Genomic DNA, 144,179 nt, shown 5'->3' on the forward strand with positions numbered 1-144,179 from the left:
TGTGTGTGTATTAGATAACATATATAATAGATGAGTGTGTATATTTGATTGCTCTCTTATGGAGTCTCTCCCTCGCCACTTCTTACTTTGGTCTCTCCTGAATTTCATGGAAATTAGTGAGAAGAGACTAGTATTAAAGACTGAAGGCTGATGACCACATTGAATCATGTCTGTGTCCAAAACAAGCCTCCCATCCTCACCCCACCCCACCCCCACACTAAGGGAAGTTCCTTTACCTCCACTTTCTTTGCTAATTTCCTCTCTTTGTTTGCACATTTTTTTTTTCCTCACTGGGAAGAAATTCTCCTTTCCACACTAGTGATGTAGAAAGAACAGATCCTCTCACAACCAATGGTGAGAGTCTCTTGAACAGACACCCTTCCCTCCCCTTTAGAAAGGACTGGTTAGTAAGATTGTACCTGAGTTCAAGGGAGCTTCAATGGCCTCCACTTTAGAAAGATGGAGTTTGTAATAGGAAGGGAACTTGTCTTCCAAATGGAAATAATGTGCAGGACTGTGAGGAAAGCAAGAGGGGCTTAGAGATGAAGAGAACCCAAATGCCTACGGAGAACCTCAACTCAAACTGTGCTTGATGCAAACAAATCGTTTTGCTCCTGTGTGAGAAGTAAAAAAGCCATTGGCTTGAGCAACTGGCTACATTTTGTTTGTTTGTTTTAACCTTTCTGCCTAGAGTACCTTATCAAATGTAATTAATTTAGAAATTACTCAGTAAGTACTTTAAGGAAAGCCATGTGGGATAAGTAACAATATTTTGGGAACAGCCAGAGGGGAGACATCATCTACTAAAAGAAAAAGATGTTCCCCTAAACAATATTCACCCAATTCAATTGTTTTGAGTAACCAGCAAACAAAGATTTAGCAACAGAGCAGCCTACAAAGATGAGCTGGAAGGGGGATGTGTGGTGCAGACGCTGAGGAGTCAGGTCAGACTATTTAAGACAGGCATGCTGCTAGATGTTCCTGGTTTAATCGATTATGTTGCTTTCTTGCTTAGATTATGGAAAAATAGAACCTGTAAGATTGATTTTCACTCAAAGAACACCAGCACTCTTCAGTCTGTCAAGTTAACCTCTTTGATCAATTTTAATCCGTGTAAAACAGTTCCCCTAAATTTAGGAGCTTGCTGCCACCTACTGCTAAGGGCGCACCATTACCATTTGTATCAAGATATCCCGACCTCCAACAGGGAGCTATGGCTGTCTGATGAAGGCCCGTGTTTGTTAAATTACAGTGGAGGCGAACTCAATCCAAAGACGATTTTTATCAACATTAAAAATTAGATAAGTAAAGTTTCGAATTTCAAGAGTTGTGGAATTCCCTCAGAGTTTCTAGGTCACTTGCTAAGTATACTTGGAAACAGCTAGTACCATGAAACTGAGACCATGTGCCTAGATAAGAACAGAACTCACACTTAGGGATACATAAAGATAAAACAAAAAATTGGGAGGCTGGAGAAATGGTTGAGCCATTAAGAGCACATACTGCTCTTTGCAGAGGACCAGGATTCAGTTGCCAGGACCCATGTTGGGTAGCTCAGAACTGCCCTTTATCCCAGCTCTGGAGGTGTCAGATATCGCTGGGCTCTGTGGGCTTCTGCACTCACACACACATACCCATTCTCACATTCAAATACATAATGAGAAATAATAAAAAAAAATACATTTTTTTTTAGAAAGATGAAGTGTGAGTTGAAGCTGGGAAGTACACAACCCAAATAATGGGAACCCTGGTATATGCTAGGTGGGATACAATAAAGCAAAGGTCTGGATCTGTTAGATTCAGAGGTTTGTAGTTGGTTTTTTTCTTTTTCTTTTTTTAAAAACTCTTTGGGGGCTTGCCACTCAGTTCTCAAATAAATACAAGGAGATTTATTCTTGCTTATGAATATCTAGCCTTAGCTTGACTTGTTTCTAGCCAGCTTTTCTAACTTAAATTATCCTGTTTCTCTGTAACTACATTTTGCCTCTGGACTTTTTACTTTTTTTATTCTATATATTTTTCTTTCCTTCTTACTCTACAATTAGTTGTGTGGCTTGTGGCTGGTCCCTGGCATCCTCCTCTCCTCATTTTTTCACTCCTTGCTCTCCCTGCCCCCAGCATAGATTCTTCCTCCTATTTATTCTCTCTTCCTGGAAGCTCCACCCATCCCTCTCCTACCTAGCTATTGGATGTTCAGCTCTTGATTAGACCAATCAGGTGTTTTAGGCAGGCAAAGTAACACAGCTTTACAGAAATAAACAAATGCAACATAAAAGAATGCAACACTTCTTTGTATCATTAAACAAATGTTCCACAGCATAAATGAATGTATCACATCTTAAACTAATGTTCCACAGCACAGAGGATGATAATATGAATTCAAATCTCAGCAAAGATCATGAGTAAAGATAACACATTTCTCATTTAGTAAGGAAAATAATGGATAAATCAAGAGAGAATAGTTTTTGCAATAATAAAATATTGTCAAGCATAATGGCATACACTTATAATCCTAGCATTCAGGAGGCAGAGACAGGATGATCTCTAAAGGAAAATTAGTTATCTAGTTAAATATTAGCAGCCTTGGCATTCATTGAGGGTGGCCTCTTTCTTTATAATCAGCAGTTTCTAAAACCAAGAACTGAGACTACAGGACTCTGGTCACCACTGGGCTTTGAAGATACTGCTTTCCACTGTTTTTATTAAAATTGGAACATATCATGAGACAGACTGGAGGAACTTCTCATCACCTGACACCTGTATTAGTCAGGGTTTTCTAGAGTAGGGCTTAAATAATAAAACATATATAAGAGGGATTTTTAGAATGGCTTATAGGTTGCAGTCCAGCTAATCCAACAATGGCTGGCTGTAAACAGAAAGTCCAAGAATCAAGTAATTGCTCAGTCCCTGAAGCTGGATGTCTCAGCTAGTCTTCAGTGTATACTGGGATCCTGATGAAGTAGGTTCTAATGTCAGTGAAAAAATGGACTTTCTAGGAAGGCCACAGTAAGTAGACAAAAAGCAAAAGCTTCCTTCTTTCATGTCCTTATATAAGCTTCTAGCAGAAGATGTGACACAGATTAAAGGTGTGTCTTCCTGCCTCAAGATCTAGAATAAAGGCATGTCTTCCTGCCTCAAGATCTTGGGCAAAGCCTTGTGTCAAGCAGACAATGAAGTACAGCAATCATAACACCATAACTCTTCTTGTCACTTCTCATCCTTTCTCTCCATAGACCCATGGCCAATTTATAACAAAAAAAAAAAAATGTCATTAGGACTAACTTCAAAAGTTGTCATAGTCTTTAACATTCCCAGCAATGTTCCAAAGTATAAGTGCAAAAATCTCTTCTGAGACTCAGCTCATTTCTTGACCATAGAGCCCTGTGGAAACAGAAACAAGTTGCAGCACCCATTTCACTGAGTACACATTGGTGTTCCAAAATTAAGGAATAGAGACAGAACAAGGAAATGTTGGACTAAAGCAAGATCAGAACTTGGCAGAGGAAATATCAAATCTTGCAGATCCTTGTCTGGGATCTTGAACTCGTGATAGCATTGTCTGGTATCCACAGACATGGGTAGAAACTCTCTCCATCTCTGTTCTCTGAAGTGGACGTAGTCTCTCTTGAACCTGCACTACTCCGTACATCCAGCTTTTTCCTATACCTTTGGCCCTCCATTATTATAGCTTGAATTCTAACAGCTCCCTTGGTGGGGGGAGGTGAGAAGGTGCGGTGTCAATGACACAGACCCTGGAAGTCCATTAAAGGCAAATAACGAACCCATTTATTCAATAACAGGGAAGGCCTTATATACCCTCCTTCCAGTGCCCAGTCTCTGTGGTCTTCTGTCATTGGCTGGTTATGAAAAGGAACTCTGACAGTGACTAGAAACTGACAACTCCTATTGCTAGGCCATCAGGCAGAATCCAGGTTGGCTCTTAAGGAGTATGTTATATACATGCCTTGGCGAATGGTCTGAGCCAATTTCCTCAACCCCATGGGCCTGTCCTACTACACATTATAATTTAGTCTCTTCATGCAGTGGCCTCTCAGGGTGACCTTGAAATAACCCTGGCCCTGTCACATCCATTTTCTGGCCTCACAACTGCTTTTGCACAATATTCTATGATTCCTTCAATCTTGCATTCTTTTATGTCTACCCAAACAGTGCTACAAAGACAATGCTGCCAAGGTCTGCTACCAACAAAGGGTGGAGGCTGGCACCCTTTTTTTTTGAAATTTTATTTTTTATACGGATATTTGTGTTTCAGTTTTACATATCAGCCATGGGTTCCCCTTTCCTCCCCCCTCCCACCCCCACCCCCACCCCTACCTTTCTCCCAGCCCCTCTCCCTCATTCCCATCTCCTCTAGGGCAAAGACTCCCCAGGGGATTCATTTAAACCTGGTGGATTCAGTCCAGGCAGGTCCAGTCTCCTCCTTCCAGGCTGAAAAAAGTGTTCCTGTGTAAGCCCAAGGTTCCAAACAGCCAGATCATGCACTAAGGACAGTTCCTGGACCCACAGCCTGGATGCCTCCCAAACAGTTCAAGCTATTCAATTGTCTCACTTATCCAGAGGGCCTGATCCAGCTAGGGGCTCCACAGCCGTTGGTTCATAATTCATGTGCTTCCATTCATTTGGCTATTTGTCCCTGTGCTTTTGTAATCTTGGTCTCAACAATTCATGCTCTTAAAGTCCCTCCTCTTTCTTTACAATTGGATACCTGGAGCTCCAACTGGGGCCTGGCGGAGGATCTCTGCATCCACTTCCATCAGTTATTGGATGAGCGTTCCAGCACGACTGTTAGCATGTTTGGCCATCTGATCACCAGACTAGGTCAGATCAGGCTTTCTCTCCACCATTGCCAGCAGTCTACAGAGGATGTTTTATTGTGGATTTCTGGGGGCCTCTCTAACATTTTGCTTCTTCCTGTTCTCATGTGGTCTTCATTTATCATGGTCTGTTATTTCTTATTCTCCCTTTCTGTTCTTGATCCAGCTGGGATCTCCTGCTCCCCCAAGCTCTCTTTCCCTCAAACATTGCCCTTCATTAGCCCCACTCACATACAGGTTGTTCATGTAGATCTCATCCATTTCTCTGTCATTGGGCAATCCCTGTGTCTTTCATAGGGTCCCATTTTCTAGGTAGCCTCCCTGGAGTTGTGAGTAGCAGTCTAGTCATCTTTGTTTTATACCTAGTATCCTCCTCTGAGTGAGTACATACCATGTTTGTCCTTTTGAGTCTGGGTTACCTCACTCAGGATGATTTTTTCTAGATCCATCCATTTGCCTACAAACCTCATGATGTCATTGTTTTTCTCTGCTGAGTAGTACTCCATTGTGTATATGTACCACATTTTCTTTATCCATTCTTCAGTTGAAAGGCATCTAGGTTGTTTCCAGGTTCTGGCTATTACAAACAATGCTGATATGAACATAGCTGAGCAAATGCCCATTTGGTATGATTGAGCATCCCTTGGGTATATGCCCAAGAGTGGTATAGCTGGGTCATGGGGGAGATGGATTCCCACTTTTCCAAGGAAGCACCATAATGATTTCCAAAGTGGCTGTACAAGCTTGCATTCCCACCAGCAGTGGAGGAGAGTTCCCCTTGCTCCACATCCTCTCCAGCATAAGCTGTATTCAGTGTTTTTGATCTTAGCCATTCTGATGGGTGTAAGGTGGTATCTCAGAGTCATTTTGATTTGCATTTCCCTGATGATTAAGGATGTTGAGCAATTCCTTAAATGTCTTTCAGCCATTTGAACTTCCTCTGTTGAGAATTCTCTGTTTATTTCTATAGCCCATTTCTTAATTGGACTGTTGGGCATTTTGATGTCTAATTTCTTGAGTTCGTTATTTATTTTGGATATCAGCCCTCTGTCAGATGTGGTGTTGGTGAAGACCTTTTCGCATTCTGCAGGCTGTCGCTTTATCTTGCTGACTGTGTCCTTTGCTCTACAAAGGTTCTCAGTTTTAAGAGGTCCCATTGATTGATTGTTTCTCTCAGTGTCTGTGCTACTGGTGTTATATTTAGGAAGTGATCTCCCATGCCAATGCATTCAAGACTACTTCCTACTTTCTCTTCTATCAGGTTCAGAGTAACTGGATTTATGTTGAGGTCTTTGATCCACTTGGACTTAAGTTTCATGCACGGTGACAGATATAGATCTATTTGCAGCCTTTTACACATTGACATCCAGTTATGTCAGCACCATTTGTTGAAGATGCTTTCTTTTTTCCATTGTAGGGTTTTGCCTTCTTTGTCAAAAATTATATGTTCATAGGTGTGTGTGTTAATGTCAGGGTCTTCTATTTGATTCCATTAGTCCACATGTCGGTGTTTATGCCAGTACCAAGCTGTGTTTATTACTGTAGCTCTATAGTAGAGCTTGAAGTTGGGGATCGTGATGCCTCCAGAGGTTGTTTTATTGTACAGGATTCTTTTGGTTATCCTGGGTTTTTTGTTTTTCCTTATGAAGTTGAGTATTATTCTTTCCAGGTCTGTGAAGAATTGTGTTTGTATTTTGATGGGGATTGCACTGAATCTGTAGATTGCTTTTGGCAAGATCACCATTTTTACTATGTTAGTCCTGCCTATCCATGAGCATGGGAGATCTTTCCATTTTCTGACATCTTCTTCAATTTCTTTTTTCAGGAACTTAAAGTTCTTGTCATGTAGGTCCTTGACATGCTTAGTTAGAGGAGGCTGGGCCCTTTGTATCACTGTTGCATCAGTTTCATGCTGACCCTGTAGAAACACTTCCCTGGACAGTGTCTTTTGAGCAGGTAACCACTTCAGGGACATTGTTAGCACAGGGTGTCATGTTTCAAATTTATTTGCAAGATGCACACTTAAATGGGTGATATTTTGTTGTCAGCTGCTCTAGTTGACCCAATATAGAATGACAGGGTTCTCTTTAAAGGCACCACTCTCTAGCAATTTTAATCTGACCACTTTTTGAATTTTACTGCTCCACTCTCCTGTTTCACTGTGGCTTGAATGAGAGAAGTAAGCTGTCCTCTGCTTGCTCTCCTATCCTCAAGTTTATTCCTCTCCACAAACTTGACCTTTACTCCTGCATTCAGCTTCACTCACCATCTCAGGACAGAGGTAGAATAAAGTTCAATTTTTTTTTTTTTTTTTTTTTTTTTTTTTTTTTTTTTTTTTTTTTTTTTTGGTTAGAATATCACATTAAATGGCCTCAAGCTAAGTTCAAGTTAGGGTCTTTGTTCCCTTCTAAAACTTCATAACTAGGGCCTCCACTGTCTGAATTTCTCTTCACTCTGGGCTTCCAAACTCCCAGAAAAATGGCCCACTACACTCTGCTTGCAGCTCTTTAGGGTTGTTTTCGTCCAAAGTTCTAATACTCCCACATTGCTTCTGCAAACCAGTTCTGAAGGCTGAAGAACCTCATGGTAGGTTCAGTTCACCAGTATCTCTGTAGATTTGATGATATGTTAGTTCCTTACCATCTAGTCCTGAAGCAGAGGAAGGGAGATTGAGTTGACTATTGAAATGTTCATTTCTACTTCCTCTTATGGTCTGTTCTCAATGAGGTATGATATGACACAACTGTCCTTGGAAGCACACTTACCCTCAGGAGCATATTGGTATGACAGGTTAAGAATTTGTTTGTAGGCATAATCAAGGGACCTTGCCTTCTTACAGGACAGAGGGAGGTTTGAAGCTTGCCTTACTTCACTGGAGGAGAAGGAGGGGAATGAGGAGGAGGATGGGGAGGAAGAGGAGAAGGAGGCAGAGTCTGTGACTGTGGGGGGGTTGGTGGGGCATACTACAGCTATGACACACTGTGCCTGGGCAATGATGATGGTCTTGGCTCACAGGGAAGGAAGTGAAGTACAGAGACTGGAAACAGTCCGAAGCATTGCTCAGATGTTGATGCTCTAGATAACAGGAAATATACCTGTTTATCCTGAAGGCAGCACCTGGTATCAAGGCTGGATCTCTATGAGTCTTGAAGGGCTCCTTGATATCATGGTCACTTTACAAGCTGTGTTCTTTAGTTTTTCTCTACACTGATGAATTCTTTACCCCTTCTCTGATGATCTAAAAGTCAGCCTGTATTGTTGTTTACTGGACAATTGATTAAATTTTTTGCTTGTATTTAAGTTTTATAAAATTCATTCTTCTTTCATATATTACATCCCAGTGAAGTTTCCCTTCCCTTATCTTCTTCCACCTCTCTTCTCCCCCAAATCCACTCCTTTCCCATTTCCTTTCAGAAAGGACAGGGCTCTCAGGGATATCAACCAAACATGGCATATCTCAGTGCAATAAAACTAGGCACATCCCCACATGAGGAGACCCAGTAAGAGAAAAAGGGTCTCAAAAGAAGGTGTAAGAATCAGAGACAGCCCCTGTTCTCTCTGTTAGATGTCCCATAGAAACACTAAGCTACACGAGTATCACATATATACAGAAGACCTTGGTCAGCCCCACACAGGCTCCTTGCTTGTTGGTTCAGTCTCTGTGAGCCCCTATGAGCCCTGGTTAGTTGATTATATGGTATCCTTGAGTCCTCTGGCTTCTACAAGCCTTCCTCCCCCTCTTCCACAGGATCCCTGGAGCTCCACCTAATATTTAGCTGTGGGTCTCTGCATCTGTGTCCATAAGTTGTTAGATGAAGCTTCTCTGATGATGATAGTGCTAGGCTCTAGTCTACAAGTATAGCAGAGTATTGTTAGGAATTATTTCATTGACTTATTTATTCATTTGTTATTTTTCCAGTTTTATTTGGTTCTATCCTAGGTCTCTGGGATATCCAGCCTCTGGTTCCTGCCAGGGGTGGGCTCACTCTCCTAAGCTTGCTTGTTTTTCTGCTGGTATTCAGCTACATAAGATCCTTTTAATTTCCTTATAAGAAACACAGGTTACATCCCACTGCCAAGCAGACTTCAGATAAGTGGCCTTAATTACTGAGATTATTAGTTTCATTCCCAAGTCAGTATTTTACCCAGGTAAATTGTTCACTAGGCAATATTTTATCTTCATTGCCCCTCAAATGTCTATCTATGAAAATTTTCATACATTGATTAGAATCATTTTTTTTTTTGCTATTGTAAAATAAACCACTATCAATGAACAGGTCAACCATCTTGCTTCTTTAGTTGAAAAGATAATAGCTTGAAAATACTATGTTAAAATGAAGTGCACCTAGCGTTCATCATGTGAAATTCCTAAATAATCAATAAAAATATTATGAAAAAAGTAAAGACTCCTGAGTAGAGTATTAGTCATGAGCATGTACTATTTCGTAGCTATGAAATAAAAGCTAAGATATGGAAGAATGAACAGTGTCTTTGAGAAAAAACACTACATATGAATATAACACAGCCTCATTTTTTTTTTATAAATTCCTAACATCACAAAGCCACACAAATCTGTGTTAATGGGAGTATGTCTCCATAAGTGTGCCTTTTCTGCAAATATGTTTGATGAATGGCAGAGACGATCATGGCATGCACAAGACCTGCACAATTTCAAACCACACAAAAATGTGAGCGTGGAGAAGAGGAAGTGGGTAGAAAGGAGTCTATTTGCAATTGATACCTCATGGGAGGGGGACAATCAGGTTTCTCCAAAGGAGTTAAACTGGGTATATCAACAACACTCTAGGGCATGCTTCATGCATAGGAGTACTTGACTAACACAAAATGAACCTCATGTTTTTTGTGTGCTTTCTTTTGCTATGCTTTGGAGATTTTGTTGTTGTTTCTTTCTTTCTTTTTTTTTTCTTTTTGAGAGAGGGAAAATGTGAAGTTGAGTGTGTAGAGAGGTGGGGACAACTTGGAGGAACTTGTGGCAGGAGAAAGAATATGATAAAAACATATTCACAGAAATTTTAAAAATATAATTAAAGAGAGGGGGAGAGCGGGAGATGCCCTGCATGTTTATGTAATGCTGCCCTCTGAAAGCCAAGGGTTACCAAACAAAAACCCCAATTCCAGGTATCAGTATAACTGTTTTTGGCTGTTGGTCAGCATGGCCCTAGGGACTTTCCAAATAATACAGACTCTTGCTCCTCTCCTTGACTCTTTACCAGAAGAAGCTGATAAGACTCCATTGCTGAAGACATAATATAACTTGGAGACAAGTTGTATGTATATGCATGTATCAGTTGGATACAACTTAAGTTGGAACTGAACTGGAAGCTTCTTCCCTGCTGACTAGCTTCCATAGTGCTGGAAGGTGCTACTCAGGTCTCTGGAAGAAAAAAGACATCAGTGGTTTTACTGTGAACCCTGTAATCGACAATATCAATTTGCTATGCAAGATTTTCCTCTTACTAAAAAAGTGACATGATTGTTATGTTGGTAACCAACTGCTCTCTACTTGGGTTTGAGGATGGCTCCTCCCCAAAAAATTATATCTGGCATTGTAAATCCAATCAAAAACCCATGGCCATAGAGGTCTTAGGCTTAGAATTCTACTTACTATAACTGTTTATATAAATTTTCATGGTGCCAAGCTGCTTTCTAAGTATTTATATTAATACTGATAGACAAATGTTACCTGAATTTTAATAAGAGAAGCCTCTTTTTGTAATGAATAGCATTGAATACAAGATGCGTGACGGCTCAAGGTGCTGTGAATAATTGACTACTGAGTACTCAGATCTAAACAGGACATTTATACCACTCCCTCTAAGGATCAGAAAACATTGCAAAAGTAGGGGTAGAATGAATTTAAGAGCTGAAGATGGGGGAAGGGCTATGAAATAGTATCTTCTGGACAGGAAATCGCCAATGAAGTCATCTTCTGACTGCAGAGGGTCTGTTCTGCCAAGGAACCTGCCCTCAGAAGGTTGGGTACTGAAGAGGAGGCATGAAGTCATTGAACTACTGGACAGATGCACAGATACACAAAGGAACTTTATCTGAGGGCCAAAGCTTAATTCTTCATTTTATTTTTCTTTCTGTTGTTTATTCCTACTCTGCTCTTTCTCTGTTCTGTTCTTCTACCCTGTTCTTTTCCTTCTTCTTCCCTGATACTTTCCTTCTCCATCTTTCCTGATGTTTCCTTCGAAACCTTTCTTGATGTTTCCCTTTTACATCTTTCCTTCTGCTTCTCTTATTTTTCTCTTATTCTTTTTATACCTCCTAAGACAAAAACTTGTACACAAGAAAAGATTACCTCATAACCACAAGTTACATATTTTCAAAAAAACAATTTAAAGTCTTTATATAGGAAGAAATCATATTATAATCATAAGTTACATGTTTTTCTTAGAAGCCCACAAATAGTTAATATTTTTTGTATTAATTTTCCCACCATAATATCTTCACCCCAAAGCAATGATTCTTTAATAACTGATTAACCAAGTTTTAAGCAAGCTAAATATATTTCAGCCAGTTCCCTTTGTACTGACAGGTAGTTGTTTGTGGTTATAAAGAAAGGATTAATCATTTTATTGCTTACCTAAAAAAGTAATCTTATAAAAAAATCTTAGAATAATCACAAATCTAAACTTTTTATGTATATAAAACAGTCATTTATACTTTAAGTCCTCAGAGTGCATACCCACTCATGAACAAAATTTTATTAAATCATACCAGAAAACTGAGTACAAAAATTGGTACAAGAAATAAATCATAAACTTTGGTCACCAACCCATCTTTAGCAAGAAAAGCATGTCAGATAGTAGTGACTAGGCTACCTTTGTTCTTGTTCCTTGACCCCAATGAGTCCCCACTCAACAATTAAAAATTTGCCTTTCTAAACTTTAAATTGTATCCCAAGATTTTCTATATCAAAGTGATTAAGAAAAACATCTTAACCTAACTTTACTAACAATATATATATCTCTAAATTCTTTCTAACGGTGGTGGTTGATTCATTAGTCTGTTTCAGCAGCAATGCTTAGAAAAAGCCAACCAATATTATTGTAAGTGCCAGTGGCAATGCCTACTGAGGGGCTAGAAACCCTCTTAGAGTTTTCATACAATTTATAAAAAACATGTGACTTTGAGGACAATAAGCAGAGCTATGATCAATAACATCATGAGGTTCTCAGTACATGTATTTCTCCAGTCTCTGTCTCTCCAAGGTTCATCCAACATGATTACAATAACTACTTTGCAATTTCCATAAGTTCTAAAGAAGCTTGCTGTTCCTATCCCGTGGTCCCCAACACTGTTCAAGATCAGGCCTATCAACAGTCAATCATGAATAGAAAAAGAACATATAGGAATAACTCTTGGCTTCTGATGGATTCTTCAAGATTGACAGTCATTGTCTGATATTACACACACACACACACACACACACACACACACACACACACCATTGGAGCCGAAGAAGCCCCAGTGGATAGTTCTAAATCCATGGTAACACAGATGAACCCAGTTAAACTCAGTGGGTCTTAAAAAACTAAACCAAAACAATATCACCAAAATCCTGAATTTGGGAAGAGGGAATAGAGGTGTTATAGGAAAGCATGAAGGAGAAAGACAGTAATGGAGGTGGGATGGAGATTGGGATTGACTGGTAATAATCAGAGCATGTTATAAAGGTGTGAATTGTCAGAAATAAACTCAAGAACTGTTTTTAAAAGCATGAATCAAGGAAACACCAAAGATAATTGAAGATATATTACTGCATTGTATTTTTATATGATTTAAAATACATAAAATACTAATTAACATTCACAGTATATAAAGATACAATTTCCAACTAGATAAAGAGCAAGGAATGGGTTATATACAGGCAGAGTTTTAAGCACTATGGAAACTAGCTGGCATTAATTGCAACAATGTTCTTAAGACATTAATTCTAACCTCTAGAGCATTCATTCAGAAAATAATAAACTATACAGGAAGTAGAAGAAAGACTCAAAACACACTACAAAAATCAGTTCAACACAAAAGTAAGCAGTAATGGAGGAATCAGTGGGATAGAGAAAATGAATTTTAAAAAGTCTCTTACCAACAACTACTTTTAATATAAAATAATGAACTATTCTAATGAAAAGCAAGTATTGACAGGATGGACTTGAAAACTTACATAATTGTCTGAATTCTAAACAGATTTTTGTTTATAACCAATGCCACAGAAGTGTCAAAACTACAATTTTGCAAGAAGACTTCCATGCATATAGTGAACAAAAGAGATCAGAAGTGAGTATAAAGACATCAAATAAAACTTTTTGAAAGAGAAATAAAAATGGTATCAGAGCAAAGAAGGCCATTATGAAGTAATTAAAATATCAGACCATTGGGAAAAAGTGTGATATTGTGTTATGCTGAAATGAAGGGTGATGATGGACACTGAAGTAGGTGGAGGGAAAGATGATGAATTTAGAAAAGTGAGAAAGGAAAAATCTCTAGTCTAATCCAGAGAGGTTTCAGGACCATGGACGGAGACAGACATTGCACCTGTGTTCAGATCTTCACCATGTCTCTGTTAGGTAAGGTGAAGGTCATCAGTGAAAATGAATAATGAGGCGTGTTTAGGCTGTGGACTCAGCCAACTTGTGAGTTCACGATATTGTAGTAATGATTGGAAGAAAAATTCCTACATTATCTTTTCAAACTTAGTCTACTTGATTTTTTCAACTACATAGAATAGACGTAAAGCACTATTCTTATACAGTATGACCCAAAGAAGAAAAGGAGGGGAGAAAGACTGGGGGGATTCAACAGAGCTGAAAATTAAATGTGACCAATTATAATGCTCTGTTTCAGAGAGCACAGTTGCTGGGAAGGATGACTGGTAAGAAAGGGGAAGGCAGCTAAAACAAGGGTGTGGACCGCTGAGTGATTGTATAGTTAATAATGGTCTAACAGAATTAATTGACTTCTTAACTTTGTCTTGTTTGTTGACATCAGATTCATCTCCATCTCCTTGAGCATATACCCTCACTTAATACAATAAATAGAGAAAAAAATCAAACAATGCTTCCACAGCCCACTCTAAGTAGCTTGCTAGTTAGGAATTGGATTCCCACTAGGAGACATTCCTTGAGGGTTTGAAAGACAAGAGTCATGTAAATCCAAGTTTGTGCCAGATGTATGTCCTTTCTAGGAGAAAAGTGTGAAGAATATTCTAGCAGCAGCGTGTCATGCCAATGTCCTATCCTTGGTTATTTTTTGTGTCCAGGAGTATTTTAATCAGGGTATGGCTACATTTGGTTCCATTTTCCATTCAGCATAGGCATAGATAGCTTCCTCATCTCCCTCCATTTTCTGCTCAGACTTTTGTATTCTGAAATGTCTGGATCCAAATCTTACAATAAAATCATGTATGTTCAATTCCTCTACTAAATCTCTTTCTACATACTGACTCCTACACAGTTTCTTTCTTATTGTCACATATATGTTGTCTCTGTCTCAGCTATATGCCCAATAAAGCATGCCTGCCCTAAGCAAATGTTTATTTTTAATTTCATGGGCTTTTACTATTATTATTATTAATGCTAATGTTATGATAGTAAAGAACAGCTGTTTTCTAGTTTGGTTCTTAGTACATTGTTCTTTAGGGATTATCATGGGAATTATGTCATATTAACTTCTTTAAGGAGTTTGATCTTTCTTTTGAAACTGGGATGTCAGGAGAACCCTTTGAAAAGAGATGCTTCTGCCGAATCCTTTGAGATCATGCCATATGAAGCTTGGATGGAGTGAATGATATACCTGTTCTAAAGAAATGAAACCTGAACATAGTAGTTTATATTTTCCTGCAGTCTTTATTGAGTTCCTATGATATCCTCTATCATTTCTACTAAATCCTTTTATTATAGCTGTTTAGATGTGTTTGTCTTTTTCATAACTGCCTAGAGTAGAAACTGTCACTCAATAGACATAATTTGTGAGTCCATGAAGTAAGAGCCAGGAAGACAGGATTCCTGAGAACTAGAGGTGTTGCCTTTTGGTTTTACTGTTATAGAAGAGACAACATCTTTTCAAAGCTTTCATCTGCCTGCAGTCTATGATTAGGGCCACGTTAAACATGGCTATTACAAAGGCTGTGTGTATCCTCAACATAGCAATTTTGGCAGCCTTTTGAAGTAAAGTATATCCTTCTCTTTGATTACTTCACAGCATTGTCTCTTCCCTTTTCCAATTAAGTATCACAATGGTAAAAAGCAAAACAGATTAAGTGTCTTTCAGATTAGCTGCTCTCTGTGAGGCATGATTGACATTTAAGGGTAGTTTTGAACCAAATTCAATTTGAAAATCAGATATGGAAATTCATTACACAGAAGACAGGTAGATGATGATATAGAGGATTAAAAAGAAATCTTAAACCGACTCACTTCACGGCAGTTCTGAAAATAGACTGATTCGTTTTAACATTGCTATTATGTATTTACGTGAGTGCCTCTGTGTGTGCAAGTGTCTGTGTGCATGTTAATATCATGGCATGTAGATGAGAATCGGAGCACAGCTTTCTGAAACTGGTTCTCTCCTTTCACCATGTAGGTCCTTGGAATTCAACTCCAGTTTGGAAGCAGACACCTTAACCAGCAGAGGTATCACACTACTCCCTGACTGACATGTTTTAACAATGGGCTTTACCCCTTCTTATCTAGGTAACTCTGGTTAACTGACCTGAAATTGCTTTTATTTTTAAGATAAAGTTAATACTAGCATTTGCCTATCAAAATTGCTTAGGGGATTAGACTGAACAATACATGAGAGGTCTTACAAAACGTGGCATGTGGAACTCACTTTTGTTATTGCTAGTGTTATTATTTTTCACTGTCTTACAAATGTGTCTCTGTCAATTTAATATATATTTGTTGTATGAGAGATTTTTTCCTAGGAAGATGCAGTACACACACACACACACACACACACACACACACACACACACATACACACACATACACACACGCTACCCATAACAGACAAAAGTCACAATTACACCAAAGTCCAATTTGGTGAACTAGTGAGTCTCTATTGGGGTGACTACCAGAAATATTTCTAGGATCACTACCAGAAATAAGAGGTTACTTAACAGATATCACTCAAAAAAAAAAAAAAAAAAAAAATCAGCTCTGTCACCAGAAGGTGTCACCACCCGACATGGGGGATAGCTCAGGGAAGGTGCAACCCTGGAGCTCTTTGCACCATTAGTGGGCAGCTCAGTGGTTGGAGAAGCTCTGACTCCTCTTCAGTATGGCTGCTCAGTCTTCCCTCCCCCTGCTGCTTCTGTTTAGCTAGGGAGAGAACATAGAGAATCTTGGAAGTTTCAATTTTTCTGCAGGAGTGACATTTTTGTTTACCTCTGGGGTTTCATGAGCCTCACTCTTCCTCCTGGAGAGGAAGTTTTAATTAGGAGGAAAGTGCCATTCAACAAGACTGAGGAAAACTAAATCTCAACAAATTGTCAGGACATTTAGGGACTTCCCTCCCCTCCACATCTGTCTTTTTCTGCTAATGAAGCACCTCCAGCAAGTATCCCTGAACTTTGAAGTCTTGGTAAGGGATCCCTTCTTAGAATATGCTTCCAGGAGTTCTCACTGGCTTGTTATATCATGCCATGTTTAAGGTTGACACTGGGCATGCTACTTAAACTATCTAGAAAATGAAAATAATATATTAGTGCCTATCAATTGGATAGCATAAAATTAAAAAAAATATGAACATATATACACTTCTGTATAACATTTAATATTACTAGTGGCCAGAACTGCTTTCCCCAATGTGTTTGTCAGCTATACCTCACTATGAAAACTATCTGAAACAAGTTATTTAAAAGGTTGAATTTGCATTCTGACTTTAGGGGTTTCAATCCATGGCCATTCACTCTTGCAAGGTTGGGCTGATGGTAACACGATCAGGATGATGCAAGCAAGTGGCAGAGGGTCCTGTTCCCTTCATAGCAACCCAGAAGTGAAGAGTATGATAATTTGCTTCAGTGCAGTGGTTCTCAACCTGTGGGTAGTGACCCTTCTGGGGGTTGAAATGCCCTGTCCAGTGGGTTGCATGTCGGATATTTACATTATGATTCATAACAGTAGCAAAATTGCAGTTATGAAGTAGCAACAAAGAGAGTTTTATGTTTGGGGTGACCACAACATGAGGAACTGTGTTAAAGGATCATAGCGCTAGGAAGGTTGAGAACCCCTGTTTCAGGGTCATGAAAATGCCTTCATATTAGATGTTGGTGATTGGATAGACAGAGTAAAGGAGCAATGTCCCAACGTCTCTGAAAGGGCACTCCTCTGTAATTTAACCTCTTCTCAATGGTTCCCACCTACTAAATAAGTTTCATTATCTCCCAGTAGTGCTGTGGGCTTGGGGTTGCACTTAACACAGGTACCTTTGGAGGACATTATATGCAAGAAATCACAGCTAACCCCAAAGAACATGCTGAGATCTCCTCATGTGCAGCATCTCAAATGATTATTACAGCTAGACAGACAGATTAGATGCTCAGGCCTGGAGGTTGAAGTGGAGACTAGTTATGAACTGGCATCATATTTCTCTTCAGTGCAGAGATTCTCAGCCTATGGGTCATGACCCCTCTGGCGGGGTCAAATGACTCTTTCACAGGGGTCACATATCAGATATCTTGCATATCAGCTATTTACATTCTGATTCATAACAGTAGCAAAATTACAGTTATGAATTAGCAACAAAAATAATTTTATGGTTCTGGGGTCACCACAATATGAAGAGAACCACTGTTTGAGTCATGAAAATGTCTTCAAATTAGATGTCAGTGATTGGCTAGAACTGTAAACATGCTGATGGGCATCAAGCTATATGCTAAAAGTAGGTGAACCTACATATATACTATGTATATATAAACATTGGTATGAAATTCTAAAAAATGTTAAAAATAAAAATAGTTGAACTTTGTTATCTAAACTATGCTTCCATTAAGATATCTTCAAATGACTTCATATCTCCTGAATCTGGTATATTTCAAACTGAAGTACTGTGAGTCCAGAATAGCTGGACAAAATCCAATTTACAAACATCTTTTAGACTGTTTTGCAAACCTACCCACTTCCTGGCACAAACCATGCATTATGTTACAAGTTATAATCTGGAAGCTCAAATGCTCTGTGATTTAGAAAGAATTGAATACAGAAATCATTTCAACAAAACCAGAAGTGTCGCATAGCATCGCCACCTGCTACAACATTTCATTTACAGCTTCTGAAAGATTCTAAATACATTAAAACATAGCCATCGCCATTTCTGGCTGACACTTGGATTTCAAAGGAACTGTCTAACGTGTACTTGAGATGTCCCTGTGTTACTTCTTGGTATGGCTACTTGTTGAAAGAGTAAATTGCTCATCCTTTTCAGTTTCATTCGAAAGAACAGCCGCACTACAATCACATTTTAAAATCATATTGTTGAAGCAAATTTAATTTCTGCATTCAATATTTTTAAAGTTGCCTTTAATGTATTAACATGCTAAAATTGAACTTTTAGAAAGTAAATTCCTGGTCTTCTAGAATTTATTTGGTAATATTTATTTTTCCATATTCAAATGCTTAGATTTGATAGAAAAAGAATTCGCAGAAATTATATAGTACAATTCTCTGATCTAGTTGGTGACAAAACAATGCCCTAAAAACTATTATCAATATTTTTACCAATGTAGAAATTATGCTTCTACTTTGGGACTAGCTATTAGTCACACATTAGTGTGTTTGAGAAAGATAGCTGAAGTTATAAAATCTCAGCTGTAGTAACAACTGTCCCCCCACCACAACCCATGTGTCAGGATCCTAATCCACAATTTGTATGTTATTTCACATGCAAGTTATTTGACATGGTAAAGGGACTTTGTGGAAGACTATCTTGGCTGACTCTGATTATCCCGTTGTAACCCCAACTCTTCTTTAAAAAGGAGCTGGATAAACAGAGATTTAAGGAGCAAAGCTGAGGTGAGATGGGTAAGAAGCTGCCGCCCTTTGGCTCTCGGGGTGACTATAGGACATGGAAGTCAAGGATGTAGGGGTCTCTGCAAGCTGGAAAAGGCTACAAATCAGTTTCTCCCTCCTGAGTTTAAATTCCTGAGAAGGAATTTAGGTCTACTAGAAACAAATTCATTTTAAAATGAATTTTTTCTTTTCTGTTCCTCTTTTTCTCATTTGTTTTCCTAGCAACAGGATTTCACTCCATAGCCTAGTCTGGTCTTGAAGTCATGATGTTTTTCCTCAGAATTCTGAGTGGTGGGGCTGTCACTGGACTTTTAACACAAGGATCTGAGTTCTGTGAGTCTAGGTATGCTAGTCAAAGAGACGAGTTGTAGTGAGGGCCTAGAAAAGGGCCTTAATCAGTGAAATAAATAAATGTCTACTGTCCTAGATCTGTTCTAAAAGGACAGGCAGGAACTTTTAGATTTCATAGGAAAAGGAAACAAAGGAGATGGTTATGGTATGCACAGCTGAGGGTTGATAGTCTTGGTTAGACTAGTGTAGTGGTCTGAATAATCATAATTTCAGCTTTGTCTCTACAGGTGTGACTAATGTCACTCTTGTCGAGGAACAATGTAGTTCCCAGGGGGTGATCGCTCTAGCTCCTTGAGGCCATTGCTTCCACCATGGGGTAAGTTGTTCCGTGAGGTATACCATTGCTTTTGTGTTGTTCCAAACACTTGTCATAATGATGTTAATTGATTAGTCCTGCTGTTCGTAGAATCCAAGGTAATCACAGAAGAGACTAAACATCTTGAAAAATTAGTTCTTCTAGTTTGATCATATTCAATAAATATGTGTGTCTTAAAATAAGACGTGAAACTTATGTGTATGAAAGCATATAGAAAAATCCCAGCATCATGCAAATATAAACCAAAATAAGATAGCTAGCATCTCACACCTATTCGAATAGCTGTTATCAAAAAGACAAAGACTGATACATTTGGCATGGATGTGATGAAAATGAAACTCCTACAGTGTTGATACAGTTGTTGTGGAAAATATTATAGAGGTTTCTCCAAAAATTAAAATGAAACCATATGACTCATCAATCCACTACTGGGTATATCAAAATGAAATGAAACAAAAATTTAAGGAGAGGTCTGTAGTCCCATGGTCATTGTCATAGTATTCACAATAGCTGAGGCATGGAATTTATCCAAGTGTCTGCTGAGAGATGAATGAATAAAAGAAAACATTATGTATATGCATTATTGAACATAAACAGAAGGAAACACTGCCATTTATGTCAATGTGATTAAATCTAGATGACATGATTTAAAGTAAGATAAACCAAATACAGAAAGGGCATCATTTCATGATCTCACTTTCATGTAAATATCTAAAAAGCCGGTCTAATTGATAGAATCAGGAAGCAGAATAATGGTTACCAACCATGGTCTGAGTAACCCAAGAGCTGTTGGTCAAAGGATGTAAAGTCTCGCCTAGGTGGGCTGGGAAAGCTTAGAAAGGCTGTCAGTGTGCCCATGAACATCAATCATACTGTACAACTTGCTTGAAACTTGCTATGAGTACATCTTAAACATCCTCCCTTAAGAAAAAGGATACCCATGGAAAACAATAGCTATGTTAGGCATGCTAATAATGTAGTCACTTCATAAGGTTTATGTTTAGCAAAGCAAATATTATGTTGGGCCTGGGAGATAGAAGCAGGCAGCTTTGCCTGACCACCTGAATTAGAGACTCCTGGAAAAAGAGAATTAATTACCTTTTACAAGTTGTCCTCTGGCAGTCAAACCTGTGCTATACCATGTGCTTGCCTATCCCAAATGAATAAATGCAATAAAATTCACATTATTATATTTATTAACTCTATTTTGATTTGTGAATTGTACATCATTAAAGTTGGGAGGAGGGACAAGAAGTAGTCTGCAAAGAATGAAAGTCAACAATGTCAAACACAGAGCAACCAATTTTATACTTCTGTTTTTAAATAATTATAGTAAAACTTTGCCCTATTTTAAGTCACTAAATTTGTAACTTGTTAAACAAGCGAAACCCAACAATATTTGAAACCCTAAGAATTATTGTTCTTACTTTGAAAAATAAAATGGTACTGCTCATTTGGAGGTATTTGGATGAGTTGATATTTAAAGAAACAAAAGTACACTCAGAGCATCGATCCACTCCAGGTGAACATCATATATGTGCTTTTCTTAAAAGATCTTTGTATTAGGGGCCGTGAAAATTGTCCAGCAGTTGAGAGAGCTTGCTGCATAATCATGAAGACTCAGAATTCACTTAATTAGCCAGGCTCACCACTAATGCCAATAACGTTAGCTCTGACAGGCCTGGGCACACATGGGTGTGCTTCTTGGAAAACAAATACATATAAACTCTCTCTGTCTCTGTCTCCCTCTCTCACATACATGCATGTGCATCTATAAATATGTGTGTGTGTGTGTGTGTGTGTGTGTGTGTGTGTGTGTGTCTGTAAAATAATTTTTCTAAAGAATTCCTGATGCTAGATGGATTTTCACTACAAATGTATAAAAACTCAGTTTGCTTTAAATTCTAAAACTGACATAATTGGCCCAAGCCTAGATAATGCCCGTGGATGGTGTTTTCTGCAGTGGTTCACAGGGCTTGTAGGGGTATCCTGGACCAGTGGAGCAACAAAGGAATAGTTATTTTTAAGTTTCTTGCCAAGCCTTGTCAAGGGCTAAACATAGTGTGGAGGAGTCACGCTATGTGTGAGAAGGAACAGCAAGTACTGCCATTTTCCTCAGCAGGGAAGAACAAAAGAGGATCCAAACATAAAATTTCAGGCAAGTAAGTGAATGGCTTTAGCTTTTTCCTTTTAGAAATAAGCATTACATTGTTTCAATCTACTTGAAGCAGGAATATTATGACTGAAACATTTTATAATGCGGGTTTGAGGGCATTCTCCCAACTGCTTTTCTTCATTAATATATTTTAATAGGATAACGCTGGTCTTCTTTTTATTCATCCACATTTTTCTCATTAACTTTTAAGGAATTAACAAATAGGAACTGTTTTAAATGTGGGACAAAGACTAAGAGGACACTTAGTCTGTGAGGGAGAATTTGTTGGCCATCTCTCCTATGGTATTTCAGTTACGTTCTCTATAACTGACTTAATACCATTAGCAGTAACATAATTGCTATAATACCATTACAGTAATTTATGATCATCACAGTTTACTCTGCAAAAACCCAAACTTCGTGTCTCTGCAATTATTTTTTTGGATATTTTTTATGTGGCCTAATAACTAGTCTAGCTGACTCTCAACAGTTGACTATTCAAATATAAAACATGACAGTATTTTCCCATTCTTTCACTAGCAATATGCATGAGCAACAAAATACAAATGATACAAACTAATAATTATGTCACTTATATTTTCTTCTGACTTCAGAGAACATTTTTAGGGTAAAGCATGGCAGCAGAAGCAAAATATCTGTCTTGGGGTTTCTGTTGCTCTGAGGAGACACTTTGACCAAGGCAACTCTTATAAAGAAAAAACATTTAATTGGAGTGGTTTTCATTTTTACAGGCTAAGCCTTGACCCACAGGCAACAGAAAATGGTCTGTGTCACTGAGTTTAGGAGACCTTAAAGCCCACTGCCACAGTGACACACTTCCTCCAACAAGCCCACATCTAGTCCAACAAAGCCACACTTCCTAATAGTGCCACTCCCTATGAGCTTATGGGGACCAATTACATTCAAACCATCACAAATTCCAAACTCGCAACCAAGTCCATGGACAACATATGGGGAAATCACAGAATGAGAGAGAGGGACACTACAAGGAATTATGAAGGTGCTCTCTGTCTCTGTGTTGCTCTGATTGTTTATGTCTTCCTCTTTCTCTGACTGTGTGCCCTTCTGATCTTTGTGCGGGAGTGTGATTTACTGGTTACCACCCTTTCATGCTCTCTCTCATCTTTTGTTCTCTTTGAGCACTCACTGTGCTCCTTCTTCTCTTCACAGCCTTCACTATTTGACCACTCCCAGAGTAAACATGACGTGACATCTGATTTTGAGTACCTGTATGTTCAGCTACAATGAACCACACAAGCAGCTCTATCATTTTTTTCATTTTTGGGAAAGAGAATCTTTCATCTTTGTCCTGTCAGTATGGTGGTTAGCATGACTTTGGGAAAAAACAAGAGTGCTCTTCTTTAGTAAAACATATGGAATTCATATTATATAAATGTGATTTTTTTTACTGTGCCCTGAAGGATACAGTATACTATAATAGAGTAATAAAGAGAAACTGCATGTCTTTATATAATAAGAGATACGAGAAGGCGTAATTACCTAGGTTTTATCCATTGTTTTAATAACAGTAAATTATCGTGTTTATTCATAATAGCTACTCTGAACCAGGTGCTAGTCAAAGTGCCCCTTCCTCCTACCCCTTCACCCACACACAAGCACACATACTCTTTTAATTCTTAAACTCCATGTGGTATTATTTTCATTTTTGTTGTACAGGAAAAAAATGAAGTTAAGTGGGCATGCACATGATGTTTAATCTACAAAGACAAGAAGTGTAGTGTGTTTCAGACCTGGAATCAGAGCCCAGGTGTCCTGTATTCCCACACTCATTGTACCAATCTGCCTCTTACGTTTTCTCTCTCAGGGATAGTTAATAATTTTTACAAGTTGCGTGAGTATTGATGAGGGCATCACACTTACATTATTTTTTGTCTTTTCAACAATAAAACTATAAGAAATCAAGTTTTATACTAAGCTTTATTAATACCATGACACATGACAAAACATTTTATTGTTCCTTGGTTTCTTTCAATATACCCTTCTTTGCATGCTTGAAGTTCTAAGATTAATTTTCACTGAGGGGTGAGAAACATTTCTGAGTAATGTTTAATGCTTTGCATGTTAGCTAATTTTACTAAAGGGTAATTGGTTTTTAGTACAAGGCTATTGTAAACCCATAGACTAACAGCTGTAAATCTTTCCCTGAGCGGAAATAAAGATCTACTGTACTGTACACTGTATGTTTGCTGGAAATGGTACAAGTGGTATTTTTCTTTGAGAAAATATAAGAAATTTTTTTTACAGATATGTCTAATTTAATTCACAGAGCACTGGCTATAATTTGATCCTAGTTTTATTTATTATATTATCTCTGAAGATTAACAGAAAGATGATTGATGATTTGTTTTTCTTTCTCAATTTTATTTGTAAACTGAAACAACAAAAAAAATCACAAGTTCAGAAATCTCTGAGTTTTTTTCTGCCTATATTAAAACTTACCATGCAAATCATAAGAGACTAACTAATAGGTTAGGTTTTGTTTTATTTTGTATGATTAGGTTCCTATTTGCCATAGAAAAAGAACCAATAAGCAAGTTTTGTGTGCAAGAGAGAACTTATTTCCAAAATGGGTTAATGCTTTCAATTATGAGGAATGGTTTAAACTTTTAGAGACAGTTTTTCTTTCAAATTGATTTTTTTTTAAAAAAAAAAAAAGGTGTATAGCATTTAAAACAGAGCTTCTTAATGTTTGTGACATCTTTTGTCTTCATCATCTAATACCACCTTGACTATACAGTTCTTTAGGGAGAATACGATCTGAACCCGGTGTCCAGCAGATCCCTCCAGGACACCCTTTGTTAACCAATGTTTCTTTTTTCCTTGGGTAAAGGCCTGTTAGGGTAAAATCTTAGGTGATGGGGCAGAAGACTCTGGGTCTCAGCCTTCCGGACAAGATCTCTAAAGAGTAAGGATTTATTTAAAACACACACTGAAGGATCTGCTTTCTTTACAGAGTCAACTACACTTCTGAAAACTCAAAGGGTGGGAAACCATTCTCAAGGCAATGAGGAAGGTTATGTGGTTATTTGCTGAAAAATCCTGGACCAGCACTGTACAACTGAGTCACCTCTAGGATTCATCAGTCCCTCAACTCACAAATTGCTGGCACTGAACTCTCACCAAATTGCTTTCTCTCCTCCTGCCTCCACTACTCATCAGTGAGTCCTAAGACGACAAGGAAAAGGGCATCTTCTGGGAAAGAAGTTCTCCCGAGACTGCGAGAAGATTCAGAATGCATGTACAAGGTAGGAGGAGATAGTTCTGGTAGTAAAATGCTTCCCCTGCACTAAGAACTTTATTTCAATATCCAGAACTCACTCAAGAAAGCCTTCTTGTAATCATAGCACTGGTCAGGATGCCTGGACCTCGATGGCCACGCTAGCCTGTTTGGTGTGCTCTAGGCTAACGAGAGACTATCTTAAAATCAGGTGGACAGCTCCTGAGGAACACCACCTTAGGTTGATATCTGGTCGCCACACAAAAAGTTTATAACCAGATGGTGATGTCTCTTTCCTGTAATCTCAGACCTCAAGAGGCCAAAGTAGGAGAATTGTTAGTTCAAAGGCAACCTAAGCTAAGCCGTGGCACCCTGCGGCCAAAGAACAACAACAACAACAACAAAAACAACAACAACAACAAAATTCATTCCAGACCCAGCAGAACAGTATACATTTCTTGGAGAGTGCACATTGGAGGAGTTTCTCAGCATATATTAGGACTGCAAAACCCTACGTGTCAGAGCTACATCCCAGAGATCCTAGCTGGCTGTGGTAATGCAGGTGACATCCTAGATGAGGGACATCAATAGCCTGCTAGATGCTCCAGGTCCCCAGGCACATTTTGGGCGTGGTTTTCTGAGAGGAGGGTAGCCAGAGTTGGGAGGAGGAGTCTGAGGCTGGCGCAAGGGACCAGAAGTCTCCCATAGAGGGACACTGCACTGCAGACAGAGGACTGCAGCAGCAGCAGCAGCAACAACAGCGGGAACAGACTTTGAGAAAGTCCTGAGAGTGGAGGGCTGAGGCCAGGTTCTTTCCATCTGTGAGCCGCTCTGGGACGCACGTGATGCCGGGCGGAGCTTGGGCAAGGCTGCTGACAGCGCTGTTGCTCCTGGTCCTGGGAGAAGGCCAGCAAGGTAGGTAGCTGGAGAGGGCAGCACAGAGGCTGCCTGGACCTGGGCATGAGGACCGACTTTTCTACTGACTCAGCGGCGTGCCGCTGACCTGGCACCATCTCGGTGCCTTTCTCAGATAACTGCTCCTTGCATTTACTTTTACCCTCAGGCTACCGGAGCCTCCTCTTCCTGAAACCGCTTGGTCCTGCCCCTCCCTCCCCCGTACCTCAGCTAATCTTCTGATATTTAAATTGCGTATAATTTGCTGCAAGAACCTATGCCGAATCTGCCGGCTACTGTACAGGAAAGTGATCCGAATTAGTTAGAAACTAATGATCTCCACTCCCAGGCCACCTCTGGAAACAATTGGTAAAAGTTGCCTCTCCACATACACCACTGGGCTAGTTTTGTGTATGCTAGCTTTCCCATCATCTGGAAGTTAGTTTTCTGCTGTGCAAGTGAACTTGATGGAGTACCCTCTTCCACTTCATCAAACCATGACAGAAAAGTGTACAGTAGATTGACATTAATGACACAAAATAGAGCCACATCTCTTAGTCTTTCTGAGCTTCTATGTGCTCCTATTGGTAAGAGTATTAAGCAAAAGGTCACTTGGTCTTGTATGTTACTTATTCTGTTAGAGAAGTAAATGACGCATACAGCTATCCGCAGCTTGAAGGAAAGCCACGTGCGACATCTCTAAAGGTTGAAGAAAAAAAAAATGTGCTTGCATCATTATGTCAATCTTGAGCAGTTTTATTAATATAAATTTGGTCTGAAAGAACAGGGGTGAGAGAGAAGCAGGCATCTCCCCATGTGAATTTCTTTTTAAAAAGATCATCAACACTCACATATTTCTTGAAATGCGTTTCTTAACCATGTGTCATTCATCTGTGACTTCTTAAGTTTGCTTGAATTTAGCAGGTGCTCCGAAAAGACTTTTCTTAAATTAACATGATAGTTGTACATATTCATAGGCACAGAGCCCTGTGATTGGATGCAGGTATCCAGTCATTACCATCTCTGTCTTCTTACAGCTGTTTAATCATTGTTCCTGAGAATCTTTGAATTCTTCTCTTTCTAGTTCTTTATAAAGCATATGACACATTTGCATGAATTATAGTCATCTTATTGTGCTGTAGATCATTATAGCCTACGCCTTGTAGGTATTTGCAGGCTCATTATTCGGTCGACTTTTCTTTCTCCTCTTACCCTTCCTAACCCATAGAACAAATGCTATAAAGAACTTTAAAAACTCATGTATAAGAAGTACTAAATATGCAGCCATTATGCTTCCAGAAAAGGCCTGTGAACATATTTAGTAACATATTCAAATATTTAGAATGATGCCTCTAAGTTTACTGTAAATCACGTTTAATAGCTCTGTTAGGATGTTTCATAGACCATGCATATCACTCACCTCAAATACACTATGGTATTACATACACATATCCTCAGATATGTGCAGTCAAGTTTAGAATCAAAACCAAAATTGTGCCCTTTGAAATCAAAGCTATTATCTCCATTTGCCTTTCTGTCTCCCCAGTCATGGGTAGTCACGATTCTGCTTTCTGTTTTAGGTATTTGTCTAATCTGTGTATTTTACATAAACAGGATCATATTAAACCTATCATTTTCACATAATATAGTGTTTTAAAGATCTACCATGATACAGTATGGCTCAGAACTTCATTTGTTGTAAGTTTGGAGAACATTCCACTGTGAGGAGACAGTCCATTTTGTGTGATCATTTTTCTGTTGATGGATTAGTGTTGATTCTGTCTTTCTGCTCTGATAGATAAGGCTGCTATGAGCATCTCTGTGCAAGTGTTTTATGAACACATGTTTTTATTTTTACCAAAAGGAGATTTGCAGGGTCAGGAGTTAGCTATGATTAACCAGGTCTAGAATAGCCAGTGTCTCCCCAAAGTGGTTGCACTGCTTTATATTCCTAAAGCATATGAAGGTTTCAGTTTATTCACATACCTGCTAACACTTGGCATTACCTGACAGTTTGATTTTAGTCAACCTAGTAGATGTCAGTTGGTCTATTTTTATCGTGGCTTGATGTGCATTTTCCTGATGATTAATGGTTTCAAGTCCTATTCATTTGTATATTGACATTTTCCATATGTTTTTTGGGAAGAGCCCTACTTAGATCTTTTCCCCTAAATAAATAAAATAAAATGAGGTCTTGGCCTTTTTGTTGACTTGTATGAGTTCTTTGTGTATTTTGCACTCAAATCTCTTACCACTTATATAATACGCAATAATTTTTTCCCATTAGGTACAGTGGATTGTCTTTTGTTTTCTGTATGCTTATCAGTACACAAGCAATTTTTGCTTTTCTGGAGGGGGAGAGACAAAGTCTTACTGTATAGCACATGCTTGCCTAAAACTTTTCCTCCTTTCCTCCTCATCTTAAGCATGTTGGGGTTACAGCTGCACACCATCATATGGCATGTACCACCACGTGGAGTTCAAATCTTGAATTTTTAATGGTTTGATTTCAATTTAGTGTCTTAATATCTTTCTCCACTAACTCTCTGCTTTAGATAACCATGATATTTTCTATTTTATAAGCCAGAAAACAATCTACAGTAAGTAACAAATATATGGAAAGCCCATTTGCATATTCTGCCACTTTGTACCTATCATTTATTACCTGGCACATTCTGTCAAAGTATTTGAAATCCAAGTATTGAAGATCTTATTATAAGCTGCTTAGTTGACATAAATCACATCAGAAAGCAGATGAACAAACAGGTGTGTAAATTTATAGGAGCTTCTGTTTTCAGGGAAATACTCTGATGCTTTTCTAGAGGGTGTGTCAAGTCAGGACACTCATGATCATGAAAGATTTGTAAAGCTATTTGTTCAGTACTTGACCAAGATAAGTTTGTCCTTATGTGAGAGCCTAGACATCATCACAATGCTTGCTTAACTGTGAGATATATTCTAGAGTCAAGGGTACACTAAGACTTTAAGAGGGGGAACTTTTACCTTACTAATATTTTTTAAATGTTCTATTCAACATTCTGTAGGAAACAAGTACATTTTTAGGAAAGAAATTATAAAATGACTTAAAAAATTCTATTTGCTAAGAATTTTGTCAATAAAATAAAATATAGTGAAATAAAATTCTCACTTAAGTATTATATATACCCTTCCAAAATTGGTAATGTCACACAGTAATGTCCCCTATAATTATTCCTTATGCTGCTTTGGATTAGGGAATATTATTTAAAAAAGTACAAGAAGAAATGTAAGGACTATAAAGATACTGAAGTAGAAATAATACATAGAGTCAAAATAGATTTATGTGTTGGGGAAATTGTTAAGTGGTTAGAACACTTGCTTTGTCAGAGTGAAGATCTGAGTTCAGATGCCCAGGACCCATGTAAATACCATAAAGCATGCCTGCACACACATGCAAACATACATCAATGTATCACATACCCATGCACATGAGAAAGAAATTAACTTACTGAGTTTTCCCTAAAGAAAATTATTTCGAAACAAAAATATTTCAGTGATTCATGTAAATCCCATCACTATTACCCTTTGATATCAGGTCTTTAAATTTTATTCATGTGCAGTGTTCTTACATTGAAAGATATTAGAATTCTTTTAAAATTAAATGAAATAATGATATATACACATAATAAAATATTTATCATTAATATTTATGATAATTATCAACATAATTGGAAATACAGAAGTAAAATTCTTTCTAGAAAATGCACATCTATGGAGGAGTGAGACCCTTGCAGTGATTCTAAAATCTTGTAGTAAATATAGGAAACTTAGATAGCAGACACTTCACAATTACAAAGATAAGAATGTCATTAAAAAATTAGTTGAGCATATTGCATTCTGCATCCAGCAGAGGTAGGATTTTAGTACCTGATTTGGGGAAAATTTGTTCAAAGAGGGCTAGTAATGACATTGAAATCTAGAGGACTTGACCCAAGAGGAATCCTTTCAGTATTGGTGACTTGTAGTCACAATGAACACATTTTAACTCAAGAGCACCCTGTTGCTCTCTCTGCTCAAGTTAAATGAAAATAAAAATCCCGATGCTTTAGTGTCTCAAGCTCACTCTATGGCAGGTCTTCAGTTGTTCCTTGCATCTCTAGAAAGTGCAAGCTAAATCATCGTTGACTTGCTAGGAGTCCTTGGTATTTTGATGGCCTGTGTGTGTGTGTGTGTGTGTGTGTGTGTGTGTGTGTGTGTGTGTGTAATAGTGACTTTATTTACTTTCTTTAGGAAAGAGAATCAACTTTTAATTGAAGACAGCTATGCTGATGAATAAAACATATGGCATGAAAATTCTCATCTTTCTGTCTAGCTCCTGAGTGCTCTCCTGGGGGCCACCAGCTTCTTCAGAGTCCTTACAGAAGTGTCCACTTTGACTCAGTGTACCTCCAGCAGTCAGCTGCTCAAGAACTGATCTGTGACCATTCTCTCATCCCTGGATGGTACCGATTTCTCATCTTTGATAGACCTGCTGAGATGCCAACCGAATGTATTGAGGTACGTTTTTCCATTACTGAAGTGTTATCTTCATTTTTAGTACATTGACTTAATTTGAAATATTCCTATAATATCTAGTTCATGGTAATGGCTATGATAGTAATGTTATGCTCCATTTAGTCCACAAGTGTTTTGAAGCATAATGTCTTATAATTTCCATAGCTGTGGAACACAATGTAATAGAAATCATTATCTACTAAATTATGTGCAACACATATATTCCTATGCATAAGTCTTCTGGTTACCCCATTAGCAGGCCAAAGAGTCAAATTTGAACATACATCCAGGTATATAACTTCAAGAAAGCTGCTTTAAGGAATGCTGTTGAATTGTTGCTTCAAAGCTTTTCAGTTTCTACCTGTCATTTCCTTTCTTAACTATGGACTGACAGCTCAAAACCTACAAATCTATCACCGTCTATTCCATAACTGAAAAACCCACACTGTCAGTGAAAGTTCAGTGTTTTTCAATGCAGCACATGTGACTTGGACACGCACACACCACATGCGAGCAAGCTAGTGTGCGTGTGTGTGTGTGTGTGTGTGTGTACAGAAGCCAGAAGTTGATATTAGATGCCTTCTTCAATTGTTGTTTTCCACTTAGCTTTTGAAACAGGATTTCTCACTGAATCATGACCTCCCCAATGAGGATAGACTGACTGGTCAGAAAGCCCCAAAGATCATTCTGTCTCTGCCTCCTCAGTACTGTGATCTACAAGCATGTTATTTGTGACCAGTTAGTGTTTCAGTCAGCCCCAGTTATTGCTATCATAATCTTGTCCCCATAATCTACAGAATAAGACTAAGTCTAAATATTGTAAAAAAAAAAAATAAAAATCCACGACTTTGGAATCTCTGTTTGTGAGAAATGGTGAGAAAATATTTTTTCTCCTTTTTTAATTTATTATATTTGTGTTTTAATTTTACACATAAGCCATAGGTTCCCCTGTCCTCCCCCCTCCCGCTCCCGCTCCCACCTTCCCCCCAGCCCCTCCCCTCCATTCCCATCTCCTCCAGGGCCAAGACTCCCCTGGGGATTCAGTTCAACCTGGTGGATTCAGTACATGCAGGTCCACAACAGGCAGAGTCTCTGTGTGTTCAAGAACACAGCCAAGCAAGGTGACCTCAACTTTTAGTCCCAGTACCAACCATAGAGACCTAGAGACCTGGAGGTCTGTATAGACAGGCAGGAAGTCATGTGGTTAGGTTTAGAGCCAATGAGAAGGCAAAACAAAATACAATAAAAAGACAGGTCACACAGGAAAAGGTCTGTCTGTCAGGGGAAGTGAGTGGTAAGCTAAAGGGAGTCATGGCTCTTGCTCTGATCTCTTAGGCTTTAATTGTATTTGGCTCTGTGTTTCTCGTTTACTAAGATCGTTTAGAATTTCATCTACAGATGTGTCCACTGTTTTAGTAAATTATTTGAAGTTGAATTTCTCATTTATAATACAAATGTACAATTAAAGTATTTACATTGAACAGGTTATATTAACATTAATTAATATTATATTAATTTAGTGTTCTCTAAATTTAACTTCTCCTGCAATAGATATATAAGCTGTTCATTTTTTAAAAGATTTACTGATGTGTATAAGTTTTTTGCCTGTATGTATGTGCTTATACAACATGCATGTCTGGTTCCCAGAGAAGTCAGAAAAAGGTGTTGGTTCTCTTGGACCTGGAGTTAAGAATGGTTATGAGTCATGATGTGGATGCTGGGATCCAAATCTAGGTCTTCTGGGAGAACAGCAAGTGCTCTTAACTGCAAAGCCTCATCTCTAGTCCAATTTATTTAATTTTTAAACAAATTGATTTTTTACTATTTTGAAGATTATATTAGATTTAAAGATTACTAAAAATGTAAAGTTTTTTTATTTGTAAGAAATTAATTGAATATTCAACCTTTATTTTCTCTCATATCAAAGATGAACCGCTGTGGAACACAGGCCCCCATCTGGCTGTCTCTGGGTGATTCAGAAACACTGCCCCTTCCTGGAGAGATCAAGCAACTGACAGCATGTGCCACATGGCAGTTTCTGTTCAGCACCGAAAAAGACTGCTGCCTCTTTCAAATCCCTGTGTCCATTCGGAACTGCGGAGATTTTTTTGTGTACTTGCTACAGCCCACTCAGGGATGCATGGGCTACTGTGCTGAAGGTAAGACAACATCACTAATACTTTGAACTGCTAGTTGTGGAGATGGATGTATGTGAGGGCATTTGCACTCTGGACGGGTTGTACTGAGCTAATGTCAGCAGCTGACTTGGTCTATCATTATTGCTAAACTGAAGCTAGCTTTCTGACTTCGATTGGCCAGGTTAGTCTTCAGATGTTTATCAGTCTCTCAGAATGCTCAAAAGTTTATGTTGTGGTGAAACTATGAAAACACTTACTGCACATATACCTGAGTGGCTTAAGAAATGCGATTTCTTCTTGCCTTTCCCCTCTCTAAAATTAAGAACAGACAGTAAGCAAAGTTGTGAAATTTTGGACTTCTGTATTATTTTATTTTTAATAGCTAAACTTATTGAGTGTTTATAGAGAGCCAGTAATTACCTTAAGCCCTGGTGTTAGTTACTGCAAAGATCAAGATTAAGTGTGCTCTCTAGTGGAATAGCTCAAACAACTCATAAAAATAAGCTAGATGTAACACTCAAAGAAGACAATAAACATCTATGCATTCCACATGCACAGTTCCCCTAAAAAAGAGTTTGCAGTTATGTTTGTAATGTACTTGCATGTTGGAGTGCTTGCTTAGACTCTACATAGTTTTAATCCTCAGTATTACAAAAAATTGTAAGAACAAACAAAACAACATCAAATAATATTTGCAGGTTCTGTGTCATCTAGATCATTCCCTTTATTTTGATTATGGTCTGGACTTCAGAAGTTACTTGCAAGTAATAATGTATGGAAGAGAAAAACAACAGTGGTTTCACAGCAAAGAGGACTGACAGATGCTATATTTGATCAATGCTAGTAGTATTCCTGGTGAGAGAACAGGAGGATATCATGCATCATCTGTGAGCTTGCAGTAGATGCGTTAATCTTCCCCAGAGGCTAGTTGCTTATCCTACTCATGAGAAAACTTGAATGAGCCCAGATTAAGAAACATTCTAGAGAACACATGAGTAATGTGCTTCAGAAGGAACAAGAACAGGAGCAACATAGAAAAGAATAAGAAACTGTCACAGACTGGAGAAAACAATTCTGAGTGATGCACTGTGATTTCCCAGAATATTGGAACAGAAGATGACATCAGTGGGGGAAATTGTCAATTTTTTTTTAACTGAAGAAGTTCTAAAATCATCTTCTTAACAAATACATCCTGGTCTTAGAAAGTACTAAGATTTGCAGAACATGGATAGGAAGTGTATATGAGAATGCTTTTTGTTAAAATTTTTTGTGTGAATATAAAACTATTTTAAACTAAATATTTATAACAATGCAAAAATAATTTTTTATTCTTCTCTCATATACTACATTCCCACTATAGTTTCCTCTTCCTCCTCTCCTCCTAGCCCCTCCTTCCCCCCCATCCACTCCTCCTCTATGTCTCTTCAGAAAGGGGCAGGCCTCCCAGAGTTATCAACCATGGAAGGCATGGGTCTCAACTGGAGCAGTCATCTGTTTGGACACTCCCACAAATTCTGTGCCACATTTACCCCAGGCCATCTTGCAGGCAGGACAAAACATAGGTCAAAGGTTTTGCGGATGGGTTGGCATCCCAATTCCTCCACTGGAAGCCTCGTCTGGTTAAAAAAGATGGCCAGTTGAGGTTCCATATACCCGTTACAGGGAGTCATTGCTAGGGTTACCCTTGAGGATTCCAGGGAGTTTCCATTGCAATAGGTTTCTACCTCACTCCTGAAATGCTTCCCAATTCCAGTTGTTCCTTCCAGTTAGCTTCTTTCACCCCCCCATCTCATCCCTCCTGTTGCCATCCCCACCCACCCTCAGGCCACCTGAAGTGACTATTCCATTTTTTCTTCCCAGAGAGAACCATGTGTCTCCTCTTGAGCCCTCCTTGTTACTTAGCCTCTCTGGATCTGTGGATATAGTATGATAATCCTTTTCTTTACTGTTAGTTACTCATAAGTGAGTCACTTATATCTTTATGGGTCTGGGTTACCTCATTCAGGATGATTTTTTTACCAATTCCATCTGTTTGCCTGCACATTTCATGATGTCGTTGTTTTTAACAGCCGAGTAACACCCCACTGTGTAAATGTGTCATGTTTTCTTTATCCATTCTTTGGCTGAGGGACATCTAGGTTCTTTCCAGGTTCTGACTATTACAAATAAAGCTACTATGAACATAGTTGCACAAGTGTCCTTGTGGTGTGATGGAACATACTTTGGGTATATGTCCAAGAGTGATATAGCTGGATCCTGACATAGATTGATTCCCAATTTTCTGAGAAGCCACCATATTGATTTCCAAAGTGACTGTATAATTTTTCACTCCCAACAGCAATGGAAGAGTCCCCCTTCTTCCACATCTTCACCAGCATAAGCTGTTGCTTGTGTTTTTGATCTTAGTCATTCTGACTAGTATAAAATGGAATCTCAGAGTCCTTTTGATTTGCATTTCCTTGATGGATAAGGATGTTGAATATTTTTCAAGTGCTTCTCAGGCATTTGAGATTCTTCTGTTGAGAATTCTCTGTTTAGATCTGTACCCCATTTTTAGTTGGATTATTTGGTTTGTTGATGTCTAGTTTTTTGAGTACCTTATATATTTTGGAAATTAGCCGTCTGTCAGATGCAGAGTTGGTGAAGACCTTTTCCCATTCTATGGGTTGCTGTTTTGTTCTATTGATGGTGTTCTTTGCCTTACAGAAGCTTTTTAGATTCATGAAGTCCCATTTATTAGTCATTGATCATAGTGCTTTGGTATTAGTGTTCTGTTCAGAAAGTCATCTCCTGTGCAAATGCATTCAAGGCTGTTCCCCACTTTATCTTCTGTCATGTTCAGTGCATCTTGTTTTATGTTCAGGTCTTTGACCCACTTGGACTTGAGTTTTGTGTAGGGTGGTAGACATGAATCCATTTGCTTCTTCTACATGCTGACATCTACAAGCATTTATTGAAGATGCTTTCTTTTTTCCATTGTATATTTCTGGCTTCTTTATAAAAAAAAAAAAAAAAAAAAAGGTGTCCAGAGATTTATATCTGAGTCTTCAATTCAATTCCATTGATCAACATGTCTGTTTTTAGGCCAAGACCATGCAGTTTTTATTACTATAGCTCTGTAGTAGAGTTTGAAATCAGGGATGATTATACCTCCAGAAGTTCTTTTATTGTACACATTGTTTTAGCTATCCTGGGTTTTTTGTTTTTTGATATGAAATTGAGTATTTTTTCAAAGCAATTGTGTTGAAATTTTGATAGGGATTGAATTAAATTTATGGATTGCTTTTGGCAAAATGGCCATTTTACTATGCTAATCCTCCTTGATCCATGAGTATGAAAGATCTTTCTGCTTTCTGATATCTTCTTCAATTTCTTTCTTCAAAGACTTGAAGTTTTCATCACACAGGTCTTTCACTTGCTTGATAAACATTACCCATAGTTATTTTATATTAATTGTGGCTACTGTGAAGGGTGTTGTTTCCTTGATTTCTTTCTTAGCCTAGTTGTCCTTTGTATATAGGAGGGCTACTTACTTTTTGGAGTTAATCTTGTATCCAGGCCCTTCCCTGAAGGTATTTGTCAGCTGTAGGAGGCTTCCAGAGTAGGGCAGCAGGGCTTCTTCAGAGAGCTCTGTACTCCGTTCTATCACATGGGCTTGAAAGAGAGCTGCCACTATTGGTAAAAAACAAAAACAAGAACACAAAATTGGAAGAATCCACATTATGTATAAAGGAAGCAAGCTCAAGGGCACAAGGATAGTAATTATAACTGTGTAACACCAATCAAGAGACATTGAGAATGGTAATGGTATCGTTGGAGAAAGTAGGAGTAAAGACAGTTACAGGGAAACAAGGTTTTTTGCCTTATGATAAAATACCAGCTCCATAACAGGGCGTAACATTTCTACATGACTGTGCCAGAATCAGACCCTCCCTATGTGATGCAAAACTGGTGGGTTTTACTTCCATGGAGAAATAGACAAGCCACCAGGTAGCAATACATATCACCAACCACTCTGAGTAAAGAATCAAATCTGCAGAAGCAAAGGGAACTAGAGCAACAGTCAACCAATGTGATCTAGATGACATTCCAGGCAAATCCACCCAAGAGAAGCAGAATAAACATTCTTTGTAAGTGGATGTGCAGTATTTACCATGATATACCTCATCATAAACCCTAAGTCAAAGAAATTATATGTTATAAAAATGAAACTAATTAAAATTAGTATTCATTGAGCACTTACTTTATAAAGTAAAAATATAAATTAAATACCTCTATACATTTAGAGACTAAAATAAATATAAATAAGATTCAGAACAATAAGATGAAAAAATGGACAGAATAAAATCAATAAATACAATTCACATAAACAACAGGAAATTTAATGAATCAAAATCTAATTCTTTTAGTAATTCAATGAAAGTCATAACTCTCTATCCATAATTTTGGGTTAGAAAAGAGCACACTGGGACCAGCCATGCAGAGAAGCCATGTAGAACAAGTATATGCTTGGCATGATGAAAAGCATAGATTCAGTCTCTAGGAACATACATGTGAGGGGTTCAGGGAGAGAATATTAGGGATACACTAAAACAAGGTACTCTGAAGCAACTAAGCAAGGTGAGAATGAGCTCACAGAGATTGTAGCAGCAAGCACAGGGCCCACACAGGCCTGTATCACGTCCTCTGTGTGTATATTATAGTTATTAGCTTAATATTTTTATGGAACTCCTGATTATGAGACCCCCTGAATGGGTCTTTGACTTTTGCATCTGCTATTTGGACTCCTTGCTTCCTGTGCCCAACTTTGATGTGATAGTTTTTGCTTCATTATTATATTTTATTTTGTCAGGTTTGGTTGTTGTCTCTTAAAAGCCAGTTCCTTTCTAATGAGGGACAGAAAGGGAATGGATCCAGGGAAGAGGGAAGGTGGGGCAGAACAGGGAGGGGTTGATGGAGGGGAAACTATAATCAGGATATAAGGTATTAGAAAAGAATATATTTTAAAAAGGAAAATAAAAATAAAGGGAAAGAATCCTCCGGGGGGGGGGGGGGGAGATTCCACAGATAATATGTGAACCAACAAAAGTAGAATTATGAACAATTCTTTTAATACTTTGATATCTTTAGATGAACTTGGCTAGTTAGTTAACATATGCACACAGCCACAACACTTAAAGACAATAGTTATAGCCCTATTCAAGAAGTTATATTTCTAGTTCAATACAATTTCAAAAGGATCACCCAGGAACTAGATCATTTTGAGTGGAAATTTTCCAAACATACTAAGTGGAAATAATGACAAGCTTATGCAAAACTTTTCCGGATAAATGACGAAGGAAGAGTTACATAGTTCTGAGAGAGAGCTAAACTCCTGTGGAGCCAGTGTTACTCAGAACAACCAAACACAGTCATACAAGGAAAGGGCACTATAGCAGCTCTAGCATGAAAATACTCAGCAATCTTCCCAATACTTGAGAGGCTCAGATCACATGAGGTTTATGAATTTGGGGTCAGTCTGGGTTCCATAGCAAGTTCCCTATTAGCCTGCACTAATAAGTGAAACTCTATCTCGAGAAAGGAAAAATTATGACCAGGTCACAGAAATCTTCTAAGTCAATAAACCAAAATTATTGTCTACACAAAATTCCTATAAATTGGACAATTAGGATTAAACACTTATAAATATTTGTGTTCATTTTTCTTGAGGAAGTTTGTCTGAAAGTCTTTTGGGTGAACATCATATAAAAATGTCTGCATTATGGTAAGAGTATATTTAGTGTCATATGAAAATGCCAAATTGTCCTTCAAAGTGACTTGCCACTTTATGTTTCTATAAAAAGCAAAGATTTCTGCAGCCCAAGAATTTGAAATTATCACTGTGCTCTGATATTTAATAATGCAGACCCCAAAAGAGGTATAAAAGCTACAACTACTTCAAAATACAACCACTGATCATCGATCATCTCTTTTTGATCTTATCCTTAAAGGAGAAAAATCCTTATGAAAAATCTTAGAGAGAACAACTAAGAAATTCTACAACCATGTTAAAATATACTTTCCCAAGGAAATGTTCATAGATCTATGTGGATTTGCACATTTACGGTCATTTAATTAAATATACAAACTTTAACCTTTTACAGCTATTTCTGATGTGAAGTTACACACATGTGGCCCTGGAGAAATAGAAATTGGAGGTGACTGTATTGGTGTGTATGGCATTGGTTTTTATATAATGTAGTTATAAGATAGTGACTTCTATGAATATGTTTGTCCTGTGGTTTTAAATGTTGAATTATTCAAGCATACCAGCCTGGTAGAAGTCATCAATAACAACAACAACTTATTTATTGTATGTGTAGAACTTATACTTGAGGCCTGCAGAACTATAGAGTTAAAAACAAATGTAATTATTGGCAGAATCATTCACAAGAAAATTTGAACTTAATTTTCATAACAATTTAAATGTATATGTAGATACTGTTTTACTTTCAAAAATATACCTTCTAGAACTGTTCAAGGAAGTATGAAGCACAATAGTTATAAAAATAATTCCTTTTTTTTCCGTTCCCTTTTTCTTTTTTTATGTGTGTGTGTTTTGAGACAATTTGCCTACCTCTGTAAGTGCTGGGATTAAGGGCATGTGCCAGCTCCACCTGTCTCATATTTTTTTATAATATGGAAAAATATCTTAAAAATACAAATAATCCAGGCACAGTGGTACACATCTTCAATCATAGCTGAAGCAGGAGGATTGTTGTCCATTTCTGGCCAGCTTTGGCTTCATGGAAAGACCTCCTCTCAAAACAAACAAGCAAAACAAAAATTACTCATTTCATTGTGTCCACTGACAAATATGATTCTTTAAAATTAGGAAGCAGAATTTTCATCTAGTTACTCCATTTAACAGCTCTTAGTGGCTTCTCTGCATTCCTCCAGTTGAAGAGTGATTTTTGCAGGCACCTTTCCCAGTAAGTAATTCTGCTACTAAACCATAATGCTGTCTCAAAGTTTCAGCTTCATTAGAGCCTGTGATTTAAATGTTTATTATTTCTTTTACTTTTTTAGGTTGTAATATAAAAGAATAAAACAATATTCCTTAGTCATTGTAACAATAAGTACATAATATGATTAATGATATATTACAGATATTAGGCATGGATTTTCCTAACTAGGGATCTGTATTAAAGAAAAAAATCATTTTCCTTCTTGAATAAATACATTTCAGACCTAGAAGCTTAGTTTTGCAATTGTCACAAAATAATAATGTATGTCGTAGAAAGATGCATATTTCAGAATATTGTAAAGCATCTTGTTAGATTTTATCACTAGGATTTTTTCTATTTCTAAAACAAAATAAAATAATTTTTACAGATCCTTATATTTAACTTTGCAAATGCCTAGGATTAAAAAGCAAGCTGTGAACTCTTCATAAAGATCCTAGAAGAAACTTCAGATGTATCTTTAGCCTCAGAAAAATGAAAAGAGGGAGAGATCTGTCCAGCACTTCATACAGGTCACTGCCTGCATAACCACCATTCAATGAACAACTCTTTCAACCCAAAGTTGTGATGAACTGAGTTCAAAGCAAATTATAAAATACATATTTGGTTTGATGCTATGGTGAATCTTTATAACAAGAGATTATAATGTGTAGTGACTAAATTTTGTTTGTTCTGTAGCTTAGAAAAGATGATTGCCTGAAGAACATGAACCACTTTTCTTCTCACAGTCCAGGCTTTGTAAAGGGTCTGCATGATTAACCTACACATGAACTAGGTTACTCTGCTGTCAATCAATATTCACAATAGTTTAAACATGAGTGTTTCCCTTTGATGCCTGCTAGAAAATAATCATTTTTCCAAACTCGCTTTCCTGTCTTCTTAAAGTAAGTCTCAATGCTAACACCATTTTATTTATAGTCTTTGAATTCCTTTTTGGCACTGTTGTTTTCTTTCTTTGGGATGCCTGACTTCCTCACTGTGTTTCTCCCACCAGGCCAGCTCTCCACCTTATCACCCCCTCCACCTCCAGGCAGGCCAAAGGTTACAGTGGAGTTGGTTGACTCCCAGGTGTTTTGTAGGTGTGCTTTTGATGTTTCCCCTGCAAACAACTCCGTAGGATTTCTCATAGCCTGGTCTAGGCTTTCTTCCCAAGAAATCAAAGAAGAGCTGAAACAAGAGAGCACTGTTCAGCCATTTTCTCTTCTAGAACTTGATGGCATAAATCTCAGACTTGGAGATAAGGTATGTAAAACAAAACCAAAAAAAAAAACAAAAAAAACAAAAACAAAACCAACAACAACAACAAAAAACAAAACACCAAAAAAAAAAAACAACTTTGTATTTTCTTTTCATGAATATATTGATTTTCAAAACTGGATTTTAAATCAAACACTGAAAGCTTCTTTGGTCCTCAGAATATAAAGCTTGGCAACTGTGCTAATTCTGGTAACAGAAGTATCAATAATGTACTTTTGGTGACTGTGTTTGAAATATCTCCTTTTAATAATCTGCTGATTATCAATGAATCTTTAAAACTCTATGTCTCTTTCAGATTTTAAAATTATATCCTTCATATATTGGAAAGCAATGTTTTAATTTTTCAATGCTCATACCATTTTATTTACTTTCTAATAGATATATTTGAAATTAAAAGTACACTGTACTTTATATTGAGGTTCAAATAACTAATATTTTATGATAGGATTTTTCTCAAACTTTAGGCAAGTATGTGAAATGTTTTGGTTCTTTATTTTTTGTTTAATTTTATTTATTTTATCTTATATATGAGTGTTTTGTCTGCGTGTGTGCCTGTGCACGTGTGTGTGTGTGTGTGTGTGTGTGTGTGTGTGTATCATGGGGTGCATTTGATGCCCATGGAGGTCAGAAAGTGTATTGGATCCCCTGAATCTGGAATTTTGGATAGCTATGAACCACTGAGTGGGTGCTGAAAGTAGAACCTGAGTCTCCTGCAAGAAGAGCAAGTGCTCTTAACTGCTGGCCATCTCTCTAGCCTCCTTTTCTTAATTTTATCATTTACTAACAACTGAACCAAGTATTTAAGGACAATAATTCACATTTCTTTACAATACAACTACTAAATGATTATTTCTTAACTGTGTTCATAGGTATTCTGCAGTGCTTCCATCTTTTTCTTGGAGAAACCAGACATCCAAAGCATAGCTGTGGAAAGCCAGGGATATTTTGTGGGAATTAAGGTGTGTAGCAGTGAGTATGATCTAGAAAGGTTATTGACTGTAAGTTGCCCATGATGGTTCTTGGGCCTCATCATTGACTGAATCAGAAAGTCTAGACAGAATAATCAGCGATTTTGAAGATTAACTGAGTAATTGTCATGTACAACAAAGCTGAAGACACACATGAATGTACTGAATTTGGGGTGTTTTTTGGCTTATGATATCATTGTATCCCAGTAAACTCATCATAAATCAAAAACAGTACACGTCAAAAATGCATTTAGTGCAACCAAGTTTCTGGCATTATCTTTGCAATAAGCACACTGTGGAGTATAGGATACTTACCCTTTGTGACCTATGGCTGCTTGGGAGCTGTAGGTGGCTGCTACTGTTTAGTATCATGAGAAAGTATATCACAGAATATTGCTAGAAAGACAAAAATTCAAGGTACAATTTCTACTGAATAGTAAAATTGTACACAAGTCAATTTTGAATTACTTGTGAATGTAAAACTTCACAAGTCAAGCCATCATAATGCATGGACTTGAGAGACGGAGGGGCTAAAGCAATAACTCAAATCTGAATAGGTTAAAGGCTCTCTTTTCATGAGTCACTCTACAGATACTCTATTACTCTATTATATAAGCATGCCACAATTTGGTTATTGCACATGTTTGAAGACAAGTACCAGATGAAGAGCTAGCACCTGGGACTTAAGCAGAAATGACTCACAGTTCTGGGTTTTATGGACTGCCAAAATTGTGCTAACTAAGCAACATTGTTCTTTTGGTTACTGATGGTCTCGTTGGATCCAGAGAGTGATGAGTAATTCCAACAGGTAAGCAGAACTGAGAGGAAATCACGATCAGTGGAAGGTATTGGGCAGTGATAAGAGGTAGAAGCTGGATAGGAACACTGTGGGGACCTCACTCATGGAGCTGAGATTGCATTGTCTTCATTTCTTGTTCAAGGACAATATAGGAAATTGGTCAATTGTAAGGACAGGCCTTGGGATAAGGTAAAATCTTTGTCAAGCTTAAAGTTCATGTGAACATGGAAAGAGTCCAGGAAGACTGGATGACATTGTCAGAAGAGCTAGTGATGGGAAAGTAAGCAGAACTCTGACCCTGAGAGTGCAGGAACATTTTGCTCTGCATTGGTATACATAGTTAAACAATGTCAGTGGTCAGCCACTGTTTCTAGTAAGATGAACAGAGAAATAGCACTAAGAAGCAATTCTTTTGAGAAACAGCCAAGACTCGATGCTGTGGAGACAACAAAAGATCCCTGCTTCCACACATGACTGCCCTGTGGACTGGAATGACTCAGGCTGTAGCAGTACATCTCAGGAAGTCTAATTTAGAATTCAGACACTCAGAAACAAGCTGAGGAGCTGGATACTGCAGGGGACAACACCATTTGGATTTGTGGATTAAGTAGTACATAAATCTCAATGATGACATTAAATACTTGAAAATAACCAGGTTCTTCTCTGGTTATGTCAATAAGCATCAGAAATTAAATGGATGAGGGTGGGAAACACAATCTCTCTTCCTCAGTTCTTCAGAATCAATGAAGCTAGCTTTGCCACCAAGCTGTCCAACCTATGTTGAGGAAGCAATTGTGCCTAAACTCAGAATGGTGCTGGAACTCTCTGGATGCTACTGCATGTGGCTTATATATTTTTATTGGTTTGGTGTTAACTGGCCTTGTTTAGTTAAATAAAACTCAATGATCATGTTATTAACAGCTCACTAAGCAGAAGAGGATTTGTCAAGGAAAAAACGTGTTTTCAAATTTGATCTTTAGAAATACATTCTGTTTGAACATAATTGACATAATCTTTTCTCTTACTAGTTAAAACCTGAACTGAGTACTATATCAGAAGATGGGAAGGAATACCAGCTGAGGGTAGAGAGCACTGTTCCTATTGCTTGCTCTGAATTTAGAGAGCTTGATGAAGGGTGCAAAATCTCATTAAAACTGAGAACCGTCGAACAAGGTACCACACAAAATTCCTTTTGGCTCATTACATTTCAGATAATAATTGATCCTCATCCTCCTTTATAGAAAATCCATGCACTGTACTCAGATAATAAAATGTTTCATGCTTATATCAAGCAATAGCTCAATTGTATTAAAGATCTGATGTAAGATTGAGTTGACTGGCAAAGCAGTTCATGGTTTTTCTTCCTGTGCTCAAACATACTATCGAACCACCTTCTCTTTGTGTTTTCATCTGCCATCTTTCCTATCCCTCCATTTCTTCCTCCTTCTCATCTCCCTTCTCCTCTGCCTCCCACTTATTTTTCCCTTTACCTTGTTTTCAGAGACGGGGACTACTAGCTCTTTACAGTTTTCCAAGAGTTCAAGCTTATGAAACACAGGCCTCATGATGAATTCTTCACATGTCTCTCCCCAGTGTAAGCTTCATGAGGAATCTTTTGTCTTAATATTCTTCCACTTAAATGGCTAATCGCATGGGCATCATGATGCATGATCCTCACACTGTAAACTTGGGAAATGAAGTCAGAGAGTGTACCTAAGCCAGACATATTCCACCTTCCACTTAGAGAGCTGGCTAAGGTGTTTGGATGTTTCCATTATTTTTAAATGTATGGGAAAATATGTTCATAGGAAAATAAAAAGGGAAACATTTTCCCCAGGATATTGAACTGTGCACAGTTAACCTTGATGTGACCACTGTAATTTCATACCTGTAAAATCCATGTGGGTGAAAAGAAGACAATGACAGAAATTCGCTTCTTTCTTTTTGTCTCAGGATGGCTGTTTTGTCCTGAATTGGATTTGAAAGCATACTTCTTTATATCCACTTTGGTAGTGTGTTCTTTTTGTTTATGGGAAGAACAGAAATTATGTAAATCAGCTATGACTTTTTGTTTGTTTGCTTTGTTTTTCATGATGTGGTTTCTCTGCATAAGAGCTCTGGCTGTCCTGGAACTCACTTTGTAGACCATGCTAGGCTTGAACTCACAGAGATCCTCCTGCCTCTGCCTCCTGAGTGCTGGGGTTAAGGGTGTGTACCACCACTGCCCAACCGCCACACTTCTTTTTAAAGTTCTGCTTTCATTTCTATTACTGTTTCCTGTCAAAATTCTTTCTCTTTTCCTTTGTTACTTAAACAGAGGATCATTTTCAGTTTCTGAATCTATCCAGACACTTATGAGGAGAAATAAGATTACTTATGACCAAGAGATGCACGTCATCTTCTTACTAAATGTTCTTATACATCAGAACATATATACAGTTTATGTTGATGAAATCATGGTACTAACATGTTCATTACATTATCATACCTGTATTATTAGTTGCCTTTGAATTTTATTTGGATGCACATCTGTTTGTAGCTTATTGAAAATAGAAATGTGTATGTATATATGTATACATACATAAAATTAATATTTTTCTATAAAGATAAAGTAGAACCAGTAGCTTTATTTTAATTTAAACAAACATTACACATATTTTTGCAATTATTTAAGAATAATATTTTAGTCATACTATTTCATATTAACCAACTAACTGTACTTAATTTGTATATACATTTGCAAAAAACCTTTAAAAATTTTCCCCCTAAATAGGTAAAGAACACTTGGGTTTAAATTTGGCATTATCTTCCTGTCATGTGGACCTTCACCAGAACTCTTCTTGTGACAATGGAATATGTAGCCATGCTGTGGTGCACTACACTGCTGTGACAGACTTTTCCCAGGATGGAGACAGAGCTACAGACATCATTGTGGAACCTATAGTCAGTGATGATTTCCTGTGGGACAGATACACTCCAGACAGCATCCAGGTTGACTAATTAGAAAAATAACCTTTGTAATTTAAGATTTTAAAAGTTATGTTTGTGCTGCAATTTTTTTATTTAAAAGTTATTTGATGGGGCCAAAGAGATGGCTCAAGGGCCTCTTTTCTAGAGGCCTCAAATTTGGTTCCTAGCACCATGTCTCCTTCTGGTCTCTGTCATCACCTGCTTACACTTGGCATATATACATGTATACAAATCAGACTCATTACATAAATAAATAAATCTTTAAAAATTACTTGATATTTTTTATTTTTAAAATAATTCTATTTTCAGTAATTATAAAAATAATTTCTTGAATATTAATTGCAATTGCAAAATAATGTACTGCATATCACTATCTACCTATCAATATTAATCTTTAAACATATCTTTCTTCCAAAGATAAAAGTCAAGGATGTCCCATCTGCTTACTGCTATTCATTTACTGACCCACACATAATAACATTGGATGGCAGGTAAGGTCTGAACCTTTCTTTCAGTGGTCTTTATTTCCTTTAGTTTTGTTGTTGTTGTTTTGTTTTAAATGCCACACCCTTTTGTCACTTTTTGTCTTTGTCAGTGATTTGGACTTTCACTGGCTTGTTTCTAGACATTAGTGTATTTGTGTTGAATATTTTATCTTAACTCCAGTCTGAGTAAACAATGTAGACAACTAGTGAGCCTGAATTTTTGGATTATTACAGGTGAAGATGTAATGAAGATTATTGCAAATGCACACAATCATTTTTGCTTGGCCATTTACTTATTTTTGATAATGAGTCAGTTATTTTCACTAAGCATGTTTACTATGTTCTATGTTTATATATTAGTAGAATAATCTTTGAGATTTCTGTGAAATGGTTAATCTATTAAATTTATCTTAATACTGATTACTTTTAATTGATGACAAAAATATTCATTTAATTTGTTTTTTTTTTTTTTAACTATGAAAGCCTTGGTGGTTATTTCTGGTAAAATGGTCAAAGTAATGAAAAAGGAATCAAAATGATACTGCTTTTAATGTCTGGACAGAAAGATTTAATTTTGGTGATGCTGTTCTAGGGGACTTGTGAGTCTAAGATCTTCTTAAGAAAGACAACTCCTTGTCTAGTGAAAAATTGTCTTCATGATACCTGACGGGTGTTCTAGACATACTGTGATAGTTGTCAGCAAAATGATTCATGAGTGAACAGTTGTAGAACCCTCTGTTATAAAAAGCACTATACAGACTTCAGAGAGTACTGAAAAGTTGTCAGCACTGATCACTTATGAAGAAATCTTTTATGGCCGTATTTGGAGATTTAGCAGCCTTGGTGAGGAATCCTCAAGAAAGCATAATGTGGTGTACTTAATCTGTGTTCATTCAGTGAGATTAGTTGTGAAATATCCAGCTGACAAGCCATATTCTGAGTGCTGGGGGTAAGGCAATGAATGAAGTCAGTCAATCTCTGCCCTGGTGCTGAACTTTGGATAGGAGAAGAGGTACAGGAGCACAATTAACAACAGCAACAGTAATAAAACTGTGTTGGAAACAAATACAAGCCAGGAATTAAAACAGGTAGAGAAGAAGGGATGGAAGTAGAGTTCGTGATTTATTAAAAGAGTCTGGTTATCAAAAGCCATTAAGCAATGGTCTTTTTGGCCAAACGCCTCCTAAGAAAGCCAAGTGCATGCACACTCAGCAAGCATGCTCTCCTTTAAGAAGGGAGTCTGTTGGGTGGGCAGAGAAAAAGAGAGTTGTGGGGAAGAGTTAAGGTATTTAGGGTTCCTTTGAGTCATTCATGAACACAAATCAGTCTTCAGAGCCATAAAAGTATTAAGAAGACAAATTTCTTAGTCTCAGGCCAACATACATTGATTACTTATACATACATTTAAGAACTTTTCTATTACATTTATAATGTTATAATAGTTTATCCTGATTCTTAATGTACTTGACTTTTGTTCATACTAGGATATATGATAACTTCAAGACTGGAACATTTGTGCTTTATAAGAGTATTTCACGTGATTTTGAAATACATGTACGCCAGTGGGATTGCGGGAGACTTCATTATCCTGTTTCATGTAACTGTGGTTTTGTTGCAAAAGAAGAAGCTGATGTGGTTACTTTTGATATGTGCACTGGTCAGTTACATGAATCTCCACCACATTTATTTGTGAAGAGACAAGATACGTCATCAAGCAATATCAAAATAACTGAATCTTATTTAGGAAGAAAGATCACGGTATGTGAACAGAGGTCAAAGTTTAATATTAAAAATAGTTTTCCTTTTCTCATTTGGGATGAACTTCCATTCATCTTTAAAAATTAGGCACTATTATGTTTTGATATTAGTTGTTGAAGAAAATGGCATATAAAATATGGATGATATGATTAAAATATATACATGTGTGAGAATATCTTGCTCACTGGTATGAAAAGGGAAAGAAAATAGCTTTAGATTGACACATATATTGAAAGAAAGCTTCTTTTATAACCTACTACTTAAAATGAAACACATTTAAAAAATATTTTTATCATTTACCTTTTTAAAGATACTGTTTCATACCAGTGAGCAAGATAGTTATAACTTAAGGTCATGTTCACTTTTTAATCTTTCAAAAAGTACATTCTTGGTAGTTATATTTGAATTTAATTAAAATTTAAATGTGTTATGGTTTTATAACACTTACTGAATAATAATTTACAAACAAAGCATTATTTATCTGAATTCTGTCATCCAAAACCAAAATGTGAATCAGGAATTAGAAAAACATTTGCTATGTGTATAACACAGTAAGTATACAAAACATTTGTATATCCAATACATATATAAATATATATACATATATGTATATATATAATCAATAGACAATAAACCTGAATAACATCAAAAAGCACCATGTGTTGTGGCACCTACCTCATATCCCAACACTTTGGAAGCCAAGGGAAGAAGAGAATGATAAGCTCAAAATGAGCCTGGGTTCCATAGCAAGACTCTGCCTCAAGTAAACAAATAAATAAAAACAAAAAGATAATTCACAAAGGAATAACACTGAAATATGTTTAAGTGCACAAATAATCAACAAAACCTTGAAATACCTCATCAGTAATTAAAGAAAGAGCACTACCTTTCATACACTGCTAAGAGTAAATATAATGGAAAAAATTACAGCCTTTCTGAGGGACTCGATGTATATGTCACCTGATCAAAATTTTCAACTTTGGGAATTAGTTGTAGTGAAATAATAAAGGACGTGGTTAACACCAGTGATGTTCATAGCCTCTCTCCCTGTTGTGGGGAGAGTTACAAGCCCCCATAGGAGAGTTTCATGAAAGCTAAATATAATGAGACACATAGTAGAAAACATTAGGGTCAAGAAAATGAACGGGTGGGCATTTGTTGATTGCTAGGCAAAAGTACAAAATGCAAGCTTTCTAATAATTTTAACTATCTTAGTGAGTAGGAATGTAAAGTTTCTTTACACTTGAAAAGAAATTCCTGTAATGAGTGCACACCATCTTATATATATATAAAGAGACAAGGAGTGTGTTAAAACTGAAAAAGAAACACAAGTGATGTGTCTTCAGTGCTCTTAGGAAAAGTCATTTTGCCAGTTATACTTCCAGATGGCTGGCCTCCGGGTGTTGTTGGGACCAAGAGCGGGCTCACCATCAGATGGCACAGGCTTTGGGGGTCATTTGATCTCTGCTTGCTCTGTTGCCGCTTTCCCAGACAACTATATGACTTGGCTGTTGATTCTGTTTGCCGCCTGGCAGCCAAAGGAGACTGATTCCCTACGAGGACTTGCGTTCCTCTCAAATTACGTTCATCAGTGTAAATTAATGACTTAGCAATGCAGTTCTATTTTGCATTACTACTATCTGAAATGTGACTTTGTTAACGTTGCCCTTACTCATTTTTACTGTTTCATTCACATAAAATATCACATTTGAATTATTAAAGAAGTCTCAAACCATTTGTTTCAATGATGTGGCCTTGAGAGATGGCTCCATAGTTAAGAGTGCTGGCTGCTTTTCCAGAGGACCCAGGTTCAATTTCCCACACAGTCACAACTGTCCTCAACTCCAGTTTCAGAGGATCTGACACCCTATTTTGCCTGTGAGGGTACTAGGCACACTCATGGTGCACAGACATTCATGCTGGCAAAACATCCATTCACATAAAATTTAAAATTAAAAAAAAAAATGAAATGGTGACCAAATTTCAAATCAGCATAATGTAAAAATGTGTTGCTTTGAAATGTAGTATTAAATAAAAGTTTTAATGTAAAAAAAAATCAGTGTTTCATTCTTTGTATGTACGGACAAATAACTTTCTTGTATCTTAAGTGGCACTCCTCTTAACCTACTGAATTCATCATCTTCCATCCTATCATCGTTGGTTTCTCTGCTTTCAGATTTGGTTTTCCTCTGGAGCATTCATCCGTGCTGACCTCAGTGAGTGGGGTATGAGTATAACGCTCAGGGCCCCTAGTTTAGACTACAGAAACACACTGGGGCTTTGTGGCACCTTTGATGAAAACCCAGAAAACGATTTCCATGACAAAAACGGGATCACAATTGACCATGACGTCAACAATTATATTGCTTTCATCAATGAATGGAGGTGAGAGTTAAAATATTATTAATTTGTTATTGTGTTACTATGAAGTTTTAGCAATGTGGTCACTCAACGTTCTGCCTTTTCCACAATATATTAATGGATGAAAACATTCTTATTCAAATAACCATCCTGTTTTTCATCTGGAAGGCTTTTACCAGGAAGAAGCATGTTCGACAAAATACCAGCGTCCCGTCAGTTTCCAGCGAAACCCCCCTACTGCAGCTGCCTGCTGGGTACCGCCTCGCAGCATCTGCTTTCTCACCATCTGGGCAGTGGATCTCACTTAGAAATGGCGTCCAGCTGCAAAGATCGCAAGTACATCCAGTTCTCTTCCTTGATACCAGACCTAGATATCACCTCTGAGTATATCAATTCAGAAGCTCTTGTTAGAAAAATAAGCACTCATGCACCCAAGGAAGCAGATAATTTGAATTTCTTCCTACGAGAAGCCCATACAAACCTAACCAAACTGGAGTTAAGTTTGCAGTATCCTGGGAATGAGACACAAAACCCACTGAAGTATTTCAGTTATGAGAGGCACACACAGGACCGGGAGATGAAGAGGAATCCACAAAACAGGTGGAAACGACAGAGCTCGAGGGACTTTCTTCCCATATTTGCTTTCCAGAATCTCGGACAAGCCAACCTGGAAGAGTTTTCTTATTTTTTCCCCGAGGACCACACTGAGGACAGCCCTCAGGAGTTTGTCCCCTCATGGCCCACAGCTTCCGGCCTCACTGAACTGAGCATCAAGGCTCTCTGTCAGCGGACGTTAGCCAACTCCAGCATCGGAAGGCTCTGCCTTCCCTTTCTTGGCAGGGCGCTAACCCACGTTATGAACATGTGTGTGAAGGATGTTCTGTTGAAGGATGATGTGAGCTGGGCAGAAGCAGGAGTGGCCTTGTTAGAGAATGAGTGTGAGAGAGGGCTTTTAGAGGAAGGAAAACACAACATAGAAGAATACAGAAAGTCAATAGGAAGCATTCTCGAAGTGTTAAAATGCCCCCATCTGTGCAGCGGCAATGGGCAGTGTATGGACTGGGGCTGTGCCTGTTTCCCAGGCTACAGTTCCTATGACTGCAGTGACTCACATGGTATGCAAATGCTCAGAACTTTAATATTGAGGATTTCATCTGATTATGAAAATGTCTTTGTCTATAGTGTTTATTAAGTCTATAGTGAAAGTGTATTAGTTAATATCTTAATGCTTTCCCCCAAATGTTTCATCTTATTCAAAGTCAAGACAGATGTCCCTGTACCTTCCTGACTGGCACCCTGACGTTTGGTGGCCCTTTTCTGACAGCTGTTGATTCTTTCCAGCTGCTTTCATCTCAGTTGCTGTCCCTTGGAAATGCCGGGCCCACCCAGGAGCAGGGCCTTTGTACACAGTGGGTGCTCCTGTCTGCAGAGAATAACCTTTTGCCTAGACTGCATATTCAGTATATCTTAAGCACGATTTTATATTGTTTTACTAAGTATACTAATTTGCTTAACAAATTTTAAGTCTATTTGGGGAGCTCTTTTATCTCAGTATTAACTTTAAAAATTCCTAGTAGTTTTTCTCACACAACCCCATATTTTTATCTCCTACAATATATAAATTTTTTTCTCATAATATATAAAATTAATATAAAATTTCTGCAAAACACACATTCCTACATTTTATGTTTTCTCACTTTTTAAACCATCTTTGTCCTTCCATAACAAAAGCTGAAATTATATGGGGGCTTCATTTGGTTTATTACTGTGCCTCATATAACGAATACATCGGTCCACAGACATTTGTTACAGTCATGACAGGATAAACCAATGCAGTTTTTTTTTTTTCATGAGGATTTTGAGACTTCTGAGTTCATATGCTTACAATTTGTCCCCTGAGGCTAGCTGCTAGATTCGCTGAGGTCTTTCCAGGATTCAGGCAGGCAACTGAGCTGTTTCACATGCACACACTCATTTTAACAAGCAGCTCTCTCTGAGGCAGGTGAAATGTGTTTCCTAAGACCACAGCTGGAAAAAGGGCCATGTGAAAGCCAATTAACTCTGTGCTAAGAAAAGCCTTCCCTGCCAGTGATTAATATTATGCTCACTGGACAATAAGAAATGTGGACAATACTGGAATAGGAGTGTATGTCCACTTCGATAATTTTTTCTAATACTGAAATAATTTTTGAAATGTAAATATTGCACTATTGACTAAACTATTTTATTTCAGAAGCATATTTTACCTGCAATCCACCTGTTTGGTACAAGCCAGTGTGGCAAAGCAAAGAGATCTATTTTATGATAGTAATAATTTATTGATATCCACTCTTCATTGAAAATAATTATTACTGAAATATTAGTGAAATGTGTCTTTAAGTGTTATCTGTTATAACAATGCTTTTATTTTGATAGTTAACAACACCTCTTTAAAAACAAGATTATTAAAGTTTAATTGATTAATTACTATAAATAATATATTTACAGTATATTTTGTAATGTTATTTGACTTATGCTTTTAATTTAGACCTTCAAAATAATGATGCCGTGTTTTTACTATAATTCACAAAGCAAGTGCTGTTTATTATGATTTTCTTTTCTAAAGACATAGCTCCTGAAGTTACAGAACTTGAGAATGCTGGATTCTGTGATATTCAGAAGCAGAAATGTGCTACAGTGAGAGTTTTTGGTCAAGGCTTCAGAGAATCACCTTCCATCAAGTGTGAAGTTACTAAACTGGAGGTATGTATGATAAGCACAGGCTGCAGGTGCAGTGTTTAAAATGGTTTAGTTTGTGATTTCTGTAGGTTAATTTTGTCTATTAGCTACCAACATGATCTCAGGGTGTTCGACCCACTAAGAGTTACAGAAAAATGAACGAGCTGCTTCTCCAGAAAAGCTACCCTGTGAACTTTACTAAGTATTTCATAACATTTTTGAGATATTGGGTCTTGATTTTCAGTCCTGATTAATAAAAACTAAAAGAACATTAAGCTTGTTGTGTGGAGGCATCTTCCTTTCGTGAGCTGTAAACACAATGAGTGGCAATGGTTTTCAGCCGAGGTATCTGTCAAGGAAAGCAGGAGATGGCAATCTCTGAATACGCCTTAACAAAGCAGAACCGGGGGTAATTGTGCTCCTTGCTCACAAGTCCTGCACTAGCACTATGGACTTCAGACTTTAAAATAATCCCAGTCCACCCCCTGCCAGTTGTTTTCCAGGTTACAAAAGCAAAACTTTATTCAATTTAAATGTGTCACATCCAATTATACATATTTTTGTGAATTATATGATCCCCCTTTTCTTTATTCAAGTAAAACATTTACTGTAAGGACTTTTTTTTTTTATTAATTTGGACAAGTTGAAAGCTTAAGGCAGTCAATCATATTTTGCATTCTTACCTTGTCTCTAAGTTGGTGAAGTGAATTGTGAATCTGATACTGAGAATTTGCTGAAGGAAACTATTGTTGCATATATTTTACTAATCGAGTTGTGCCTAAGTATGCTCATTACATTATGTTGTGCATAGAACCTCTAGAATTTCAATATCAGTGAAGTAGATATGTGGCCTGAGCAGATTTGATAATATAATATTAGTCAATGATTAAACAGAAGAGAATTTTACAAATGTATATTCTCTCAGAAAGTACATATTGTGCTTATTTTTAGATGTGTTTTATGTGTTGTGATTTTTACTTCTCTCCCTTCCAAACATCTGACATGGAATTTTGGAATTCTCTAAACATTATAATGACTTATAGTAGAAAAGAAAGAAAGAAATTTAGTTGCTAAACCCAAGATTGGCCTACATAGCAAATATTTATGCTATATTAAGTTGAATCAATCTCTCCTATGCCTAATTTTAAAAAAAATTTAAGTATACTTACATTGCTTCCTTCTCCTCCTATATCCAACCTCTCCTATGTGCCCCTCTCTGGTCCTTCTCAAATTTCTGGTCTCTTATTTTTTAATTACTATTATTACATATCAATCAAATAAGAGTTCATTTAATGTTACTTGTATGTATACATTTATAAGACTGTCCACTTGGTACTGGAATAACCAATTAGCTAGGCCTAATCTTAACATCTAAACATAAAACCTATCCAATGTGGGTTTTAAGGACTTTCTTGATTCACTCTTTATCAAGCATAATTTGGCACAATTTTAAAATTCTGCAACTATAGTCTTTTGGGATTTGTTGAAAGCCCCAGGCTTCATTTTGTTAGATGATACCATCTTTAAACTAAGCTAATGTCTTCTTCTAGTTTCATTATTTATTACAGGCTAGTTATTGCTTATAAGTGCTCTCAAGGGGTAGTGCATGCACACGCCTCTCTATCATCTATCTATCATCTTCCTATCATCTATCCACCTATCTGTCTATCATCTATGTATCTATCATCTACCTTCATCATCTTTATCTATCTACTTAGCATCTATCTAATCTACTATCTTCATGAGCTGACAGCAATGTCTCTAATTCTAATGGAATGGCACAGGGTTCACTCAGGTCTCCTTTCCTTATCTGTGTCTCTTTTCTTCACAGGTAAAAAACAGTTCTCATCATTCCCAATATGTAAACCTATTTGTCATTATATATATATTTCAGATATTTTACCCTCTACCTTTGAACAGTAAGTGTATAAAATGATATACCAGTTAGTGATGTTCCCAAAATAATGTACACTATTTTCTTTGCCTTCCTGTTCAATAGCAGTTATGTATTTCAGTGTAATACAATTAGTTTGAATATTTGTATTTGTATTTCTTTTTGAGTTTTCTACACATTCTAGTTGATTTACATTAAAATTATTTAGAGAATATCTGGAATGGTATCATAATTCTAATAGTTGGATCTATATAAAATTATGTACAGAGAACAGTTCATTTCTTCTCTTCCGTATCACCCATTTTCTTCCACTGTTTTGAGTAATGGGTTCCCACTATCTCTTATTTTTATACTATTCTCTCCATATCCTGACATATGTGTCCACTGCCATTTTCTGAGTAACCCTCACTATATTTCTTTTGTACAAGGGCATACATACACATTTCCTATTTTATGTAGAGAATAGAATATCACCACTTACAGCTCTTTTCTACTATTATAGTAATAATTTTAAACAAGCCTTGGTTTAGAAATTCAGCCACCTGAGCCATCATGTCCTTCATTCTTTCCTCAAAAAGCCAAACCCAGCTTTTAAGCTGCTGATGTACAGGATTAAGTCCAACCAGCAACCCTGTGAACAGATGGCTTTCTGACCTCGCTCTTTTCTCCTTTTGTGCGCAGCTTAAACATCCCCATCATCCTCTTCATGCTCTACTACAGACCATGAAGTTTTATGCCTTTTTGCTTTTCAAATGCTGATCTCTCCAGCCATGATGGATTTCTCCTTATCCTTCAGGAAGAGAAGTATAATCCCCATCCTCTGACATCTTCCTTGACTAGATTAGACTTGGGTATTAAACCTCAATTTCAGTTATCACAACAAAATGATATATTCTATGTCTTTTCTGTTGTGTTTTCCCTCATCAGAATACCAATAGCTAGTGTATATGTGTGTTTAGGACTGCCCACATAGGATTGGATGGATATGGTTTAAGTACAGATGAAATTCTCAAAAATTAAAATAGTTAAATTAAAAAGATTATCATCAGCACATAATAAACATTCATAAAACATTGAATATAAAGGATGTAGAACCATATTTATTTATAACTTTGGGTCTACCTTTTCATAGAGAAACAGAATTCATATCTTAAGGACCAGTCATTGGCTGCAGCCTCATTTCACACAGGAAATCAAGAGATTCTACATCCCTTAAACATAGCTATAATGACAGCCTTGAGACATTCCTTTCTTTCCTCCTCTGCTAGAGGAACCCACTGACAGACCTGCTATAACAGACTGTTCCTCCATGACTATAGATATCTGCACAACTTCAGGCTGTCAATCACCAAGTCTTCAAAGCTTGGTAGACTCTATTCTACACAAACTAGAATGATGTCTCTGTCTTTGGCCTTTCTTGCTGACCTACAGTGCTGAGGTACCATCAAGTTGTATGACCAATGCTACATGTTTGAAAATCTTTGTGCAGTCAAAATATATTTTTATAACTGTAAATTCAGATGTTATAAACAAAATTCATCCTTTTAGTTTTAAATATAGTTATCATTGCTCAGAAAATTATTCTGCCTCTTCCTTTTCACACTCCAAGACACTTTACAGTACATTAAATAATACCCAAAGTGTAACTTAAGCATGACATCACACTGGTATTAAGTAGGATAAAATAGCTAGAATTCTACTCAAATGACAAAAACTAGATTAAGCAAAATGAGACATTTTACTGAGGGTAGTGTATTTCTTAGAGAATTAAAGAAAATAATGTAGTTGAATCCTCAGGAGAAAAAAATCTTTAACTTGGAATGTGGATGCCATGAAAAATTAGTGTGTACACAATTATACATGTGCACATCTGATTTTAGTCCTATTATTCTTTGTAGGCTTTATTTTAACTTTACCAACGCTAAAATTTTTCAAATATTTGAAGCACTGACCCAGCTTAGCTGTTGCTCTGGACCAGTCAATGATCATGTAACAGCATGAAAGCCCAGTGGGTACCAACTGGAGATATTCCAGGGGGATGAATGTGGGATCTTTTGCAAAAGAAACTCTGACATGGAAAATCTGTCTACCATGTGTCAACTATACATTCCATTACTTTTCCTCTTGCTCTGAAATCCATTATTCATGACCAACCTTGGCAACTTTTTTGGATTGAATCTATCAGTAACATATGCTTTGAGAGAGGCTTTTTATTACCAACTTGTGTATATTTTTTTTTACCACTTTAATGTGATTTTTTTCTAATTATTTATCTCATCATATGGGATAGATATTTTAAAATGTCTAAGTTGGTTTTATATAATTTAGTAACAAAAGGGCACCCACAATTTAGAAGTAGTTAATTGACTTTTCATTGTACCTTCAGTATAATGACAGCAAATGGGTGCTCGGAGCAAGTGTCTACACACAGACAGTCTTTCAAGACAGCAGAATGGTTGATTGTCACCTGCCCACAGATGGCCAGCATTCTAATACCATGGATCTGATGGGGGAGAAATTCTTTGCAAAGTTTCAATTAAAGGTAACAAATAAAAGATATAATTCATGCATAAACAAAATTTCATGGTGAATTGATTAGGCGATGTTTAGGAGAAATGATCTTATTGTAAAACTATATTTCACAGGTATCTAATGATGGTTATGCATTCAGTAATCCAAAGATAATGATCATATATGATGGTGCTTGTCAAGTTTGTGATCCCTATGAAAATGACCCATGCATTATGAAGGTATGTTTTTTTATTTTCATAGCATATAACACATATATTCACATGTTGTTGGCATATTGCTCTACTTTTCCAACTTTATGCTAGAATGACATGGACAAATTCTTACCTCACATTTGTGTTAGTCTAATTAAAATTAATCATCTTCCTATAACTCTTGTTGATGTAGCAAGAAAGATGGTTCTTCTTTTAACATTTTAAAGTGGCAGAATATTTTCTCCCTGAAGCATTGATGGAGAAACTACGTAAAAGTAGCAGGTAGTTTTAATTCTATCACTTGGGAGATGGAGGCAGGAAGATCAGAAATTTAAGGTTGTCCCATCATGGAGGAAAGCTTGCTATATGAGACCCAGTCACTCTTCTCTGTACCCCTCCCAAAGAATCAGAGAACAGAGTTCATATTGGATCATTCACTCACATGCTCCTACGTACATTGTTTGCTCTGTAGTGTTAGTATTTTTTTCAGTAAGATATGTCCTTGTGATTAACTAGGTCCTTCCTGTAGGAAATGGTTTGTATTTGAAAAGGGTTTATAAAATGTATCTAATGCTTTTTAGAAAAAGCCATTTTGTTTTTGTTTGTTTGAGCTGATTTTTTTTTTCTTCTTTGGTTAACTAGAAGGCTTCCTCACATGAAAATTGATGACTTGATGAAAACAATGGATCTAATATCACTTGACTCTTCAAAATCAAAGAACATAAAACTAGTATCCATGCATATACATACAAAAATAAAAAAATTTGTACACTTTATTATTTCATGATGTAAGCATTCAGATTATGTCACCAAGAGATTGTGTTGTAGAAGAGTGATCTGTTTTTATTTTCTCTGGAATATTTTGTTTCTGCTAATTTAAAAGAACTTTCAATGACAAGTTTCAAGATTGTCATGGCCTCTCAGCTATTTCTTCTATTTTGTACAGCATTGTAAGTGGTATCAAAAGAGTTGTTACAAAATGAGCAAAAATGATAAGTAAATGTGAATCTTCTGAGTGAGTTGAGGAACTGGTACACTCCGCTGTTTTATCCCTGGTGGCATCTCTTTCAGGGATGTCTTGTAACTGTATCTATTATGAAGTGCAGGTAATTATGTCATGAATCTGGGTTAGTAGTGGAATTCAAAAGATAGAGTAGGCAACAAAGGGAAACAGAAGATAACTATAAAAAATGTCATTCTTTCAGATGTATAGGAAAAGGCCACTTTTATTAATAAAACACTGCCAGGAGGGCTGAGAGATAAAAAATGATGGCCATACTCCCTGTTTGTTACTCAGAAGCCATACAATAGCATCTCATGGCTTACCTGCATTTTCTTATTCCTCCAAATTAATCAGTTACATTGCTTTTTATATACAATGAATAATTTGTTTTCAAAGTTGTATTCATGTTGAGTTTATGAAAACTCTTTCCAAATCCGAATATACACACTGCTGTCTTTTTGTTTCTGGTTTCTGTGAATTAGATATAAGGATGTCTTATTGATGTTTTCTTTTTTCAAATTCCACTAGGATAATGTTTGTGTTATTGATGGTCTCTGCTACACTGAAGGCGACAAAAACCCTACCAGCTCTTGTTTGACTTGTAGACCCCAAATATCAAATTCTACTTGGTCATTTTTAGACAGTAAGTTCTTCTTTACTACTTCAACTGTTTCTTGTACAAAAGTTTTAAGGTGATTCTACGCCGTAACTGATACTGATATATTTCAGATATATGAACAACTTATTTAATTTAGCTCTAATTACTCTATAAATTTCTTTGCTTTAAGAAAAAAAAAGACAGGAATATGTTTTAATACATGGCCCCAAACACCAAATAATAATATTTTGGTTAACAAAAGGCTTCACATGTATTCATATCACCAAGTGATTTCATAGATGTCTTAATTTGTGACTATCTACTATATGATGATACCATGATAAAACTGGCTAACAATGTATTTCTTAGAACTTATTCTAATGTTAAATGATACATAACTACATATAATTTATATTATAATACTGAAATAGATTATAAGATATATATTCTAAAATTTAATAGTGAAACAATATTTGAATTGTTCATGGAAAAAAGAAATGGGAATTCTTAATTCAGGTACATATCATTTTCTAAATCTAGCTTTACTCTGTTTAGTATTATGACAAAGAATTCAGTTATTTCATCTCCAACAGACATGAATTTATCGTCTTTTAATTACAGTATTTAGACTCAGTACTCAATAAAGTACCTTTTAGTACCCTTTTTCTGTGATTCTATGAATGTAATCCTGTGTATAGATAAATTTTCATTCAAATGGTACCACAAATTATGGTCACATGACATAACTTCTTCACTTTCCCGTCTACTACAATGATTTCATATGAATGTCTGAATTCCTTTTCCATGTGCTGATCAGGTGTTATTAGTTACATGGATTAGTAAGTAAGATGCAGCAAGACATGATTCTCAGAGACTATATAACTTTTTCTATATAAGACTTTATATTTACACAGTAGTTTGTGATATTATATATGCCATTTTATACGTAAACTCCATTACTTTGTTAGATAACTGTTCCTATTCACTGTTTAGGAACAAGATTTACAGAATACTAGCCAAAGTGAATGAAAATTTAAGGAAAAATGATGAAAGAGATATAGAAAATGGAGACTATCTTCTGAGTTGGAGTCTGTTTTTGAATGACCCTAGTGTGATAGATTTGTGGTTAAGCCATAGTGTTCAATGATATGAGGAGTCTTAAGCCTTGTGTGGAAGAGGAGGGAAATAAGATCACTAGTAAGGCTGCTTTTAAAGATATACAGGTGTAGATTGGGAGCTGGAACTGGGGTGTCCTGGCATCGGTGCATCCTGTGTACACATAATGCACTTGCAACCCAGATGCCATAGTGAAGTTGGTTTTCTTACTTGTGTTTAACTATCAGGTGAGGGAAGTAAGCATGTTAAAATACAAGACAGTATAAATTGTATTTTGAAATATTTTCTGTGTATAAAGGAAATATCCTCTATTCCTGACACAGCTTTGCTAGAGTGTGAGCTTGGCCAGAGTTTGGTCTGACTGTTCCCTACCAATTGTTACAATTGGGGAAGTATGTAGAACAAAGAAACCTTAAGGATGTGGATAGAGGGGTATAATCACAGAAAGTAATGGGAGGTGCCAGGGAAGAAAGTGAGGCTGAAAGAGTGAGTGTACACAGATAGAGTGAGAGAGTTTGAAAGTACCCAGGATCCCCAAGAAGTGGAATGGTCAACACAGTTATTTAAGATAAAAGAGGAGTGTCTCCAACACAGAATGCAAAGCTGCCTGTATGTTTTATGTAGTGTCCAAAATATTTACAGTTTTGCTTGACAAAACTGACCCTGAACCTGTCAGTTACTTTTACATTTACACTGAATGGAATAACATTTAAATAACAACAACAATAAAGCAGCTAATAGAACTTTAAGCAGAATTAAGTCCTTATTAGACACTTGTCCCCATGGGGACTATCAGAATCATGTTTCTTTCCCTTCCTACTTTCTCTGGTACAGACAACCAGCCTCCTGTGATTCAAGCACTGCAAGACATGTTACAGACATTTTATGGAGAAGACTTTGAGTACCAGTTCATGGCCTGGGATCCAGAAGGCTCTGAGATACATTTTACACTGGATTCTGGTCCTGATGGGGCAGGTGTTTCCTCCAAAGGACTTCTTACATGGAAAACAGAGTCACTGACTCCTCAGAGATTCACTCTCCATGTTAAGGATGACTGTGAGGCTGAAACTACAGTCACAATTGAGGTCATAGCTTATAATTATCTAAATGTCACTGGATCTTTTATAAATGTAACCACTTCGTTTTAAATCCAAGCACAAGTCATATTCTTAATGTCAAAGAGCAGTGAAGTCACTAAATGTTACATATTTGATTGTTGCTTTTAGTCCCTTAGAGACAGTCATAATCATGGATCTAAACTGATAGCTGACGTTGTACTTTGTATTTGATAGATGAGGATGAGAATCTCACTCCTTTCCACTCCCTTGGAAATCCTGACTAAAATAAGATTAACAATTACACCTTTTTTCTTCAAATGAAAGAGTCTTGGATGCTGAATTAGTTAGAAACTAAAAGTATAAAAAGAAGATATAAGTAACTAATTGACAATTTTCCTTTATTGATATATGTAGTGTGTCAGTCATAAGCCTTGAATTCTTATAAATTCTTTGTGGTGTGCATGTATGTTTGAAGTTTGGCATGTATGCTTTCACACAGACACATGTGATAAAAGATAATTGTATTTGGCCCTACTTGCCTGGAAACTGAAGTTACAGCCTGTCCTTAAATTGGAGATACATGAATGCTGACTGTCTTCAGCATTTCTGATTTTGTTTCTTACTATTCAGTTTGCATTATAGAAGTTGATCCTTCTATCCATGGGGTATGGTGTTACATACCTAAAAAAATCTGTACTTGGAAGGCTGAGGAAGCACTATAAGTCACACACCACTTGGAACCAAATAGAATCTATTTTAAAAATTAGAAAACAAAAATGTTATTCTACTTGAAATATTTTTAAAAGTATTCCCCCTAGTACATATATTTGAATTGTGCTCTTGAGAGTGGATATAATCTTTTAAACAAGCATTTTGGAGAGATACATAATTTGATTATACAAGTACATAAGCCCTCATGCCTATAATGATTTCATTCGGTATTAACTAAACATAATTTTATTCAAAATATGGCATTTATTATTTGTCTTTTGCAGGTGACTGTGAAGTCTTGTGACTGCTTGAATGGTGGCTCATGTGTGGCTGATAGGAAATTTCCTCCAGGAAGTGGAGAATACCTGTGTGTCTGTTTGCCTGGTTTCAATGGTGGTCTTTGTGAAGTTGATGCCAGTGGGTGCCAGTCAAACCTTTGTGGTCTTGGCAAATGTATTACTAACTTAAACAGTTACTCTTGTGACTGTCCTTCTGGGCTAACAGGTTAGTATGAGTTCATTATGAACCAAATGAGAACATGAATGAATTAGAAGGAAAAACTCCTTGGAATACTATTTGTGGAACCATGCAAATCTACATTCTTAATATTTTGATGCATATTTTTAAAAGTCTGGCAAAAAGTATCACAGATGAATACATTGTTTATATCTTTATTATTTATAATTGTTTTATTATAATTTGTTTAATTATTTTCAATTACTTTTACATACTTTTGCTTTTATATATTCTTGCAATTTTGTCCAATTCTTAAATCTAACAGCAATCAAGGAAACTCTATTGCATGTCTATAATCATTGTTACATCTATTTTGCAATAAAAATACATTTAAATGTATTGATATTGAAATATGACATAGATCAGGGAACCTTGTGGACAAGGGGCAGGAATGTGGAAGCCAGAGGGGATGGAGGACACCAGGAGGGTGAGGTCCTCTAAATCAACTGAGCAACATTCATATGAACTTACAGAGACTAAAGCAGAAAGAATGGAATCTACACTGGTCTGCATTAAGTCCTCTGAATATATATAATAGCTTTCAGTTTAGTATTTTTATGGGACATCTGATTGTATGAATGATTGGATCTCTGATTCCAGTGCCTTCTTTTAGGGGCTCATTTCCTTCTATTGGCTTGTCTTGTCCAACTTCAATGTGATGATTTTTGTTTTTTATTTTGTTAAAAAGAGAAATATTTACATATATATCATAGAATAACAAAAAATATTTCAGGGAGAAAACAAATATTATCACATAAGGAATTCTTTATTAATAATTTACTAACTTAGAAATACCATGGGCTAAATCAGAGTTGGAAAGAAATGAAATGCTAGCTTACTCACTAATTTATGACTTGTCCTAAAATGTCTGGTTCTAAAAGTAAACATATAAAAAATAAGCCTTTATTCTGTGGGATAATGCTTTTGTACACTGGTTTAATAAAATGCTGATTGGCCAGTAGCCAGGCAGAAAGTGTAGGCGGGGCAAGCAGACAAGGAGAATTCTGGGAAGAGAATGGGCTGAGCCAGGAGTCTCCAGCCAGACACAGAGGAAGCAAGATGACAAGGCAGAACTGAGAAAAGGTACCAAGACTTGTGGCTAAATATAGCTAAGAATTATGGGTTAATTTAAGTATAAGAGCTAATCAGTAATAAGCCTGAGCTAATAGCCAAGCAGTTATGAATAATATTAAGCCTCTGAGTGATTATTTCATAAAAGGTTGCAGGACTGTGAGTGAGAGATTTGTACTGACTGTGGGTCAGGTGGGACACAGGAAAAGTTCCACCTGTACCTTTTTTAAAATAAAAAATTCAAAAGTCTTATATAAAGAGATCTTCAATTATATAGATGTAATTGTGATATTAATATACACTCATTGAGCTGACTTTTCTGACATGTATGTTTTAAAATATATGAAAAAAGCTGAATATTTTCTTGTCTTTTAATCCTTTTATTATTTAAAAATTACCACTTAGACATATGAATGTAGATATCTCTTTTGTGTTGTGTTATAGACTATATTTGAAAATAGACTATATTTAACTATTAATTGCCTTAAACATATATATATATATATATATATATATATATATAAAACAAGGGTTAATATCTATTTGTGATATGAATTTATTCATTCAAATAAGGTGTTAAGCTTATCAAAGGTACTATATAATTTCAAAATACCTTATTGAGAAAACTTTGACTTTTTTAACATGTAAAATAAAAATTTTCAGAGTGCAATAATTTGACTGAACAACTTATCCTTAGGCTAAGCAAGCAATGTTCTAAACAACTTTTCCAAAAGTTACAGAATTTTTAAAGAAAAGTGCAAATTCTCTCATTATATTCTATATAATTATGCTATTTATTGTAATTCTTAACTCAATTATTAATAGTCTGTTTCTTGAGACAGATCTGGTTATGTTACTTATGCTAACCAACTTAAGGTCCTCATCCTGACCCTCCCTAGTGATGAGATTACTCACCTTCTTTGTAGAAAAACAAATTCTTGTGTGTGAAGACTTGAGTTTACTATTAAAAGAAGTATAAATGATTTTATCCTTGATTTTATAGTGGTTTTAAAATAAAGAGTAAATGACTTCCTTAGCAGAGGTTTGGATTGGCTAAATAGTGGGGAAACCTGCCAAGTGTGGTGGCATGTGCTTGCAATCCCAGAACCCAAGAAGCAGGAGTTTCACACATCTTAGGTTAACCTGAGGTACATAGCTAGTACCAGGCCAACCTAGTCTACATACCAAGCTCCTTCTAAGAATTCAATAGAATAAAACAGGAGCAGAAGTAACCAAACAACAGGATGATATACATATAATGTATTTCAAATTAAATAATTTGAACTATTGATTTGTATTTCCTGTAGGCAAGCACTGTGAGAAAGATGTTGATGAGTGTGACTCCTGGCCTTGTTCCCCAGGTGTGAAGTGCCTCAATATCTTTGGCTCCTATCGTTGTGGCTCATGTCCTAAAGGATTTCATGGTGATGGGAACACATGCCACGGTAAAAAGCCCCTGCTTGATACTATACTTTGTGCTGCATTTATCTAATTCAGGTCATTCAGCTGCCTTTTTTTTTTTCTACTCACATGTTCCTTCGGAATATATGCATCATGTTGCATGTAAAACTAGATACATAGGATGAAAAAGTATATCACATATGTACTCCCACTTAATAGATCACCATGTGTTATTAAGAAATGTGATTAGGAGGTTCATGGTGCCAAAAAGGATGTTTCGTGTATTTTGATAGGTATGCCTGTCAGGAAGGACAATCAAAGACCCTAAAAGAGGCATGGGTTGAGTCTGGATAGAGAGAGACAATGTAATATTCATGTGGAGGTCAAGGAGAGAGGACTGTGTGACATATATAACTCTTATGATTATTATCCAAGGAGACAGAGGTTTTAGAGAGGATGGGACAAAAGAAATTAAGCAACATCAATATTTCAGAAGTGAGCTCTAGGAGACAGCATTAAAGAGCTATATTTGTGGTGCAATTAAATGGATAAAGATCTGCCTTTGATGGAAATTAATCACCCATTCTTTATATCATGGTGGGCCTATCTGTCGAGGCAACAAGTGAGGAAGTCAGTATCAACCTTTCATTTGTTTTCCATAAAAAAAAATTACCCCTGAGGTATTTTTATTTTGTAAAAAGGTAAGGATTGTACAACACAGCATATAATATATTCTTTTATTTGATAATTCTAATTCTGACACCTGGAAGTTCAAGAGCAAGGATCTAGTCTGGTTGGCTTCAGAGAAACTGTCTTCCCGGCTGGCAGACAGCCATGTCGTCACTAGGTCTTTCTTCTTTGCCTGCCTGAGCTTTTCTGGCACCTCCTCCTCTTCTTAGGAGGACAATCTTAGATCAGAGATCTACTCTTCTCACCTTGTGCAACCAGAATTCCTCTTATAGAGACCCTCTCTCCAAACACAGCCATGTTTAGGATTTACACTTTGACATGTGAGTTTTCAGGCACAGAATTCATTCTACATATAAGGATTTGATGAAAAGGAATAATATCTTAACTGTGTCTTTGATCTAATTTGGAAAGAATTAAATTCAAATGACTCATGAATCCTAGATTATGATTCACTGGGTTTGGTTTACAAAAGTTTAACTTCGATGTGCTTCATATACTGATTTACAGTTGAAATGGCTTTTAAATGACTTTCCTACAAAAACTATGGTTCTCCTGAGTACTGATAAAAGTATAATTGAAGAAAAGGATGGTAAAACTGCCAGAAGCATAAAATCACATTAGGTCAATAGATGGAAATATCCCCAGTAAGTCATGGTCTTGGTTCAAGCCTAATGCAGAGTACTCCCCAATTGTTTTTTCTAAGACTAACAAGTTATAACTCAGTACCTTCTCTGCCCTTCTTTCCAGAGTCCTCTCTGTTCCTAGAAGTCCTGCCTAACCTTTTTCTAGCTACTGGCCATTTAGCTTTTTATTAAACCAATCACAGAGACACATCTTACAGTGTAATCATATGTCTCACAATTTTTAGGAAGATAACTTAAGTGTTATATAATGCAACTTGAAATATATTTTTATCCTTGCTAATATTCTGAAGCCTTGGGTATATATCATAGAAAAATTTCAGGGGTGCTTATTAGTATTTACTTTCAAACTAGCTTAGTTCCTGTGTTATCTTGTGTATCCAACTAGGTTATACCATCCTTGAAGGCTGGAACACTATGGTGACTTTTTATTACTTTATGATTCCTAGTCTTACATGTTTTAACATGAATAATTTGGCACAAAATTGTGGAAATTAATAAACATTCTGATGAACATTTCTATTCACTTTTGCTATTCTTTAGATTCAAGCTTTCAAACACCATCAGAGGAGCATTTACTATCAAGTGCAAGCTTTACTCAGAGTCCTGCTACAACTACCAACGAGTCCTTAAACTCAATAGACACCTCTCACTTTTCAATAAAATCAGTTACAACTCAAATGGATAATACAGAGAAGGCTATTTCTCATCAGATGCCTGCTTATGAGCGTGTGCATCACATTCTCAGAACAAACCTTACTCTCAACAAGCTGGAAATTCCTGCACATAATGGTACTTCTTTAAGCATAAATCCTAACAATTCTTTTGGGCAAATAAGAGATGCTATCCAGAGCACTGTTCAAACAGAGACAGGAGGGCATAATGCTCCAATCGGCAACCCTTTCCAAAGTTTCACTCAGCATGAGTTTACATCATTGACTACTGAAGAAATCACTATTTTGCCAAAGAAGTTTGGATCAGTCAAAACATCAAATTGTACAGAATCATCTTGTTTCCTGGGTGTTCCGTGTGTGCCAACTATAGATGGTCATTTCAAGTGTGGACGCTGCCCCTCTGGGTATTATGGAGATGGAATCAATTGCAGAGGTACTGTGAAAATTTTTCAGAACACAGAACAAAAACGTGGAACTGAAGTGATTAGCAGTTATCCTTCCAAATTTGCTGATTTCTATTCATTCTGTTTAGTTTAATACATTTTTGGAAGATGTGAGTTTTCTGAAATGCTCTTTTTAAAATACCTTTACTATTACAAAATATCATTACTATATAGGTATTATTAATACAGTGATACCTGCTCTATTCAAAGTTCTATAGCAGCATTCTGTTTTTAACCCTCATATAATCTATAGCAACCTCATATACTGAGTGTTGTTTTCCATGTGTACAGATGAGAGAGTAGAGCTTTGTTAGTCTGGTTGTCTGCTACCAATCAGCTAAAGAGATGAGTCACAGTTGTGACTACAAACCTGATCCGATTGTATGGTCTAGTTTGTTTTCAGTCCATCATTGCCAGTTAACACCTCAGATTACTGATTCTGACATCCCTGCTTATTTTCACAAGCTGCGATTTTCTGTAGTTTCTCAAATGCTTTTGAAATTTAAACAATTGTTCTTTCATTTCAATTTCATAAGCACTGTTTACATCTTTGCCTTGTATAGTCATTGTTTTTGTTTAATGCAAATGAAAATTTAGATGTTTTGTCATTGTTCCTGTCCATTTCTTTGTTAGTTTTATTGTTATTGTTCATTTTGGTTTGAGACTAAAATTAAAGAAAAGAAACATTTCAATACTTCTATGTTCTTGATACTACAAAAGCAAAACAAAAAAAATGAAAAATGATTCCTTTCTTTTTTTCTGCAAAAATATGAAGTCTCAAGACCTGTATGTTTATAACATAAAGTTGCTTATTGCTAACAAATAAAACACAGCCATCTCATGTGTTATGTTACATGAGAAGTGCTAGATGGCCACTGGAACATATCAAGTGGCTGAAGATGCCCAAGGAATCCAGCCCCATTAACTTTTGACTTCATGGAACCTTGCTCATTGGGATTCTGACCATCACTGACCTATCATCAACATTACAGCATCCGAAACCCCATCACACTCTGCAACATGAGTGCATGGCTGGCTACTTCCAACCCTGTGAGCTACTGCTATTGGAATAAATGCCACACAGTGCACTTTTTTCTCTAGTAATCATGTTTCTCAATCATTCTAATCATGAAGCCAGTATAAGGAAAATAATTATAATTAAATACAGTAGCTGTGGTTTAATAATTCACTAAAATGTTCATGTTAGAAAACTTTAGAAAAACTTCTTTTAATATAACTGAATCTGAAGGCTTATATATAACACATCTACAATTAAGACATTCTTCCTTGATTTTTGCAGCATTTTGTAGACATTCATGTGGAAGAAACAGGGAATGTGTTGCCCCAAACATATGCAAATGTAAACCTGGTTACACTGGTTCCAACTGCCAAACTGGTAGGTACATGATTCATTAGTTTGTATAATAAGTTTTATTTGATAATATTTCTAAGCCATGGGCTTTATTTTTTATGTAGCCATCTGTCACCCTGTTTGCAAAGAACGTGGGAAATGCATCAAGCCTAACATCTGTGAATGTCCTTCAGGGCTTGGTGGAGCAACCTGCGGTGAAGGTGATAATTACAAATAAAATCTCAAATATGGAACTAAATATGTTGTTATTGCCTTGAAAATATTTTAAAAGATAATTTTCTTACTGTGTTTTTGCTAATGAGTACTCACCAGTGCTTGCATAAAAGCTCACAGTTTTAAAAAATATTTATTACAATAATTCATTTTAGAGATTTAACTGTATGGGTGTTTTGCCTTGTTGTACATCTAGGCACCATGTACAAGCAATGCCTGTAGAGGCCAGAAGATGGTGTCATATTCCTTGTGACTAGATTTACAGAAGGTTATAAGGTGTGTGCTGGAATTTGGGGAACCTGGGTTATCTAGAAAGCAGTCAACAGCTCTTAATCATTGAGTCATCTTTCTAGCCCCTAATTTTGGATCACTCAAACTTCAGAAATCAGAGATCCAAAGAACAAATGTTTGTCTTTTAAAACCTTTGTTTTTTGAGAGGTAAGCATAATGTAACACATCCCTACAAACATTTTGGCAAGAGGTAATTATTAAATGACTTTTGTGTAGAAAGGAGAAACCTAAAAGGTGGCCTTAAAAACAAAAAATCTGCAGCCATATACAGGTTGCAAGGTTTAGACTGAAATATTAAATGAAGAATCTATAGAATAGAGTTGGGAAAAGTAAGTGATAATTTTTAAAATGAATTTGCTGTTTCAAAAAGGTGTTGAGACTAAATTCTAGTAGATGATACATATAATTGTGAATGATCTTAGTTTTGTTAATTACCTTGATGACAAAGAAAGACACAGAGTAACAAAATAAATCTGGAACTAACAGACATCTTCAACACTAATAACAAATGAAAAAAAAACTATGGAAATATAAATCTAGGTCAGTTATTCATAAGTCTACACTCACATTTTAGAAGCTGAAAGTCAAGTATCATTATCCAATTAGCCAAAGTTTTTATAAACCTTTCACACACCTACGTTGTGTTTTATAGATTTCATTTATAAACCAAAACATGGTGCTGATTGATGATTGCTTTGGAATTGTGAATTCAAGTAGTGGATCCCAACAGAAAAGTAACTACACAGTAAAAGGGAATCAAGTTTACCCTACATTTTTATTTTATAATGGGGCTTTATTGTAGCCATTTGTATATATGCATGTATACTGATTAGTAAAACCTGACTTCATATCTGTGTCTGCAGAACATTGTATCCCTCCTTGCCAACATGGGGGTACATGCTTGCCTGGCAATCTCTGCACTTGTGCTTACGGATTTGTAGGACCAAGGTGTGAAACATGTAAGTAAAGCTCTCTTGCAGTCTGGTATAATAAACTTCTCCTTTGATGAGTTGATGGTTTTAAAGCTAAATACAACAAATCCATCCTTAAATAGAATTGATGCACTAAAGGAACCAGGAATGTCCAGAAATGGGGTAAAGAAGTTTGGATGGGCATGGTTGTAATCCTATTATTTGGGAAGCTGAGAGAGGAGAATCGTAAGTTGAGAAGCAGTCTGAGTTACATATAGTGAAATCCTGTCTCAAGTAAATGGATAAAGAAGTTTGTTCTGAATAGTAACTTATCTTATTCTTTGAAATAAGTGAAAATCAGACTTCTTACCTCTCAGGTAACTTTATTTAATTTATCTTTAATTATGCTCACCAGTTACTAATAATTTCCCTAAATAACTAATTCTCATTCAGCGCTAATAATTTTCTACATTCTCCATCTCCATCAGTAAGAAAATAACTGAACATGAGAACTGGAATGCATCCAAGCCAGAGTAGAATCATTCTGGTCTTTCTTGGTGGTCTGATTCATTACTAGAAGTATTTGGCAGTTGTGAGCTAAATTTGACTTTCTTTTGTTTTTGTTCTGTGATTTTAGTGGTCTGTAGTAGGCACTGTGAAAATGGAGGTGAATGTGTTGCACCAGATAATTGCCAGTGCAAGTCTGGCTGGTATGGACCCAGCTGTAGTACAGGTAAAAAATCAGAACTGTGTACAATAAATATGTCAACAAAAAGAAACTTCTAATTCAGGTGTGAGAGTCACACCAAAACTGAGCTGACAAGAAAGACATGAGGTGGTTATGTATGGTGCATTTTAAAAATTCTTCCTTCTCATCTTCATGTTCTTCTGTTATCCAGAACCTTATGCTGTCTTACATATTATGTTCCTGATCAGTGCTGTCTTGTCTTCGTATTTCCGTCATTCACTTACCTGATATGGACACAGAACACCTGTCTTTGTGGCAATTTCTCCATTTCAATTTCTTTCTCTTTTTCTAACCAGGACATAGATATTCTACTTTATTAAACATCTACCCAGTTCTGGTTGTTAAGCACAGCCATCACGTCAATCCATTCATTTATCAGTATCACATGTGCTTCCTTAACAGAGAGGTTCGTAGTTTGTCTGTCTATTCTAATTTACTGTGATCTAATGTCTTTTCTCGATGAAAATTTAACCCACCATTTATAATGTGCTGGTTATACATAAGCCTGTTACAAAGGAAAACAATGATTATTTCATATTTCACATCATTAGTGAAAAAGATATGAGATGTAATTTTTTTTTAAAATAAGACTGTGAAGCAAGTTGGTTTATGATAGGACATGTAAATAGACCACATATTACAAGAAGTGAAGACATCAAGGAATCCCAGCAAGTTGAATTTGGAAGGGAACTGTACACTTAATATACCTTGCAGACTGGGTAAAACAGGCTGAAAATAGAAGCAGAAGTGCTATCAACGCAAGACAAAGTATGAAGCATCAGCCATTTTGAGCATGGGGGGGGCGGGGCTTGAGTAAAGTGCCCCTGTTTTATTTGCAAAGGAATAAAGTGTATGCATAGCCAAGTGTATGCATAGCCACATACATTTGTCCATGCTGTTGAGTTGAGTTACCCTTTCTTAGCCTAAAATCATTACCAAAAGCATTCTGAATTTTAATCACACTCACTCCACATTCTTAGCTTTCTTATTAATGTTATTAATGCAACACATGAACATACTTTCAAAGTAATTACAAAGTTATTTTGTTTCTTGTTTGTTGAAGTCTAAAATATAGGCTATTTTTATTTGTAGTTAAAGTATGTCACTGTGATTCCTTCCATACACCTTTGCCACACTCAGTTTTTAAATAACAGCACTTTGTTACCTCTTTTCTACCTGTTGTTCATTAGCTCTGTGTGATCCTGTTTGCCTCAATGGTGGTTCCTGTTATAAACCAAACACTTGCCTCTGTCCTGATGGATTCTTTGGTGCACAGTGCCAGAATGGTAAGTATTCCTTCTGCATAAATAAAAAAAAAAAAGGACATTGGAAAACTAGGAATACAAAATAAGAAAATGAGCTTTGCAGAAATACATATCAAGTTTCAGATGGAAAAAAGACTGTTTCCTCTCTATTCCTTATGACTATGTAAATAAGGCCACAAAAACCAACTCATGCAAATGTACCAGAGTTGCCAAATATTCAAGATATGTTAGGTTAACAGAATGGGCACTGTCTGTGAAGTTTTGTCAAGGTAAGATGTGAATGTACAACATGCTAGTGTAGTTTATAATGAATAGTGGTGTTTCCATTGCTTTCAATTCAATCATTTTTGGCACATTTTATCTGTCTAATGTTTTCCCATGTTAAATTTTATCTTGTCTAATGTTTTCTTGACTTTAGTTTCATTGAACACTTGTGAATGCATCTGTGTATAACTCTATGCAAGGTGATGTGGATCATCATTTTCCTTTTCTGCACCTTGTTTTTAACATCTTTCCCCACTAGAGGTGGTTCTCAACCTTCCTAATGCTAGACCTTTTAATGTAGTTCCTCATGTTGTGGTAACCCCCACTCAAAATTATTTTCGTTGCTACTTCGTAACTAATTTTGCTACTGTTTTGAATTGACATAAAGGATATCTGATATGTGACCCCTGTAAAAGGGTCATTAGACACCAAAGGGGTGGTGACTCACAGGTTGAGAATCGTGATAGAGACTTCTCTTTCTCTCTCTTTCCAAATTAATAGAAATGTTTCAGGCATGAGAACATAGTTATGAATTAAGATCTAATGCCAGTGAATTAAATGCTTCAAATTTTTCCTTTAGCTTTAGTCTTAGAGTTATACCAAATGTATTGTAGAACATATGTAAAAATCTTGGGCCGGGCGGCGGCGGCGCACGCCTTTAATCCCACCACTCGGGAGGCAGAGCCAGGCGGATCTCTGTGAGTTCAAGGCCAGCCTGGGCTACCAAGTGAGTTCCAGGAAAAAGGCACAAAGCTACATAGAGAAACCCTGTCTCGAAAAACCAAAAAAAAAAAAAAAAAAACCTTGATAATTAAAGTTATAAAATTAACACTATTATGTGATACAATTTGATTTATTTTTGTAGAAAATAACTTTTTTTCATATAATATATTCTGATTACAGTTTCCTTTCCCCTAAATCCTTTCTAGTCTTCCCCACTTCCCCTCTCACCCAAATTCACACTGTTTCTTTCTCTTATTAGAAAACAAACAAGTATCTAGAAAATAATAATAAAATAAAAATAAACTGGAATAGGACAAAACAAACAAGGAAATAGAAGGAAAAGAACTTTAAAAATAAAAGCACAAGAAACACATAGAGATGTGTGGATGTGCGCATGCGCGCACACACACACACACACACACACACACACACACACACACACACACCACACAGAAAAAGAAAAGAAAATGCCTTGACAAAACACTGGGTGACAAAGAACCTCCAAAGATGCCGTTGAGTTAATTTCATGTTGGCCATCTACACTGCTGGGCAAGGGGCCTGCCTTTAAGAGTGGCTTGTATATCCAGTGAGACTTCACTAAAAAAATAACCACAAACAAACAAAATAAAAACAAAAACAAAAACACTAATTTTCCTTTGTGGTTAGTTATCATTTTGGTTAGGAATGAGAGGTGCTAGGACTCCATCTGTCTTACACCTTTGCAGGCCCTGAGCATGCTTTTATAGCTTCTTTGAGTTTATATGTGCATTGGTCACACTGTGTTTAGAAGGCCTTATTCCTTAGTGTTCTCCACCACCTCTGGCTCTTACACTCTTTCTGCCTCCTTTTCCACAGTGTTCCCTGAGCCCTGAGTAGGGAGATTTGTGGAGATAGAAAATTTAAGGTAGAATATTCTAATATTTCTTGGCACATTGTCAAGCTTGTGGGTCTCTGTTTGTTCCCACCTACTGAAAGAGGAAGAGTCTCTGATAATGGTTGAGCAAAACACTGATCCATGAATATAGCAGAACCCTGAGACTACTTGGGTGGCCAAGAACCAGAGGCGAGATAGGCCAGAGAGCTAGGAGAAAAGCAAATACTATTGTTCTGCTAAAGGACACTGTAATAAAATGACTCCTAATGACATTCTGCTTTATGATGTGATTTATAATCATATCTTTTGTTGGGCAGTTGATTCAGGTTCACAGGAAAAAACTGGAACAAAGAAGAAAATATCACTTAAACACTAGAGAGATGGGAATAGGGATAGTATTCCTTTAATTCAGATTTCCTCTGAAGAACCAGCTTGTGCAATAGAAAGAGTTAAGGAAAATCTTGAAAACTAAGGGATTATGACTAAATATATGCTAAAGAGTTATAAATATAGTTTTGAGCAGAGGAAGTAAAGGGGAAATGACAAGCTCACAGTACCAAGCTACTTGCAGTAGGGGTAGGGTTGTAAGAAAAATACTCCTCCAAAAAAAAGGGTGCCAACACTGAATAATAAAGGAAAGTATCTCTAATCTATTAAGTTGAACAAAAGAAACATGTGCCTTGTTTTAAAGGACTGAGAAACAACTTGCTGTGAAATGAAAGCAGGTTTTGGAAACTATCTAGTTTCGACAGAGCGGGCTGGGACCTTGGAAATCTACTATAAGTATATTGTAAGGGCTCCAATTTTCTGGCTGTCATGCCTGATGTGATGAGATTGTATCCCTTCATGAGATTGGTCATATGGGGGAAGAGAAGGTGGATGACACACTGAGGGCAACTGAATCAAATTACACAGGATATGGTTGAAAATAAATATGATTGGCATAGGCACTGTAGAATTTCAAAGAGAAGAGTGAAATTAAGCTGCAAATATCACATAAAAATTACTTTCTTAATAAGCATGGCTTCAAATGTATGGCTTGAGAAACGTAGTCACTGATCTATTGCTGGGAAGAGACACCATGACCAAGGCAACTTTTTAAAAGAAAGCATTTAACTGGAGCTTACTTACAGTTTCATAGGTTAGTCTATTATTACCATTGCAGGGAGCATGGTGACACACAGGCAAACATGGTGTTGGAGAAAGAGTTATGACCTGCATCCTGATCCACAAGCAGAGAGAGAGAAAAGGAGAGAGAGAGAGAGAGAGAGAGAGAGAGAGAGAGAGAGAGAGAGAGAGACTGTCATGAGCTTTTGAAACCTCAAAGCCCACCCTTAGTGAAACAGTTCCTACAACAAGGCCATATTTCCTAATCCTTCTAATCTTAATCAAAGAGTTTCACTCCCTAGTAACAAAGCATTCAAATATATGAGCCTATGAGGGCCATCTTATTCAAAACACCACAGATGTATAAAAGCATATTATATTTTTCTTTTCTATGACTAACAAATTATGTTAGATACATATTTAGAAAAAAATCTACCACTAGCACTGAGGAGATGGATCTTGCAGTACAGGTGCTTGTTCTCTAGCCTCACAACAGAGTTCAATCTGCGGAATCTACACAGAGGAAGGAGAGAACTGCCTCCTGAAACTTTTATTTGATCTGCATGCCCTTTGGTACATATACATTACATACATACACACACACACACACACAAACACACACACACACACACACACACACACACACACACACACACACACACAAATATTTATGTGTGCATCCAAAAGTACTCAGCATGAACCAGAAAAGGTTCAACCTAACACAGTCTATTCATTAATATATCTAGTTGTATGTTTTGTACTGAAAGTGCTATTTTTATTTATAAATCTTCTTAAAAATCAATTATGTTTTTGGAGGAGTTGGAAATGAAGAAAGCAGTTATTAAAATGCATCTAATACATACTGGCACATCTAATACATACTGACAGTCTACAAAGTTCTTTTACTAAAACCCATTAATTTGAAATTCATTTTTTCAGACAAACTAAAACCCACCTCATAATCCATCATCCAGTAAAGTGGTTTGAATAAATATGGCCCCAATTGGGAGTGGTACTATTATGAGGTGTAGCTTTGTTGGAGTTGGTGTGCCCTTGTTGGAGGAAGTATATCATTGTAGAGGCAGGCTTTAAGGTCTCATATATACTCAATGCCCAGTATCACAATTCACTTCCTGTTGTCTGAGGATCAGGATATAGAACTCTCAGCTCCTTTTCCAGCAACATGTCTGCCTGATGATAATGGGCTAAACCTCTGAACTATAAACTACCTCCAATTAAATGTTCTTCTTTAAAAGAATTGCTGTGGTTATGGTGTCTCTTTACAGCAATAGAAACCCTAATTAAGACTTCTAGAAGTAGTACCAGGGACTCAGTTATTGCTGTGATAGGCCTGACAATACTTTTGTTTGGAGGAATTTAGGAGTTTGGGTTAGGACAGCAGTGGAATGCTTCAAGCACTGATTAATGGGCCATACTAGTAGGAACATAGAAAAAAAAGGTTCTGAGTGTGATTTGATGAACTGCGTGGGCCTGGATTAAGAGGTTTCGAAGGAGAAGAATTTTAATATGTTACCAAAATGGTCAAATAGTCTACCTGAGGCTAATGTGGAGAGATTTGGAATAATTTTGTTGACAGAGAAAATCTCAAAACAGCCTAGTATAGTCTCTGTCATGTGGTTATTAGTGGTAACTCTAATGAAGATTTATAATGGAAAAGAGCATGCTAAATAAGAAAAAAATACAAAATGTACAATTTGAGGAGAAAAGAAGCACCAGGAGATGGAATGGAGATAAGCCTTGTGTTCAAAGAGATAAACAGATTAAGAATTGGAATAAAGGGAGTTGTGACCTCAGGGCTAGATCCCATACAGTGACGTTTCCAACTTTAGAAAAGGAATTAAAGAAAAGTTTAGAACCAGATGTGGTGGTGCACACCTTTAATTCCAGCACTCTAGAGACAGAGGCAAGCAGATCTCTGAGTTTGAAGCCAGTCTGGCCGATAGATCAAATTTCAGGTCATAGAACCTTAGGCAGTGAAGGAAACTATTGGAAATAGAAAGGTAGTGATTTAGTTGAATGAGGGGGCCAGGTTCTAGCCAAAGAAGCAGCAGAACTTGGCAGCTAAAGTTCTGGCTTTAGAATCAAGGAAAGAAGAAAGGTGTTATGGAATCTTCCTTTGTGACTAAGGTAAAGCTGCTGAGGCCAGGCATGTGTCAGGGGTATTCCTGAATGGAGGCCTAGAGAGGCCATTGCATGAAGCTGTGAAGTTGAATCCTGGATTGACTTGTTGACCCCAAGATGTTGGAGATGCCAGAATGGTGAGATACCTGTCAAGGAAACCTGATAACAAGGAGTGGGACCAGCAGAAGAGAGAGAAAGTGTTGCAGTTAAAAAAAAAATGAATTGGAATTCTGAAGAGCATTTTGATATCAGACATGGAGATATAGAATTTGTAATTTGCCCAGATGGTTTTCAATTTTGCTTTGGTCCAGTATTTCCTCACTATCCTCCATTTCCTCCCTTTTGGAAAGGTAATGTATATGCTGTGCCACTATATGTTAGAAGTATGTGATCTGCTTTATGCTTTTGATTTTACAGAGGTTTATAGTTAAGAGATTGCATGAATCTCAGAAAAAACTTTGAGCTTTAGACTTTACAATAAGTTAAGATTTTTATGGACTACGGGAACTTTTGGAGTTGGAGAGAATGTATTTTTGTACTATGATATGGCTACAAGTCTTTGAGGGTCAGGGGGTGGAACTTAGTAGTTTGAAAGAAAACAGCCCCCAATGGGAATAGTACTATTAGGAGGTAGGGCTTTATTAGAGTAGTTGTGAGCTTGTTGGAGGAAGTGTGTCCATTGAGGAAATAAATTAAAATTTGTCCATGCAAGCTAGCTTGGGTACAATTAAACAAAACAAATAAACAAGAAAAGAAAACACAATATTTAAGGTCTATAATGTAGCCTGATGGTAGAGCACTTGCTTAGCATTTATAGGACCCTGACTCAATCCTTGGCACTGGAAAAGAAATAAAATACCATTTAATTTTAATATATGGAAAAAACACAAAACAATAGCCATTATCTCATTAAAATGACAAAATTCAGATTTGTTTTCTAGCATAGACACCATCATGGTTGGTCAATACCAGGAAAGTGTACACTAAACAGCTAACACCTATTTCCAACAAAGCAAAAGACTTATTTGAAAGATTTTACCCAACATTCACAGGAACCAATCATATAAAGCCACCTCATGGCTTGATCAGACTGAAGCCATTTTAAAGTATATCCTAATGATTTTAGGAATTAATGTAGCAAATGGTGGGCATCATTCTAATTTGCATAGGAGGAAATATATTCTAACATAGAGCTAAGCTTTGATTCACTTTCTTGGTTCTGTCCAGATCATTTCATGATTTCCTGTCGTGCTAGTGAAATGTAATTTAAGGTTCATAATGCATGCAGGATTATAGTGAAGACTCCAATGCTAAGGCATTTTAATGGTGTTAACCTGCTAGAGGCTGATGGCTCTGAGTTCCGCATTTTATTATTTAGAAAGGACAGCTGCAATGGCTTGCAGTTGTGATCTTTTATTTTTATAGCACATTCCTCTATCTTACGGCCTCATAGATAACAAGCCCATGAGGCACTGTGCAGTATATAATAATTGAATACGTACTGTTCACACATGACTGCCATGTGTTCTTTCAGCTGTCTGTCACCCTCCCTGTAAGAATGGTGGCCACTGTATGAGGAATAACGTGTGCACCTGTCGTGGTGGGTACACCGGAAAGAGATGCCAAAAAAGTAAGACACCACTAAAATATGTATGTACTACAGGTAAAACCAAGTCTTTCCTGTTTCACAAGTCCCTTTTTTTTTTTTTTTCTTTTTTTAACCCTAAGGCATCTGTGAGCCTATGTGTATGAATGGAGGAAAATGTGTGGGACCAAATATTTGCTCCTGTGCTTCTGGTTGGAGTGGGAAACAGTGTAACACACGTAAGTAAAACAAAGACTATGACTCTCAGAATGGGAAGGCCTACTTTCATGAAGGTGTACAGCAGAATTTGAGACAAGAGTCTTTTTGTTTTCATTTGTTCACTTTTATTTCTGCTCGCTCATCCCCACTTTGGGAGATGGCATTTTGAAATAGTGAAAGATGGAGCCACAGGAAGACAGTTTTGCAACCATATATGCTAGCATAAACTACAGGTCTGGACTCATAATCTGAAGTTAGGTTTAGAAGGATTAGAAAAAAGCACCGATTTCTTAGCTCCACTTGGGTTCAGCAGTTCAGGCCTTTCCAGGGTGGGATTCTACCCATTCCAGCAGATCAACTGCAAAGATGGCAGTGACAACCCTCCCTCAAATGCTTTCTTTATTCTTTGTATAAAATTGTTATTTGATCTGTGTATGATGGTACATGCCTTTAATCCCAACATAGGAGCAAAAGCCGATATATCTCTGTGAATTCGAGGTGGTCTACACAGTGAGTTTCAGATCAGGCAGGACTGCATAATGAGACTGTCTCCAAAGAAACTAAAATATTTTTTAATTAACAGTTATTATAGTATATTGCTCAACACGTAAATCATTGTAGAACTCCAACAATTGGGGAAAGAGTTAGGATAAACCATGGTGCTCTGGGGATCATTAAAATCACATTTTTTTCTTTCTTTTTTCCCCCTGTTTTTGAGATTATAATATAATTGCATCATCTCTCCCTTCCCTTTCCTCCCTGCAAACCCTCCCATATGTGTGTTCCTCCTTGCTTTTTTTCAAACGCATGGCCTCTTTCACTGATGCCGTGTGTGTGTGTGTGTGTGTGTGTGTGTGTGTGTGTGTGTGTGATACTAGATGATAGATGATAGACAGACAGACAGACAGCTAGATAGACAGATTTCTAAATACAACCTATTCAGTCTGCACAGGATTTCTTGTATGTATGTTTTCAACGATGGCTGATTTGTATTGATAATGAATCAGGTGCTCTTCTCTGGGGAAGACTATTTCTCCCACTCTCAACATGCATGTCTTAGTTGACTACAGTTCTTTACATAGAGTTAAGGCCTCTGGTCTTTCCCCCATCCATTTTGGCAAGTCTATTGTTTCCTTGGTCAGCTTTTGTTTAGCAAGACATGTTGGTAAGACTTTTTTCAAGAATATGATTAACTGATAAAATGGTATTGATGAACGTGTTTTCTTTTCTTTCGTTTTATTTAAGGCAGGGTCTTATATCATGCAAGCTGTCCTTGATCATGCTATATAACTGAGGATGTACTTGAACTCCTGATCCTACTGCCTTGGACTCCAAAATGGTGGGATTATAGGTGTGCTCCATCATTCCCAGCTGGGCAAAAATCTTTTAATTCTTGGCTTACAAGTTTTTCCTTTTTTAAAAATTACTTTTCATAGTTTATGTTAAAATTAGACTAGCAGTTTAAGTTTTAATTTGTTTACCTTTGTATTTACAGCAATCTGCCTTCAGAAATGTAAAAATGGTGGTGAATGCATTGCTCCCAGCATGTGTCATTGCCCGTCTGCCTGGGAAGGGGTACAGTGTGAGAAACGTAAGGAGCCTTTCTCTACGTGATGGCCTGAGTATGAACCTATGGGAATAATTAATCTGTAGCACATGGAGAAATCCACAGTAAAAACAGGATTGTAGATACTGACCCCTTTGCACTTCTCACCCAGTCTGAAAATAACAGAACACCAGAAGTTGTTTTCTGATTTCCACACATGTGTCAATATACTATCCTAATTTCACTGTGTCACTCTGACAAAAAGCAACTTAAGAAAGAAACCATTTATGTTAGCTTACAATTACAAGTCACATTTCATTGTTATCTGATGGTCACGATGGCAGGAGCTTAAAGCTCACATCACATACACAGTGAAGAGAGAAATCAATACTCCAATGATTAGAGAGCTTTCTTCACTCATCAACTCTCTAGGGCCCCAAACCTGGAATAGTGCCATCCACTATCTGTCGGGCTAGGTGTTCACACATCAGTTAAATCCTAATCAAAATAATCCCCCATAGAAATGTCCATAGGACAACCTGATCTAAGCAAAACTTCATTAGGACTTCCTTCCTAGGTGGTCCTAGGGTCATGTCAGACTGACATTTAAGGCTGTCACACACAAAAAATAAAAATAATTAAAAATTTAGAAGTAAAAGTAAATGTTAGCCAATGTTATACCCATTTGAAATCAGTGAGAAATTAATTTGTGGTTTGTTTCTCTTATTTCCTTTTAAAGTTTCAAAATAGCATGTTAATCACACAAATGATGGGTTTCATTATGAGAGTTTCACACATGTGTACAATGTCTTCTGATCATATTCCCTTCCATTGCCCTCTTTTGTCCCCCTGTTCCTCATGATCCTCCACAAATTTGGAATCATCTCCCATAGTTATAGACTGAGAGTCTCTAAGCACAGTCCAAAGATGGGAATATGGTTTCTGTGCACTGCAGGACCTTTATGTAACTCAAAAACAAACCTCTTCCTCAAAATGCTTTTGTTCTAAATGTCCAGAAACTATCTAATGTACTGACAATTCTAACTGAACATAAATGTTATTGCTATCTTCTAGACAATGCTGACAATGCCCATTCAATTTTATGATATCTAGATTATAGAACTTCTTAGTGTAGAACCCTTAAGTATTACATTCTCACCCAACCATATACAGCAGGATAAAAAACAGCTTGTCAACACTCTTGAACTATGTGAACTTTCAAAATTACGTACTACAACAGTGTGACTCCCATAAAAAATAACTACATATATAAAATTTTGTGGTATGCTTATTTTTACTCAATATTACTTAAAAACATATTACCTGTCCTAAAATATCATTGTAAGTATTACATTAAATTTTTTAACGCTACTGCATGGTATTTATGTTTAATGCAATGACCTCTCCCCTTATAGTGGCCATTTTACCTACTTGCAAGTGATTATTTTATTACAAGCACTTTTATAGATAATGATGCACAAGTAGATACTGAGATAGATATAGATATTTTTAGAGTGACCTTAAGAGAGATTTCCATGAAACTCTTCCTGGTGTGGACAGTGAAAATATGTTTAAGAAATTATTGAATGAGCTGGGCATGGTGGTGCAGACCTGTAATCCAATCACTTGAAAGGCTGGCCTGGGAGGACAGCCATGAGTTTGAGCCAGTTCAAGCTACATCAGGAGTATAAAGCTAGTGAGGGCTCATAGCAAGAGCCTGTGTACAGAACAACAGAAAGGGAGGGAAGAAGTCAGGGAGCTTCCAACTAGATACTATCCAAAGTAGGATATAAATTGCTTTGTAAACATGCCAGTACCAATGGTCTCTTTGGAATCCTTTAAAAATATGTATTTCAAATACCTTAAAACATAACTAATACAATTTTAGTTTAATTTAATAAAGTATACCTTGAGTTGGGGTGTAGGTTATAAAGTAAGAGAGCACATAGATGAATTAGATCTGCCCATAGTTGGGTCACCAACAGATTCTTTTTCATGACCTGTTTCTTCTCTACTCCAATGCACCTACCAGAAAATTTAAGTTACACATTTGTTTCCCATGCACTTCTTTCCTATGGTCAATTATAATTTATTTTACTTATTTTTGAGCAGCACAGAAATTATACATATCTCTGTGTGGTGTTTCAGTTCACGTATGTGTCATATGAAGTAATGGCTTTGGGAATCATGGTATAAATGCTCCAATCACAAAATAGCTTCAGGCCAGTGGAATACTGTGTATTACAGGATTCACACAGTGAATAAAAAAAAAAAAAACATTTGCATATTGCAGCCATTTGTACCCAGAAGTGTCTTCATGGAGGAAGATGTGCATTTCCTGATGTATGTTCTTGCCGCACTGGATACTCTGGAATCAAATGTGAAAGGAAGATCCAGGTACCTGATAGTACAAATAATAGATAGAGGCATCTCTGTGAGTCTTCTACTTGGCAACTGACTACTGTTAACATTTATTTCCAAAGTAGTGCATACATAGATTCAATATTTGCCTCCAAAGCCAAAGCTAATGTCATTTTACACTCACATAAATATCTTACGTGCATCTAATACAGTGCAATGTTTGTGTCCCACTGTACAGTGGGATGCAGGGTTCTAAGACCCCAGCAGGCAGCTACTCCATAGTAGGACAGAGGACACAACTAGTTTATGCTCTGGTCAAATGCAAGCAAAAAGCCAACCCCACCTCTCTCAAAATACCCACCACTTTAAATTAAGAAGTCGCTACCACACTCATTTAAGTCCAGCCCTATGCATTTTTAATGGCCATGTACCACAAAAGTCTGTTCTCATAATTTTCCTGACAAAAAAATATTTCTCTTTTTTTTGTTGTTGTTGTTGTTGTCTACTAAAATCCATTTCTAAGAAAAGAAAAGTGCCAATTGCTAGAATTAGGCATTCTAAAATCACTGAAATTTGTATTTCAGAAACTGAAGAACTGAGGCATGAACAGGGTTCCTTGCTGTCTGAGACGGCATCACCCTGTCCTGTGAGGCCGCTGCTGTAACACACTTATTCCAAAGCTTCTCTCTAAAAGTCTGCACTATACCTGCTCAGTTACTACTCAGATTCCAGACTATCAAGATGTTTCATTCTGATTTCTATATATATTATGCATACATGTGCACATCCAACAGTCTCCTCAAAGATGTCTTTCTCTATGAATTTTAATATAAAAGCCATCATATGCTACTTAGTCCTTCAAAAGGTCGGAGGCGCAAACCCTTCAGATGCAAGGATGGGAGGATCATTTTTAGCTGTGCAGTGAACTGCGACACTATGTCAAAATAAAACAAAGCAGCCCAGAGGTCAGAAAGATCTAAGTATACTAAAATATTATAATGTTGAAACTGATAATAAGTTCTTCTTGAAGCTTGAAACTGGATCAGTCTGTGTTGGGTGAAAAGTCGGTTTCTGTATGATTTTCTCCCGGCACCGGGATAAGATCCTGCCCTGAAAATAGCAGGAACAAAATAGAGCCTTGGTGTGAAATTCAGAAAGCAAAGTTGTTCAATGCTGAGAGGGTTAGATATGAACAAGCCCTATATAAGTCTGCTATTGTTCCACTGAATAGAGGAGAGGAGAGTGGAGGAGAAAGAAAAGGACGTGGAATGATGCTGCAGAGAAATGTGTAAATACTCTGAATATGTAGCCCTTCCCAAATGATATAAAAGGCAGTTTTATTGGACACTGAGTATTTGAATGGAATGCTTTTTTAGAATGGGTCACATTATATGTATTAGTCAGTTTACCTTCACACCTGCTCTTGTTTGGATCTATTTTATGAAAACAGTGCTGAGTGTAGCAGCTAACAGAACTGAAAGGGCTTTGTGTGTCATGTCAGAAGAAGAGAAAATAAATAGCTACTAAAGGTCAGACAGTTTCTACCGTTTACTGGAACTTGACTTTCTCTTTCTATTACAGATGAAACATCATTGAGAAACATGCTCTATTTACAAGCTCTCTACCATTAGATATGAAACTCTATTTAGAAAAAGTTGAAGATAATTTTTGAAGTTTATTTGAACATTGCTTTAAAATATTATAAAAACTGAAAAATCTAATAAAATATAGAATGATCTGAAGTTGTCAGACTAGAGAAAAACAAAATAAGTACTTTCAGTATTTTGAATTTGGCTTTGAAGTGTGGTTTGATATTTACACATTAAGTTGATGTTTGTGATACAATACCATATTTGCAAATTTGTGTTTTTCTCAGTTCCAGCTGTGACTGTGTCTGTAACAGAGGCCAGTCAGAATGATATGCCACTTGATGTCTCCCAGATACACAATATTTAATGCAGAATTGGAGACTGTCAAGGCTTTTCCTTTTTGGTTTTGTTGTTGTTTTGTTTTGTTTTGTTTTGTTTTATTTTTTGAGACAAGGTTTCTCTGTGTAGTTTTGTGCCTTTCCTGGAACTTACTTGGTAGCCCAGGCTGGCCTTGAACTCACAGAGATCCACCTGCCTCTGCCTCCTGAGTGCTGGGATTAAAGGCATGCACCACCACCAGCTGGCTTGTCAAGGCTTTTATAAGAACTGTACATGAAGATAGAGAACTAACTATTGGGAAAACAGCTGCTGAAGGTCTGAGAGGTTGATACTGAAGATTCCAGCATAAAGCACCAACCCAGTGCTTTCTAGAAGCCTTGCTGCTGCTGACACAGTCCTTGATCATCCTCAAACTCTAGCACCAATTCTCAGACACAGTGAGTTATTCTGAAGCATGTATTACAACGCTGCCATGAGGCTTTCAACTACCCCAGCACCTAGGTATGGATACCAGTGGAAGAAAAATGGCAGCTTAATAGTAGCTTGGATCATAGAACACCAAGAAAGAGGTGGTGGAAAACAGAGAAGCTGTAAGATGGGAGGAAAGGTATGAATTCTGTCTTCTGGACAAGACACTGGTATCACAATCATGAACTCATAGAAACCACAGTCAGTGCACAGAAGCCACAGAAGATGAAGTTAGCCAAAATTCCAGCATGGATGGCCCAAATGGGTTCCAGGCTCCACCTCTGATTAGCTATTGGTAGTAGATAGTTGCTAGGGAATCATTTCTTTTCAAGGGTTTGACCACTGCTAGACTTCTCATGCTCCAGTGGATCATTCCAGACCCCAGCACACATGAGGAATGCTATCAAAACAAAAAGATGGCAAGTTGGTGGTGGGAGCATGGGTGTTGTTGGGAAGAATGTTGGGGGTTGGAAAGTGTAAGTGGGGGTATATGCAGAATGCCTTTTCACACCTGGAGAGGTATTACTAAGATCACAGTGCTGGTAAAGGACTAAGACAGGAAAGTCATGAGAGGACACACCCAGAGGAAGCCTGTGACAGGCAGACCATGGTTGCAATTCAGCTCCAAATCCTGGCTCTACTTCATCCCAAGCATGTGGGCTTATATAGAAAACGTAACTGTCTTGTACTCTTGAATCTATTCATTTACAACATAACTGTCATCATACTTATTTCCAGGGGTGCTGGGTAATTTTAAAGTTTAATGTCAATTTTACAGTGATTAGCAAGCAGCAACTGAACAAAGTGCTAGAGTATGGCTCAGTGGAAAACACTGGCCTATCATACATGAAGCTCTGGGTTCAATTGTCAGCACTAAAAAGGAAAAACAAAGTCCAGCATATGCATTTTAGTCTTGTTATTACTAATATTACTGCTAAAATGTATCAGTTAAATATGCTGGGGCATCAGTGCATATCAATATTTGGTTTGATATTTTTCAATGATTACTACATTTAGTAGATATAATTTGTTGCCGAGTTTAAATATTTACTCTTTAAAAGCACCAAGTCAGAAATGTGTGAGTTAAACAAGTAAAGCCAGTGAGCATAAACTTTAAGTCAACTCAAACAAACAATTCTTCATGGCTAGTCTTTCTTGTCAGCCACCAGCTCCCAAATAATGACACAGAGACTCATCATAATCATTAATTATGAAATCTTGGCCTTTAGCTTAGGCTGGTTCCAAACTACCTCTTCTAACTTAAATTACCCTGTTTCTATTACTCCACATTCTTCCATGTGACTTTTGCCTCTCTCCCATTCTGCATGTCCTACTTATTCTGTCTTGCACGCACCTTTCCTCTTCTCTTCTTCTCGGAGTTCCTGTCTCCCCGGAAACCCTGCCTAAATAAATCAGAAGGTGCCTGAGGCAGAGACACATTTTTAAAGTATATAAAAAAGATTCCTCCATAACATCTCCCCCACTTTTGTCTTAATAAAAAGGAAAGGGTTTAACTTTAACACAATAAAACTATATTTAATAAGGACAATTATCAAGTAAGAATTATGTTCACATTGTTCATTCCATGTGTATTTGGCAAATTTTGAGAAATTTCTCTATTAATTATCTTGTATTGATGAGTCCAAAGTTTTATACCTAAACAAACCACTTTCTATCATAACTTGTATTACCAACCTAAAATTATCATTTTAGGGATGGAGATTTAGCTCAGTGGTAGAGCGCTTGCCTAGCAAGTACAAGGCCCTGGGTTCGGTCCTCAGCTCAAAATAAATAAATAAATTAATTAATTAATTAAATAAAATAAAATTATCATTTTAGACCTTAAACCATTTTTTAGATAAATAACTTAAGCTTTTATATTTCTCAACCTTATAAACTTTACATCTCTTATGTAAATTTATTTTTTTAATTTTATAATAAGGAAAACTGTAAACTATATCTGTTTTTCAATCCCATCAGAGACCTGAGAAGGATATAATATTACCTGAGTAAACAAGAAATACAGAGCAAGCAACTTCCAAAACTATAGAAGTAACAGAAACAGTTGACTTCCTGAATAATCACCCAAGGATCCTCTGAAACATTGAAGCATCCCTCTTTGGCCTACCAGTCTAAAGTATCTGACAGACTTTTTGGTGAAGCAGGAATTTTTTTAAAGACTGTCCTACCTTGTCTTGGCAAAGTTCAGCAGTTGCCTTCTTCTGTCTCCTGTTTGTCCAATTTGGACAGCTTGCTGCCAGCAGTAGAGGCAATGGCAGTTTCTTGGCCAGTAGCTAACTTTGCCACAATGAAAGCAAACTCCATATGGAGGGTCTTCATATCAGCCTTTTTTGAAATAAATTGATGCTGCCAGGAGCAGGCATGTCTCACTGTCATGAAAAGCTTTATGTTATTAAAACATCTTAAATGTCATATTCTATAGGTCTCTGAAGTATTGGAAGACCGTCTATTTATCTAAAATGTATCTGCTTGACCTTGAAAACATACCTAACATGGCCACAAATTTGATTGTTATGGATGACTATTAACCTGAATTTCTTAATTATCCTAAATAATTTGTAATAATAGCTTTTAAAGATTGGAATTATACATTACATTTTTAAATGAGCTGCATAGGTACAATATCTTAAACAAGAGTAGAAACATATATACAGTATAACAAAAATAACATTAAATGTGTCAATATACAAAAAATCCAAACCAATATAAACTATTTGAGATTAATGGTTTCTTTTTAGTTTAAATGTAGATTCAATATTCTTGTCTTTTATTCTATCTGCTAGTGGCCATGTCAGAGGAACATCATGTGGCAATTGAAGTTTGACAGGTCTGCCCACCAGGAAGCAAAGCTCTGATGAGTAAATCCTGGATAGGCAAGACCCTGAGGGCTTTGGCCCAAGAATGCCTCTTGCTACTGCAGTACCTTTAAATATTTGCCACTGCCATTTTTCTCTGGCATCTGGCAAGGTGTGAATGGGCATAGGGACAGTCCTACTGCTTTTAATGTGGTGTGATAATCTCATGGAAACATCCCATTTAACTGGACATTTTTACCTGTGGATTATTATCAAGATGATTTCTTTCTAAGCTGTACTGTTTAACTGTACCAGTGTTTTTGTATAATAATAGTGTTAGTTTAAGTAGGATTTTGATGATTGAGGATCATTAATAAATATAGTAAGGGATTATGATAGAGGTTAGCTCAGTGGGAAAACTAATATAGCTAAAAGTAAGATATAGTGTTGTTTCCACCCCTGGTTAAACAGGGGTTGCAGAGAATAGAAAAGTAAAACAAGCAAATGTCCCATATCTAGTTCTCCTGAGGAGCCATGTAGACTGTGACTTTAGTTAATGATTAAGAAAAACAATTGTGTCCCAGAAGCTAAGCTAGTTCAAGTTTACTTCAATCTTAATGTTGAGAGATGTGCTTACAGGTTTCAATGTGCATCATAGATGAAACAAAGCTTTAAAAAATAACTTAAATCTGGGTGGTGGTGGTGCATGCCTTTAATCCCAGCACTCGGGAGGCAGAAGCAGGCTGATCTCTGTGAGTTCACGGCCAGCCTGGACTACCAAGTGAGTTCCAGGAAAGGTGCAAAGCTACACAGAGAAACCCTGTCTCAAAAAACAAACAAACAAACAAACAAAAAATAACTTAAGGTTAGAATAAGATGTTTTTGATAATGGATTTGAGGTTAAAAAAATCTTGGGAAACAATTTAAAGGCATATTTTTAATAGCTGAGAGAGGGACTCATAGATCTCAGGGAGCAGGAACAATGGTAGCCTGGCTATTGCTGGCTGGCCGATGTGCCTTTCTTGCTAGGATGGGTTGGTGACCAAAGGTGATGATGATGAATTTCTTGTACTCATTTTTGCCCTTAGCTTCCTGTAGATGAATGGGTGTGAACCTTGAGGATTTAAAGTAGAGATGACTGATTCTTTTTCATATATAAAAGGTTAGATTCATGATTCTTTCAAGATTTCTTATATGATTATCTTTTGAGATAAGTAATAAAAATGATTGGTAATTTCTTTGTAACCACAAAATACAGCCTACCAGAAGAAGAACTGGTTAAGAAAAATATCTTGCTTGCTTACACTCTGTTAATCTATAACAAGTTGTTTGGTTATGAATGGTTTCTTGGAATAATTTGTTTTTCATCTATAATATGTAAGTGTTTAATCATGTAAGGGAATCATAAAACATGTTTTTTACTTGTATTCTTTGTAGTAATTCAATTAAAAATAAAATGTAACACATTGTAATTTTTATGCTGATTGAGAGATTTTGCTGAGGTATATAATTTATAAGAAAAAAATAAAATTAGAAGGGAGACATCAAAAGAGACAGAAGGGATACATCTGGATAGAGGTAAGAAAAGAAATAAAGAACAGAGAGAGGAGACGATGGAGATACCCTAAAGATGTGTGTGTGTGTGTGTGTGTGTGTGTGTGTGTGTGTGTATTTTCCCCTTTTCTCCAGCCCCATAAAGTTAAGTTTAGCACATATATCTGGCCCCAGAGAATGAAACTGTAGTCCCTCAGATAGAAAAGTTAAGTTGAATGATGAGTTCCCTGACTCTATGGTTTTCCCCTCAATCCTTGAGCTACTGAAGGCTGGTCCTCATGGCAGCAGTATCTATCATTCCTATATTCCCCCGCCCCTTTTTTGTCTTTTTAGAAAGGTATCCTTGAATTTAATATTCTATGCTTAGTTTCCTCCCTGACCATGACCAATAACAACTTGTAGCCAACCTACCCCTTAACTATGACAACCATTGATAATCCCTTAAATGACCAAAAACACCAACCCCACCTCCTGGGAATGTTGGTGTCATGTTCTCTAGACTGCTTCCTGTTGTCTGGGGGTGATGGCATCTTTAGGGGAACCTGAGAAAATTGGAATAATGATCAAGTCTTGGAAGGGCTAGTTGTTTTCCAGTCTTGGTGTGATGGGAAAACACAGGGTTTATCTGATATCCCAACTGGAATAGTCTAAGAGGCTGGACCATCTCAGCTACCAGTTTTAAAGTTGTTCTGGATGTAGATTTTTGAGGAAACTAACAGAGACATTCTGGGAAACTGGATCACATGTGCTACTTCATTAGTATCTGGTTCTTATTTTTTTCTGAAAGCACACAAAATTTTAAAGGTAACATATATATGTATGTTAACACAAGTATGGAATTTGTAGTGTGCAGAAGTCAGTTAATGATGTTTTTTGTTCTATGTTAGAGCAGGTAAAAGACATCTGTAACTTTATAAGTTAATTTGGACTGCATAACCAAACTGTAATATAAATTTTTAGACATGCCATATGAAAGGATGACATATAATAATAAGTAATAAGGACACTGCAGCCAACAAGATTTATCATGTTTCATCCAGGCTCAGAGCTGTTTCCATGTCAAGGGATCAGCTTATATGACACCTGTCTTGTAGTTTTTCTTGTTTTATTTTATTTTAATTTTTTTTGCTTTAGGACTATAGCCAAGATTTTCAGGAGGTCTCCCCTGATCAAATCTGGTCTTTATTAATTCTGAAGAAATCCATTTTTTTTTTTCACCTGTGGAAATAAAGGCATAATTTCATCCCCAATGCAACACATTTTCTGACTCCCATTCTAAAGTTAAGAGATCCTTAAAATATATAGGCTGGTTTAATTTAGTAGTTGTTTTCTACAATCCAATGTCTGTCATCAGCTGTCATGTTTTTATTAGCATCTAAAAACTTTAAAGTTAAACACCATAAAAGATTCAGATATCCTATGTATTTTCCATCCTTACATGGCTTTTTGTTTATACCATTTTATTCTTTCTTTAAAGACATTATTATTTTTAAGCTATCTTTTTATGACTGTTTATACCCATTTCCTTTTCTTTCTTTAGCACCTGGATACATTTTCAAACATATTGTACCTATTTGGAAGTTTTCTGGACCTGACTATACACGTCTGTAGTCTTCTCTGACTGTGAGAACCAAACCTTAAGCAGCTAGGCCCTCCTCCTAGTGATTAACTTAGCACATGTCACTGGTGGCAGGCTCCACCCCTTTCAGGTCTAAAGGCAGCAGCAGAGGCCATGCCTACCAGTCTCAGGAGCACTTAACCTTCCCAGCTCTGGGTAGTTGGGTCTGAACTAGGCAGGCATTTGTACCTGGTGCTGAGGGGCACACCAGCTGCTTGAGTGCTTGGCAGGACCTTTTAAAGGAGTCCTGCCTCTGTACATCTCAAGCACAGGGACTACCTGAGAGACTGAGGTTACCAGGAAGCCATGGCTGACTCCATGTTTGGAACCTTTTCTTGGCCATTTCAGGCCCTCTGTGAATTTATTTGCCACATACTGAGCATCAAATGTAGCTAGTCTTTCTTCTTGGCCACCAGCTCCCAAGTAATGACACAGAAACTTATTAATTATGAAAGCTTGGCCTTTAGCTTAGGCTTGTTCCAAAGTAGCTCTCATAATGCAAATTACCCTGTTTCCATTAATCTACATTCTGCCATGTAGCTTTTACCTTCTCCCATTCTGTATGCCCTACTTGTTATATGTCTTCTGACATCTTTCCTCTTCTCTTCTTCCAGAGTTCCTTTCTTTCCCCAGAAATCTTGCCTAAACCAATCAGAAGGTGCCTTAGGTAGAGACACATCTTTAAAGTATACAAAAAGAGTATCCCACAATTCATACTAACTAGACAACAAAAAGACTAACAAGGGCTGGCACATAAGGAGAAAAACTGGAGAGCTGGGTGTCTACTGAGCTATTTTGTGTAACTGACAAGTGTTCAGTTGATGGATCTGTAGTCAGAAGTTTTCCTGTGTCCTGCCAGGTACTGTAGCTGCTCAGACCCAAGTAAATACACAGAGACTTATATTACTTGCAAACTGTATGTCCTAATGGCTCAGGCTCCTCGCTAGCTAGCTCTTCCACCTTAACTCAGCTCATTTCTATTAATCTATATGTTGCCACATGGCTTTGTGACTTACTGATACTTTCACATCTTGCTTCTACTGGTGGCTCGCAGCATCTCCCTACTCTCCTTTCTTCTCTCTCTCTAGTTTGAATGTACTGCCTAACCTTATTCCTCCTAACTGTTGGCCAAACAGCTTTATTTATTAACCAATCAGAGCAACACATATTCACAGCATACAGAAAGACATCCTACAGCACTTCCCCTTTTTGTCTAATCAAAACAGAAGGTTTTAACTTTAACATAGTAAATTACATATAACAAAATAGTTATCAAGCAAGAATTATAGTTACAATATCTAGTCTATTTGTATTTAGCAAAATTAAAAAATACACTATCATCTACTTTATTTTTGTGAGTCTAAAGTTTCATATCTAATTTATCTTTTATCATAACTAAGGAAGACTATAATTATAAGTATCTAATCTTCAGCTCCATCAAAGACCCCAGAAAGATACAATATTACCTTAGTAAACAGGAAATGCATTGTATGCAACTTCCAAAGTTCTAGAAATGACAGAGACATCTGGCTGCCTGGAGAGTCACTCAAAATCCTCTGCAACTTTGGGACATCCATCTTCAGCCTAAAGGTCTAGAGTCTCTGGCAGACATTTTAGTGAAACAGGAAATTTGAAGGATTGTCTTGCCTATTGACAAAGTTCATCAGTCACTTTCCCCTGTGTCCTGCAGACTGTCTGGCAGTCTCCTCTGTGAACCAGGAACCTAAAGGACCATCTCATCCTGCTTAGGCAAAGTTTAGTGGTCCTGCATGTCCAGTCTATATAACATGCTGTCAAGCAGTCCAGGCAAGAGCAGTTTTTTGCCCAAATGGCCAGTTTTGCCAAGAAGAAGAGTGTCTTCAATGCCTATCTTCTTCTTTGAAGTAAGTTGGTGCTGCCAGGAGCAGACATGTCTCACTGTCCAGAAAAGTGTAAGTTTTTAAAACATTTTAAATGCCATATTCAGTAAGTCTTTAAAGTGTTTGAACTTTACCTATTTAATTGAAATCTATCTATCTATCTATCTATCTATCAATATCTATATCTACATCTATCTATCTATCTATCTATCTATATATATATATACTTAAAAAACTTAACTAACACAAATACAAATTTGATTATCATAGATGACTATTAATCTGTATTTCTCAACTATACACTACATATACACTCCAATTTCTTTCTTTCTTTCTTCCTTTTTTTTTTTTTTTTTTTTGTTTTTTGAGACAGAGTTTCTCTGTGTAGTTTTGGTGCCTGTCCTGGATCTCGCTCTATAGACCAGGCTAGCCTCAAACTCATGGAGATCCGTCTGGCCCTGCCTCCCAAGTGCTGGGATTAAAGGCATGCACCACCGAAGCCTGGCTACACTACAATTTCAAATGAGCTGCACAAACACAATATTCTTAACAACAGTAGAAATACATACATTATAACAAAATCAACTTCAAATTTGCATCAATAAACCAAAATCCATAGCAATGTAAAACATTGTAAACAAGTTGTTGCTCTTTTAAAGTAGATTTAATAATCTACCCTTCCATCCCATCGTATCTATAATATATCCTTTTCTTCTTTAGAAAGATTGCATTTATAATCAACCCCCTTTAAATAAAAACAAACATTCATAAACGATATTTTGGTAATTTGCGAGTAGCTTCTCATACTACTTCCTGCTGTTTGGGGATGCTGGCAATCTTATGGGGTGAGGTGAGCCACAAGAATATGTTATAAGGAGTTCAGCTGTGTATGAAAGCTATACTTTGACTAGCCAAAGTCTGTCAAAAGGCAAGCCATTTATTAAGAATATTTGGTGTTACCCAGCTTTTAATATTTCAGCTCTCTTCTGCTATGAAATTCTTGCATGCCCAAATATTCCCAGACCATTTGACAAACAGTTAAGCTCCTCAGACCTACCGAACTTCTAGGTAACTAACTTCCTCCCTGAGCATAGGAGACAGCTAGCTGGAGATGCATAGCTTTGTTTCTTGTGCTAATGAAGCTCAGACCATCTCTTTGCTTTGAGGCCTAGTGGCTCTCTCCAGAACAATTGACTGAGAACAAAAGAGGTTTTTACATATCAAGGTGGAAGGTAAAGTGGAGCAACATTCCTGAGGGGGCAGAGAACCACATGGCAAGGGGAAGAAGGAACAGGGTTTTTCTGTAGAGGCAGGCAGAATGGCATGACCAGGGAGAAGGGAAGAACACAGAGGTTCTGTAGATAGTAAGGCAGAACTCTTGTAGAGTTCATCAGAGCCAGGAGTAGAGAGCAAGTAGAGATGGAGGGCAAAGAAACAGAGGACGAAGATGAAGCTGGAAACATAAGAGCTTAGTCATTAGCAGGACTATGAGAGGGCAGTAAATTGAGGGGACAAAGAGGAACTGAGTGTCAGGATGGAACTGAAGCTATGTAGACAGGATTTCATCCCAGAGAAGTAAAGTAGATGGACAAAGAGCTTGGTGTATCTAGATTTATTACTGCCCTAAATGCCTGATGGAACTGTAGCTGTGTAGACAAAATTTTGTCATAGAGGAATAAAGTCAACAGACATAGGAGCATAGTGTGTGTGGATTTTTTTCCCTCAGATATCCCATGCCAGACATAGTGTCTTCCCCAGACCCTAGGCAATCTATAATGGCGATGCTGAGACAATTAAGAATTACAGTTAAATCTTGGCTGTAGTAATCTGTGAGGCTGTCTTTGTTAGTATTTATTTGGCACTAGGAACACGTCCCGGAAGAGTTTTATTAAAGAGGATAGAGGTGACAGGCATGCGTGAAACACACGTGGGGGGGAGGGAGACTGAGAGACTCATGCAAAATGGCACCGGCTTTTTAAAGGTTGGGCCGTGCATGCGTACAGGAACTCCTGTGGGTACTCCACGCATGCGTGTAGATTACATGGCTGCGTGCGCGCTTTACGCAACCACGTAAAGCCACAGAGTCCCGGTCCTGCAAGATGTCTGATCCGGAGATGGCTATTCCCAACCGGAAATAGTTAGGCGGTCCGACGGGCAAGCCCAACCGTGTGGACATGTAATTATCTATCAGTCTTGACTATTGTTGGTTTTTACTCTTTTAGAGGCCCTCTACCCACCTCCCAAATAAATCACACATGGAGGCTTAATCTTAATTACAAATGCCCAGCCATAGCTTGGATTAGTTTTTACCCAACTTTTCTTAACTTATCCCAACTCCCTTTTGCCTCTGGGCTTTCTTTTTTTTTTTTATTCCTAAATACCTTTCTTTGTTTCTTACTCTGTGATTGGCTGTGTATCTGTGTAGGTAGCCCCTGGAGTTCTCAACTTCTCCTTCTGGATCTGTTTCTCTTTCCAGATTTTTCTCTCTATAAATTTTCTCTGCCTGCCAGCCCTGCCTATCCTTTCTCCTGCCTTGCAATTGGCCAGTTCTTTATTAGACTCTCAGGTGTTTTATACAGGCACAGTAATACAGCATCACAGAGTTAAACAAATGCAACATAAACAAAAGTAACACACCTTAAATTACTCTACTACATGGATGGATCCATGAGGCTTCCTGTGTAGTTTATCAGCATTTAGTAATTGAACTGTGAGACCTGTGTGGCTTTAGTGGACCTTAAGTGCATTTGTTGTCACATGCTTTCTTTTATTTAAAAATATTACAAATTAACCCTGGGCGTGGGGCTCAAAGGGAGTATACATACATAGCATTCAAGATGCTGTGCTTCTGATCCCCAGCACCAAAAATAAAGAAAATTATGATTTATAGTCATGTTGATACAAAGATGAGTGCATCAGTGTTGTGTTAAAGAACTACAACTGAAGTTGGATTCTTCTAGTCCCCAAGGCCTTTTAAGGCATCCTGAGCCACACTTGCTGCTCCTTTCTCCTGATTAGGAAGGGTCCTGCTGCAAGACTGAGGTAGACTTAAGCACATAGCTTCACAGATTATGCAGCTGTGTTATTTTTGTAGAAAGAGTCTCACACCTTAAGGCAGCCTCACAGTAAAGCCCCTTCTGTGTAGTACTCTTTATACATCCACTGAAGATATTTCAAGCAATAAAAAAGAAGAGCAAACTAGGTGCTGTTTCAATTTGTGGTGTGTGTGTGTGTGTGTGTGTGTGTGTGTGTGTGTGTAAGACAGCCATGTCTGCCACTCTTCACTTAAATCTCCTTTGTTACCTTATGTTTTTCTATGGTGAGGTGAAATGAGCAGACTTGCCCTGCAGATGGTGCCAGAGCCACAGTTCTCATATTATGCATCCTAAACACAAGGCAACCCCCTTGATAACAGCATTTAATGCAAACATGACATTTTTTCAATAAGAAAATTATTTACAAGCCTAGACATCTCCATTACAGTTAGTGATTACCTGCTAATTGTAGGCACTTGCCTTGGCAGTTCACAATCCCCATTGTGCTAGTAAGGGATGTTGTGTCTATGTAAAGGTGCAGTGATGCACTGAAGTCATCAGAAGTTTACATGGTCTTGAGTAATCTTCAGTTAGACAGACTGTATTTTCCCCTTTATCCTGTCAATTTGGAAACATTGATCGATGAAAAGTGACAGTGTTCCAGGTAGTTGAGAGTATGTTTTCTGGTTCCATTAAAAAAAGAATATAATCCCAGCCATACATATGACATCATGATGAAAAGAACTTCTATAAAGGAGAGTACTCACCTACATGTGTTTCTTCACTCTACTGTGGTTTGTTCATTTATTTTGAGACAGGGTTTTTGTAGTGTAGCCCACAAGCAGGCAGTGAATTCAAGGTAATCATCCTGCCTCAAGATATTACAGACATACATCAATATGTCTAGCTTTTGTCACTTCATTTTGGTCAAAAGTCAGTGCACTTCCCATGGCTAACTGTTCTTGTCTGGGGAGTCTTTGATTTGAGACACTATGAGTTTAAGAACTAGCAAAATTACAGCAATTTTTATTATAGCAATAATTATATATAACTTTTGAAATCAGTGCTAGAGATCAAAGCAGGGCCTTATGCCTGCCAGGAAAGGCCTTGATTACTGAGTCAAACCTTTAGCTATTGGTCTTCAACTTAAGTGATGATAGATCTAGATAAAATATATGAAGAGTTATGATCTCAAATTGAATTAGTCTCACCAAAGCATCAGTGACAACTCTTGCCTAGTATGGTCAAAAGCTTTGGAACTATCTACTTTGCTGTTCTATTTTGGGAGCTCAGCACAAACTCCTGCTTTTCCTTCACTGTCTTGGTTTCATGTTGTTCAAGCTAAGGTCCTTTCCTGGCTAACAGCTCCGATGACTATTAAACACAGATTCTTGGGTTAACTCATACTGCATGGACCAAGTTTGAGTTATTGGGGAACAAGAACTGTCAATTAATTTGTATGGCAGGCTCTGTGTCAACTGAGGGAGGTACACATGTTCCACTCAACTATCTTACTGCTCTGTGCCCTGTCAGCCCTCACTGCTGGTCCTTTGATGATTAGAATTTTCTGGTGACTACGAGATTCAAGAGAAACAACAACAACAACAAAAACTTTAAACCCCTTCTTGAGCTAGGTCAATGCTTTCTTCGGATTTCAACCAAGACCCATTTCCCTATATTGAAACACCAATACATTATCAAAACATTACCATTACAGATGAAATACATAACATAGACAAATTTACAGTCTGATCATTTCATTTATGGTAGGAAGCAGTCTGCTCAGAGGATTTGAGTTGAGTGGTTTAAGTTAGGAGAAAACTGAGAGGCAGCCACAGAGCTTGGTCATTTTGACTCAGAAGCAAATGTTTTGAAACAATTTCATTTTCAGTCCCTCACTGTAAAGGACAAAGCAACTGTAAGGGATGGGAATTTGCACTACACAAACCTAAAGCCTGAATTGGCATTTTGAGGTTGTCATTCAGCTGTGTGCCTGGCTCTGTTCACTGTGAATGGGGTTTTCTAAAGCCATAAGGTTGCATCAAAATAAATGGGAACCAAAAAGAAAGAAGATGGATCACAGTTAAATGTAGATGCTCAATATAGGTATAAAAGCTTCCAAACATAGGTCTGAAAGGAGCGGGTTGCCAAGTAATGCTTCATCAAATTTTGGTCTAAAATAAGAGAACAGAATCAAGAGTTGTGCCTATCAGTCCTACTCAAATGAGCCAACCTTATGGTTGTTTCTAATTGTTTTCTACATCATCACTGCTTTCCAGGTGAATAAGCATTGACTTCCCACTTTATTGTGAAAATCCTAAGAATGCAGACACAGTTCTGCCAGTCTCTATTACTAAGCAGCAGTGAGAAGACTTGCTAGGAAGATGTTCTCTTTCCTCCCTCAGGGACTGCTAACCTGACAAGCATGCTCGAAGCAAAAATGAATAACCAGTTTGTAGCATCCCACAGAACATTCAGGCTGAAAATATGCATGTACATCTCTAGCTAATTAGGCCCCAAGTTCTTCTTAAAAAGCCACATGGCAATTAATTAAAATGATTGCCACTCATTACTTTTTAAAAAGAAAACTGAGTAAATTCTTTATTATGTGTACACATAAAGTAAGCCCACTTAAGCTGCCATGTTACAATTTCTGTGCTGAACTATTTATAAGATTTATTTAATGTCATTATTCGGCTGTTGGTATGAGTGAAACTGTCACAATATTATAAATCCTTTGTCTAATATTTACCAGCACTTGAACTAACAACTGAAAACTAAATTTAAGATTTGTAATTTTTTGTTATGGATCAATTAGGAAGAATGACCACTATGGGTTCAATGCTATGAAGAAGGAGCGAGCCATCGTGGAAACTCTGACTACTTAGGGAGGGAACAAAAAATTTTAAGCTGGTGAGAGGCTCCAACTTCAATCTCTAGTACTACAAGTTATAATAAAATTGGCTGGGGATATAACTCTCTATGTACACATATGCATGTGTTTATTGACACACTCACTGAAATATTATTCGTATAATGACAACTGTATTACCAACAGTATTATGTTCATTTTAATATAAAATAAAAATGAATAAGTAGCAAAATTATTGTAACTAGTAGTATAAACTTACAAAATGAAAACTGACAAGTATTCAAAGACCTTTAAATAACTATCAGGTGGAAAGTAGTTAACTAATTATAAATCTAGGAATAGAATTTCTGTGCATCTACCACAACAACGACAAAGTGAAACTGGCTTGATCAGACAAAGAGGTCTGTGCTAATTTAGATGAAAAGACATGGCATTAATCTGAGTTTCTTCAGATTAACAGGACTGAAAGAATGAATAGATATTGCAAGCATTATTTTATTGGCTTACACAGTATGATCTGGGTAGTGCAACATGACTGCACACTGCAGAGGCTGAGGCAGAGAAACCTGGCAACTGCTCCATCCACAAGGCTGGCTGCCTCAGGGGTGTCAATCTGCCATGGAAGTTTGGGAGGGCTTGTGGAGAGTGACTGATCTGCACTCTGTACTGGAAGTGAAAGAAGCTGGGTTGCTGCTGTGAAGGACAGCAGCAGTGATGGAAGCAGAGCAGATGCACTCATTAGCAAGGATTGGAAGGCCAACAGGCAAAAGTGACACTGGCTTCCTTCTAGACCTCTTATATCAAGACAGCGGCAGTCTGATGCTGCACATGTGGGGAACGCTCTTCTCTTCTGATGCAAGAGCCAGACAAGTTGATACCTAACTGTCACAGATATAAAGGAACGTTTCTAGACATAGTAAAGATACACGTGAACTCTGAACATGTTTTCAGCCAGTTAGGAAGGCACACAACTAGAGTCCTGCAGTCCTCCCACTTGGAAAGTCAAACAGCAGGACTGGAAATTCAATGTTATCCTAGCTGTGTAGCAAGTGCCCGTCAGCCTGAATGACAAGAAAATTAGTTGCAAAACAAAAAGCACACATTTACACATATGTGACCACATGTAGCTTTTTTAAAGTCATAGTAAATGTATAAAAGAACTTTGAAATTTGGTTATCTCAAGAGAATAGGACTGTGAGACAATGGAAAATGGGGAGACTTCACTTACTGCTTGCTATGTGGCTGTATTGCTTACGAATTGAGTTATTTCATTTTATGGGTATGGATGTTTTCCCTGTGTGTATGTGTGTGCACTGTGATGGTGCCTGATGCCTGAGGAGGTCTTAAAAAGCCATCGGATCCCATGGAATTGGAGCTACAGATATTGAGAGCTATAATGTGAATTCCGGGAAACAAATCCGGGTCTTCTGTGAGAACAAGTGTTCTTAACCACTGAGCAATCTCCTCTCCAATCTTGATTGCTTACATTTTTATATTATATTGATATAGAGAGGGAAGGAGAGGGCATTGAACTCTGGGCCTTGTGTGTTCCTAGAAGGAGCTACATCACTGAGCTATGCCCTAACGTCTTCCTAAACTAGTTTTATATATTTTTTCCTTTTCTTTCTTCCTCTTGCCCCCAGTATCTTCAGTTAGAGCTACTCTCTTAATTGGTATTTTGCTCCTATGATAAAATGCCATAAGCAAAAGGAGTTTGGGGAGGAAAGAGTTAATTTCAGCTAGCAGTTTCACTTTAGAGTCCACCACTGAAGGAAGTTAGGGCAGGGACTCAAAGAAGGTAGAAACCTAAAGGCAGGAACTGAAGCAGAAGCTATTAAGGAGTTCTGCTTCCTAGAGTGCTCCCTTTGGATGGCTCAGTCTTCTTTTTTATATCATCTAGGAGCACCTGACCAAGGATGGGACCCACACCTTGTGGGATATGCCAACCCACATCAATCAATCAAGAAAGAAAATTTACCACAGGCTTGCCCATAGACCAATATAGTAGGGGTCTCTTTATGAAAATATAAAATTAGAAACATTGTGAATAAAATTAATTTAAGGACAAACCAAACAAAATAAAACAAAAACAAACAAAAGCAAATAATTACACTCTTCTTTTTAAAGGAAACAATTTAAAAATTTAAAATGAATGTTATTTGTGTAAAGTTTTAGTTTGTGATGCGTAAAATTATGCCCAAACATTAAGACACTAGTTTTAAAAGTTTTAAACTTGGAAACCGTGCTATCTAAATTAAGAGAAGTTGCTTATGAACCCATAGATTAATTACTTGGTTTTCATGTAAAACCAAACTGGACAAATATCAATTATTGGCTGGCATTTTTATCACAATTAAAATCACTAAGCTATATTTCATTAGAACAGATAATTAGTAGGAGAAAAATTACAGACTTTGGTGTCAAAATGACATGGTTTTGTTTGCATTAGTTTTAGTGTTTGAAGTTCTCATTTATAGCAAAGATTTAAGTAGCTAGCCAAACAATTTGAGCAGAAGCTCATTTCTATATAAACTTCTGGGCATAAATAAAACCACAACCAGTATTTTTTATTAAGCTTGAAGAGCATCTTTCACTGCAAATTCTAATGTCTTCAAAGGACTGAGTCACTAATATAGCAATACTAATCGATATTTTTTCATTTAAGAGGCAGAATTAAAACACACTATTAAGTTTATGTGGGCTATGTGCAGTATGTAGAAATAAAACAACTTTCCCTGAGACCAATAAATCAGATGACATGTGACCATCAATTCACAGTAAGAATAGGTCACTGGGACTCATATTTTCCCTGTTTATGAAACAGAGATCCTTTTCTCATAAAACATATTCTGAATACTGTTTCCCCTCCCTCTTCTCCTTCCAGTTCTTCCCCATCTGCTTTACCATCCTGACCTATTCTTTTTTTCCTCTCATTACAAAAGAACAAACTTCTGGGAGATAACAACCAAATGCAACAAAATAAAATATAGTAAGATAAAATGAAAACCATCATATTGAAAATGGACAAGCCAAGCCAACAGAAAATTAAAGCAGCCCCAAGAAACGGGCACAAGAACTTGTTTACACATTCAGGAGTCCCATAAAAGTATTAAACTGAGAGCTATAGCATATATGTGGAGGACCTGGTACAGACCTGTGTAGGTCCTGTATATGCTGCTTCAGTCTCTGTAAGTTTATATGAGCTTTGCTCAATTTAGAGAACCTTGTTCTCCATTCCCTCTGTCTTTCCCACTCTTTCTTCCTCCTATTCCACCTCTCTCTCTCTCTCTCTCTCTCTCTCTCTCTCTCTCTCTCTCTCTCTCTCTCCTCTCTCCCCACAAAATGTCTGGCTCTAGGTCTCTGTATTTCTTCCCATCTTTTGCAGGAGGAAGCTTCCCTATGGATGACTGAATAAGGCACTGATTTATGAATATAGAAGAGTATCATGAGGAATCATTTTAATAATACATTTTTTTCAGACCAGTAGTATTTGAGTATACCCTAGGTCTCTGGGCTATCTAGTCTTTGGTTCTTAGTCACCCAAGGAGTGTCACGTATGGGTTCTATCTCATGGAGTAGACCTAAGTCGAATCAGATTTTGATTGGTTACTCTCACAAGGTTTTTACCACTATTGCCCTAGCATATTTTGCAGGCAGGAGAGATTATAAATCAAAGGTTTTATGGTTGGGTTGGTGTTTGCTTTTCTCTTTTGGTATCCTGCAGAGTACCTTTCCATGTCATAGACACCAGAACTTGGGGTAAAGAGTCTATGCAGACACCAGCATGACATCTCCCAAGTTCAATGAGTTGAGTGGGTGTTGTCTTCAGTAATGGGAATTTGCTCTCAGCTTGTGGAGAACCTGTTCTCTTGGCAGCATTCTGGGTTGTTTGGAGATTTCCATGGGATCCTGTTGGCCATCAACTCAATTGGATGAAACCCAGTTCCAGCTCTGGCAGCTTTGTTTGGTGATAAGAGATAGCCAGTAGAGATTCTATCTCCCTCATTATTTGGAGATTTCTTTAGGATTGCCTTCATATGTTTTAGGAAGTTTCCACTACACTGGGTTTTCATACCTCCCCTGGAATGCTCTTCAAGTCTAGCTGTCTGTCCCCACATTCCCTCCCTCAGCCCCATCTTCCCTCTCTCTTCCCACCTGCTCCCTTTATCATCCCCTAACTCTCAGCTCCAGTCCACCCGTAAAATCTATTCTACTTCTCCATCTAAGGGAGATTCAAGAGTCTCTTCTAGTCCCTTCCTCTATTCCTAACCTCTCTGGGTTTATGTATTGTAGCTTGCTTATCATTTATTTCATGGCTAATATCCAGATATAAGTGAATATGTACTCTATCTTTCTGGGTCTAGGTTACCTCACTTAGGATGACTTTTTCTAGTTCTATCCACTTGTCTGAAAATTTCATTTTTTTAAAGATCTGAGTAATAATCTATTGTATAAATGTATCACATTTTCTTAATCCATTCTTCTCTTGAAGGACATCTAGATTATTTTTAATTTCTGGCTTTTATAAATAGAGCAGCAATGAATACAAAGCATGCACACACACACACACACACACACACACACACCATGGAGTTTGTTTTGCATTGGCCAACTACTTCTGGACATGGGACCTGCTCTTGAGTGGCATATATATACCCAGTGATACTCCATTGGAGAAAACAGATTTTTCCTTTCCTGGCAGGTATCTATTGCAAATAGCTTTTTTGTTAGTGTTGGGACTTTATGATCACTGACCCTCACAATACTGGAATTTTGTCTGGTTTGAACATGTACAGGTCTTCTGCACAATCACAGGCTCTGTGATTTCATATGCATCAGTACTCTCATTATTACATACTTTCAGGCTCTTCTGTATAGATTCTTAAGCCTAGAGAGGAAGGGTTTGATGAAGACAACTTTTTTTTTCCTTTGTTATGTGTTTTAAATTTTATACATCAGCCATGGGTTCCCCTGTCCTCCCCCCTCCTGCCCCCACACCTGCCTTCCCCCCAGCCCCTCCCCTCCATTCCCATCTCCTCTAGGGCCAAGACACCCCTGGGGATTCATTTAATCCTGGTGGATTCAGTACAGGCAGGTCCAGTCCCCTCCTTCCAGGCTGAGCAAAGTGTCCCTGTGTAAGCCCAAGGTTCCAAACGGCCAGCTCATGCACTAAGGACAGGTCCAGGTTCCACAGCCTGGGTGCCTCCCAAACAGATCAAGCTATTCAATTGTCTCACTTATCCAGAGGGCCTGATCCAGCTGGGGGCTCCACAGCCTTTGGTTCATAATTCATGTGCTTCCATTTGTTTGGCTATTTGTCCCTGTGCTTTTTGCAATCTTGGATTCAACAATTCACGCTCTTGCAGACCCTCCTCTTTCTCGACAACTGGACACCTGGACCTCCACCTGAGGACTGGCTGAGGATCTCTGCATCCACTTCCATCAGTTATTGGATGAGAGTTCCAAGACGACTGCTAGGGTGTTTGGCCATCTGATCACCAGACTAGGTCAGATCAGGCTTTCTCTCGACCATTGCCAGCAGTCTACAGAGGATATATCATTGTGGATTTCTGGGGACCTCTCGAGCACTGTGCCTATTCCTGGTCTCATGTGGTCTTCATTTATCATGGTCTGGTATTCCTCATTCTCCCTTTCTGTTCTATCTCCTGATCCCCGCTGGATCAAGAACAGAAAGGAAGACAACTTTTAAGATTGGAATGAAGAAAGAGCAATCAATCTGTCAATCTTGTCCGTGTCCAGGCCGGGTGAGCTTTCCCGTGTTGGACAACTTATTCACATCTATTTTTCAGATTCCTCCTCATTTTTTAAGCTGTGTCTGTTTGCTGTTTGGCCCCTCTGGGATGGTGGTCAGCCATAGAATACATTGTCCACTGCACCTGCTTCTGGACTCTGCAGACTGACTGATTTTTTTCAGAGTGCCTCAGCTGTGCTTCCTGGTAGGGTAGAAACAGTAGGTGTCAGCATCCCCAAAGACAAGCTCAGGAAGAGAGGGGTCAGGCTCTTTAGTCCTTTCATTAACCCCGTGTTAGCAAAACACTTGTGTTTTAAGAGTTAACATGTACTTCAATGAGAAGCTGTGATCTATTTTTTAATATATGAAAGACACAAAGAGTGCTTTACTTGAAATAAGGCCAGGTTAAATTCTGCAGAATCATGACCGATTCCTAAATAAACATGAAAACAGAAAACATTTTGCTTCACTTTTCTATTACCATACCCATCACGACAATTTTATTTGAAATTGCCTCGAAACTGTTAAAGATAAATAAACTCTTTTCACTCTGAATGAGAGGCAGAGCAATTCTCTTTAGATGCGCCACATCTGGAAAGAGAATGGCCATTGTTGAGTGAGGATGGGGAAACTGATTACAGAAAAAGAAAAATGTTCAGTGACTGTAGAATGTGATCCAAAGCTTTCAGAAAGGAAATTACACAGACAGATGGAGGGGCAAGTTTTGAAATTAGTTTTTTCAGTTTGCTCAAATAAAATATGGACGATGATAATAAAAATGCGTTCCTTGTTCCTTAGATCTTTTATTATTTACTTATGTGCAACTGCTACAATATTAATAGGACATAAGTAAAGTGGAAAAGTTATGAGTTAACTTCTAACAGAATTAAGAAAAAGCAGAAATTACCCTAAGTTATATACTCACTGCTCAGGATTTGGCGCTAGGAACAAGTGGGAGATGGCATGTTATGTTTGTCTTTCCGGGTCTAGATTAAATCACTCAATATAATCTTTCCTAGGTCCATCCATCTACCTAAAAATTTCATGACTTCATTTTCTTTACAATACATTTTCATTGTCCCCAGTAAGATGTTGAGTTGCTTCTTCATAAGCCAATGAATGGTAGAGTTGGGTCATGTCATAGATTTATTTTTTGTTTTTGAGGGTTCTCCATCCTGATTTCCAGAGTGGCTGCATCAGTTTGCATCCCCCAGTAGTGAGTGAAGGAACTTCTATTTCCACAATCTCACCATCACTTGTTGCTCATTGTTTTGTTAATCTTGGATATTCAGACTAAGGTGAGATGGAATCTCCGAGTTTACAGATCACCACACGGAAACACATGCTTCCCTGCCCCTTCCCTCTCCTGATGTTTTAGAAATGGAAACAAATGCATATCACTTGGTGGATAGGCCTTCAGCAGGGAACTCCATTCTGCTTCTGTCTGCTAGGCAGAAGCTTAATCCAAACAAAAGGCCTGTACATGTGTTGTTAGAGTTTTCCTGCCTGGCCCAGTCAGGAAAAATCTCTCTCACCCACCAGTCCCACAGTCACTCAGACCCAATCAAGAAAGCACACAGAAACTTATATTGCTTACAAACTGTATGGCCGTGGCAGGCTGCTTGTTATCTACCTTTTCTACCTTAAATTAACCCATTTCTGTTAGTCTATACTTTGCCACATGGCTTGTGGCTTACCAGTGTCTTTACATGTTGCTTTTCATGGCGGTGGCTGGCGGTGTCTCTCTCCAGCCTTCTACTTCCCAGAATTCTCTTCTCTCTTGTCCTGCCTATACTTCCTACCTGGCCACTGGCCAATCAGAACTTTATTTACACAGAGCAATATCCACAGCATACATGTTACTGATACATGAGAAAAGAAACTACCAGGCCAGTTTGTGAACCCAAACCTTGTTAGGTAGTCCCCATGGGGGCTTTCTTTCTGCCTTAACTGAACTTTTAAATAAGTAAAATGACTAAAAATAAACACTAATAAATGTTTTTATGCCGAGTGTCTACCTTTTACATACTGAGTTCTAGTGCTAGGCTAAAGGTCACTTACTACTTAGGTGAAAGTCACTGTCTACAGAAAATGTGATACATTTATACAATAGAGTATTACTCAGCTCTTTAAAAAAATGACATCATGAAATTTTCAGACAAATGGATAGAACTAGAAAAAGTCATCCTTTTTTCAGCAAATATAAGATGGGATTCACCAGTCAAAAGTGTCAAACATTTATGGGAACTATTAATTCAGTTGAAGCCTCAAGATCCCTGTGTACCTATGTCCACTGTGTGGACACATACTATACGGCTAACTAATGGTACAAATAGTTGAGTTTTAGTCACAGTCACTGGGCTTGGACCAACCTTAGATTGGTTGGTCCAACAGAGTAAATACCCATGTGCAGGCAATTATATTGACTACATGGTGCTTCCATTTACTGTCTAAACTGTCATGTGACCACTTTGTCCCAGCAGTACTTGGATCTGTACAAGTGATATAAACACGGCTCTGTTCTAGAATTGTGAATCTAAATTAGTTAAAGCTAAATAGTACAAGTTTGCCCTTAGAGATAGGAAAATCAAGTGAGATCTGACTGAAAGCAATCCAAGAAGCCAAGGAATGACGAGACAGACATGTCAGAGTTGATGAGTAAAACTTACCATAGAAATTACAGATTTATACAGGAAGGAACCTGCAATTCAAAATCTTATTGGCTAATACAGCGCTGTAGGAACTGCTTCAAGTCGACCAAGTCAGGTGCTGTTTCTGAGGCACAGAGGACTTGACAAGAGGGACATTTCTAAAACCAAGTCCAGTTTATTCTCATTCTGAATAGATTGAGTGGAGGCTAACATCAGCAAGACCTCATGAAATGGCATTGCTGCCTTCTCTGGAAAACCAGTGGGAATGTGTGTGCCCTGAGAATTATGTTACTGGATTCAGAAAATGAGAGACGTTTTATTAATTATTAAGGAGGTATGGAAAGAGACTTTGTTCAGTACACTTTTTCAGCATTTCCCTTCTATGTTAAGTATGATGTATTGTTCTATTTGTGCATTCTAGCCCCAGAGTCATCATAAAGGGGACAGCTAAAATTAAAGGAGTAAGGAATAGTCTGTCAGTATTCGCCCCTGGCTGGAACACAGCCATGAAGAAAATGAAAAATGAAGCAGCATTAGGAATAAATTGTAGGTTTTTAGTATGCTTTTATTCTCAAAATGGGTTTCCTTTTTAAGAATCGCCTCTTTCCATTTGTACTGGCTTGTGTTATAAGCTGACGGTGGCATTCTGTTTCCAACTGAGTCTCCCCAGATGTTCCCGACATTTACAGGGTAAATTTCTACTTCCCATACAAAGCTCTGTGTGCATCAGCCCCATCTGTGCCATTAGGTTCTAAAGCATTAAAAAAGTTTTCAGAAACTTCTTAGAAAATTGTGAATGTGTCAACATCCAACACAACTCTCACATAGAAAAGAATAAGGAAGGCATGTGTGTTTTGAATCAAAGGTGATGAGATATGGCATGGAATATGGATTCCGGTAACCACAAGGACATGTTCCACCATGGAAGTGGTTGCATGAACTTTTGTAGCCTCAGAACAAAAGACACTCATGCACAAATGCATCACAAAGAAACACTGGTGGGGACAGCAATCACAGCAAACCCAGGAAAACTGCTCCAGGTTCAGAGGCTATCTGATGGACTCCTTGCCTTGTTTTTGTTCAGTCTATAGTAGTGGTCTAAGAAGACATTGCAAAGCTTTTACCTGATACTCAAAGGGAACATGAAGTCAGATACAAAGATGACTTACAAATGTGAACCACTATTACCCAACCAGGTTTGGTTGTTCACAGTCACAATGCCAACACTTATGCAGAAGGCTGAGACAGGATACCTCAATTTCCAGGCCAGCCTGGGCTATATAGTATGTTCTTGGCCAATCTGAGATAGAAAGTGAGTTCTATTTCAAGAACTAGAACAAAAAGCTAACTGAAAGTTTGTCCAAAATAATCTGGGCTCTCAATCTACAACGTCCTAACTTCCTCAACAGGAAATTCTAGTTAGTCAGTCTCCAGCATCTTCAAGACAAGTGAGGCTTCTCCAGAGAACATGTCAGCACACAGATCTATTCTACAATTTCTGATGTGGATAGAACATATAAATCAGATACTGGCTGATGTAGCTGGAGTTTTTCTGGTCCTACCTGGCTCACAGTCAGGACAAATCTCTCTCACCCGCCAGTCCCATAGATGTTCAGACCCAACCAAGTAAATACACAGAGACTTATATTGCTTACAAATTGTATGGTCATGGCAGGCTTCTTGTTATCTACTTCTATCTTAAATTAACCCATTTCTATTAATCTATACTTTGCCACATGGCTTGTGGCTTACTGACCTTACATCTCACTTGTTATGGCGGGCTGGCAGTGTCTCTCTGCCTCAGCCTTCCACTTCTCAGAATTCTCTTCTCTGCTTGTCCTGCCTATACTTCCTGCCTGGCTATTGTCCAATCAGTGTTTTATTTACTAACCAGTCAGAGCAACACATTTGACATACAGAACATCCCACAGTACTTTTGTTTCATTTGGCATTGCAAGTTTTTCCTGCAAGACCCATGGCAATCCTCCTGCCTAGCTCTCTTAAGTGCTGGATTACTGGCATAAATTACCTTGGCTGACAATTTATTAATTTTTTTTTACTTCTAATATAAGAGAACATGATAATTGTATTAAGAAAGTTAATGGGTTATAGTATTTAATAAGAATCAATGTGAAATGTCTTCTGATTTATAGAACAAATAGAAAATAATTTCAGACTTTTCATCATAAGTCTTCTGGCCTGTATGTCAATTACTGCCTGAGTCCCTTGGGTGCATACACAAACTTACTCCAAACCAACAACAAATATTCCCTATAAGTTACTGGGTAGAAGGGGCAGTAGTTGTTGCTGTTATTGTTTGTTTCTTATCATTCCTTCATTGACTCATGACATTAAACCACCATTACATTGCTTTATCTCTTCTTTTTAATCTGAGCCAATAACGTAAGATTGGAGGAGGTGGGAATGGGGAATGGGTTGTGGGGGAAGGCTGGGGGGTGGGAGGAGGGAGGACAGAGGAATCTGTGGTTGATATATAAAATGAATAGAAAATCTATTAATAAAAATTATTTGCATGGGCAGAAATTTTGTTAGTCAGTTGTGCTACACTTTGTTAACATTAACCTTCATTTAGCTATGTGTGTTCCTGAACATTTCTAGACCTACAGCCACCACTAAGGGCTTCTGAGCCTTCCTGTTATCCTACCTAGAACTCAGCCTTGCAACTTTCCCATTGCTTCTGGACTTAGGGCTTTCTCTGTCTCTCTCTGTCTCTGTCTCTGTCTCCCTGTCTGTCTCTCTCTGTTTGCAAAAACAGAGGAAAATTTCTTCTTTTTGTTATCCTTTTCTCCCCTTCAGAATAGCTGAACTTCCTTGTTTCCTATTTTGGTTTCCATGAACACCTCCCACCCTATTTACCTTACCATGATCTCATCTTTAGTAGTGGCAATTTCTTGGCAGGAAGGCTGTAAGTAGCAGCTATGGAGACTGTTTTTCTTACTGTCTTAGTTAGGGTTATTACTGTGAAGAGAAACCACTGATCATGGCAACTCTTATACAGGAAAACATTTAATCGGGGCTGGCTTACAGTTTCAGAGGTTTAGTTCATTATCATCATGACCAGAAGCATGGCAGCATGCAGGCAGACATGCTGCAGAAGAAGGAGCTGAGAGTCCTACATCTTGATCCACAGGCATTCAAAGGAAAAACTGCCACAAATGGGTGTGGTTTGAGCATATATGAGACCTCAAACCTGTCCCTCACAATGACATACTTCCTCCAACAAGGCCACACCTACTCCAACAAGGTCACACCTCCTAATAGTGCCATTTCCTATGGGCCAAGCATTCAAACACATGAGTCTATGGGAGCCATACCTATTCGAACCTTACTGTGTGTACATTACACAGAATTTCAAATATATGGTTTCATAAGAGGAAGAATTATATCCATAAATCAAGGTATAAGCAAAAAAGAAGCCAGGATGTATCAACAAATGGCCTGCACATTAGAAGACAGAAAAATATTTCTCAGAATAGGTATGGTAGGAACATCAGTGGGATCAATATATGGAACTAGTAGAATTACTTTACTTAGGTATCAATACAGCTTAAGCAAACTTCTTCTCGTAAGCCCCAGAATCTTCTAGAAGGTTGATGTTCATACTCCTGTCACAGCAGGAAGATGATACAGGACCTCAGTAAGAGCAAGAGGACCATAGACTCTCAGAAGGTGAGCCACCATCCAATCTGTCTTGCTCCAAGGTCATTTCCTGGTGGGTAGTGTCCTCCTTTTGAGACTTATCATTTATCACCTTACTGTTTTCTGAGTTGCTGTAGTATTTGAAGGCACCTTGAATGCCTTCAGTCCCAGCCCATGTGTATTTCCTTCATTGGAACTTATTGACCCCAAGAAGCAGCCTTAATTATCAACAGTCCTTTAAACTTGTGCATATTTGATGTCTACTGTTATTATATAGTATCATAAACTCCTAGCAACTGTCATACCTTATATTTAAGAGGTGATCAGAAATATCTGGTGGATTCATGAAAAGATCAACAGGTCACTTCATTCTATTAAAACTCCACACTGATACAAGATTTAAAAAATAAATTGATATGTGAAATAAGGTAACTCTTGATTTTCTTATATGTGGTCATCATCTTCATATATTTTTAAAGTATTAAACCACACTATAAAAGCTTACACTATAAAATCTAGATATAAAATTTACAGTGAAGAAATAATATAAGTGATTGTACTCCCAGCTGTCGTGGTTCCACCTTATCCTGGGTTCAGGTCCTCAGATGGGAAAGAAAATCAGCACAAAGAAATGAGCTGTCCAACCACCAGGTGAGTGGGAAAATCTTCAAGAAAAAGAAATGGCATTTCCAGGAGTGATCACATCTGTCCTGTACATGATTGACAAAATGACACTAAAACTGCCAAGAGAATCATCAATATTATGACAGTAAAGAGAGCATGCAGGCCACTTGGTCCCAGCAGTATTTTGCACTGTCCCAAAGTCAAGTGATCCTTGCTGAGTGAGACTGTCCCCATGGACAACAATTAGTTTTTATAGATTCAAACATGGTTGTATGTGTGTGTATGAAGGGGTATGACTCTCAGTTACTCAGTGAGGAACAACTTTCAGGGCATCACTTTTGGTCCCACTGAGTGCTGAAGAGTGTAAGAATTTTTGTCATAAATAAGCTCTGAGACCAGAATAGAAGTCACCTACTTAGAATCACGTACTCACTGTGACTTGAAACATTATCCATTAAAAGATCTGAACTTTATTTCCAGTTTTAAGTTGTTCAGGAGTATATAATTACAAAAATACCATACACAAAGTTTTATGGGTCAAAGTTGAGCTTATATTTAGAAAGAAGACAATTATTTTGTGTATTCATGATAGACAGTGTCAAATGAAGAGTAATATTCCGGACATATTTATCAGTATAATCTTTTCTTTCAAATTATTTCAATTTGTGCATGGGCATTCTCATGACTTTTATGCTTAGTTGGGGCATCCACTAGTGTCCATTAGTGTCTTTCCATTTCGAGATGGTCTGGGGACTCACAGTGAATTTATGGGAGATAAAATCTTTATAAATATCTTGTGGCTTTGTTCACTGACTGGTGAATTGAACAACCAAAGGCAATTGTTTCTATTTTTCTTTGTAGAACTTCAGGCAATTAATTCTAATGAATTAGTTAGACAATCTTTTTAAAGTGATACCACATACCCCTAAGGTTCAAGCATTACATATACTTATGCATCACTTCTCACCTATATGCTATACCTACTTAAATAGATAAAGATCTTAGTGATGCTGCAGAATCCGAAGAGATTAGTCAATCTTATTTGACAACTGTAAGGTGACCTTGATGACAGTAAGCTGGTGAGTTATTCAGTTCTATTATCACATCATGAGAATTTATTTTAGGTACCCATGGTCACTTTTTTTCTATGAAAATACAAAGTCTACACATCCAAGGCTCAAGTGATGCTCGTGTCTCATCCACCTCTGCAGCTACTGTGCTACAAGAATACGCTACCATACTTGATTCTTACTTTAGGTACCAATAATCCAAATTTTGATCCTTTCTCCTCTATGTAGCCCCTCCCCCGGATAAGAATTTGAACACAGATTATAATAACATGATCCTGAGAAGCACCTCAGAGTAATTAAAAAAAATTAGCCAAGAAATTGACTACTGTTATTAACTGAAGCCTTCACTCATGGTGTTACATATTTGCCTTAAAGTTACTTAGAACTGGAAAGAACTGTAAGATTTATCCAAAAGTTCCCATTAATCATTAAGGGATATTTTGGGGAAAGAGAAGGCATTTATTCACTAGCACTTCAGTCTGTATAGACAGAGGAGAGGAGTAAGAAATATTTCTCAAGCAATAAAATGTAGTTGCTGACAAATGATAATCAGGTTAATATACTATGTGAGTACATGGAGCAAGATTCAAAGGCTGCCCATGAGGTTGCTTCTTGACTTTTATAACGCTCAAATCAAGAACAGGTGATTAGAAGATTGATACCAGTTGCCACTATGGAAACATTATTGACTTATTACTTAGTTTCTAAACCTAAGTCAGTTTTCACTCTCAGTTGACAGGGATAATTGGTGTCTTTAAAGAAAAAAAAAAACTGTGGTAGCATAAAAGGTATTGAAACTATTTTGGTGTCTATCATCAGAAGGTTTAATAAGTGTCGAAAATAATTTTTGTCTCCAGTCTCTGTAGATTCTTAGTTGAAATGAACTCCTGTAACAAAAGATTAATAAAAACAAAGAAAACAGCTTACTTACACATATATCCTATATATATATATATATATATATATATATATATATATATATATATATATATATATATATATATACACATACACAATAGGTATCTAGGGAATATGTGGTTACCTAAGATAGCATTAAATTCCTGTTTATATAACCCCTCCTAAAAGAAATACAGATTTAGGAGAGTGGTAAGACAAGTAAAAGGGGTTTCCAGGTGTTATGGAGAGCTAACCAGAGATGCCCAATCAGACACCATTAATAGCCAACTAAAATTCTTTGTTCCAGCTGGTTGGAACTGTATCCTAGTGTTTGGGGACCAAGTTGTGGTCCCAAGTGTCCAGACCTTGGAGATTTTAAAGACAAAAACAACATCCTACTATCTTGCTTAGCAGTTGCAGGGGCTTCACAAGAGCAAGCAGTTTAACAGAGGCTAAGATACGTTAGCTAGGACATTCTGACCTTGGGTTCCTGTAATACAGTTGGGTAATTTTCCATGGGATTCTCTATTAAGAAGATCAAATTCTAGTTGAACCTGAAAATGTCCTCAACATGAATATAAGATTGGGGAAACTTTGCATTGTCTTGCCTTGTCATACTCCCCACTGATTCTATAAGCACAAGTCAAATTGTTAATTCAAGCTGTTCTAAGATGGCAGAGTTGGTCCTAGGGACCAGTAGCTTAAGTGAGTTTATTCTCTGTTTGATGTGGTTGGCCATGCCATTGAGGATGAGAATTCCCATTGCTAGCCCCATTAGGATAAGGATCAATGACTCACTTAATGCTGACAGTAAGGTTGTCATACATGGGGTTGACCACGTAAAGAGAGACTAGTCTGGGTTTTTTAGAGTAACAGAACTTATAGAATGAATCTCTCATATATATATAAAACATATCAAAATGACCTACCTACAGGCTATGGTCCAGCTAATTCAACAATGGCTGCCAATATATGGAAAGTTCAAGAACCCAATAATTGTTCAGTCCATAAGGTTGGATGTTTCAACTGATCTTTAGTGTATACTGGAATCCAGAAAAAATAAGTTTTTTCTAGTAAAGAAATAGACTTGATAGGGAGTTGAGAACAAGCAGGCCAAGAGCCATGCTTCCTTCTTCCATGACTTTAAGTAGGCTTGCAACAGAAGGTACTGCCCAGATTAAAGGTGAGTCTTCCTACCTCCCAAGATCTGGATTAAAGGTGTGTCTTCATAGCTCAAAGATAAGAAGTGGCTTTTCCCACTTCAAATTAAACAAATATACCTCACAGGTATACATCCCTCCATTTTGGGGTTTTATTTAATTCCAGATGTAGTCAAGTTGACAATTAAGAATAGCCATTACAGATACTGATTATTTGATATATTTTTCTTTCCTTTCTTTGGTGTTTTCTCTCTCCTCTTTCCTATCTCTTTTCTATTCTCTTTCACACTCTTTTTCTTTCCATTTCTATTGTTTTCCCACCTCTTTCTCACTTCACCTTCTTTCATTCATCATCCTTCACTACTTCCTTTCATTCCTTCTTTAAAGCAGTTGCCCATGCACACACTCCAGGGCACTGGTAATCAGCTCCCATAAAACTCTTCCAAACTCTCCCCTCCTACATTAGAGCAACAGAGTACAGACCCTCCCCAGGAAGCCTGCTGAAAGGTAGGCTTGGCCCAGCCATTGCCCCACCACCTCCCAAGAACCTCAATTCCTGTGCACAGGAGACAAGAGGTCTTTGTGGGAAGCTAAAGAGCCCTGTACAGTCGCCCAGCAAGGGCCTTGCTTCTTGCAGCTCTTTTGTTAATAAAACTGGAAAAAAGCCATACATATATATATATATTCAGTTTTCTGCTCCTTCAGTTCAGGTCAGAAAGCTTGGAATCATCCCCAACAATCAAAGCATAGGTGCCTACGGCAGTTTAACCAACTTGAATTGGGACGTTTGACCACTGATAACATTGAGACAAGGCCAATAGGAGCTCTCACCTCTTCTCTGTTATAGGCATATACCTAGGGGATAACAGAGTGGGAGTGTGACTATGCAGTGAGTTGGAGGAGGCTCATTCAGTTAAATTGTTAGTATAAGCAAGCCAGTTAATTTGAGGACATGATGCAAGTACCTTGTCCTTGGAAAAGCATGTATAAACTTTCAATCTCCGAAGGCCTTTGCTAGCCAGTCTTAATCCAATTTGCTGATGCCATCCCTTGCCTAGACCCATATTGTTCCACTCCTATAAGGGACATAAGAGAACAGAGGTCTACCCAAAAGATTGAGCTTCCCATTCCTGGTTTGTTATTCCTTGGAACAAATCCACATCTTAGCCTACAAGCAACAACAACTGTTCTGTGTCACTCATTTTCTGGCCCCTGCATGTAAATGAAGCCTCAGGAGACTTACCCAGCAACACTGGGAACTGGACGTCATTCACAGTCCTGCACTCCTCTCCACAGGCAGTGTGTTTATAACTGAAAACAGGAGGAGTGTAATAATCTGAACTTCTAAGCAGACAGTACCATGAAGCATATGTCGAGCCTCTAAAATTTTCTTCTGTGAAGGCTAACCATGGGTGGCTCACACCTTTAATCCCAGCACCAGCAAAGCAGAGACAGGCAGATCTCTGTGAATCTGAGGCCAGGCTGATTTACCTATATAACTGAGTTCCTAGTAACCTGTGTAGTGAGTTCCAGGATAGCCAGAGCTACATAGAGAGACACCATCTCAAAAAGGATGTGCTCAGGGGATATACATTTTCAAAAATCTATGATTAACTTAAATGAAATATTGAACATAAAGTATTTTTATTTTATTTTGGAAGGTATCTATTGGTCTGGCTTATATATCATTAATTGGGTTATTAATCTTCTTATAAATTATCTAAATCTCTTTGTTCTTATATTGTCCTTTCAGTTTTAGTATTTCTGTTCAACTCTGTATAGAGGTAAATGCTAACTTTGGTTTAATTTACCATTGTTTCCTCTATTTCATTGAACATATTAACTACTTAAAATTCTTTCTGCTAATATTTGGATCAATAAAGTGTCTATTTCTACAAAAAAAAATTAAGTAATCTACTCCCCATAAAGAGTAAATAAGGCCCTGAGCAGGGCAAAGAGGAAGAGGCTGATCCAATTTTATACCAGTTTCCATGACCAATTTGGTCAGATTCTCTCCTTACAAGGTCTATTAATCCTTTCTATCTGACTTAAGCTCTATAGCCTATACACACAAGGTAATTTCCAATTAATATTTAATACCTTTGTCAGATTTTTAGACACTGGCTGTAAAGGCCAGGTTATTATCAGATACCAAAGCTAGGGACAGTTTAAAGCTAGGATTATTTACTAAAGAAGTTTCTTCATAACTATTGGAGCAATCTTGCTTTGGGTGGGATAGGTCTCCACCTATACTAAAAAGTGTCAACAAACACTAGCAAATATTTACATGCAAAAACAGTTGGCCAGATTTTGATAAAGTTCAGCTGCTAATGCTCCCCAGGCCCATTTCCTCCAGCCTGGATCTCTTGTGGGATCTTCCTTCCCCCTGGGTTTACCTGACCATAGGTGGCACATCTAAATGTTGTTGTTAATCAGGCTTTTCAAATTTGGAACATAATACCTGGGTCTGAAACATATAACAATTCTCCTGGCCCCTAGGTAGGTGGCTTGGTGGAGATGCCTAACCAGTTGACTACCCAAACTCAGGTAAGGATGGATATATCCTCCAGCAGCATTTGCCATATCTGATGTTTGGCCAGTTCTTCTCTTGACCTGAGTTTATATTCCTGCATTCTGGGAAGTCCAGTAAGCTATGGTGCAGCAGAGCTACCAAGACTTGTATTAAGGGTGATTAAGACAACTTTATTGTCTCTGGATTTTTTATGTCCTTTGCAATGGACAATAACCACACTCTTGAGAGCCAGAAAGCTTCCAATAGGGATAAGATTTCTTTGTTTTTGATTTGATTTATTTTTCTGATGAAGTTAGCAATCTTCTCTCGCTGTCCAGAGCCCCATGGACATGGGCCATGGGAAAAGAGTCTCTACTATAAGTGTATGTGATTATAACATTGCCTTTCCCTTAGTGGAGTACTTTGTTTAAAATTAAAAGCTCAGCTCAGGTCTCCCCTGATAAAGATTGTGATCTGACCCTCGAATACCTGATCTCACTTGGGATGAAACTGCTCCTCTTTTTGAACAATATTTCATTTGACTCATATTCTCCTTAAAAAAATTGTCTCAAAAAAAGTAAAAAGAAAAAAGTGGAATAGATAGGTATAAGATATTATGGTAGATTATTGTATATACTAGTATATTTGGAAGTTTGTCTTCTTGGCACAAAAAGGCCTATTGGACAAAAAACTGCCCTTGCCTCAACTGCTGACAATACAAATGCTGTCCTTTTGGACCAGCAGGACATAAGGAAAAGTGACTTCTGAACTCTGCCAAGACAGGATAAGATAGTCTTTCAGAATTCCTGCTTCTGAAAATGGTCTGTCAGATACTCTAGGCCTGTAGCCAATTTGAATATACCAACAATGCTGAGAAACTTAGGGTAACTGTCCAGGCTGCCAGCTGTCTTTGTCTACTCTTGCAAGATTCCCAAAAGTTGCTTGCATCCATCTTCCATTTCCCAGGTATGATTATATTCCTTCTCAGGTTTTTGATGGGATTGAAGACTAGCAGTTATAGTTACAACTTAGTATATATATAAAATATCTTAGATAGAACATAATTAGGTATTAGATTCAGGTTCTTTAGGATAGGACACCTTTTGGAATGATCTTTGTAACATGCCATTTATCTATGCTCCAGACTTCTCTGGATTTTCGTATGTGTCTCTTGTTTGATATTGTTCACATGGGTTGTAGTTCCATGTTATCTAAGTCATTATCCCTTATTACTCCTGGACAATATTTGATAACCATTCCTTTATATATAGTCTTGTATTAGGTTAGAACCTTCTTATTTAGCCAAAAGAGGGAGATGTAGTGGGTAGCCATTCCAGCTTTGATCTGGAAGTTCCAACCCCCTTTGAGGCTTTGGTAACTGTCACGCCTACAAGGCAGAGCCAAGAGAGGACCCCTAAAGACCTAAGATCCAGATGGGAGAGCTCTCTTGGTTCCTGGACCCTGGATGCTGGAGGTAGACTAAGCAGAGTTCTCCAGAGAACACCGCCGGATTGCGCTACACCTTTCCCAGACGCTGTTACCTATCTCTTCACTTGTGAGTTATCCCACAAAATAAACTTCCCTTGTAACTATGTGGAGCTGCCTTAATAATTTCACCAATAGTCATCAACAGTCATATCAGGCCTGATAGACTGTATGAAGAGAGACACCTCAAGACAGTCTGTAGTGGATAGCCATCCCAGCATTGGCCTGGAAGTTCCAACCCCCATTGAGGCTTCAGTAATGGTCACACCCACAAGGCAGGGTGGAGGAGGAAGCGGAAGACCAAGGATCAGGAAGAGGTCACTCTCTTGGTTCCCAGACTCTGGACGCTGGAGGTAGACTGAGCAGAGTTCTCCAGAGAACACGGCCAGACTGCACTATACCCTTGCCAGACCCTGTAACCTACCCCCTCATTTGTAAGTACCCCACAAAATAAACCTCCCTTTTAACTACGTGGAGCGGCCTTAATAATTTCACCAATAACAGTCATGCAGGGGTTCTTGGGAGTGTCAACCAACAGCAGACTGGCAGGATTGATGGCTGAGGTCTTATGAAAATGAATGCAGTGTTGATCTAGAAGCAGAGCTTGACATTGGGTCACCTGGGGGTTAGATAACCATCTCTCAGGTACCCACCTCAAGAGGGCCTCAGTAGAGTATGGGGCTGTTCAGAATAGTTCCTGTTAGCCAGGTGGTGGTGGCACATGCCTTTAATCCTAGCACTTAGGAGGCAGAGCCAGGCGGATCTCTGTGAGTTCAAGGCCAGCCTGGGTTACCAAGTGAATTCCAGGAACGGTGCAAAACTACACAAAAGAAACCCTTTCTCAAAAAACAAAACAAACAAACAAACAAAAAAACAATAGTTCCTGTCTTAAAGTTAAATTGTCAGCTGCAGGGCAGTGGCATCTATGGCCCTTATGCATGCTGGCCATCTGGTTATAGCCAGTTATACATAGATATACTACTAGCATTTTCCAGGGTACCAGGGTTTGCCTGAGAACCTGCTAGGCAATGCCTCTAACCTCATCCATGTACATGTGTAATAGATTAGTAATGTCTGGGAAGGCAAGGGCCAGAGCAAACACTAGGGCCTTTTTTGGGACTTTGCAATCAGTCTACTCAGTCTCACCCCATTTCAAAGGCTGTGTACCACCAGTGCAATACTGGAATAGAGGTGTTTAACTGTCTCAGTTTATCCCCGTATACATAACTGACAATATCTAGCCACCCACAAGTCAATGTGGGAGCAGAGATTTGCAGGGTGGCTGAAATAAACTTGTAGGAAAGCTTTTGTTTTCCTTCCTTGAGGTTGTAGCCTAGGTACATGACCTGGGGACACAGAGCTCAGCCTTCTTGGATGAGACTGTACACAGGACTATGGGGACCTCTAAGGAGGCCTTCTGTTCACTGTCTACAATCCTCAATGGTTGGAGCTGTGAGGTAGTCATCCACTACTGCAGCAGGGTGCTCCATGAACATATTTTTTCTAAACTCCAGCAGATCTGAACTAAGGGCCTCATGATGCTGTAAAATCCCTCAATCCCTTCTCTATTTTCCACATTTCCTCTGTTGTCTGTTTTCCCAAGAGCAGTGATCACTGCATGGAAGAGTTTCTTTCTCTGGTTTTGGCTGAATGTCAGCTGTTGTAATTTTCTGAGCAATTTCCAAAAGAGATTTATTTATCCCTTCAAATACCTCTAATTTCTGGAGATTTCTTTTTATGCCTAGGACTGATTGCAAGACAAAGGCAATATTAGTGAGTCTCATCTGAGACTATGAGGATAAGACCTGATATTCCTCACAGAGCCTTTCTATAAACCCAGCAGGCCCTGGAGTGACTTGAGTTGCTTTAAGTTAGCTGGTAAGTTTTTCTGGCTGTCATTTTTAATCCTCCAAATCACACTTGTTAAAAAGTTTGTCCATTGCCCTCTTACTTTAAAATAGTTTCAATAGGCTGATGGTGGCCCATGGCTTCTTAAAAAAAAAAAAAAATGGAGGGTTTGGAGTCTTCCAATTATTCAAGTCACTGTTAAAATGAAGGTGACATAAACCATGAATGGGGAGAAAGATGAATTTACACACACACACACACACACACACACACACACACAGACACACACACACACACACACACAGACACACACACACAGACACACACACAGACACACACACACACACACACACACACACACACACACACACACACACACACACCTCATAGGCTATAAGACTGAGGAATTACTTTTCCCTTTCCCTGTGTGACCAGCTGCTTAAAGCAGCCTGGGGAGCACATGGCTCTGTAAATGGAGTTGGAGCCTTTCTGTCCAGATTGTCCAGTCCCAAATAAACACACAAAGGCTTATATTAATTATATTAAATGTTTGGCCCAATGTCTCAGGCTTAATATTAGCTAGCTCTTACATTTAAATTAATCCATATTTCTTATATTTCTTATTCATATTTTGCCATGTGGTTCATGGCTTATTACCTTATTTTACATGTCTTGCTTCCCTGGTGGCTGGTTGGTATCTCTCCCAACTCTGCTTTTCTTCTCCATGGATCTCCATTTGGCTTTCTTGCCCAGCCTTATTCTGCCTGGCTATAGGCCAAAATAAGTTTACTAATCAATGAGAGCAATACATATTCACAGCATACAGAAAGACCATATCACAGAATTTCCCCCTTTCTGTCTTGTCAAAAAGAAAGGCTTTAACTTTAACATAGTAAAATTACGTATGACAAAACAGTTATCAAGCAAGAATTACAGTTACAATATCTAGTCTACTTTTATTTGGAAAATTAAAGAAAATACTCTATCACCTATCCTGTCTTTGTGAATATAAATTTTAATATCTAATTTAACTTTATAATAACTAAGGAAAACTAAGCATAACTATCTAGTCTTCAAATCCATCAAAGACCCCAGAAGGGTGAAATGTTACCCAAGTAAACAGGAAATATGTTGCAAGCAACTTCCAAAATGTAAGGAATGACAGAGACATCTGGCTTCCTGGACAGTCACCCAGAGTTCTTCTCTAATGTTGGGGCATCCATCTTCAGCCGACAGGCCTAAAGTATCTGGGAGACTTTTCAGTAAAGCAAGAAATTTGAATGACTGTCCTGCCCTGTATTGGCAAAGTTCATCAGTTGCTTTCCCCTGTGTCTTGCAGAACATCTGGCAGTTTCATCTGTGAAACAGGAACCTGAAGGACCATCCCACCTTGTTTTAGCAAAGTTTAGCCATCGCTTTCCTGTGGGTCCTGCATGCCAAGTTTATACAACATACTGTCAACCAGTCCACTGTCCAAGAGCAGTTTCTTGTCCAGATGTCAAGCCTTGCCACATTGAAAGCAAACTCCATAAGGAGTTTCTTCAATGCCCATTATTCTATTTGAAGTAATTGGTGCTGCCAGGAGCAGATGTGTTTCACTGTTGAGAGAATTCTAAGTTCTTAAGACATTTTAAAAGCCATATTCTGTAGGTCTTTTAAGTATTTGAAGATTACCTATCTAATTGAAATAAATCTTTGTACACCTAGAAAATCTAACTAATACGGCTATAAGTTGAACTATTATAGGTGACTATTAATCTGTATTTTTCAATTATATATTACATTTTTAATTGAGCTGTATAAACACAGTATCTTAAATAAGAGTATAAATACACATACAGTATAACAAAATTGACTTTAAATTTGTATCAATAAACTAAAATCCACAACAATGTAAAATATTTTCAGATTAACAGTTGTTTTTTTGGATGAAAGTAGATTTAATAATCATAATAATAATAATTCATAATAATAATGATCTACCCTTTTTCCCATCATTTATATATCATATCCCCCTTTCTTTTTTAGAAAGAAATTGACTATGTCCATTAAAAATTTATAACCAACCTCCCCTTAAATGAAAACAAGCTTTCATAAGTAATATTTTGGGAATTTGGGTATAGTTCTCTAGACTACTCCCTGCTGATTTGGGGCACTGGTAAACTTACAGTGACCCTGAGAAAATTTGGAATTATGATCAAGTCCTGACTGGAGTATTTTGTGTGGCTGGTCCATTTCAATCAGCATCTTGAAACTGTTTTGGATGCAGAACTCAGAGGAAACTGTAACAGAGGTGTATTGAAGTTTTGGAATGTTGGATCTTCTGGGCCATCCATTTTCACTGGTGTTTTCTCCTCTTGTTCTGAAAATGTGTATACTTTTAAAGGTTATGTATATATATATATATACATGTGTGTGTGTATGTATATATATACATACATATATATGTATATATATGAACTAGTATAAATATAAATTATGTATTGTACATGTCAGCCAAAGATTTTTTTATTTTATGTTTGAGGAGGTAAAATATATTTATGTGTCTTGTAGTTACTTTAGGTTTATTTTCTCATGTCTGTAGCTAGGATTTCAGGGGGTCTTCCTTAATCAAATCTGATTTTTCTTACTCCATAATGAATCCATAGTCTCTCATTTCCTGCAGAAACAAAAATATAATCTTTCCCCCAAAGTGACATACTTTCCTACTTAAATTTTGGAGTACAGATATTTTTTAATATCTTTATATATTTTATATAGGTTGGTCTAGTCTAGTAGCTTCCATAATCAAATGTCTATAGCAGTCAAAAATTTTCAAAACAACACAATATATACATAATCCAGACTCTGTGCATTTTCCATACTTACGTGGCTTATCATAATTTTTCATTACTCTATTTCTCTCTCAAGAACTTTATTTAAATTATTTTTAAAATTTGTGTCCATTTATAACCTTTCTCCTCTCTCCTACAAGACTATGCACATCTTTCAAATATACTGTGACCACTTTAGAGGTTTTTTTCCATCTGAATTTGCCTTTACTGTGTATCTTTAACCCTTTTTGTCTGTATGAGCAAAAGCTAAATCCACCATGCAGCATGCTGCTTGACTTGGAGATGCCTCTGTGTATGTATCTCAGCAGGAATCTGCCATGCTGTAGCTCCAGCCCATACACTGCAGCCAGGGGAAGCGACATGAACCATGAAGCTGTTCTTGGCTCTGTTTCTATGTATTTAGAACTCTTTCTTTTAAAGTTTTTCAGGCTTTATATGGATGTACGTGCATCATGTTGAAATGCCCTATGTAAATGTAGGCACAGCTTTTCTGTCTCAATTGCCCAGTCCCAAGTGAACACTCAGAAGCTCATATTACTTATAAATGTTGGGCCAATGGCTCAAACTTATTATTAGCTAGCTCTAACATTTAAATTAACCCATATTTCTTACCTATGCTTTGCCACATAGTTCATGGTTTGTTGACTTCTTTTTTACATGCCTTGATTCCTTGGTGGCTGGCTGGAATTTCTCAACTCCTTCCTTCTTCTCCTCTTACCTCTGTATCTCCATTTGGCTTTCCTGCCCAGCCTTATTCTGCCTGGCTATAGGTCAAAACTCCTTTATCAACCAATGACAGCAACACATATTCACAGTGTACAGAAAGACCATCCCACAGCATGGCTCCAGGAACTCTTTTCTTCTCCCTGCAGCAGGCAGGGCTGAGAGAACAGGCAGAGATTTGGGGTTTGTCTGGGTGACCTGGTTGGGCCAAATGGATTCAGGTGGAAGAGAACACAGGTCTTAAGTCAAGTCAGTCTCTTGTAGCGGAGAAAACCATTGATTATTACAGGGAAACTATTGGTTATTAGAGGAAAACTGGTGACTACAGCCACTGCCTGACAGCCAGCCTAGCCATAGCAACCGTGGAGCCAGCTGGTATATCCACAGGGGCACCTGCTGTGGCTCGTGAGCCTTCGGGAAACTGTGTGCCACCTCAGGGGCCTCTGCAGCTATGGTCTTGGGGTGGCACACTCCTTCCGTTTTAGATCTGCTTCTTCAACTAACAGAATGGACAGAAACACAAAGAGACAACACAGGGAGACACAGTCACACAAAGAGACACAGCAAAGACAAACAACGAACAGGAGTGGCCATCACACATTTCACACACCAGAAAAGACCAGAGGATCTGATGACATCTCCCACAAACTCTGGACACAAGATCTATGCCTGCATCTAACCCCTACTCTTGAGTCCTAACCAGGTGGTGCCTCTTACAGACCAAACTTACTTCCAGAGGTGTTCAGATAGCTTTCAGTTTACCTTTTTTTGTGGGGGGGAGGGTGTTTGTGGAAGTATCAAGGTGCCTGCAGAGCACATGGCAGCTGTTGGTCAGACACGATTTTCCTGGGACTTTGGAATGTCTCATGTCACATGCCTCCTAACAGTCTTCTTCAGCCTGTACATGTCCCTCTACTCCAGGGGTTCTGAGGCCCCCTAAGTGTCTTTATCCATTCTCTGGGATTTCAGTGGGACCTCCAAAACATTATAGGTAGTCCACCAAAGAACACCACTCTGACATAGTTTATAGCCACTTAAAAGTCTTTATTCTAGCCATCTGGGACTTCATCCAAGGGTTTGGGGAGTTATGTGTGGCCCCAAGTGTCCAGAATACAAGTATTAAAGGTGGAAAACATATTGTGCTTGGCAGATAAAGGGGGGCTTCACAGAATCAAAGAATTTAACAGAAACTAAGTTAGCTAGGATGTTCTGACCTTTGGTTCCTAGAATAGAGTTGGTTAATTCCCCATGGAATTCTCCATCAAGATCAAATTCTAGTTAAACCTGAAATGGCCTCAGCAAGAACACAAAAAGGGGATGCTAGGTGATGGTGACACATGCCTTTAATCCCAGCACTTGGAAGGCAGGGGCAGGTGGGTTTCTGTGAGTTCTAGGCCATCCTGATCTACAGAGCTAGTTCCAGGACAGCCAGGGATACACAGAGAAACTCTGTCTAAGAAAACCAAACCAAAGCAAGCAAACAAAGAATGCAAAGGGGGAACTTTGCACTGTTTTGTTCTTTTACAGATTCTCGGGCAACAATTTCTGAAAGAGCAAATAAATGACAGATAAGACGAGCCAGTAAAGCTAGCTAATGTAAATTCCTCTGGTATTATATCTAGGAGAGTTTAAATTTGTCTTCACTATTTGACCTTGGTTCTGTAGAAGGAAAAGTGCCCGTTGTCTTGTAAAGTCATCTCAATTTAGACACATGGAGGAAGAGTGGAGTGGGGGCTCCCTAACATCTGTTACTTCTTATATTCAGCTCAGATTCCTCAGAGATTGAGTGGAAAGCTCTGGTCACCCACATATCTGTAACGGCTAAGTGGAGGCAAAGGGAATACTGAGATTTTCCAATAACTGTTGCAGATGGGATTGAGCTGTAACTGATACTGAAGCACCGTTTACCAGGAGCAAGTGCACTGCACGGCATCCTGTGGTCCTGTTATATTTCTCATTCTGCAAAGCTGCTGGGCTCAGAAAACTTTGAAATGGCCTCTGAAGTGACAATATTAGCCTAGAAATAAATTGCAATGTGATTGAGTGCTGTATTTTATCCTTTGAAATGCAGTATATAATTTAAGCCAGAAATTTAATGATGGTGTTATTTTTTCAAAAGTTAGAATTCATTAGTGAGCAAGAACTGCTGGTGCTAGACCCCTATGGACCATTTTTGCTTGAAAAGATGACTTGTGTTTAGGAAACACAATAAAAGCAAAAATTCTTTTCATTCCAAAACCTTGTCTATGACCTAGAATCCCTACTATAAAGAGAAATAAAACATATCTTTAATTAAATAAGGGTTAAGGGGAAGCTGACCTCAGGCAATCTTCCAAGACTGTAAAGCAAGAAGGGAATTCCACTCTTTCATGTAACCAAGCAGTCACATATGAGCAAAAGCTAGTCTTCGAGGATGAGTATTGCACAGCACAATATTTCTCATTTATCTTATCCTAACTTTACCTACTTACCTAGATCTATTTAATCTTATTCAGAAGAAAATCAAGCCTCTCCTGTCTTTATGATGAAGTGGTTTCACAACTTAGGGCAATGGGTGTATGGGTAAGTTCTTACAGCTGCAGAGAAGCTGGGAACTTGGTGGGCTAGCTCTCACTTAGATTTCAAGGAGATGCATACAAGTCCTTATGAAGAACCTACCTCAGTCAGATAAGTGTGGATTTCTAAAAAGAGTCATACATATTTATTTCAAAAATGAGAAAATATATAGAAAATGTCTAAGGTAGATGTCAATATAGGTTGATGTTTTCATATTTTCAACAGTGCAATAAAGCTTCTCATAAAATTTGAATTCTTTCTTCCACTTAAGACAGGATGTACCATACTTTTCCAAATTGGACTCTCATTCCTGGACTTAAGGACTTTTCTTATCTCAGCTTCACAAGTAGCTGGAACTATATGTATGTGCCCCCAGGCTTAGTTTAATTTTGTTTTCGTTTTTAGTGTAGTTGATTATTTACAGAACAAGGGAGCAGACAGTATATGGTGGAGTTGCAAGTACACACCCCACTTCCATTACTCTTTCTTGGCCCATTTCCCTATTCCTAGCATCTTCTAATGCTGTGGCATATTTCATGTGATTATTATCCATTGTTGTAAAACAAAGTGTTTGGTTTACAGTAAGGTCTTTCTGTGTATACAAAGGTGCCTAGCAAATGCAAAATGGCATACACAGCATCATTGTGGGATCATATAAAATAGTTTCATTACTTAAATATCCCTGAATTCGCTTATCTTTTTCCCACTCCACTCCACCCTCACATGTTTTCTCTGTCTCTATTGTTTTATATTTTGAAAACTGTCATATAGCTGGGATTTAAAAAAAAATGCAAGCTTGTTTTAAGTGTCTTCTTTGCTTGAACAAAATGCCATTGATGTTTCTCTATGTCTTATCTTGACTTTAAGAGCTCATATCTTTTTAAGTATTGAGTAATAGCCCATGGCATGGATACTACAGAGATTTATACAATCAGCTTTCAAAGGGAATCTTGGGTGTTCCAGATTTCAACTATGTTTTAATTAATTTTGTTTTATTAGATTTCATTATGATATTTTCAAACAAAGTTTGTTTTATTGTCTCTCTCTTCCGCCTCCACCCTATGCCTGCTCTTTCCCCTTGGATTCCTACCACCAGTAGTCCCTTTTCCAATCCCATGTCCCATGTGAGCTTTCTGTGTCCTTGTCCTCTCTACTCTCAACTCCTCTTCTTCCCCTCTCATGGTGTCCATCTAGTTTCATCATCTATACTCAACCTCTTACTTGCATACATTCAAACATTAAAAGTAAGGTTGTACATGTGAGAGAGAAAAGGCAATTAGGTCATCTAATCTAATATAATACTTTCCAGTTCCATTCATCTGCCTCTCTGCAAATTTTGGAATTTTTTTCTTAAGTGCTGAGTAAAATTCCATTGTGGCTGTCAGCCAAATTTTCATTATCCATTCAACAGATGATGTGCATCTTCAGTGGTGGAACGGGTCTTTTGGGTATATGTCCAGGAGTGTTATAGCTGAGCCATATGATGGGTCTATTTTTAAATTTATTTAGGCACCTCCATAATAGTTTCTATAGTTGCTACACTCTCCACCAGGGATAGATGAGAGTTTATCTTTCCATATGTCCTCATTATCATTTGTTGATTTCTGTTTTCTCAATCTTAGCAATACTGACTGGACAATATAAAACATCAAAGTGATTTTTATTTTAATTTCCCTGATGCCAAGGATGTTAGACTTTTCTGTTGATAAAAGACAATAACCAAGGCAAGTTATAGAAAAAAAGAAAAGACTTTATTTGGGCTTATGATCCCAGAAGGCTAGAGTCCATGAGGGCAGAGCAAAGGTATGATAGCTAGAGCAAATGCTTAGTGGCCATATCTTTCTCAGTTAGTCTGGTATTGGCATATATGAATACTCTTGATTTTTATGTGTTGATTTTGGGTTCTATAACTTTAATGGAAGTGTTTATTAAGTCTAAGAGCTTTATAGAGAGTCTATAGGATCTTTCAAGCACAGAACCATTTAATCTTTGAATAGGAGTAAATTTGCTTCTTTGTTTTGCATTTTTATTCTTTTTATGTATTCCTCATATATTACTATTCTGGCTAAGAGTTTGGGCACAATATCAGATAAGAGATTAGTAGACACTCTTGTCTTGTTCCAAATTATAGAGGAAATATTTTCATTTTTCCCATTTAGAGTGACAGTAACTATGGGTTGATCATGTGTCACCTTCATTGTTTAAAAGCATGTTCATCTGCTTTAATTTTTAGTTCTTATGCTTTTTTTCTCCTGATAGTTTCCCCTGGCAGCTGAAATCCTGTCTTCTGTACACAGTCAACCAGAAATACCAGGGAATGAGCATATTAGATGTGTCCTTAGACCCAGTGGAAGATAACTCTGAACTGTGTGAAATTCCCAGCAAGATTAAGCTCCAGTAGTCATGGGGACAACTTACTGGATAATTTATACTTAATTAGTTTTCTTTTAAATACATCATCTCTTTTCTCAAATTAAAGCCTCATGTATTTATCAGAGTACCCAAGAATCTCAAATAACCCCCTGTGCTTGATTCTTGTCTCTTTCTCCTTTCAAGGGAAACAAAATAGATTACAAAGTGTATTTGGAAAAGTCTGAGTCACGTATACTGAAACTAATAAATTATTGAGTAGTATTAGCAGTGCACTAAGCAACATTGAGAAAATATGGAGAGAAAGCTTAAGGGAAGTGTAGGAATTCTCCCAGGACTGTGGCCACAAGTTCCTCACTCCTCCACTAGGTAAGGGTCTGACTCCAGCCAGTCATCAAAGTCACCCTGGAAGTTTTCCCTCCAGTTTATGCTCCAGCAACTTCTGCCCCAGAGACTCTGTGTTGTACTTGAGTCCTTTTATTTGCTCATCTTTCTGATGCTGGGCAGCAGTTTGCCCAATACTGTAATTCTCTGATGAATCCTAGAAAAGTGATTATCGAAGGTGTGGAGGTGCTTCTTTGGCAATTTTGATTGCCATAAGAGTTGAAGTGGGGACTCCTAATCACTTTATTCTTACTTTAAAAGCCCTAGACGCTGGGCATGGGACTGTAAGATTTGATATCGTCCTCCATATGTTTCTTGCTCATCCTTTTACTGAGCTTACACTGACCAAGATATAAATGAAACCCTTCTATTTGGTTAAAATTATTGACTGGAATTTAAAACATAGTAATTAATAAGAATGCTTTTGAAGAGATACCCTCAAGCCTCATCAGACAGACAACTCCCTACTTTGTCCACCCAAGAGGCTGATCATTACCTGATGTAGACTGCATTGCTTATTGTCTCTACAGTGATTCGAAGATTTCTTTCTTTTCTAAAATTAATGTTAAATCTTAATATTCAACATGAAAGAATTAGAATTTAGGGGCTTTGAAGGAGTGAGATGCTAAGTCATGAGTGATCTGCCCTCTTGAGTGGAGTCTCATCAGTTAAAATGCTGGCTTGAAGGAGGTGGTGCCTGTTTTCTTTGTCCCTCCTGATGAGAAGTCATAACATCTAAGGTGACTTCTTGGAAGTTTAGAGAACACCCTCCCCAGACACCTAATCCATTCCCTTCATCTTGAGCCTCTGCGCCACCAGAACCATGACAATACAAATTTCTGTTCTTCATAAATCAACCAGGGCTAAACCATGTAAACCTGACAATCTAACTTTTGATTGCCGGATCCCATGCAACAAGCTAGATGTGGCAGCCCACCAGCTCCTGCCATTCTATCATGTCCTGACCAGAAGGAACACACAGAAAGGAAAATCTCCAGAAGCTTGCAGGCAGAAGTCCCAGCAGACACAACAGTGACCACAAGTCACCTCGTCTCAAATGAAGTAGAAGCCTAAAACTGTGGCTGCCCTCTGCCCTTCACACTCACACTGTGGAACACATGTGCTTGCATACACAAAAGCACACACTTGAACACACAAATGAATACACATACACAAATATTAATTGACTAGTCTTATTTATTTATTTTTTTAGCAGCAAAGACTAAGTCCATCTAATAGATAGCTAAAATTTTGTTGAAATAACATCTTTGATGTTCGATTTACCAATAAGGGCTCTTGGATCTACTAAAAAAATATTTTTTGAAATTTAGCAATCTGTGTCTTAATTGAATTGCTTTTTTATTCAGAGTGACAAAATATTAATCACTTTGTATTTTAAAAGATCTAAAATAATTTTAATAAAGTCAATTACTTTCCAAAGTAATCTCTACATATTTTCAATATAGCTAAGATTTTATGGGTAAGCACAAAAGCTAACACGTTGTTGACTACAAAATTTAACATTATTTATTCTGAAAATAAAGTGATATGAAAATTCACATGAGAATGCTTACTTTATTTTTGGTTGGGAGCCTAGCCTTTAATGGCTGAGCTATCCCTCCAAGCTTGCTTACTTTATTTTTAATTAGGCATCAAGATACATTTAAATTAGAGTAAGAAATGGCTTTATAATTTGTTAAAGAATAATGAATTTTCAAGTCTTTATATGAAATTGCTAAACCAATTTTTTGGTAAATGACAAAATATAATCTATATTATAAAAAGTTACCTGTTACTAAAGGTGCTGTAAATAGAAGGTTGTTGAAATGTAGCTTAAAGGGGTCAGTGAGGTGGCTCATCCATTAAAGGCACTTTTCGCAAAGCCTGAAGACCTGAGTTTCATCCTTAAAATCCACATTGTAGAGGAGAGAACCAACTCCAGAAGCCATCTTCTGACCACTCCCTCACACATAGACACAGATGACACACACAGATACAGACACAGATGGCATGCACAGACACAGACAGACATATACACACAAAATAAATAAACCCATGTAATAGTAGTAGTAGTAGCAATTAATAATAATAACAATAATAATAAATAACAATAATGTGTGTCTGTGTGTTTGAGTGTGTATCTGTGTGTAACTGATTTAAGAAAATAGGGCAAAAAGTGTTCTTCTGTAAGTAAAGAACTTCAGCTTTCCATCTTTGGTTTATAACCCACTGTTTTAGCTATTAGAGTAGACAAGAAAAGCAAAACGTCCTTGTAGAGAAACTATGACGCAGGGTATTGGTAAGAAGCACGTGTGTACTAAAGGTTGGATGTGAAGCAGAGCTGAGGACAGTGACTGCATGTGCATAGTACACAAGGTTTAGAGAGAAAGCATCAAGAAGTAATGCATATCACCAATCTCGAAATAAGAGTGAATTCTTGGGTTCCAAAAAGCCAGGTCATGCACCAGCAATTGATCCTGATCCCACTGCCAGGGTCTCCTCAAACAGACCAAGCTACACAACTGTCTGCCGTATGCACAGAGCCTCATCTGGTCCCATGCAGGCTCCACAGCTGTCAGTCTAAAGTTCTTAAGTTCCCACAAGCTTGGTTCAGTCGTCTCTGTAGGTTTCCCTGTCATGATCTTGACCCCCCTTGTGCATAGAATCCCTCCTCCCTCTCTTGAACTGGACTCCCAGAGCTCGGCCTGGTGCTTTGCTGGGGATCTCTGCATCTGCTTCCATTAGTTACTGGATAAAGGCTTGATGATGACAGTTAGGGTATTCGCCAATCTGGTTTCCGGGACAGGCCAGTTCAGGTACCCTCTCCACTAGTGGGATGCCTTGCCTTTTTCTTACCAAATGAAGCCAAAAACTGGTGGCAAAAAAGATGGAGATGGTACATGTAAAAAACCTCAGAAGGTACCCATCATAGCAACGGAAATGGAGCATAGGTGTGTGTGTGTGTGTGTGTGTGTGTGTGTGTGTGTGTGTGTGTGTGTGTGTGTTACCTCTTGCGAAAAATGATAGTTTACACCTGCATGCTCAGCAATTAGGAGGCTCAGGAAGGAAGTTTGTGAACTTACTTTTAGAGTAAAAATTCTAATAAATTTTCTGTTAATGACTTAACTGAATTGAAATAAAATATACAATAGTGGTTGAAATGAGGTTTCCACTTAGAATTAATTTACTTTCTCAGACATCTGTAATGCACCCACAACTTCTTAAGTTAGCAGAAGGTTTAATCAGAAATATGAAAATTACTTTAGAAAAAAATATCAGTCTTCCTAATGACTATGCAATAAGCCAACAGAATAAAATGTTCCAGCATGGGGCCTGACTTGGTGTGTGCTTCCAAGCCCTGTGGGGCTCAGTAAGAGTTCCACTTCTACCAAGTGGAATGGGAGGATGTGGCGAAAGAGAACTTTTCAAGTGATTTTAATAACCTTTGAAATAGAAATAGATGTTCTCTGACAAATAGCTTAACCTTAATTTTCTGTTAAAGTCTTATTGCACAGCAGCTTTCCATGCAAATTGTGGTATTAAAGAAAAGTTGATGTATATGCAGCATTATCTCTTGTTAATTGTACATTACCCAGAACACACTTTCTAATTAAAAAATCATATTCCAGACTAATAGTGGAGATAGAAAAATAATGATAACAATTAAAGGATTTTAAATTTCAGTTGTATTTAAAAACTTCTGTTTAACTCACTATTTTAAAATTCCTTGTAGCTTTACAGCACCACATATTAAGTGTTTTCTCTACCCTTGTGATAGCTGATTTTTTATGATCTGTTATTAGGACAATTTAAGTTTGTACCTGTATAGCGTAACATGGTGAGTTATGTTACATCATTATTAGTAATATTTGTTATTGTGTTTATATTATTATAACACATAGTATTATTATTTCCTTTTTCCTTTGCTTTTTATGTGTGATATAATTTTATAAATACATTATTAATTTTTCTGTAATTCATTGCTATTTCCTAGTGGAACTTCTGATAACTAATTGAGGTTATTTTGTGCTAAAAGTAGTGTTGCATTATGTTAATGTATTTTTAAACATGTACTATTAGTTTCTACCCAATTTCCATCTTTCTTGCCTTTTCACCCAGTCTTAGTTTTGTTCATGTAGCAGTGTGCCCAAGTATAGGATACTACCCTGCTGTTGCCTGTGTTGACTGAGTTCTCTCTGTGGAAGCAAGGTTGAAGGTTTCTTAGAATGCCTTTGCTTTCCTCATAGACATACCACCTCATCCGCCTTTATTTTTCCTCTTGCTTGCAACATGGACATGAGTTGGCAAGCCTGAAAATGGACATCAAGTGCTTAGCAGACACATGACAAACTGTGGGATTTATCGTGCCATCCCAGAAGTACACTTACACTCTCAACCTCTGGGAATGTTAGGGATGAAGGTTTAATCTATGTTAAACTTCAGTGATTCGGTTTTTTATTATAACCAGATGAATGTGAATGTCACAGCTTTACATTTATTACATACAATCTGTCTAGACTAGTCAGGTGAACAAATGAAAAGAACCAGGAAACACATGGTGGACCGGTGTAATAGAGTCACAGTTCAGTGGAAACATTACAGCTTTCTCTGTAATGATACCAGGTTACTTAGTAGTCAGACTTCTGAAAAATACAAACCTGCATCCTTAATATTCTATAATAAATTATTTATGATTAAGCAAGGTTATAAGCTAAAAAAAGACTAATTTTTGTTAGAAAAGAATAAAAATACACATGCATCATAGAAGTGTTAAAAGTTATCAAAATAAGAATTCTGATTCATTAAATTGTTTACTGAAGAAAAGGTAAGTCAAACACAGAAAATATTTACAGTGCATACATACTCAAAACAGATTCATGTCAGAATGTAAAAAAAACCCCTACTATTACATACACAAGAGAAAAATCATTTATAAATGAGTAAATCATTTGAACAATACTTCCCATGAGAGAACAGCAAAACAGCATACAAATAAATATTATATTAATTACTTTATAGTATATGCTGCATTATATTATACATGTAGTTCTTGAAACAGTATATTTTTGTGACATGGAAGTCAAATCCTGCTTTTGCCACAAAATTGACTAAGAAAGACCAAAGCATGCAGGATAAGCATGAATATAGAATAACTGGAAAGGTTTGGAACTCTGAGTTTCAGCCTCCTTATGCATGTACAATGGAGGGTGCTTTCCACAGTTCTATTGCCTAAAACCTAGTTACATAATGATTTTAAAAATTTACTGTATTACAAGTGTCTATATAATAAGCACTCATCTAGGCAGGCTTATTAGAAATTTTATCACTTTTTATTTTATGTGTAGATTAGTGCTGTGCTCACAATGGAGAGCGGGAAACATTTTAAAGTAAGATGTTAGGGAAACTTCAAAGGTTGCATACCATGCCTCCCTTTCTTCTTTCATAGTGTAGTATGGAATATTACTAATAAACCTAATAATTTCCTCTCTGCTACCAAACTTTGATCCAAGGAAAGCTGTGAGTACCTGCTACATAATCAGGTTCAGTCCTTCAGAAAAGAAAAGAATGTAGTAGGCTTGGTGGTGCAGATAGGAATCACAGCTGCTAGGGTTGGGGTTTGGAGCTGTTGCAAGAAGATTGCAAGTTCAAGGCCTACCTGAGTTTCAGAGTGACTTCAAAGCCAGCATGGCAATAGAGAGAGACCTCATTTCGAAATAAGAAGGGAAAAGAGGCTGAGGTACAGCTCAGTGGTAAAGTAGCCCGTGACCTGTGAGAGAATCTTGTTTCAATCCTCACCACTACAGAAGAAACAAACAATCGTAAAAAAAAAAAAGAACTTAAAATTACCACCAAGCTGAGTATTGTGGTGTACACCTATAACAATGTTAGCACTTGGGAAATGGAGACAAGAGGATAAGGAGCAGCCTAGGGCTGTGTGAGAACCTGTCACAGAGAATCCAAGAAACCATTAAATAAAACTGTTTGTCTTTTACCTTCATATGAACAAATACAGTTGTATAAGAACAAAGGATCAATAACAAATAGTACACTTCCAAAGTTAATTTCATTGTCTATCTAAAACACTGTGGGGCAAGCACACACACAGGGTTGAGGAAAATGTTTTCCTATGGCTTCATGGTATGTCTGTATTAACCTTGTCTACATATGGAATCCTCTACCCTCTTGGAGACTCCACATCCGAACCCATTCTTGGCTTGTGTTTCAAAATCATGGAAGAACATGAATCTGGGAGTCAGGTTCCATTTCAGAATTGCCATGCTCTTCTTTCTATAACTGAATGGAGTACTAAGAGAAGCTGGACTCTTTAGATACTACTTTCCACATTCATCATTTATTCATCTTCCCTCATACAACAGCATCCTACATTGACCTTGGTCTAGTGTCAGCAGGACACTGTCAGTGCCAAGATCAGGGGCCACCTATGCTAACAGCTGTTTCTTGCCTACTGGTAGGATTTATGTATGTGGACCATCCCTGCGTGCAAGCCAACAAGAGACTCTGGGAAAGAGACCCAGGTGGTGGGGGAGGGAAATGGACTAGAATCCAGGCACCTGTATGAGGGATTGTCAACAGTCCCAGCATTAAATGTGGGCTTATCTGCTCTGATGACATTGGTTTTTCATTATGTGAATTTTTTTTTGAAAAGTTCATTCTATATATCAGCTAGAAATCTCCCTCTCATCCCTCCTCCCACTCCCCTCTGGCTCGCCTCCATCCCCTCCTCCAATAGGGTAAGGCCTCCCATGGGCAGTCAGCAAAGCCTGGTACATTCAGATGAGGCAGGGGTGAGCAAGGCATCTGAGCACAGGTAATGGGCTCTATTGTTAATGGCTGTGAAGCTTGGCTGGCAGCACTATACAACACCTGCCTTCCTACAGGAAGTCAAAGCTACTCCAAACTGGGTACGGAGTTGGGAGTTGCTCTAAATAAAAAAAATTCTTTTCCTCACAATGAGGTGATCCAACTGTTTGTCCATTTTTTATTTTATTTATTTATTTTTTTGGTCTGGAGGTAAACGGTATTAGCTGGAGAAAGGGGAAAAGGTACAGGTGAGGATAGCTCTTGACTTAACAGAATCCCCTTGGAGTTTTCATGTTAAAGGATGACTTTTTTTGGCCGCAGTGAATCTCTGTAAGGTGAAAATTTAGGTGTTCCATAAAGTTTGCTGGAAGATAGTTTGGACCTCTGACCTTTATTTTCAGCTATCTCAGTTGAGATTTAAAACACCATTATAATTCAATAATACATTTTAGAAAGCATGCTAATGATGCATAGGATTGTGGATGTGTCTCAAACTGACTACAAGTACTATGATATCATACAGTTAGCGTTGGTGATAGAAGATGGATAGAGAAGCATTGTGGAAGGCATACAAGGAAAAATGTAAAATTTATTATCAAATAAACAAGTGAACAGTGACAACAAAATTTCCTCAATGCAAAGAACTGCCAAAAACCCCTTCTGTCTCCTTCATGAGAAAAATAAAGTTGGTTTTCAAGGTCTTACAGACATTCATACCAAAAATTTTCATTCCAGAATCTCATTTTCTTCTGCTTGATAGCATAGAAATTACTTTTTAGAGGGACAATTAATGACCTCATTCTCTTTCAATGATATGATAGTATAATTATTTCTCCTGGAACTATTACTACATATTATTTCATATTTTATTTCTCCCATAGCTTTTCATATAATACCCACCTTATAAAGTAGTAAAAGAAATTGTCAGGAAAGATTTAATGCAGAAATAACAATGGAATATGATGTCTCTAATTATTCATTTATGCTTACATAACTTCAGAGGTGCTCAAAAGGTTCCACAAATATTGAGTCATTAAAGCTTAGTGCCCCTGAGAGCTGCACTTGCTATTACCATTATGGTTTATTATTATTCAGACAGACCGAGTTTCCCCTAGAGTCTGGAACAACTCTTGCAGAAAGTGTTGGCTTTTTAACATCCCGCATCAGAGAGTCACAATTCAAGTTGTTAAAATTAACTCATTTTTCCTAGAATTGTCTCTGGTGAGATGCCAGGCTTCATCTGCTTCAGGTAGCATGGCAGAAATAGTGCTTGCTTGGCTCTGAGGAAACTTCTAGTTGAAATGCCATTTCTTCCCCTCTCAGAGATGAGGCAAAATGCTTTAGGAATTGAAAGTACTTGGTGCTTGAAATGAAAATTATTGATGTATTTGCTGTGATTTATTGACTAATATACCATGGGACTGGGAGTGTTGTTTAGTGGTAGAGTGCTTGACTAGCACATGGAAGGCCTTGGGTTTAATCCTTACCACTGTGAAAGAACTCTCTCTCTCTCTCTCTCTCTCTCTCTCTCTCTCTCTCTCTCTCTCATCTATTCTAGTTTCTCCTGAAAACATGAATAGTCTATGTGAAGTGAAGACTTCCATCCTTCTTTAAATTGTTTCTTCTCAAATCTCATTTTCCACCTTAATTTCACTCAGTCCCAGCATCCCACCTAGACCTTGCCATTATCAATGTTTGGTATGAGCCCTCACACAATCTCAGTATCTAATCTCCCCAGCACAGTTTGAACCCCGTCCACAGAGACTGGCTGGCCCCAGACTTTCTTATTTATGAATGAACATCAAGCATCCATTCCCTACCATCATCCCCAATTATAGTCTCTTCTTGACCTTTCTATCTTCTTGTGTCATTTTCTTCTCAGAAGCCAAATTTATAGTTGAAACCCTTTCTCCAATAACATTGGCCTCAAATACGTGATGGAGGGGGATCTCTAAATGTGGCTAGAAGACAAAATATGCTAATTAATTTTAGTTAATGAAACAAGTAAATGATTGGAGCAATCAACCACTTCCTTCCTAACTCTTTTAACCTTCTCATTCCCAGTGAACCTTGTTACTGTGTGGAATCTCAAGTCTATTCCAGATGCACTGAGGATCTGAGTTTTATAAGACTGCAGAAAATTGCCCACGCTTGTTTAAGGGTAGATGCAAGGCTTAAAGGACTCTTCTTAAACCCTGGAATCTCCTTCCCGATCCACACTCCTTGCTGAAGGCTAGAATCTTCACCACAGCAAAGTGAGCACTCACTGCCTCTGTGAGGAGCTGCACCATTGTCCATGAGACAATCCTGATGGAAAGATGACTGAGGCATCAGGAAGACATCCCCACAAAGGGCAGCTGATTTATTAGACCTTAACTTCTTTGTGCATTGAGCTCACATCATTCCGAAAGCTGTAATCACCTTTACAGTGTCAGAATAATGCACCTACATTATTCTGTTTGGATATAATTCATAAATGACATGTTGATTTCTATGAGCATGCTTCATGCAGTATCAAATTGCTTTTCCACAATCTTCAGTTGTCGGACCAGTGAATCCCATGGTTCTTACTCTCTGAAAATCATTTACTAGTATGGAGGACACACATTACAGCATCCTCAACTAGAAAATCCATCTTATGCCTGAAATGTTTTATGTACTACATTGCTTTGAATATTATTGGTTATGAAACATAAGTTTAGTGATTTATTAAGTATTTATGTGAAAAATAATTTGCCAATATAGCAAATTTGGATCAGTTTTGATTGTAATTCTGAGCAATTATAAAACTAAGCATTAGTGACTGTTGCTTATATTGGATGGAGTTAAATGATGATATCTATCTATCTATCTGTCTGTCTGTCTGTCTGTCTGTCTGTCTATCTGTCTATCTGTCTACCTATCTATCTATCTATCTATCTATCTATCTATCTATCTATCTATCTGAATTCTCATTATATATGTATGTATTGTCGGTGTCATAGTGTTAAAGATAGAATCCAGGGCCTCCTATGTACTAGACTTAGCTATACACTTATCTCATCACTTTTTCTAAACACGTTCAAATATCTTTCTCTGGAACATTTCTGATTTGTATTATTTGAACACATTACTTTGAAAACTATATATACCCATATAAAAATATAAACTATGATGGACAATAAAGTAAAATTAGAATTATACATAATCCCCTTTCTTAAGATATCCACTCTTCTAAATGGGTGTATATACTTACGAATTTTGGTATCTACAAATTTCCTCCATGCCACATGGTTTCTGCTACTGTTTTACTATTCCCTAGGTGAGTTTCCTACTGGGGTAAAGGGACTCTAAGATACAGGCTCTGGAATGGAATTACAGGGAACAGTATAGTTCATGGGTCCCCATAGGTACTCCCAAGGACCTGACCTGACTCCACAGATGAGATAGTGGATGCATCCCTGCCAAAGTGGAATGAATGGCCAATCTCTACCAACTCAAGGGTAATTAAATATACCATCTCCTCTACAAGAAGCAAAGCAAAACAAAACAATGAAAACGTTTGTTCTTTTTTCTTTAACTATCCTGTTTTGAATCTCCACATCTCCAAGTCCCAAAAATGGAGAGCAAAGTAGATCAAGAATGTGAGTGGAGGGATGCCCTTTCTCCCCTCTAGACAATTTCTGATTGAGGAAATGAGGTGAGGCCTGAACTAGGATTAATTAGGAGCAGCTTTGAAGCAGGATGTGATTCAAGTTTTCATTAAATGTGAAAAGATTTTTATAATGAAAGTGATGATTTTTTTTTTTTAGTGGAACTACTTATATTTCTCCTAGTGACTTCTTGGAGTTTTAAAGGATATGGAGTTAGTTACCTTTGTGTCTCTATGACCAGGTACCCAAGAAAAGAAACTCAAGGGAGGAATGAATTACTTTACCTGGGTCATGGCTTCCAGGGTTTCAATGCACGGTCACTTGACCCTATAAAGTGGGACAGAATATCACAGTGGCATGGACCCGTGATGGAGAGCTGCCCATTGTGTGGCAAGCAGGAAAGAGGCCAGGGACAAAAGCAAACACACAAAACTCTATGACCCTAAATCAGCTTCCCCCAGTTTTCATAACTTTCCAAAACAGCGTCAACTGAGGACACATGGACCTTGAGAGCACTTCACATTGTGACTATAACAGCTATACCTGGGTGTTTAAAATGTTATGGTTTCAGAGGTATTCTGGAGTAAATGATCTCCATTTTAATTTCATTACTGAATTACCAATTGTTCACATTTCCTGGTGTGTGTGTGTGTGTGTGTGTGTGTATATATATATATTGATGATTTATAGTTGTGCAGCATTCAGGTAAACAGTATTCACCATGCAATAGTACATAGTAGAAGTTATGCAGGTTTGTATTAGTAATAGATGTTACAGTAATGTAATTGTGTAAAGTTCTGAGCAAGTATGTTTTTGAAAAGAATGTGCACTTTTGGGTTTGGGTACAAGTTCCTGAGTGTTGGGTTACAGGTGTCCACTACATGCAGTGTTCACAAACGCTGCTTACTGGTCACCTTCTCTATGTGTGATATCATTTTGCTTTTTGCATTTTAGAAGTGGGCTTGGTACAACTCACTGTTTATGGAGAGATGACTAAAGTGAGCTTCTCTTGGACTCTGTTTTATTTTTCTTGTTGCTTGATGAAATATCTGCCAAACGCAGCTCCGGTAAGGAGAAGCTTATTGTGGGCCACAGTTTGCTGTGAGAACATTCTGACAGAGAAGTCAGGGCAGCAGGGGTGTGAGGTCACATTGTGTCCACAGTCAAGACACAGAGATAAATGAACGCTGGTGTGCAGTTTCTTTGTCCTTTCTGTTTTCAGTCTGGGATTTTAGCCTGTGGAATGGGGCCACCCACATTCAGGTTAGGTCTTCTATTCTCAGGCAAACTCTCTGAATATACCCTCAGAAGTGTTTTTTTCTATGGTGTGCTCATTAGTCTACATCAACTTGACAGCAGCTAGTCACTGGGGTGGAAAGAACCTCAACTGAGAAATTGCCTCTATCAAATTGTGGTTCTGTCTGTGGGGTATTTTTTTCATTGTTAAATAATAGGGGTGGGTCCAGCCTAATATAGGGCACATGAGCCTGAGTTGTATAAGAAAGGTGTCTGAGCAAGCAGGAGCCAGCCTACATAGTGAATCAGAAGCCAGCCTGGGCTACTTGGCCAGTCCTTGCTTCACTATAGAAAGAATGGGGGTGCAGCTCAGTGTAGAAGATAGCTCAAATGACACATGGGAGTCCTCAGGTCCACCCCTAACATCCTGCAACCACACAGCACTCGAAATAAATGGATTTGCATCTACGTGTCATTTTGTAAATTTGGTCTTTAGTTTGGGCTAAAACTAACCCAAATAATCACATGGATATTACCTATTTTCTTAAATAAAAAGTATTGTGCATAGTAAGAGCACATATGCATAGTCCTATGCTGCTTTCAGGTTCCAACCTTTAAGCTCCAAAGTAACTTAGCCTTGCAAAATAATTACAGTTGAATACATCTGTTATTTACACTAGTCTGAGTTCCAATTAATTCTGGATACAGCCAACTGGCCTGGTTAAATGCTTCTGCAGCTCAACTGGAATCCTATTAGAGTGAATGGTCTAAAACTTTAAATAGGCAGTTTACAAAGCAATGCAGAGTGGCAGCCTGCTGCCTGTATTTTTGTCTGTAGTTCTAGATAAACTATATAAAAATGCTTATTGAGAGAAAATGCCTTTGAGTACTGCTTCAACTGGAAAGTAAAAAAAAAAAAAAAAAAAAAGTTGAGTGTTTCTAGTGCTTAAAAATCTTGGTGATGCACAGACCATTTTATGGGGTTCACCTGTGGAGAGGCCATCTTTCTGGGCTCCTTGTCAGTGTTGCTGTTCACCAAGTGCATCGACATACAACACGGTTGTTGGGAAAATCTGTGGTCTCACTACTGATATCTATGAAGGTATATGTGTTTTAAGATATTTGCCTTTATAATATAGTGAAATGATAAAGGTAGGTCTAAGACCCAGAGATGACTGAAGGGAAAAATAAGAAAACTATTGTATAATCTGTTTCTAACAAAAGATGGGGAATACACCACACAGCTTATATCCAATTTAGTAGGATTAATAAGAAAAGTTATTTCCTTTATCATTCCTTAATGTACAGAGCTGCTTAATCCATCCATAGCTTACACAGATAATATCTGTTCAACTTATGAAGACAGACCAATGAATGAGAATGCCCAAAGATGCCCAGGCACTGTGCAATGCAGACGGCCATCAGAAGGGGGGCACACTACTCACTAACCAGAGGGTCAGCTGCTGGGAGAGAACCCGGTTTGATGTCTTAGCTTCTTTACCTCATATCCCCTTTAAAACATTGCTGACGCTCAGACTTGTTCATCACAAGATGAATGTGATTAAGGGTGATGGGAGGGAGGTGAAGTGCCTCCCAGATAAAAAGAATGTGGGCCATGTTATTTTTTTTTTTTAAGGTTTTTTTTTTTTTTTTTGACTAAAATTCTAGTAACAGAGTTTGAATAAGGAAGAATTACTGAATTGGGTAATTGTGACAGAATAGAAGTCCAATGACAAAAGGTCAGAATTATCTAGTAGGAAAATGAAAAATTCTTTAGAGCTGAGGATGTAGCTCAGTAGAATGCCTGTCCAGCATGCATGAACCCACAAGTTTAATTTTCAGCTATGTAAAAACAATCAACATGCCAAAAAACTTATCTAGTTGGAAAGTCCCCAGTTACATAACCATCCTAGTTGGCTACTTATTATTGGCTGAGGTTTTTATATTTATTTAAAACAAGCCTTTTACAATCATGACCAGGGCAGATTTTGTTTATGTTTTCAATCTAAGATTGTTAATGTCTAACTAATAGCTCATTTATGTTGACTCTAAAGAGCAAAAAGAGAATTCTAAGATAAAAGTTGATTTGTTTCATTGGGAGAAACATCCTTTCACATTCAGGGTCAGGATTCTTTTTGCACTTGATCTGTTCAGTGTGACTTTTTAAAAGTCCTATAAATAATGTGTCTCCTTCCTGGCACATGGGTTTATGAAATAATGATAAATTTTGCCATGGTTGTGATGGCTAAGTGCTTACAACACTGGAGTCAGAAGGCAAATTTTGACTCATGATATCACCATAAAAATAATGCACTGTAAAAATTTCTGAAAATTTCCTTTTCAAGACTGAACATTAGAGTAAAAGCAGAAAGCCACTTGTCAGAAAGCAAAAATCCCTCTTCACTGTCATTCTGAAAGCTATTTGGGAGACATAGAGTTAAGCTTCAATGTGCTCACTCATGGTATATCAAAACACCTTTCTTCATCATTAAAGCTCTCTGCACATGTTTGCCTTTTGTTCCTCACAAATCAAGGCAGACATGACATCACATATTGGGGTCCTTTACAATATGCTGTCTTAAAAACTAAAATTTACATCTTAAAGGAAAATCTGAAAACTTTGATCAAGGGAATAGAAATTTACCAGAATAAAAGCCTCATCAATTTGTTACTTCTTTCTCACTTTACAAACTGGGTTAAAGAAAAAAATCAGACTTAAAAAAGTAAAACAAACACTGCTTTCTTCTTCATTTTTCTACCACCATCCTTCAGGGCACAACTCATCTAACTTCAGCTCATTCTGTTTTTTACAA

The 144,179-nt window shown here is 37.5% G+C and overlaps 1 protein-coding gene across 1 annotated transcript; it reads left to right on the plus strand.

Moving 5' to 3' along the window:
• The first annotated feature begins 25,800 nt into the window (after nucleotides 1–25,800).
• On the plus strand, nucleotides 25,801–84,646 carry Vwde (von Willebrand factor D and EGF domains). The gene is made up of 30 exons (XM_036182397.1): nucleotides 25,801–25,870; nucleotides 30,201–30,385; nucleotides 32,310–32,541; nucleotides 38,664–38,729; nucleotides 40,519–40,766; nucleotides 41,651–41,740; nucleotides 43,577–43,721; nucleotides 45,322–45,539; nucleotides 45,936–46,009; nucleotides 47,488–47,761; nucleotides 49,938–50,146; nucleotides 50,291–51,237; nucleotides 52,728–52,864; nucleotides 57,121–57,276; nucleotides 57,380–57,484; nucleotides 58,989–59,103; nucleotides 61,009–61,259; nucleotides 62,228–62,447; nucleotides 64,838–64,975; nucleotides 66,806–67,369; nucleotides 68,680–68,775; nucleotides 68,856–68,951; nucleotides 70,119–70,214; nucleotides 70,804–70,899; nucleotides 72,105–72,200; nucleotides 78,824–78,919; nucleotides 79,018–79,113; nucleotides 80,589–80,684; nucleotides 82,933–83,036; nucleotides 84,582–84,646. The coding sequence occupies exons 1-30, from the start codon at nucleotides 25,801–25,803 to the stop codon at nucleotides 84,594–84,596; spliced, it is 5,331 nt and encodes a 1,776-aa protein (XP_036038290.1). The 3' UTR covers nucleotides 84,597–84,646.
• Nucleotides 84,647–144,179: the final 59,533 nt, after the last annotated feature.

Source organism: Onychomys torridus, chromosome 3, assembly GCF_903995425.1.
Source record: "Onychomys torridus chromosome 3, mOncTor1.1, whole genome shotgun sequence".
NCBI classification, from domain to species: Eukaryota; Metazoa; Chordata; class Mammalia; order Rodentia; family Cricetidae; genus Onychomys; species Onychomys torridus.

What these genes read in the sequence shown, in the direction of transcription:
- Vwde (XM_036182397.1), top strand. Translation starts at nt 25,801, where the DNA reads ATGCCGGGCGGAGCTTGGGCAAGGCTGCTGACAGCGCTGTTGCTCCTG. An exon ending in TGGTTCCAACTGCCAAACTG is followed by an intron (nt 68,776 to 68,855) that starts GTAGGTACATGA and finishes TTTTTTATGTAG; the next exon opens with CCATCTGTCACCCTGTTTGC. An exon ending in AGGGGTACAGTGTGAGAAAC is followed by an intron (nt 80,685 to 82,932) that starts GTAAGGAGCCTT and finishes TGCATATTGCAG; the next exon opens with CCATTTGTACCCAGAAGTGT.